General features: G+C 36.6%; 9 protein-coding genes and 1 long non-coding RNA gene across 13 annotated transcripts; 7 read left to right on the top strand and 3 right to left on the bottom strand.

Moving 5' to 3' along the window:
• Window positions 1-1,674: 1,674 nt before the first annotated feature.
• Window positions 1,675-22,918, bottom strand: jph1b (junctophilin 1b). 4 transcript variants are annotated; one of them, XM_043255082.1, is made up of 6 exons: window positions 22,271-22,918; window positions 18,743-19,505; window positions 12,412-12,530; window positions 9,520-10,184; window positions 8,798-8,895; window positions 1,675-4,118 (listed from the first exon to the last, which is right to left on the bottom strand). In XM_043255082.1, the coding sequence occupies exons 1-5, from the start codon at window positions 22,647-22,649 to the stop codon at window positions 8,815-8,817; spliced, it is 2,007 nt and encodes a 668-aa protein (XP_043111017.1). In that variant the 5' UTR covers window positions 22,650-22,918; the 3' UTR covers window positions 1,675-4,118; window positions 8,798-8,814. The 4 variants fall into 4 exon arrangements, with proteins under 4 accessions (XP_043111017.1, XP_043111009.1, XP_043111001.1 ...); XM_043255074.1 differs by lacking the exon at window positions 1,675-4,118 and adding an exon at window positions 6,202-6,693; XM_043255066.1 differs by lacking the exon at window positions 1,675-4,118 and adding an exon at window positions 6,202-7,049.
• Window positions 22,919-33,809: 10,891 nt separating this feature from the next.
• On the top strand, window positions 33,810-38,051 carry pi15b (peptidase inhibitor 15b). Its single transcript, XM_043257000.1, has 6 exons — window positions 33,810-33,913; window positions 34,087-34,380; window positions 34,830-34,948; window positions 35,214-35,346; window positions 35,419-35,534; window positions 35,677-38,051. Exons 2-6 carry the CDS (start codon window positions 34,114-34,116, stop codon window positions 35,810-35,812), a joined length of 771 nt encoding a protein of 256 aa, XP_043112935.1. The 5' UTR covers window positions 33,810-33,913; window positions 34,087-34,113; the 3' UTR covers window positions 35,813-38,051.
• LOC122357595 lies at window positions 33,817-34,450 on the bottom strand. Its single transcript, XR_006252500.1, has 3 exons — window positions 34,358-34,450; window positions 34,104-34,222; window positions 33,817-33,945 (listed from the first exon to the last, which is right to left on the bottom strand). It is a non-coding gene; the product is annotated as an uncharacterized LOC122357595 (long non-coding RNA).
• Window positions 38,052-38,899: 848 nt separating the features above from the next.
• crispld1b (cysteine-rich secretory protein LCCL domain containing 1b) lies at window positions 38,900-46,559 on the top strand. The gene is made up of 15 exons (XM_043219197.1): window positions 38,900-39,060; window positions 39,536-39,842; window positions 42,228-42,346; window positions 42,452-42,584; window positions 42,695-42,810; window positions 42,898-42,998; window positions 43,157-43,324; window positions 43,496-43,556; window positions 43,650-43,716; window positions 43,874-44,004; window positions 44,084-44,127; window positions 44,211-44,283; window positions 44,375-44,444; window positions 45,394-45,527; window positions 45,886-46,559. Exons 2-15 carry the CDS (start codon window positions 39,585-39,587, stop codon window positions 45,935-45,937), a joined length of 1,527 nt encoding a protein of 508 aa, XP_043075132.1. The 5' UTR covers window positions 38,900-39,060; window positions 39,536-39,584; the 3' UTR covers window positions 45,938-46,559.
• An 11,275-nt stretch (window positions 46,560-57,834) lies between these two features.
• Window positions 57,835-61,892, top strand: socs6b (suppressor of cytokine signaling 6b). Its single transcript, XM_043220352.1, has 2 exons — window positions 57,835-58,161; window positions 59,207-61,892. The coding sequence occupies exon 2, from the start codon at window positions 59,324-59,326 to the stop codon at window positions 60,911-60,913; it is 1,590 nt and encodes a 529-aa protein (XP_043076287.1). The 5' UTR covers window positions 57,835-58,161; window positions 59,207-59,323; the 3' UTR covers window positions 60,914-61,892.
• A 9,675-nt stretch (window positions 61,893-71,567) lies between these two features.
• On the bottom strand, window positions 71,568-74,952 carry cbln2a (cerebellin 2a precursor). The gene is made up of 3 exons (XM_043254399.1): window positions 74,518-74,952; window positions 74,293-74,412; window positions 71,568-73,431 (listed from the first exon to the last, which is right to left on the bottom strand). The coding sequence occupies exons 1-3, from the start codon at window positions 74,923-74,925 to the stop codon at window positions 73,234-73,236; spliced, it is 726 nt and encodes a 241-aa protein (XP_043110334.1). The 5' UTR covers window positions 74,926-74,952; the 3' UTR covers window positions 71,568-73,233.
• A 2,207-nt stretch (window positions 74,953-77,159) lies between these two features.
• On the top strand, window positions 77,160-85,213 carry LOC122355826 (neuropilin and tolloid-like protein 1). Its single transcript, XM_043254388.1, has 9 exons — window positions 77,160-77,449; window positions 78,144-78,209; window positions 78,361-78,495; window positions 78,573-78,821; window positions 82,049-82,090; window positions 82,181-82,308; window positions 82,451-82,679; window positions 82,890-83,003; window positions 83,940-85,213. The coding sequence occupies exons 1-9, from the start codon at window positions 77,422-77,424 to the stop codon at window positions 84,521-84,523; spliced, it is 1,575 nt and encodes a 524-aa protein (XP_043110323.1). The 5' UTR covers window positions 77,160-77,421; the 3' UTR covers window positions 84,524-85,213.
• An 800-nt stretch (window positions 85,214-86,013) lies between these two features.
• atpsckmt (fATP synthase c subunit lysine N-methyltransferase) lies at window positions 86,014-88,285 on the top strand. Its single transcript, XM_043257269.1, has 5 exons — window positions 86,014-86,053; window positions 86,248-86,533; window positions 86,906-87,043; window positions 87,153-87,203; window positions 87,276-88,285. Exons 1-5 carry the CDS (start codon window positions 86,034-86,036, stop codon window positions 87,477-87,479), a joined length of 699 nt encoding a protein of 232 aa, XP_043113204.1. The 5' UTR covers window positions 86,014-86,033; the 3' UTR covers window positions 87,480-88,285.
• A 310-nt stretch (window positions 88,286-88,595) lies between these two features.
• march6 (membrane-associated ring finger (C3HC4) 6) lies at window positions 88,596-105,755 on the top strand. Its single transcript, XM_043257245.1, has 26 exons — window positions 88,596-88,878; window positions 89,657-89,756; window positions 90,725-90,798; window positions 91,880-92,023; window positions 92,139-92,211; window positions 92,408-92,576; window positions 93,606-93,798; window positions 93,902-93,963; window positions 94,053-94,085; window positions 94,166-94,217; window positions 94,805-94,863; window positions 94,966-95,046; window positions 95,215-95,283; window positions 95,590-95,664; window positions 95,891-96,025; window positions 96,114-96,233; window positions 96,312-96,412; window positions 97,914-98,051; window positions 98,497-98,701; window positions 98,803-98,872; window positions 99,568-99,749; window positions 99,897-100,031; window positions 101,502-101,591; window positions 101,683-101,815; window positions 103,378-103,513; window positions 103,916-105,755. The coding sequence occupies exons 1-26, from the start codon at window positions 88,860-88,862 to the stop codon at window positions 104,001-104,003; spliced, it is 2,736 nt and encodes a 911-aa protein (XP_043113180.1). The 5' UTR covers window positions 88,596-88,859; the 3' UTR covers window positions 104,004-105,755.
• A 149-nt stretch (window positions 105,756-105,904) lies between these two features.
• Window positions 105,905-116,961, top strand: ankrd33bb (ankyrin repeat domain 33Bb). The gene is made up of 4 exons (XM_043257257.1): window positions 105,905-108,947; window positions 113,417-113,546; window positions 115,276-115,416; window positions 115,549-116,961. Exons 1-4 carry the CDS (start codon window positions 108,501-108,503, stop codon window positions 116,367-116,369), a joined length of 1,539 nt encoding a protein of 512 aa, XP_043113192.1. The 5' UTR covers window positions 105,905-108,500; the 3' UTR covers window positions 116,370-116,961.
• Window positions 116,962-117,168: the final 207 nt, after the last annotated feature.

Genomic DNA, 117,168 nt, shown 5'->3' on the forward strand with positions numbered 1-117,168 from the left:
ACATTCATATATAACAAAAAATATAATAAATATATCAATGCAAAAAGCTTACAGTACAGTATGTGTGTACTTAAATATGCATAATAAATACACTCATGTAAACAAAACGTATTAATGCGATTAATCATTTGACAGCACTTTATATGTATTTGTAATATATATGTAATATATGTGTGTGTGTGTGTATATATTGTATGTGTGTATATAATTAATGCAGTGTTGCTTTGGATACAAGAACATGACAGATAAAGATGTGATCCTTTGGAAACTATGAAATAAATGACTCATTTTATTTTCCACTGCAGGGAGAATATCAGGTTTTCGTGGAAGTGAACATTACCGATGATGCTGAAAGAATGCTGACCTTACATTTTAACGTCACTATGCAAATTAAAAGTGCTAATCACAGGAATATATTTTTTCAGCAGATGGGTGGGCTATAGGACAAAAGAATCTTGTTCTCAATTAGTAAGACAGTAAAGACATGATACCTTTTTTTTTTCCAAAAAGAAGAATTTAATGCATTCATTCTGTGTAAAGCATTTTTAAGATAACAAAGATTTCTATTTAATACAGCAGAACTGTTTTCAAAAGGGATAATAAGACATGTTTCCTGTTTCTTGAGCACAAAATCAGCATATTAGAATGATATTTCTGAAGGATAAAGACCGGGTGCTCAAAATTCAGCTTTGCCATCACAGGAATAAATGACATTTAAATGACATAACAAATATTTTTTATTTATTTATTTATGTAATTTTTTACATTTATTTTTAATTGTAATAATAATTAAGTTTTTACTGCATTTTTTGATCAAATAACAGGTAATGATTATTTTAATCATAAGCGATTATCTCATTTTAGAGAGTTGTGATATGTTTTTTTAGTTTGTGAAATATCTGTGAAAGTGTAAATAAATTACAATTAAATGCCAATATCCTCTGGAATGCACTGCTAGATTTTATTTAGTGGCCAAACTTCTGTTTACCAGCCCTTCTTTGTTCAGGTATGTAAATGGAAAAACATGATTCACAGTTCAATCCAAAAGTAAAGTTTTGCAATAATGGCATTGCATTGTTGTGTCCTCTTGGTATTAGGTTGTGATTCGTTTATATCCCAGCTTTCAGGAACAAAAACCATAGACAAAAAGACAAGACAGAGATTTTGCCAGTAGTTTGTTTAATTAAATAAATACAACAGTAATGCTTCTGTAGCTCAGCTTTACTTTGCTATATTGTGTCATTGTCTTCTATGTCCTCGCCACAGAAACAATTGATTTGTTCCTCAGAAAGCATTACAATGGTAAGATCAAGTTTTTTCACCAACACTTAACTTGTTAACAATGGATGTTTTTAGTAGATCATTAAAAAGGTAAATAAATACTTCATTCTTGACTTTTATTATTCTAGTACAAATTACAGTCTGTTGATGTCTTATATAATCAAAAAGCCAATCAGGGTCATAATATCTCCTGGCAGTGTCTGCGTCCCCATGTTTTTTTTTTTTAGAAAATGAAACTTATTAAAGTTTATGAAAAATGAATGCTCTATGTTAATTATATTATGTGCATATAATGTATACTTAATGGACTTGCCAAATTATGCTGCACTTCTTAAGTATTAACATAACTATACTTAACTAATTTTAATTCTGATTTTTTTTTTTTTATTCGAATTTACGTGCCTTTTTTATTCATTCAGTGTTCACAATCACATGGGATTTCGTGCTGTGGTTGAATCACATGCAGCAGGATGGTCTTTGTGAAGATTTGAAAATATGCAACATCATCAAAGGAGATATTAGACTTTAATACATGAAACATAGTGGTTCAGCTGTGTATTAATGTGTCTCACTGAGACCACATTCTTATTTTATAAACACTTCATTAGTCCAATTTATTTGAGAAAATATTATGGCCTTGAGATGAGCAATCCAAGGTAATTATAATATAAATGACTATATTATAAATAAAATCATATTAAGACGTAAGACATTTACAGTAATAATATGTCATAACACTTTTTCACTATACAGACTTTTTTTTTTTTTTTTTACCTACTTCAATACCTAATTCAGTTGACCTACCTTTTACCTTCTAGGGTGAATATCAGAAGTTTTGATTACCTTGAAAAAGCAAATGTTTCAAAAAATGTTTTGATATCACTGCACCTTGTTTAGACGAGAGGTATGTGATATACCATACTCATGAAAACAACAATAGAAAAAATGTCATTTTCGTCATTTATTTGCATTTGTCAGATATTTGGAGAAATGTTATGTCATTAAGTATGTTTCAAATATGTGTGAAACTGTAGATGAAATCATTTACAGTGAATTTTAAATTCTTGCTTGTTTTGTGATTTTGTCTCGTGACAACTTCCTTTTTTTAAAAGTTCCCATTTCACATAACCGCTGGCACTTCCCACTAAAAAACACATGTGGCAGGTTTCAAACCAATAGCGTTTCACAAACAGGCATTTATCACAAACAAAGATTTTTTTGTTAGTTTTGGTGTTTTGTTTGAAATTTGTGCCTAACTCTTCTGAGAGAAAGAGAGCGTTTACAGCAGGTATGGTGCTGTTGTGCCCTTCAGCTTTTCTTTGTTTCATTGCGTTATTTTGTATGTCGTCTGTGACTGCAGAGAGACGATTAATGTGCTCCTCAGAAAGTATTGATATTTGGTACACCTTTGATGGTAAGTGAAATATCAAATACTTCATATACACACAGTTAATTCATGTCCATATAATTCTGGGGTCAGTAACCTGATCCTTCATCTATCAGTCTATCATGCTGATTTGATGCCTATCATTTCTAAACCTTGATGCATTTTTTATTGAATAAATAAAGATCAAAAGATTTGTTACATTATAACTATATTTATTATCACTTTTAATGAATTTAACATGTCCTTTCGGAATGAAACTATTACTTCATAAATATATCTTACTGAATTGTTTAACAGTATAGCTTACATACAAAAATTACTGTTGGAAACCTATATATTAGTAACCAACAAAAGGCGATACATGATAACCTAAAAACAAACAGATTTGATTATTAACAGCTAATACTCTCTCTTGAACCAGGTCCGTTGTATTACCTGTCAATGACAGGTTTTCCCTGCAAACTAGGAGTGCCCTTGTACTCTGTAACTTATAGAATTATCCCAAGTAAGATTTTCTATATCTCAACCATTTCAATTTTTAATGTAACCTTATTAATGAAACAACCAAACTTGGACATGACCTGTTGACATTTTCCAGTGTTTACGATCAGTCGTATTGGATATCATGGTATTGTTTACTACAATGATCAGATGTGGTTGGATCACTTGGAGCCAGATTTTCCCTGTGAAGATTTAAAATTCTGTTACATCATCAAAGGAGGTACTACCTGTTGGAATATGTTTACTGCATTATATTTTTCTGCGGTGATGCAGCTAAGATAACCGATGAGACTGTGTCCTTGTTATTTTAGAAACAATACACGAGACTATTCCATTTTACGTGAAAGAACTTTTTGGCCCCGAGGTGAGTAGTCAACATAATGCTTTATCCACTCGACTGAAATTGCATGTATTAAAATATATATATATACTATAAATGACAAGATATAAATAATAATACATAAACAATATAAGATTAATCTTAATAGTAAAACAGAGTTTGCAATTTTACTTTATAGGGAGTGTATCAGATTTACCTGACTATAAATGTTGTTGATGACCTTGAAAACAAACTGGCAATACAATTCAACATCACTCTGAATGTGAAAAATGATGGCAATAAGAAAAACAAATTCTTTCCACATCTGGGAGGTGGATAGGACAGGCTTTATTTTTTCAGTTCAGCTTTCTGATCAGATCAAGTAATCATCAATCTAGAAAATCCATCTCAAATGACTGATATTAACACTGTTTGTTTGTATAGTATATAAAAATACCAGGTAGTATTTTTAAGAACATTTAGGTTCAGCCAAATGGTAAAGGCCGCCTCTTCGGCCCACCCAGCCTTTCAATTAGGAACTTGATTCTTCTTCCTGGATGCATGGCGCATTATCAGCTGCTGAGTATTGTCATTCATTCAGAACTGCCTCCTGTTTGAAGTTTGGACAGACTGAAATAGTTAAAGGAGGTTAAAATAACAGCCTTATCAACAGCGTCTGCCAGGAGTAGCTCACACTCCTTTCTTGTAAATGTGTGTTGCATGAGACATGAGTACCTTATGACACTTGATCACAGAAACACGAATAACCATGTAAAGTACTAACTTAAAAGTTGTGTGTTATGCTTAATGAATGCAAACGGTAATGAATAAAGTATATAAAAACAAACATGCCAATACAGTAGTTTAAAGTGTACATGCATATAGCTTTATCAAAAATACAGTGAAACATCGAGAAACTCTATTATAATTTAAACAGATAAAAATGTTTGATGTACTATAACTTCAAATCTAATTTATCTAATTTAATTTGTGAAAGTGCTTATTTGTATCAAGTTTGTTTTTCATAATTTCTTTTCAGCGTTCATCAAGACATTTATCAAGGCATTTATTTGAAATGAAATTTCTTTGTGATGTTATAAAAGTCTACTGTTAGTTTTGTTTTATTAATTTTTCAAATAGTGTATTTCCTTTGTGTTCATGACTCACAGCCCTCTGTGTATTTCCGTATGACATAAAACAAGCAAATCTTTGATGAGAACCACATAGCAGGCACATGCTGTATTTGTCGAAGTGATATACAGTATGTGCTGGTTAGAAGGGGTTCACTACGGCTCTTGTCAAGAGGGTTGGGTGTGAGGTGGCATATTCTCAGTGGGAGTGTGGGTGTTACAGGCCTGACAAGAGAGAGCAGGTGTCTCAGGACGGGCTGACCTCGCAGCTTTGACCCTGGGGGCCTATCAATCTAGATCTAATGGCAGAGAGGAGGCATAGCGGGGTAAGAGTACATGGTTAATTAGGGAGACTCACTATCAAAAAAAAAATCCCAAAGAAGGGGAGTTGAGTTAAATTTTACATTTAATTTAGAATGCATTAATGGACTCTGTGTTGTTTTAAATGATCATCGTTTCTGTGTCCTCGAGCAACAAAACAGAGGACTTCCAAATTAATTACTTTACATATTAATTACTTAATAATGTGACATTTTTGCAAAAAAGAAAAAAGGGCTGAGGCATATATTAACATAAGAGACTTTGCTTCTGGTTAGAAGACCACTGTACTTGATTGCTCATTTTTAATAAAAAAGAAAAACATTCTGATCCCCTCTGTTCACAATGGCTCTTTACAGCAAACCTTTTCTTTAGAAGAAGTGATGACCTGTGAAATATGAGCTAGTCTATGTAGTTTGAGATGGTTGAGGTTTCTCACTGTCTCCCATTCACATGCCACAAATTCTGTGTAACTGATACTGTTTGACCTTGGCAATTCCCACAAAAATATTTCCTAAACTATAGCGGATCTAAGTTGGTCTCAACCAATCGGGGCGAAAGATATTTTTCAGAAATGATGCAAACAATAACCCAACACCCGAAGGTGGAGGAAATTCCATCAGTGCTGACTGAGCGACTACATATGTAACTACGTGACATACAGTACCTCGGAGCGATCTTCTTCCTGTTTGTGCGTCAGCAAAAGGGTTACCGAGGTAAAATGTCACGTGAGATTAGATGCTTAATGGCTGCGGCTGTTAAGAAACAGAACTTAGTGTTATGTCTGTTGGCTGAGCCTCTATTTCAGGCTCTTTCTATATTAACTGTATTTCACCATGGGCTCCATGTTCACATACTAAAAGAGAACAACAAAGCAGCTGGTGGGTGACCTTCCACTCTCTCCATTGAGCTCAGAGGAGGAGAGAGACGACATAGGCTGGCGCAACTCTCATGGTGTTCAAATACGACCCTCTCCCAGCCAACAGCAGCTGCTTCGCACTATTTTGGTCTTAGGATCACCGCAGCAATCCTCCAGACAAGGAACAATTTTCACACTCAAGGGGGAAGGACTGCTCTAAAATAAAACATACCTGTAAGCCTAGAGAGACGGCATGGAAGTAATGTCTGATCTCTTCTCTGTCTAATAATTTTCTGCATTAATGTGTGTGTAATCATTTCAAAACTCTTCTTTGTCTAATAAACATGATATTTTAGTCTGGGTGTTGATCAATGAAATGGGAAAAAACAATGGAAGGACATGCTTCAAGACTTTGAAAAGTCACCTTTTTAATTATAATTTATATCAATAATTTCCAAAAAATAATATATATCTATATATACGTTTCAGTATCATTAAGGTGTGTGGGACAGTTCATATCAAAACTTTCAGCAACATTTTTTCCATTTGTTTAACCTTTAAAATGAAAATACATTCAAACCCATTTAAAACTGTTAAGATATTACATTGACAGATTCTAGGCATTTAAATGCTGTATTTAACCCTTTTGTGCTGTTGCAGGTCTTTATTAACCCCTTTTTTTGCTTTTACATAGATTTAATGCAACATGATTCTTTTATGATTCTTCAGTTGTGAATTTTTTGTACGGTCAATTCGAAGAGCTACGCTAGATCTTATTTCATAACAGCACAAAAGAGTTCAATTAAATGCTGTTTTACAATAAACCATCTTAAATACTAGCTGTTTTTATAGAAAAATACAGAAACTGTAACCTTTCCTGGTATAGAGATGACCCTTTCTGTAATGGAAACAAAATGAACAAAAAAGTGTTTATTGGTTAACAAACGCCAGATTTTAAGGGGAAGTTTTAATTACGTCTAACGTGTATCAGGTCAGGACAGAATATAAACAGAAATAGAAAACAAAAAAAACAGCCATTTACATAGCCAATGAGTGTAAATCAAAGATGATTACCCCGCCACAAAAAGAAAAAAAGAGAAATATTTCTTTAAAAGATATTATTTCTTTAAAAATAAGTCTGTTCTATATTTGAAGGTTATTCTCTCTTGTCAAATGACAAGCCATCATCCATTCTGATGCTCTTCTCTTCCCTCCTCCTTCCCTCTCACATACTCTCGCAGTCTGACAAAACCTCTGTAAAAACAGTCACCCTGTTACTGCTGAAATTCATGCTTCACGCGACACATCCATAGCCGACGAATACACCATGCACGCAGGATGATCGAATTAATCAGCAAAAGATGCGGTGCTGTAATTTTAGTCAAGGCTGTTTAGTGTCCAACTGTTGACTAAATATATTCCAACTTTGTATATAAAATAGATCTATTTATATGTATTCATTTGTCATTTAAATACTGGTGCAAATGCACCATGTGCACAATAATTGCAATCACATCCTCATGCACCACCAGACCAAAATAATAGAGAATAACAGCAGATTTCCACAAAAATTCCTAATTAAGACAGCGTTTCAAAAATCACATTTTCTGAGGTAAACTATAACACTGTTACAAATTCTTTAAAGGCAACCATCTCTACATTCGCATTTATAACCAGTGGGTCGACCTGAATGTATTCAACACAATTTAGCAGGCATAATATCGAGGCAGGTACCGCTCTGCACATGTCAAGTTAAGGGGTAGTGTGAGGGGTTTGGGGGGTTATAGGGCACAGTCTCAGGCCGTGAAGAATAAAGGTGCAAAATGCCACAATTAGTCATTTCTCAACAAAAATAAAAGCCATGCTTTTTACCTAGTACAATCTCAAACATACTGCCTATCTTTCAAAAAAAACACACACACACACACTTTTACAATACCTTAAATAAATAAATATATATATATATTATTAGTTTTTTTTTAATCAAACCACACACTATTTTCTAAAAAAAAAAAAAAAAAAAAAAAAAAAAAAAAAAAAAAAAAAAGATTTTTTCTCCATAGGACATGTTAAAACTTACAGTCCAAACTGTAACGTGCTGTTATTTTCAGGTTTGATTTTACATTAGATATTTTCGTCATCCTTAGCTACAGGTGCAGAAATATAAAACGCAACGGAAAGGAAAACAAACAAAAAAAAGTCAAGACAAAGTCGTTAAACCAGTACCATGCACAGGCATGTCACGGATGAATCTCCCGAAACAGGAGTAAGAGATGTTAGACAAGGCTGTAGAGATGGGTAATGGAATAAGACTGGCAAGTGACCCTTTCAAAATGTGCATGGTGTTTCGAACCAAGCGGAAAGCGGACACTGGTACACACTCCTGCTGCCCAAACACACTGGCAACCCACTGCACATCTCCCCTTTAAAACGTCAGTTGGTAAAATAGTAAGGCAGCTGTTCGCTTCCGTCAACTAAAAGTGCATCTCCGAACATATCCAGTTAAGTCCCCCCCATTCCACCCCTCCCCTTAGCAGCGGGGTGGACATGCACTTGACTGGGTACGGCTTGGATCAGCAGATTCTTTTTCTTTCCCAACGACTGCTTGCTTCAGCTTTCAGAGCCCAAGCGAGTCACAAATCATCGCCAGATGAACTGGGTTGGCTCAGGCCGAATGGTCCGGGTTTCGTCTTTCTCCCATGATTTGCTCTAATTCCAGTCGTCCAGTCCTTTGCCTGTGTCTGAGTCTGACTGGCGCCATTTTGTTTTAAAGGCCATTGACGCAAGTGCGGAGAATTAGGGGCCTATGCCGCTAGTTTTCATGAGCTCACTGAAGGGTCGAAACAGTTAGAGGGTAAGTAATTATGTTGAATAACATTCAGGCACAGCTGCAATTACATGGCAAGAGTAAGGTAGACTACATTAGTTGGTGACTGACATGGGGCAAAGATCAGGGCCTATGGCAACCTGCAAAATCCTCCATCTGAGTAAGAGAGTCTTACCTGAGTTTAATGTGCCGTCAAGTGAGGAAATGGACAAAAATAATTGCCAGTCCAATATTTATCAGCATCACTAGTATGACCAATATTGAGTTGGGACCCTGAAGAACCAGTGAAAGAGAAAAAGCTGAAGGTTAGCAATTGAATGGCACCTGCTCACGTATAGCAAAGTATCAGGCACGATAATTATTTTGAAGTAATGGGCAATATTTAATTTATATTTTTAAATAAATAATAAAAAAATGCATTTAAATTATGCAAAATTTCAATTCTAATACCGAAAAGCTGATAATTATTACTTAATGGGCAAAAAATGTATTTTAGATGCTAAAAATAAAAACCACCATTGCATGCACGATACAGTGTATTAATACCATACTGATTATTTTCTGTTACTAAAAATGTTCAAATTTATTAGCATCAGTCAATATTAGACCGTTAGGTTTGCAGTATCATTTCAATTATTTTGTTAATATTTAAAAACATAAATATACACTTGAGAAATCTCATACTTAACATTATAAATGTTGTGATGCCTAAATTCATGCATAGCACTTAAAATGACGGCATTTTTTATTTAGTTTTATTTTAAATAAATAATATTACATTTTAATATTAAGAGAATATAGAAGATTATGTGAAAAGATAGTCATACTACACATTATACTGATATTGCTAAAATAGTAATTTTACTGATAAATGTCATGCATGTTGCAGCTACTTACTGACTCCTCCTCAACAATGTCAGAAGTAATTTCCATGCTGGCTTTCTTAGTTTCTGCTAGGCTCTTTGGCTTCAATGATTCCTGTTTCTTCAGTTTGGGTTCGGGTTTGCTCTCTTTGGCCATTACTGGTTTGGGGGTCGGTGCGCGGTACTGCTTTGCAGGCGGGGGGGGCATCCTGCTATGAGCAGTTGACGCTGCATGGAGTTCTTCGATCTCCGGATCATCAGGTGGCATCATCACCTCCGCCTTCACATAGTATCCGTGATACTGGGAGTGCAGCTCACCGTTCCCAGGGCTGGAGGCATTGGCGACCGGCGCCGGCGGCTTGGAGGGTTTGGCTACGGGTACTACCTCCTGTTTTACTTCCTGTTTGTCTGATATCCTGGAAGTAACCTTGGTGACACCCGCTGCCAGGCTCTCGGCAGCAGGGGGCTTGTTCTCTTTGATGGCTTTTGGGGCACTTCTGTTAAAGAAGGGCTTTTTCTTGCTGAGAGGGGGGGAGGGAGGCGGTGTGGGCCCGGGACTTTGGGAAGGGGACTGGGTTGGGGTCGTGCCTTTGCGATAAAAGTGCGGACTTCCTGAAGGCGATTTCTCTTTCTTTTCTTCTGGTACTTCTTTAATCTCGATGGGTTCACTGGAAAACCTTTGCTTGATATAGTCAGGACCTTAAAAGAGCATAAAACTCAGAATTAGTTTACTTTTTTTATTGATTCATTTATATTTTTGCATTTTATATAAATATAGAATTTTACATTTAGACAGTCTTAGTAAAAGGTTCAAATTATTACTGTCTAACCAAAAGACTTTGTTACGTCTAAATACGGCTCAAATGCTTGATACTCAGAAACAAAACATCTCAAGAGTGCTGCTTGTGAATATCAAGCTCAGAATAAACTGCCAGCGCAACAGATGCAATTTCACGTTTTCACAGTCTCAGTCTGTTAGTGTTTATGCAGGGACGGACATTAAGAACTTTGCCACTTGCTTTATGATTGAAGTCTGAGCTTCCAGTCATTCTCCAGATTCTCCAGACCACCGATATGGCCAGAGTGGCCTCACAGCTGACACAGATGGGCTTTCTAGAACTTGCACTAGACTGTGCCCAGACCCAGACCACAAATAAATCATGCTGTTTATCAGCCTTTTTACAAAGAACCCTCAAACAAAACTGTCAGTACATTTCAGGGGAAAAAAAATCCATCCATGTTGCTCCCTTGAGTGAGCTGTGCTGATACTTTGTTGAGACAGAAAAGGTATTTTGATATTTCTAGGTGGACAAATGAGAATTTAAGAACCTGGTGATTTTTATAAATCTGCAGGATTGATATTATAATGTGGCTTTTAAGTAGCAGCAGCCTAATTATTGTGAAATAAAATATAGACTGGAAACCAAAATGAGTGTCTCACTAATATAAACATTTGTTATTTTTACCCCATTCCCTCTGTGTAGACTGAATTCAATTTGTCTAGCCCTGGGCAAAAAAAACGAAATTTTAATATCTCTGCAAGAAAACACATTTTTGGGGGAAACACAACACTTGATTGTTCTCTGTACAAATGGCTATACCCCACAGATAATGCTTTTTGGGGAATTAAGTGTTTTCTGCCCTGATCTAACAAAAATCATTTATTAAATGTGATTAAACAAATAATGTAATGTAAATCTGTCTGCAGAGATCATACGTCAATTCTGAATAATGCCCAACTCCATCCACACGGTAACAGATTTATTATAAACAACAAATTGATACGCTACTCGAGCTGGTAGCCCTGTTAGTATAAACATTTATTCTTTGTTTATTTAAAGATATAGGTAAAATGGCTATAATTCACAAACAGCTACCCAACTTGTAGGGATTGAGCAGTGTGATTCTTTGCAAACATACAGCAGCTTTAATCCCAACGAGGTTGAGCTGTCAAAACCGGCTAGTGTGCAATTAACTGACAATTGAGCTAAAGTAACAGACAATTATTTATATATTATTTATTTTAAATATTTCAGGAAGCAACGGGGATTCTGAGCACGACATAGTAATCCACAATATGTAAAATATATTTAGCCTCATAAGCAAGACGTCACTGGCCAGCCATGCAGTCCTGCGATTGAGTTGGGGTGGGGATTTAAGGATTCCACTTGGAGCATTTAGGAATTATCCCGAAACCATTTGGTAATGTATGGACAAATGCCAAAGGCTTTTTGGCTTTAACAAGGCTTTATATGAGTAGAAAGAGGTTGAAGAAACTGTGGCCTCACTGAATTGAGGTTAATGTGATATTATGAATCATACATATATATGCCATGTGACATTCACCAACTAGTTTTATGTTGTTAATGCTAACATATCAATTGTTTACAATAAAAAATAATTTTTGGAAATTGAGATTTATACATCATCTGAAAGCTGAATAAATAAGCTTTCCATTGATGTTTGGTTTGACAAGACAATATCTGGCTGAAATACAATTATTTAAATATCTGGAATCTGAGGGTGGCAAAATTATTATTTTCTTTATTTATTTACTTATTTTTCTATTGCTACAAATATAAAAAAGTGTCTTAAGACCAGGGTCCAGGGTCACTTATAATACAGTCTACCGCACACATTTATAATTCTTTTTTTTTTAATTTGCAGGAATTAAAATCGGTCGGAGCTGGGTTTAGAGAAGCAGCAATTTATGCAAATGATATACCTCCCCTTCACAACTCATTTACAATTGCATCTGCTCCCTTTGCCTTTGCTTGACAGGGAGGCAAAAAAAGAGACACTTGACCCAGACACAAAGACAAGGACACAAAGGGAGTAATTAGGGAGGGCCGAAAGGGTGTAGAAAACGTGCGTGTGTGTGTGTGTGCATGAGCAAAAGCGGATGTGCACATCCATGGTGGGATACCTGGTTGATAGAAGCTGGGGGACAGATCTCTGGCCACTGCTCTGGCGATATCAGAGTCCTGGCTGGCAGACAGGGCCGCCTGGTCAGCTGCCTCTGCTTTGGCTCTGGCGTGTGCGGTTCTAGGTAAAGAAAAGAGACAGAGCTGGAGTCAGACGGCATGGACAATAAGATATGGGAGGAGGGTACATCATTTTAACACTGCTCCTGGCACTATCAGCCACCGCCGCTGCAGTGACTGCGAGTCCACTGTGCCGCTCACAAGCACACAAAGACGCATTCATTAAGAGAAGCTAAGGAACTATGAAGTTACTATGCTGTGAAATTCTTTCTTTTTCCAAAAAGCTAACAGCGTTAAAATAGAGCAAAACGTTGGCATTAATCAGTTGAAAGAGTACAGGATTGTCCTCTGTCAATATCTAAACATCTAGTCACATGGGTGACAATAGATAAAACAAATATATTTAAAATACACTACCATTTCAAAATCTGGGGTCTGTAAAATTTAATAATAATAATAATAATAATAATAATAATAATAATGCAGTGAATGCATTTATGCAGCAAAGATGCATTCAATTGATCAAAAGTGTCAGTAAAACATTGTGAAATGTTGTAAAATATTTCTATTTCACATACGTTATGTCTTAGCTTTTATTACCTATTAAACTATTATAAGTTTTTAACAATTTAACTTTCTATACAGAAAATTAAAAAAATATATATATGTTTTTATTTTTTCCCAAAAATATATAGTGGCAAAACACTTTATATATTTTGAACACTGATAATAATATTTTAAGCAACAGATGTTTCTTAAGGAATAAATCAGTATATTATAAGATTGGCTGCTGAAAATTCAGCTTCGGCAATTAAAAAAAAAAACTCCCTAAACCTAAAAAACGTAGCAGGGTTTCTAAACTTACTAACCCTAACTAAACTTGAAGACCATTAAAAAATAATTGATATATTTACACAGATGTATGTCAACTTTACTGCAAATATATAAATATTCAATATACTCCATAATTAATCTATAAACGTTTAAATATAATTTAGCATTTTGTATCAGCCCACAAAGTCTTAAATAACCCATTGGATTAACACTTGTTAACCTTATTTTAGTTTGTTTTACATTTAGCATTTAATACCTTCTAAACTATTTGGTAAGGTTACTCACTCCTATCAGTAAAACTAGACTGTTCTTCTTTTAGACAGTGTTCTACTTAAAATTCCCATCACATATGGAGACTAAAATATGAAAATCAGTGCTTTCTCCTCAACCATTAATTATTTGTTAAACATTTAACGAATACAATTTTTTCCTCTTTGCACCAGACCATGCAGTCTGAATGAAGACATAAGTGTCAGCCGTCTGTCAAGAAACATTCCAGACAAAGTATCTTTCGAAGTCCATCCACATTACAACTGTTATGCTAAGCTTGCTTTTAAGGGATCATAGTCTTTAACTGTGGGGAGGAGCGTCACATTCTAAGGATGAGTGATGCAAATAAATTAAATTGAATCTAAAGCTCTGGTTGAATGAATGAAACTAGCTATCTTTCTCTTTTCCTTCTGTATATACAGTACAGTATACCTGCGATTTATAGCACCAGTCCTCTGCTGAGAATTGCAATAACGCAGATAAATAAAACCTTGAAGATATACAGTAAGCTTGGTCTAGAGAGTCATGTCATGGTGTGGTAGCACTAACACATATATACTGAGTGTCTGGTGAGCGAAAGTAGCCCTGTGAGAACGGGATTAATGATTTATTATGGTTTAGTCCAAAACAGCCCATCACAGATCAGCTCCCGAGGAGATACATCTAGTTCACTGGGCCTTTGGATTTCTGTAGCCAAAGAAACATGTTAGAACTGGGTCTCAAGAGCTAGCTTTTAACAGTTATGCTACCGTTCAAAGGTTTGGGGTCGGTAAGATTTTTTTTTTTTAAGAAATTAAATCATTTTATGTAGCAGGGATGCAGATTTATAAAAAGTGACAGCAAAGACATACTACTGCTGCTACAAAAAAGAAAAAAAAAGGTCAGTCTTGTCATTATGGGAATAAATTACATTTAAAATGTATTATATAAAGAAAACAGTTCTGTTAAATTTTCATTTCACAATTGTTTTTACTGTATGTTTGATCATATAAATGCAGCCTTGGTAAGCATGAGAGATTTAAAAAAAAAAAAAAACCATTATAACGACTTCCATACTCCATACACCTAAAAATCTTTAAAAGTCATTATTTACTTAAGCAAACAAAGTGGTAAAGCTTATCAGTGTAAAAATGACTTCAGTCTGTTAGTAACATACAGCTACTGTACGACTTCAGAATACTTAGATGTACTATTTGTATGGAGATATTTGTGTTGCACCAAAAAATGATAAAAATAAACAATATCATACAGTTTAGAAATGACATGAGGGTGAGTGAAAATGATGTTTGTGGATAAACTGTCCCTTTAAATTCACAACTTTGAATTCAGTGCACATCAAAAGATATCTATCACTTACTATAACACACAAGGCATATATAATATTAACACAATATTAAGAGAGCATCTACATACTATTTGTCAGCCAAGTAATAAGCAGCACCTTCCCCAAGCGTTAATGGACCTAATGTGATATTCTTTGGAGTCTGAGCCAAAGAACATCTCCTAGGCGACAGATGGAGCACTTGCAGAAATTCTGAGGGTTTTAATTTGGCAGTGTCTCCTCACATTCGCCCACTCTATCACACACAAGAGCTGAGATAAAGATGTGAAGAGGAGCACATCCTCCCCGCTTGAGCCCACAGCAACTCAACACGTGTCTTGGTTCTGATCTGTCCAGTTAGCCTGTACAAATGTATATTTCTGTATAAGTACTCTTACGCTGCTAGTTTATGTGACATTTTCAGTGACATGTCCGACTACACTCATAACTATATAAACATGAGGCTGCAAATCATTAAAAATATTTAAGAATGATTAATCTCATAGTTTTTCTTTAGCTCAAATTCCATATTTCTCAGAATGACACAACACAAAGCATGTGTGACGAGTAAGACTTTTTTTTCACTGGTCTGTAGCCCTCTAATGGACTGTTTGCATTAACATGTCTCTGAATCACAGACAGCATTTCACTGGTGTGAGATATTTCATTTCAGTTAGAATTCAATTCAAAGAATGTTAATGAGTCCTACTTAAAGTCTAGTTTATGTCTGATTTGAACATGTCTTTCTGCAATTACTGAGAAACGCTGTGGACATTTGAGTGCATTTCCCAAAAGCATTGTTAGCCAACTATGGTCACAAGTTTCGCTTTTGGAAAATGCACCCCTGACCAAAGTGCTCTGATTAGTTTTTAGAAAGATACAGAACAGAATGAAATTGAATAAATGTGTTTACATTATTAAACTGCGTTCAGCATAAACTACTGTTCAAGTAAGTTTTCTATGGGACTTTCTACTCATCCAAGAAATGAAAAAAATGAATCCCGGTTTCCTCAAAAATAATAATCAGTACAACTGTTTTCAAAATTCATAATAATAATAAAACAGATTAGAATGATTTCTTAAGAATCTTGTGACAATTGGTGAAAAAGGTTTTTGCCATTGCAGGAACAATCCCATTTTCAAATATATTAAAACATAAAACTGTTATTTTGAATTTGTAATAATATTTCACAGTATTATTCTTTTTACTGTATTTTTTTTTATTCGTATTGATCCCAAACTTGTGAATGGTAGTGTATTTAATTCATTTAAAATTAATTTAATGTTAAAAACATTGACTGACAGCCCTAAAACATGATAATTTGGGGTCAAATAAAAGTATTTTGAAATCAACAACTCGCTTTAAAACGCAGCATATAAAGTAGATTACCACAGAAGAAACAATCCTCTATATAAACTGATGTTAAGGACAAACAGAAGATTAAGAAAAAATTGTTAATCTGTCCAGGTTAATCCCATCCATTAAAGTCTTTACCAGATACAAAGGACACATAAATCTCTCATATGAAATAATTTTTTTTTTTTTTTTTTTGCAAAAAATGAACCATGGTAAAAACGGCTTTCACCAAAAGTTTCTAAAAAAATGACCAAAAATTTTTCCCGTTTATAATTTACAGTAATTGTTGCAGCTCTAATATTTTGGCAGGAATTGTAAAAAGAAAGTCAGTGCTGACAGAATAAACACACACACACACACATACATGCAGCTCTAAACCTGAGTGCTCTAACAGATGATAACAGGACGAAGACTGGCTACTGTATCAGTGACGGCTGCAAGACTATATTCTTGTCAGCGATTGAGAAGCCAACTCCTGCCTTGCCTTATTTAGTCAGGCTCAGTGCTGACACATAGTACACACATGAGTGAAAGAGCACAGGCCTGAGACCCCCCTCTCTCTCTCTCTCTCTCTCGCTCTTTTTTTTTTTTCCAAACTCCTTCAAGGCAATCCAAAGCCTTCTCAGACTCTCCACACATTCCCTGAACCCTCACAGTGCTTATCACTTCTCTGCGTAACAATCTTCAAAGGCACTGAGAGATATTTAATTCATCCAGCAGCTCTGGGACATATTACTATTTCATTAGCTACATGGACTGTGCAAGCCTCATTATAGCAGCTTTCATTAAAATTCATACTCTTTCAGCTATCGGAAAGAAGCACATGGTAATGAATGAACAGGACAAGGACACGCATTTTGTGCTGACATAAAGAAGTAAATAACTGCATTAATAGAGCAAAGCAAAACACTTCTTAAGTAAAAAGCCCTAATAAACCTGCACATAAAAAACACAATAAAGAAACACTAAAGGAACAGTTCCACCCAAAAAAAAATAGAAATGAATACTGTGTCGTTATTTACATTTCGGTTGACTTATTTTCTTTCGTTAAACACAAAAGGGAGAATAACGGTATAAGAAGGTGTCTCCTATAATTACAAAGAATTAGGACCGGACTTTCAAGCTTTAAAAAGAATGTAAAAGTGATTCAGATGAAGCTTTAAAATATAAAAATTTAGGCCAGTATGTACTGATAATCACCAGTTAAACACTAAGAGAGTTTAGAGAGCCAGATCAGTCTGACTCATTAAACTAAATCATTCAGATCTGCTTTGTGAACTGAATGAACTGACTAATTAAAAGAATTATTCATTCTCAAATCTAAGATCACTGATAAACTCAAAACTGGGGTGAACGTAGAGATTTTGAGCAACGCAATTCATATTAAACCATTTTTCTGATGCTTTTTCTCTCTTCATTCACACTCATGTTAAAAATGTATTGCATCATTTATGCAAATAAAACATTTTGTGTTCCACTATCATTTGGGCCAACATGAGGATGAGTAAATGTTGATGAAAAGTAAAATTTTTGGGTGGAAAAAAAATGAGAAAACCCCCAAAAAGGAATAACTAATGTTTTAAATGAAAGGAAAATTGATACTAAGCAAGTGAGAAACTTCTCTTACATCAGCGCTAGCACTAGAATATAAGCTCACATGTCCTTACATGAATCCGCGGTACCGCTCAGCTCACACAACATTACTGAGTCCCTCTTTAACACACTGATCTTCACAACCTGCTTCAACTTGCAAAAATCGATGTGTGCCTTCATCCAGCTGTTCCGATGAATTACAAGAGTTAAGAAAAGAACTTTTAGTTTTCAGGAGTGGGAAAACAATATCAGTAATTTCCTCCACCATTCCATGCGTGACTTAATCGATAATTATGTGTTATGTATAACGTACATAAAAAGAACTGACAGTAATTCAATCCCAGAGGAACGAAACTGCTTTGCCTTTACACATACCACCAAAGTTACATAAGTACCTCCTCTGAGTAAATTACATCTATGCTTTAACTACTCTTAGAAACATATAGACCCTATTAATCTGTAGATAAATATACCATGGCGTTTCTCCATTAAAAATGTTTAAATGATTATAAACGTTACAACTGGCACCCCGATTCATCTGTGACTTCATTCTGCACGTCCTGTTGGCCCTGCATTGATTATGTGATCAGTATGAGAGCTATGGCTGGGGGGCATGTGATGGCACTCATGCAAACGGACTATTCAAAGGGGCTCTTCTGCACAATAGCTGCTTGCCTGGTCGCGTTTCACTCATTCACATGAGGGCGAATGAGCAGCCTTCAACTCCCTACAGCTTGGGATACAGCATGCAGATGCTATTATTTGTGAGCAATACTGTTGGTTAGATGAAGAAACTTGCAAGATGGAGAAAGAAAGAGAGTGAGATCAAATGTTGTAATTATGTCCTTAAGATGCAATTGGTCATGTGGTGTAGGACTGATCTAGAGGAAGTATTAACCTTGAGGTGGCAATTTCTACTTTTGTTCGGGCGATGGCAGACGCTCTTATGGCTCCTTCAACGGCACGGTCCACTTTTTGCTTCGTCTTGGTGTTCTTGAGAGGAATAAGCTGCTTCTTGATGCCGCGCACCAAAACGTTATTTTTGTACTTTCCCTCTTCTTTCGACCCATCGGGGAATATCGTGCACCCATAGCCGTGGCGCTTGTTGTTTATCCATTCGCCTTCGTATTTCATCCCATTGGAGCGCTCGCTGACACCGAACCCATTCCGCTTGTCATTCTTCCACTCGCCCATGTACGACTCGGTGGTGGTGGCATCGACGTTGTCCTCAGCCGGCATGTACTCGTCAGCCACTTCTCCATCGCCGAAACTAATGGTGGAGTTTGCGTCGCTGGAGCTGATGCGGCTCATGGTGGCGTCGCTTCGTGCCGAGCTGCGCTTGCTGGATATGGAAGAACGGGAGTCTGACTTCCTCAGCTGCTTGAGGCTCCCGAAAAGAGAACCCCGTCGGAAAAGGCCCTTTTTTTTGCCGGAGCCCACTTCGCTGTCGCTGTGGAAGTTGAGGACGAAGCCGCCGCGGGTGCCAGCAGGGCTGTCGGACATGTGGTCGTGAAGAACGGACCCGTTGCTCTGCTCGCTGCGGAGGGACGCCAGTGAGGTGCGCAGCGGGGAGCGGATGACAGTGGCCATGCCGTAAGGCACGCTCTGACGTACGCCATAGCCGTGTCGCATGCCGCCCATCCACTGGCCCTGGTACGTACCTGGCAAAGGGATTAGGGAGACTTTAGTCTAGATATTGCATAACACATAATACAGGGATTACAAACAAAAGAAAACACCAGAGGAACTGACATATCTGGGTGCTTCGATGTTTTTTAAAAAGCAATGTTTTATTTAGGCGTCACATTGTTTTCAAGCTAATTAGATTAAATGATGAATTCATTTACATGATTAAAATAAATTAAGATATTAATTAATCAATTAAAATAAGATATTAATTAAACAACTAATTAATTATTTTTTGCATTCCACAAAACAATATCATTAATCAAAGAGCTTGTCAAATATCAGCCTAATATCTTCTGTGCTCTGAATTTAAGAATAAAGACGCTGGATGAGAGCATCTACTTAGTAATAAATCACTTCAAGGACAAGTTCCCATCAGCAACCATGATTATAATCTTCCAAAACATAATACTTTTCGAATGTTCTGGGTTGGTAGGATTTGACATTGAAAGATTTGTGAGAAGAAAAAAAACCCTGTATGCTCATCAAGGCTGCATTGATGATTATTGCCATTTAACTGTCTTCTATTTTAAAATGTAATTTATTCATGTAATAGCAAGGCTGGATTTTCAGTAGTCATTACTAGTCTACAGTCATTTAAAAATGTTGATTTGAGGCTCAATAAATATTTCTTCTTATTATCATTTTTGTTGAAACAGTTGTGCTGCTTAATGTTTTTGTGGAAATCATGACACTTAAAAAAAAACAGCATTAATTTTAAATATATTTACTGTCAAGGGCTATATCTTCATTATTTGACACAGTATATATATATACTTTGATATACAGTAGATACAGCCCTAGTGCCACCATGGTCACCATCTAGGTAAAAAGTTTTATATTAAAGCAAATATATAATATCCAAAGTGCTAAAATGCATAAATAACATAACATCAGACTATAACTAAATAAATTATTATCAGGCTAGTAACATACAGGTGTAATCCAATCCACACTATGACGCTGAAGTGACGAAGTGAACCGCTCTCCCTCCTATATCTCATATGCCGGCCTGTCAGACCTAACAGCTTCAACAGCAGAGCCAGCACTATTTTAAAACATGGAAGTAATCCGAGCCGTTGTGAAGTTTGTGACTCTAGCCAACCATAACTCTTATTTATTTACCTATTTATCCACTCATTCCTTATGATTCTGTATATGCCATTGCCTCCACAGCAGTAATGCTAATAAGCTTATATTCCAATCATAGGTAAGCGGCAGAATGGAAGTGACTTATGATATACAAAGTGCAAAAGAGCCACTGTCTCAGCAGTCCAGCTGAGCTATAACACTATTTTCAGGATTCTTTGCAGAAGATGAAAGTGAGTTATGAGTAAGCAGTAATGTGCGACCCTGCCTCATAAATTCAACAGTAGGCCCAACTCTCTGACGCCACCACATTTCAAGAGAACTTAACGGTCCTTGCCAAATATTAATTTACCCTGATTTTAAATTTCTTCTTAAACGACTTAATAATATATTACTATGCAATCTAAAAGTAATTTAACAGTAATGCTGCTTAATCACTTAATTGTGCAATTTAGCTACATTTAATAAAGGATTCTTTATTCTTCTTCATATTTTCATTTTGATTTTATTTAAATATTATAATATTAAATATTTCCATCAAAAATGTACAGCGCAAGATTATGTTTAACAAGGCAATAGATTTAAAATTTTTCACAAATTAGTGCTAAAATTTGCTGTTTCATAATTCACCTGTCATGATGAGTACTTAGATATAGAAATATTTTGATTCATTTTAATGCACATTGTAGCCTCCTGTTTTACCACTGATACAAAAGTACATTTAGGTATATCTGTACATTAATATTATACTGATAAACTGCGTATAAAGTATGCTTATAAACCACAAAATATATAGGCACCAAAATATCACTTTAATCTTTTTTTTCTTGATTGTTCACCTAAAAAACGAAATCTTGTCATCATTCACTCTTAGGTAGTTTCAAACCTTAGTGAGTTTCTTTGTTATGTTGAACACAAAAGAGGATATTATGAAGAATGTTGATGGTAGCCATCGACTTCCATAGCATGGAAAAAAATACTATGTATGTCAATGGCTTCCATCAAATTACACACATTTTCCCACATTTTTCAAAATATCTTTTGTGTTCAGCAGGTCATTTATACAGGTTTGCCCCTCCACACAGCATGAAATAATGAATTAAAATAAGCAGTTCTACACATTTTTCCATACGTCCATTTTTTACGATTTAACTTCCACTGAATGAAACGACAGCACAGAATTTTTCCACATAGCACAAATGCTGCCTGCAAAAGAAATAAGCTGAGACAAGAACCTGTCTGCTGGTCTACTAGTCTGCTGGAAGAGCTTTTGATTTGACATGTTGCAGATGTAACTATTATTAGCCCTGACCTCTGTGAGCAACTTCTGCTGACCAGTCCAGTTATATGCCATACATCAACTCAACTGCATGGACAAACCGCTTCATAAATCTGCAGGCTGTGATTTAGAGGCAAAATAAATAGGCGCTGGAAATAACCCAGGCGCTTCAAGAGGGTGGTCTCGTTTGATCTTCCACGAAAATTGAAAGAAAAACAGAATCCTTACAATATTCTACAGAAGAGGCCTTAGTTTTATAACGATACATTACAAAACAGAGACCCGATTTCCATCTGCAGCGGCAGCAGCATCGCAAACACGCAAGACTTTAAAGAACATTAAATAGGTCAAGTGATGTTTCGCTGAACTCACCCCCGTCTCCGTACGTCTCGACCCCATATCCGTCTTGCAGTCCGTTACTCCATGTGCCTTCATACCTGGCAGGTGTATTGAGACTCTGGCGTACCCCGTACCGACCCTTAAATCCGTGACTCCACTCCCCGCGGTACAGCCACCTCCCCTTGGACTCCACGCCGAGCCCGTGCCGTTTCCCCTGCGCCCAGTAGCCCTTGTATGTATTTCCACTGGGCCAGGTGTACACCCCGACTACCTCAAACCCGTTGGACCAGGACCCGGAGTATTCGCCCTGGCCCTTGGGGCCGGTGCAGATGCCGTGTCCGTGGGCTTTTCCGTCCTCCCATCCACCGCAGAAAGTGCCGCCATCGTCGAAGTCGAACCGTCCGCCCGTCATTCAGATGAAGGATCGAAATGAAAGTGTTTGCGTCTCGATGGCAGCTCGTCTGTCGGATGCTCAACAACTACAACGATATAAAAAAAAGGGGGGGTGAATTTCAGACCGCGGGCGCAGTGCTGTGATGCGGTGGTGTCTGCCGGAGATGGCTGAGGGCGCGCATCGGTGCGAGTGTTGGCGGTGAGTGAGAGGGAGGATCGCGCACAGGCGCCGGAGCCGCAGGCGCTGTCACTGTCGCCGTTCCTGGCTTTTTTTTATGATCCTCTCCCCCCTGCTCGCTTCACAGGGAGGGAGAGAGAGAGAGAGGAGACAGGAGCCCAAAGCCGGGCGAGAGACACCCAGCTGATGACGTCAGTACTACAAGCCCGCCCTCGCGCTGTACCACGTTTACGTCGTTTCACGTTAAAGGTGGGCGAACGGAGCAACTTTTAGTTTTGGGTCATCCGAAATAGACAGATTTGGATTCGCGCGAGCATATTTTCGAAATATACAATTTTGAAATTATTTTAAGCCAGTTAACATGAAAATGTAAGCGCGAATTCATTTAATAATCCAGTGAAATTTGTTCGCACAGTGAGTCTGATTACAACCTGTGCTTCCCACAGAGATCTCATCATCATCCTCATCATCATCATCATCCAGTCTGTGTGGAATGACATGAAGAAACAAGAACAAACTCCAGAGGATCTGCGGCGATGTCTCCGAGATGCTTCAAGAAACCTTCCTGCAAAGCTGCAAGGCTCTTAGAGGTTTTAGGCACTTGTGTGAAAACGCTGTCAAATTAGGGTGCTGTTAGAAATAATGACATAAATAGATTTCCTTTGTCAATTAACTTTTATTAAATAAATTAAATTAACTTTTGGTGTGCTTCAGGTAGCTTGCGGGTAGGTCTCGCTTCAATAGTGTGATCATTTACATGCCACCTCTGACTCTGCATGATAGATAGATAGATAGATAGATAGATAGATAGATAGATAGATAGATAGATAGATAGATAGATAGATAGATAGATAGATAGATAGAAAAATTGTAAACAGCAGTCAAACATATCCTAGCTTATGTAGCAAAGCTCTTACATCACATTGTTGACAGCTATGTTGAGCAAATTTCATAATAAATTTTGTTGTGACAAAATGGGCTGCCAAAGGACCTTGAGATTTATGGAGCTGGCATAGACTTTTATTGTTTCTAAATTCTCCCTCCAACAGACAGACCAGTTTAGTTCACAATTAAGTCTATAATTACGCAGCTTACCTTGTCCATAACGTGTGCCACATCTTTGTAACTAGTAAAGAAAACAGTGGTAATGTTGTCACAACAAAATAGCCGACCCCTCTCATGATCAGATGTGGCCACGTTTGTCCCTGGATTTATTGCAGCTTTAGTGCTGGTAATGATCGGCCACTTTGTTCCGATAACTAAAAATAGATCCTAAAAATGTATAATTTCTTGGCAGCGTCATTTACAGACTACAAAGCTGCATTTGAACCATCCGAACACATTTTAGCAGTATGTTGCCCCACAGATAGCAGTTTCTATATAGACTGAACACTCGGATGATGTCAGACACCGACTTGCTGAAAGATGAATGAACTTGCGCCATGCAAAAGGTGACAAACAACGTCATCAGTCCTCAGAATAGAAACACTCATCCATGTGGACAGTATTTTACAACAATGCTAAAACAATGATTGCAGATGTACATAGCATACGGCTGTGGTAAATTACTCAAGTAAAGCTAAGAAAAGCTAAGCTAATAAAGCTTAGTTAACAGACTTGGATGATACTTGTCAGTTTTAATACTATATCATTACTAAAATCATTATTTATATGGTCAGAAAATGATTCCAGTTTGAAAATATAGTTACATTTTTGACAGATAACAACTAGTTGCTTAATAGTATGTTCCTACAAAACACACACTATATATTGCATAACTATATTGTGGATTCTTTAACCCTTTCGTATTAAATATTCATAAGAAGCAAATTAGGAGTTTATTAAGGCAAAGTTGTAATAGTTAGTGACTGCTTCCCAAACTAGTGTGACCAAATATTTACTTTTGATTTAACTTGAATTAAAATTTTTACCCAATAAAATGCTATTGTATTTTCTGACACCTATTATTGCTAACCTTTTGCATTATTATTAGTAACAGGTGCTGTGAACGAAATATATCTTATAAAGTATTTCAGAAAAAAGTAATACCAATAGTGGTGTCTATCCACCATCTACTAGTTTCTCAATCCTCTGGATGCAATGTCAAAGGCTACATTTTTTTCCCGCGAAACTACAACATTGCATTTATTAATTTTAGTGACGTGAGTTGTTTAGCTTCAGTTATTTTATTGCTAAAAACAACAGCGAAAATAGGTTTATTGGCCCATACGAAAAGTAACGGCTTGCTTCATGACATTTCCCCCTCAGGTTTGTTTACTGGTTTTCAGCACAAGAAAATAAAAAATAAAATAACAGTAACAAAGCATAGACATACAAACATGGATTTGTGCCACACAGACAAGCGAATAAACAACCGAAATGAACAAGAAAATACAAAAAAATCAAAAATACCCCCCCCAAAACGCAGCAGGACATTTTACCATAACACACCACAAGATGTCAGTGTGTGCTTGGTACATTTCCCATTGGGACTGGAGTAGTTGAACGTCGAATGTCTTATTACAGTACATCTCTTTTATGAAGTATGAACATCTATAAATACATATTTCCTCTCTTATGCCTCATTTTGGATGCAGCCATTGGTTCTAAGTACACATTCGGTTTATTGCATGTCCGAATGACTGTTCCAATCATTTTGAAAAATTATACGACGTGAAATAGGCGTCTCTCTAGTTCCATTTGGGCAAACATGGTTATGATGTCAGTGTCCTTTTCCCTAAAAAAGCAGCTGTGTTTAAATAAACATACAGAGACAGGACCGCTCCTAAAACAGAGCACAGATTCTTATACCTAAAGCTGATAGGTTAAGCAGCGGGGAATAAATTAAATTAAGGACAAGAGACACAAAGTCTATTTTAGGATAAGAACGTTGCTTTATCCAAAAGTCATATCTCTGTCTTGTTCTAACTAACTGGAGTTTTTGTGTTTGTGTGTGTGGTTACAGCAGAACAGTTGAATGATTCCTTGCGTCATAAACCAAACATGATAATTTATAATCACTTGCAAAATGGCATTGGCTTACACGATTGTTCGCATGAGGAGCAAATTTGGTTGCATCATGGTTATCCAATAGTTGGCAGCACTGTTATCCAATACAATATTTTTCTTATATTCATGGCCACCTGACAAAATAAAGCACACCAGCTGGTCATTTAAGACCTGTTTCGTGCCTCTCTAGGCAGAAGTTCGCGGTGGTTCTCACAAAGGCTGGGCCCTCAGTATTTGTTTGGGGGCACTGCAGAGAGCTCAGGCCTCAAACGGGAGGGAAACGGAACAGCAGGCCAACAATAACACTTGCTAAGCACTTAGATGGAACAAAGACAAAACCAGGTCTGCCAGTATTTCCCAGAGGGCATTGCAAAGCCAAACTATATTCCTATAGATAAAGCCATCAGTGCACTCTCTATCAAAACGAGTCTTTGTAGGAGACATGAATAACAAAAGGCATGCGTGCCTTGTGCCTAAAGAAATATTTCAGCAGAAAACGCATTTAAAAAGTGTTTATTTTCCACCGCATAATAGACAGGTTAAGAAATATGAACAAAGAACCACGAAACAGTTTTATCAAGACATACTGAGACAATTTCACATGACATATTGCAGTGGATTTCCACCAAAGCTGATGAGCAACCCCTCACCGAGGACGAGACGTCAAAAAACCGGGCTCTCAGATATCTCAGAAAAACAGCGCAAGTGCTTAACCACTTTTTAACCTGCAGAAATAACGTAACTGACACTGCACAGTTGACACTGCACAGTTTTGTCGTGTAAGATTCGCTGTGCAAGTGAGCAAGAACATACACTGTGAGAGCAGGACGTATAAAATATACTCTCTTTCTCTGTAAAGTTGGTCATTATCCACTACGCGGCACAAAAACTGAACGAAATCTGGTTGGGAAGTGTAGTTGTAAAATGCATTGGATACGCCGCTCCTTATCGCGCCCCTTGTATCAGCTTGAAAAACAGGGTTGCATGACATCATCTCTTTTTCGAAACTATGATTTCAGCCAGTACAGCATGAGATCTTGCCATTATGTCAGCGCTTATTGTTAAAACAAGGCTTTTTTAAAAGCAAAGGTTGGCTGTTAGTTACTCTCTTCCTAAACATGAGAATGACATTTCATTGCTCATTTAATATATACATTTTAGTCGCAGTTTCATTTTTAGCATGTCATCATATTCTGGCATTCCTATAAACAGTTGATGATATCGCCAAGTAATAATAATCTCCTGCGTTAATAGTTCGAATATCTGTTAGTTCTATTTTTATAGCCTAATGCTATATATGGTACTGAAAGCTGTTTTCTTTTTTGGCCTACATGTGAATTGAGGAAGAAAAAAAGATGTTGGAATGCAGAAAGAATTGTTACGCACGCACACACATACAGTTACTATGCTCTCATTGCAATTCATACCTACAGTGCAACCATTTGTTATGATATATCAGAAGGCTCTGGAGACAGATTCAGACATTTACATTCACGCATTTGGCTTTGATCCAAATCAATTTACAATGCTTTTAATGTATGAATGTTTTCTGCCTAAGCAATGCTAAAGACATTCTAATTCTGGGGAAATATGGTGTTGTAACAAGTGTCCATATGTTCCTCCTTCACCGAAAATGTGGGCCATTGCCACTTCCTGTCTAAACCAGACAACTGACCAGCCCAGTGCACCATCACTTTAATCACTGCAAGAAATACAGTTCCTGTTCCATTCGGTCTAGACCACATTAAAATTCCGTTTGATGCAACATGACATTTTACAAGATTCAACATTAGTTTGTGTGTTATTCCACACTGCACACTATAATTCACATTTATTTAAAGTGCTTTGGTTTCCACTCTGCAGTGCTCTAGCCAGAACAGCCCCAAATACAGTTTGTGTTCCAATTTCTCTTCGTTTTAACATAATTTTTAGGATGGGATTGTCCCAAAGGTCAGTCCATGGTCATTCACTGTTTAACTGAGGCAGTTGGTCCTGAATGTCTTTTTAATGTACATTGGTGTATTTATGTTCGAAATAGTGTTGTCCGAAGATTAATCGTGATTAACTACATTCAAAATAAAACATTTTGTTTACATACTGTATATGTGTGTGTGTGTGTATATTTATTATGTGTATATAAAGACACACACACATACAGCATATGTTTTGTAAATATTTACATGTATTTAAACATATATATTTTTATATCTATAAATTCTAGCATATATAAATTTCTTTAATAAACATGCACTGCACACACATATGTATTATGTAAACAATTTTTATTTTATTTTGGATGCCATTAATCGTTTCACAACCCTATTTATAAATTTGATTACTGAAACCCAATACTTGCATATAAAAGAGCACATAAAAACAAATCCTGTCATCACCTGTGCATAATAAAATGTGGGATAGCCAGCTGTTGTATCTTTCATGACCTGGGAAACGAAGGGTGCATTTTGAGGCCACATTCATAGCAACCTTTGAATTGGGACTTCACTGCGCCGCTGTGACAAATTTTGTCTCAGAACGTAGCAGTCGAAGAGTGCAGCGATGGCACACAACTAAAGTCGATCGCTTGTCATTTATTTCTGAACGAATCAGTGTTTTGAACAAATTGGTTCAGTAAACAACTCAATGACTTACTCATAAAGGCTTTGAGGTGCTGTGTCCAAAGTCACATACAGGAGATACTTCAGGAATAAGTAGGCCACTAAAAAAGGTTCTGTTTAATAAGAATGTGTAGTTGCTTATGCATTCTGGATGTTCAACATTTGTTGTGTTCAGCATCAGTTGCCATGCTTTCATGGGCATCAGTTATTTCTAAAGAAAGTACACTTTTTTTTTTACCTGTATTATACATATTGTCAATTCTGAAATACTTCAGTTTTTGAGAATAATTAAATATCTCATTCATAAAGACAGCCACTTGCAAATTCTTGTCAACACGAATCAATGTGCTCAGGAATTTATAATTTTACAAAAATGTGCTATTTAAAGGAAAGTAGCGCAGATGCTGTTTCTCCTACGGTCAGTATGTCTGTCTTTAACAAATTATACTCGGCGCCATTGAGTTTACAGGCAATGTCCTGTAAATAAATCTGAAATCCTTTTCCGCACTGCTAGACCTTCATTATCTGTATCTTGTCAAAAACACAAGATTGCCAAGCCACAAAATAAGCATTTATTGCTATAAAAACCACACTATATTTAGAGTTCTTCATTTCATTATAGATTCCCACATGCGGTTTTAATTATTTTTTTGTAGGTTTTGTGAGATTCATCTATGGTGGGAAGTTTAAAGTCATCCTATAAATCATTTGCCGTTAAAATCCTGATGAGAAAAATGCTGCGCTGCATCACGGTAGTCGCAAATGACGGCTGATACTGAGGTCCACCACTGTACCAGCTTCAACCGTAAGAAACTAAATATGAAAAAGACAACTACACCGAACCGTTACTCTTTTAAAGGAAATATATTAGTGCTAATGAATATTGGCATTGAGACTGCCGAGGATGTATTTCGGTGATCTCCCAACAGTGCTTCATGAGTTTTAACCCTAGTTAGACATCAGTGTGCTTCATTTGAAATACAATTGTTTTTATTACAGTGCTCATAAATCGCAAAAAGTGCATATTACATTGCAATGATGATACGATCTTCCTATAAACAGAGGTTTGTTCTCTTTGTGTTCCAGAAAATTCTGTTGAGTGACTCATGATAGTAAGCAAGGTCCTCAATCACTTTTTTTGTATACAAGCTGTAGTCCTGTGCTTTTATAGAGCACTGAGAGGATTGTTGCGCTTAAAGTTTCCTTCAAGGAAGAATGGCTGTTTTTCTTTCCCTACTCTGACATAATCTTATATATCAATATAACGAAAGCAAGGATTTATTAATAGAATTAGCCTCATATCATAAATCGCCATCCTCAAGTCTAATCTGAGCCCAATTATAACAATGAGTAAAGAAATGATGTCAGAGATGTTTTGATATTCTGCAACAGAAGACTACTCAGAGAATAAGGAGATGTATTTGATTAAGAAAATATCAGATACACAACATTGCTTGCCATGGCTGACCCACTCTCTAAGTGCATGTTGACAAATGTTAAATGTTTTTCATTACAAGCTGTCAGGACCGTCATAGTTCTTTTTCCCCAAACCTTTTACATTACATTGCAGTGAAAGCTCCCCTGGACAGACAGTTTAGGTTTTGAGTGCAAGAACTCATTGCACTATTACATATTGCATGAAGTAAAGCCATGTATTTTAGGCCTGGACAGTCATAGCACGAGTTCTACCATGTATTTATATTGATTTTGATTGCAAATCTATTCAAAAAATCATTAATGAATTCAAATTCAAATTCAAATGTGATGTGCAGACAAATGGTTTTTTATGCATTTTATTTTTAATTAATACATTTTAATATGAATTATAAAGTTCAAATGAGCTTTAGTTTAATGTGTCCCGTTAAAAAGATGACTTCATATTGTATTTTTGTTAAACACTGACTCTGACACTGTTTTGGCACATCTTCTAAAGATCCATTGCATTATTTCACAAATCTTCTGTAACATGAACAAATGGCCACCCTAACTCTCAGAAGAAACAAACACATTTTGGATGATCTTTGATTTTTGTCAAGGAACTGTTGCAGTTATATTACAGTTAATATTTCTTAATAAATGAAATTGTACATTTCAAATGATCTTTCTATGATAGCACATGTTTCTGACTAATGCCTCAGATGTGTGCACGCCAAACTTCTGTTCTTATTATTAGCATTCATCCCACACGATATTCAATCAGGTGACAGATGTTTTTATAGAAGAACATTTTGTGATCCAGATGGATTTTTGTTTTATGTCACAAAAGATCCCTTTTTCATCCATCATTGGTTTTCTTAACTGCTTGTAATGTCAATGTAACTTTTACATGAACACTACCATTAAACGGTTTGGGGTCATTAATATTTTATTTGTTTACAGTATTTATTTAGTTTTAATAACTTTTTTTGTAATTTCATTAATCTCATAAAATAATCGTATTTCACATAAATGCTATTCTTTTTGAAAATGCATTACAGTTTACACAGAAATATCAAGCTAATCACAATTTTTTAACACTGAGATTAAGAAATGTTTTTCCTGAGCAACAAATTAGCATTTTACAGTGATATCTATAGCAATAAGGATCATGTGACACTAAAGACTGGTTTAATGACTGCTGAGATTTCAGCTTTGCCATCACAGGAATAATTCCATAGTACAAAATATTAAAATTAAACATTGTGAAATTATTCATAAAATAATAGTTTTTTAAAATAAATAAAATGCAAATAAATGCAGTCCTATTAACTTCATTTATAAACATTTTCCTATGATCCCAAACCTTTTAACTGTATGTTGGGAAAGGCATTTCATTCACAATGTGCTTTATTTGAAAAAAAAAAATAAATAAATAAAAAATTCCAAGGACAACAAAAAGTGACCAGACAAGAACTGTCACTTTATATGAACTGTTAATGATGGCAATGAACAAATACTGCCTGGTTCTGCATGTAATAGAAGCTGAATGAACATAATGTTCCTGTTTGTGAATTTCAATTTTATAGTATGCTTCTTTTCATTTTTCAGCCAAAAATGTTCAGTTCTACATATTAAGACTAAATGAATCACGATAAATCATTTGACTGAAATGCATTTACACATGCATGCCCACACCTATATATATTAATAGTAGTTTTGAATGATTGAATGGCCACATAAGACGTGGAAAACAATGAAAATTGAATGAATAGGTCCAGTGCATATGCACATAGCAAGCATTACTACATGTAATTTTTGACTTTTAATTGCTGGAGATCTTGGAGAATATATATGCAGTTTTGTGCAAAAATGTTTTAAGGAATATAAACAATAGTTATTTAAAGAAGCCATTGGCTTGAGTGCACTGGTCCTATGATTACAGGTTTGTCATTTGGATGTTTCACTGGGACAGTATTACCTCTTCAACAGGGCACAGGGTAATAAAGTCGTTATTCTTTGACTATGAGCTTCCAGTTTGCAAGAACATCATTGGGTGGAGCACACAAATGCTCAGCAAGGTTATGGATGGTTTGGCAGTAGACCTTCTTTCTTTCTTTCTCCTACGCTTTAGTTATTGAAGATACAGTACTTGTCCACCAAATTTGAGTATGTGCTGTAAAATGATAAAGTATGAATTCATAATCAGCATTTATACTAATTTAATCAGCATAATACTATAGGCCAACATACACAAAATATGCAAGTTTGCATTTTCATATCAATTTGCTACATCTACTGCTGAAGCTCGGCCTGTGCAAAATGTACACATAAACTCGAAAACAGCCCAAATGGTTCCTCCATTACAAATCAAATACTGTGCACAGGTGAAAGGAAATACATAAGATTCCAGATCTTCACTCATCTTATTCATCTGGTTTCTTTCATGCTGTTTTAACTTCTTTTTTTTTACATACATACTATGTGATTTAAAATGATGCAGTTTTCAGTTACTTTTATTCTAAACATTCACTTTTTTGTTGTTTACACAGTTCGGTGACACTGACGCATTACAGGAATGCCTTTATGCAACACTGAAAAAGAGATTTTGAAAAACCTTTATATATAATAAAACAACAGATACTCAATAAGGTCATCTTAATGTATAATCCACTCATATTATTATTGGTTTATTATAGTGATGTCCAATCCTGCTCTTGGAGGGATGAATGTCCTGAAGAGTTTATCTCCAACCAGTTCCAGCAAACATGCCTTGACGTTTTTAGTAAGTCTTGAAGATCTCAATTAGCTGGTTTTGAGGTGGTTAATTAAAATTGAGGCTAAACTTTGCAGGTCAGTGGCCCTCTAGCAACAGGTTTAGGTACAAAAAAAAAATTATTAAAACAAGAAAACTGAAAAATGCACACAGAATTCAGCGCTGCACCCCTAGAAGTCCCTAGAAAGGCTTTTCTTTAAGCAAAATAACCACTATTAGGCTCACTGGCGAGAAGACCCGATGAAAAAAAAAATGCTTGATATAATGCCAGACATTTCCTTTATACAATTTTACCCAAAAACTGAACGTCTAACTTAGGCTAATTACTACTTGGACACAGTAAACATCTCCCTTCTGGACCGAAGAATGCATAAGCAGTAACATTCAATTCCAAGAAAACCTGCAAATTCACAGTTCAGCGGAAGAAGGGAGGAGAGTTGAAGGGGGAGTGGGGTCATATGTGCGTCACGTTGCTCTTACTCAGCTTCCACCTGCCAAAGAAAACGATATGCCTCTGAAGGGCTTCTTAACTTGGCTTTACACACATGCTGGCAAATGGGCTCTTTGGATTCAAACACTGAACAAGTGTATCTGTAATGACTGAGAAAAAAAAAAAAAAAAACACGTGCAATACAAAAACCATATCTCACTGACTTTCTACACCTAATCTACACCTAACTACACTGAGAAAAGTAAGTATGTCCATTAAAAAATTTTTAAACTTCACAAATAACGGGGTTATGCTTTATGGCATGTATGACTTCTTGTATACATTATAGGCTATATATATATATATATATATATATATATATATATATATATATATATATATATATATATATATATATATATATATATGAGCAGCTGCAGATTCGTTCTCATTCATGTTGAATTCAATATGCCTGATTATAATTAAGATGATAAAATAATTTTTATTCATTAAAAAATATATACTCTTTTTTGTTTGCTTTTTTTTTTTTTTTTTTTAGTTATGTGGAAATTCGTCAAAAATCCACACAGGTTGATTAGGACATGAACTGGAGATAGACTTTCTTCCTTGCTCCTATTAAAAGCCTGTACAATGAGTGTACAAAGATGCGCGCTGGCTGGAAGGTGTCCTGTTCAGGTAACCGGCGGGTAGCACCTTGCGCTCGCCTCCTGAATCACAGCAGCACAGTATAAAAGCCAGAGGCAGCAGTGGACAGGATGAGAGATCTCCATCAGGATAACTGAGACTCACGGAGCTGCTGCTTCACCGCACGCTCAAAACAGATACGAACAATTCAACGGTACGATGGTGATGCAGAAAACGTATATGAACCTTTGTAAAAAAAAAAAAAAAAAAAAAAAAAAAAAAGTTTAAAATATTTTTTATGCCTTTTTAAATCATGTTTTTCGTTCTATGTCTTACTAACATATATTTTTGAGATGTAATTATTCATGATTATTATTTCATTTGCAGATAATCCGATTATTTACCAAAAAAGGGATGAAGAGCATCAACTTTTTTACCGACGTGCTGCTTCTATTCATAGCCAGTGATGCGAGCGCTTGGATTATCAGAAACGCGACCGAAACGCTCGCCGGAACCAATATCACTATCAATACATCGGAAATGGGAAAAGAAGGATTAGCATCCATGCCCAAATCAAGGCGAAAACGGTACATTTCTCAAAGTGACATGATAGCTATTCTGGACTATCACAACAAAGTGCGAGCGAATGTTTTCCCACCTGCAGCCAACATGGAGTATATGGTAAGCGACCAACTCATCCCTCTCATCTCACCTTCTTTCCAAATAAACGATATGCTACGCAGCATTTTACCTCTCAATAGCAAAACTATAAAAAGATGATTAGAGATTGACATGCGGTACTGCATTTATATCATTCGACAGCTCCTCCTGCTGGAGACAATTAAATATCATACAAGCCTATAATAGATTCAATCCATTTAGTACTAAAGATAAATTTACTTTGGATTTGAAAATGTATTGTTTATTTAATGTACACAGAATTTAACCATCACACTCATGTGGACATGTGTAGCGTATGAGCGTGTGTGTGTATGTGTGTGTGTGTGTGTGTGTGTGTGTGCAAAAATTAAATCCATTTTATTTGACATGCATGGGTAAATTTTCTGCAAGGTAAAAATGATAGAATGATAATTACATTTTTACTTCTCACAATCGTTGTATTGTTTCAGGTTTGGGATGAAGGCCTGGCCAGGTCAGCAGAAGCTTGGGCAGCCACGTGTATTTGGGAACATGGACCTCCTTACCTTCTCCGATATCTGGGTCAAAACCTCTCAGTCCGAACTGGCAAGTAAGTCTCGCAGGTGAACAGTTGTTTGCTATTGATAGAGCTGACTCTCAGATCTTTATTATTCTTAGAATAAAGAAGATTTGTGCTTATTTAATAGCTTGAAATGTCACTTTGGCAGCATTATCCAATTACAAACAATGAACAAGACTCAAGGCAACGGGCCAGACCAGAATTTCACGTTTTGGATGCAGTCCAGCGGATAATGCTTCTTCTTTTTTCTCTCTCGTTTTCTAAATCGCACCCAAACTGTTTCTGCTCCTGCCAGTTACCTCTCCATTCTTCAGCTGGTTAAACCTTGGTACGATGAGGTCAGAGATTATGTGTTTCCATACCCACATGACTGCAACCCTCGTTGCCCGATGCTCTGTTTCGGACCCATGTGCACACATTACACGCAAGTGAGTTTCGTTGCAAGTCATAATTCAGATTAAGCAACAAATAAAATGTCTGACGCTCTCTGAATGTTACAGATGGTGTGGGCGTCATCAAACAGAGTTGGATGCGCCATCCAAACCTGTTACAATATGGTAGTGTGGGGTGCCGTGTGGAGGGAGGCAACATATTTGGTCTGCAATTATTCTCCAAAGTTAGTCATGTTTTTATCTTTCATGCAACCCTAGCCAGATATTACACCCAGCAAGAGCACAAAGTGTACCCTTCTCAGTCTGATAATGTCAGCACATGACTAAGGTGTTATGCATGCTCATCTTCATGGTACTATTTTTCAGGGGTAACTGGATTGGTGAGGCACCTTACAGAGTCGGAGTGCCATGTTCAGCCTGTCCTCCAAGCTACGGAGGTTCATGCAGCAACAACATGTGCTTCCCTGCCATCAACTCAAACTTCATGTATTGGTTTAAATAAGCTGTCTGCCGTATGTTTAAAGGAATAGTTCACGCGAAAATGAAAAAAGATTTTGAGAGTTTGTTTCTTTCTCAGAACAGATAAAGAGAAATGCAGCATTATATCACTTGCTTACCAGTGGATCCCCTGTAGTGAATGGGTGCCGTCAAAATGAGAGCGCAAACAGCTGATAAAAACATCACGGTAATCCAGTCAAAAAGTCAAAATCACAGTCTGTATCAGAAAAGAAATACCCACCAAACAAGCATTGTTTACAAGCAAAATCTGTCTAAAAGCAGTTCTAGACAGAAAATGAAGACTTCCAGTGAATTTTGATCAAAGAGGGCAGCAGAGGATAGAGATTTTTTCACTTGAGGAAGCGTTATTATGGGTATTTTTTTGTCAGAAACCACTTTTTAAAGTTAAAAGCAGTGCATTTGTTTCTAGCAAGATGCTGTTAGATATTCCAAGACATTAATTAATGGATTTGAGTCATGTGCATTATGTGGATTATTGTGATGTTTATATCAGCTTTGGACGGCACCCATTCACTGCAGAGTGATGCGCACTGGTAAGTAATAATATCAAGTGATTTTCTCTGTTCAGATGAAGAAACTAACTCATCTATCATCTCAGATGGCCTGAAGGTTCCAGCTATTTTTTTGGGTGAACTGTTTCTTTAATGCTATTGAGTGCATTTTTTTACCTATCTATACTGATTTTGTACAACAGATATAGCTGCTTTTTTGTATGTGATACTGTCGATTCCAGAAATGGTGCTAATGTTATTACAATCTTAACATGACTGTTTTAGAATCAGCCATCATATTGATGCTTACGAATAGATTCATTATATTTTCTTCCGGTGCACAGATCAACTCTTTGCTGATCACTCTATATAACTTTGTTTATATTCCACTTTTTTGTACACATATGTTTCTTTATTTTTTTTAAATAGTTTCATCAGGGTTTGTCCAAGGTGCTTAGACATAAAACATTCAAGGAAGTTTTTAAAGCTGTCCGTTCATTTTCTGTACCAAAAAAAGTTTTTTGAATAGTATTGTTAAATGTAGTTTCAGCATTTTTATTTGGTCATTTGAAGTTTTTTATGTGTTTAGATATATTCTATGTTGTTGTGTGCGTGATACTTTTATCTATATTGGCAGTTCATGATAAATTATCATGGCATGGTGCTTTTTGATGACAAGGATTGTTATTCTGAATTTGATTTGCTTTGTACAATGTTTGCTGAACAGTAACATTGCTATGGTTACGCTTACATGACCTCAGATTTGTGACCTCTCCCCAACTCCACATCCTCATTTTAAAGCTAGTTCTCTGGAGGAGAAAAGGTGCATCTAAACTATGAAAAAATTGTATTATCTCATATAAATTTGTATTGTATATATATATATATATATATATATATATATATAAACTTTTTTGTGCCAGACTATTGTACCAAACTGTGGCTCATTGAGACGTTATATATATTGAGACGTATTAGTCCTTCATTCACAGTTTATAATGGTATTGTTGTCTTCTTGAACACATGCTACCTGTGAGTGTGTTTTCAAGGTATAGTTTACATGAGGTTGACATTGCATTTAAAATATTGCTTTTGCAAATATATACTGACTATTTCTTCGAATTCAATACTGAGTTCATTTGTAAACACATTTCTAAGATTTTCCTGGCCCATGTTGCTCATTGTCTTTCAGAGGCTGCTGCCTTTATTGATTGTGTAAATGTTTGTCCATGAAGCTAAACGGTTCCAGTTTTCCTGGACAGTTTTGCAGTGTTGCTTCTCATCCACTTTCCAGATTGTCTTTTGCACATTTTTTTTTTTTTTTTGTTTACCTCATGTAGCTTAAAATATGGCTAATATACTGTTCTGTTTCTGATGAAAAACTCAGAGCTGTCCAAACATCTGCAGGCCTCAGGTTTTGAGTCACCTGAAAATATTCCTGATCACTGTGCAAGACTGATCTGGTGAAAACATTCTCAGCATTTCTGTATGTTGATTAAGCCGAAATATGAGAAATAGTGAACCAATAGTATGTTTGCTCAGAGAAAAAAACAACACACCCTTATTTTTTTAATTTTGCAGACCATCAATATTGGCAATGGATGTAAGCAGAAAGAAACTGAAAGACCTTCCTCCTCTCCACCACCAAATAACAAACATAACAACCCAGCTCCCTCAGCAAAATATAGGTCAGAACCACTGCATACATTAACTGGGCCTGAGCGAAGGCCTTTCCAGGCCAACAGATACATTGAAATGACCATTCTTTTGCAACTTCTTCAACAGATGTGTACACTATAGAGTATATATATATATATATATGAAGGTAAATTTGAACTCTTTCTTTGTAAAGGTTACAGGATTACAATTACTTGACTTTGCCAGAAATGCCAAAGTATTATCTGACAAATTAGGATTCTCAAAAAATTCAAGAATAAAGCCATATAGTTGTTCACCTCAAATTTCATGTTTGTGGAGATCATTCAGAGTTCACGGAGTGCAAAGTTGTTATACATATATCGACGGCTTTAAAAAAATTGCTCAATGCTGCCATCTAGTGTTTGTTTGGTCTGTAACAGCATCTCAACACTGTACAGTCCATTGTTCTAGATTAGATAGATAGATAGATAGATAGATAGATAGATAGATAGATAGATAGATAGATTTAGGTTTTATATTATTTAGATCTAGACTATTCTATATACTTTTCTATCATGTAAACCTTCACAGAAAACCTGGATTTTTACATTTAAAAAAAGAAAGAAAAATACATTAAAGAGTTACAAATTGGGACCAAAAAAAGGCCCTACAAGGTGAAACATTTAAGATTTTACCATCTTTGTAGGAGGTCTACCAACCACACGCACACAAATAAAACTATCATAAATCTTCGTTGACTTTACTAGACATGCAAAGTAGAAACACAATCAAATGCACCAGTATGTATGCGGGTTTTCACCGGTATATATACTCCTGTGCTGTGGGGGTGTCGATGTGCTTGTGGGCGTGGCTTAAAAGTTCACTATAAATGAGAAAAGCAGCCTCGCAAATTGAAACATTTGAAAGTACTTTATTTTTTTGCCGCGCAATGACTCATGATGACTCATTCATAAAGAAACTTCAAGAATCAAAGAATCAAAACAGCTGGACACGTGTAGCCTATTTGATATAGAAAACGGCAACGAAATTATTTCAGCAAATCAACGCCGGAGATAAACATCCACGCGCTGAACGGCAAAAGGTAAAATGCTGCTCAAAATTCTTTCAGTAAAAATAACCCCAAAAAACATTTTTATCAATTATTATTTTATAAACATGTCTACTAAAAGTCTCTTGATGGCAAGTCTAGACAATGTAATTTCTTTAAAGGTAGAATTAAGGTTTACTCGTATAACTAAAGATGCTATAGACTTCAAAGACTTATGTGGTCACTTTTAATGCAGGACACGACCGTATGAAATATTGCATGTGTGTGGCAAAAGGCGTACACAAGTCTTTGACAAGTGAAAAACAATCAGCTCAGTTGTAAAAATGCTTAAACTGCACTTTTCAGTCAGGATGTGAAAAGATCTGTCTGAGCATCCATTCAAGTGCAAGTTATGTAAATATTCTGTATAAAAATGTAAAGGCTACAAGTGCACATCTGTGTGCATAGTTTTTTTTTTTTTTTTATTTGAATCATAAAAGATGTGATCACAATTATTTTGATTTCACAGGCAGAGGACAGATACCACATTGGATTTTGTAACTGACAGCTGTGGAAACATGAAGTGTGGACATGAAGATTTATTTAGTGGGTTTTTGCTGCTTGTGACTGTCCAAACTGTGGCATCCATGGTGATTCCCAATGCCACCCACTTAGAAGCCATCCTGGAAAAATACATGGATAAGGATGAGGCGTGGTGGCAATCCAAGTCAAGAGGCAAAAGAGCAATTTCACAGAGCGATATGCAACTGATTCTTGACCTACATAATAAACTGAGGGGTCAAGTGTACCCCCCTGCCTCAAACATGGAGTACATGGTAAGCTCGCATGATTCTACTGAATCATTTCTTAACTTAACATCAAACCATGAGCAAAAGTATATTTTCTCCATAGTGTGATGCAAAAGTTGAGGGTCAAGATTGGTTTCTCCTGCAAACAACTGCTTTTAATAACTAGATTTAAACATTCTGGCATTATAAAAAAAAAGTTTGAAAATGTAATACTTTGAGATTTCGCAATGTTATTAATATTATAAATGATTGAGCTTTAGATGACAGCATGAGCAATCTAAATGCAAAAAAAACAAACTGGAAATTAAATATTGAACCATATTTCTAATAAATTAAAAATTCACTGATATTGTCCGGTAACCAATAATATATAAATATATTGTACATCCCTACTTAAAAGCAGTCTGCATATGCATGAAGCACAGAAAGAATCATTAAAATATATTTTAAAATGTGAAATCCTGTAAAATCCTCCTAAAGTACAACTTTCCCATTGAATTGTGAGTTAAAAGGCTATTTATACATTGGTGGGGTCATGAGGGGGCTTATAAATGTATCACATGGCTCTGCCAACCGGTATTGGGTACCACACCATAACCGCACTTTGCACAAACGCACTAGAACACACTGAACTACAGTCAAGTTTGTGGTCTACAACAAACAGTTCATCAGGTCCATCAGGGAGGCCAAAATGCAGCTTCTCCTTCCCACGTTCTGTGGCTCACCTACTGTATGTGGCGCTCAGCCAGGCCTCTCATTGCTTTCTGGCCAAATATGACCTGATACTTCTTAGAAACATCTATAGCTGCTGCTTCGTCCCACTGCACTGCAGTTGGCAACAATGATGGCAAATATTGACTCAGGCATCAAAGAATAGAATAGAATAGAACGCTCTAAATCGACAGAGACCATCCTTTTACTTTAGGTCTTAGGCCCAGCGTACACCACATTAGTTCTTCTTTAATTCTAAAATACTCGATGCATTTCTCAGCACTGCACATGGAGGATTTTATATGACTGACACTTGCAATCAGCTGTAAGAGAAGAGTTTCAAAACATTCTTCTTAGACAATTACTTTTGAGTTGATAACATCTGCGGCGCTCTGGGACTCTGAACAATTCAGTGTTGAGTCTGTCAAATCTCAGAGACCTGTATCCCACAGCAAAGTTTAACAGAATGTGTCTTTGTGTGGGGTACAGGTAGAGGAGGAGACATTATACCTTCATGCTACACAGTCCTCTGGGTAATTACTCTGAAAGGGAAGTAGAGGGAGTCACAGAGGATGAATATCTCCCTTGGAATGCACCCAGATGGTCGCTGTAACGGCAAATTAGGCATCGCAACAAATAAACAATGTCAAGACAGGTCTCAAAGGCCACATAAAATGCCAGCAGGCTTTGCATCTCTATGCATGTTCCGCTCAGATGCAGAAAGCTTGCTACAATTTTACGCACCTGAAAGACCAATATTATATACACATTTATGGTAAAGTGCATTTCAAATACATGTTGGTGACATAATATACTGTATTTAATCGCATTAACATCATTGTAAATGTCAAGTTACATTTGTTAACGATTAATTACTGTGCAGGATAAAAGATCGGAGTTATCAAGGTGGTTGAGGAATAGAATTTGTTGAGGACTGATGGAATGGAATGTACCAGCTCTGCACATATGGAACAGATTAGCACAGGGCAGCAAACGACGCATATGTAATTTTAAATTAAGCCGCTCTGTATTGAAATAATCAGAACCCTGTGCGGAACAGTACACTGCTTATTCTTTTATACAATGCACTTTAAACCAGTAGAGTTTGCACTAATGGGAATTTTAATATATCTTTGTTTTGTCCCAATTTAGTGAAACAGAAATTCTTTATGGTTTTTAACTCTAACTAGCCCACTTGTAGATTTGTATCAATCTACTGAACAGAAATAAACCATGCATTGACGTACATGTAGGCAGAACCAGGCTCAACAATTTGGCAAAAATGTTATCAGAACATTTTTCTGACGTGCTTTTGCCCTTGAAAATATTTGCTTTTGTGTTTTTCTGTAATTCATTCTGTAATTCACTTCTGCTGAACAGAAAGGAAGATATTTTGAAGAATATTGATAACAAAGCGGTTTTGGTAACCAATGACTTCCATTGCATGGACAAAATGTATTTTATGTTGAATTTAAGAAAGTTGTTCAGGTTTGAAATGACATGAGGGTGAGTAAATGATGACCAGTTTTTCATATGTGGTTCATAACTAGTCTGAATCTTTGAGTTTGATTAGAAGTGGTTGTCACTCTTGTAAAAAAACAAATTGTGTGTGAACTCAACTTTATTAGGCACTCAAATACAGGACTGATAACCGTATTCTGCTGCTGTGTGAATATAGTTTGTGGCTCTTCGCTGTGACAGGTGTGGGACACTGAACTGGAGAGGAGCGCTGAGCACTGGGCACACACTTGTCTGTGGGAACATGGACCGTCTCACCTGCTGACCCGGATCGGCCAGAACCTGGGAGCTCACTGGGGCAGGTGCTGTATTACAAACAGTATTGATGTCACATCAAATAACAATTGCATCTTACTGAGTTCCTATACAGTGCACTAACTGTTTGCTTTAAATACGATTGTCTTTAGAGACAGACCTCCGACATTTCATGTCCAAGCCTGGTATGATGAAGTGAGAGATTTCAGCTACCCCTATCCACAAGAGTGTAACCCTCACTGCCCCTACAGATGCTCTGGACCCGTCTGCACACATTACACACAGGTAAAACCACATTCACATTTTAACAATTTACATTTTGCAATGATACAAGCAATCAGTTGCTATATGAGATGTGCTATATAGTTATAGCGATATTATGATTTTTTTCACAGCTGGTTTGGGCCACATCCAACAAAATTGGCTGTGCCATCAATGTGTGCTACAACATGAATGTATGGGGGATGATCTGGGCCAAAGCTGTGTACCTGGTCTGCAATTACTCTCCTCCGTAAGAATGTTAAGCTTTATTTGCAGTACGATATAATTCTAATAAAGCACTATTATTAGCTTTTTTCTTGTGGCATCCTTTTCACAGAGGTAACTGGTGGGGACATGCACCATACAAACACGGGACCCCTTGCTCTGCCTGCCCACCCAGCTATGGTGGCGGTTGCAGAAACAATCTCTGCTATAAAGGTACTAAACCATATATATAGACCATATATAACAAATTTATTATGATGATGTATTTGATTAAAATATATTTGACTTCCCAAAATTAGATAAGAAAACAATATGTAGAGCTGTAGGTCCTGAATCATTTGAAAAATGTAATTAAATCGTGCTCACTTCAGATGATGGCAGTCATTATCATTACACCCCGGAGACAGAGGAAAATAACTATATTGAACCAGAACCCGAGCCAGTTCGAAGCCATGACACCCACTACAGAGATGAGACCCCGACATCTTCTCCCAACGAGAACATCGAGAGGAACGAAGTCATCAATACTTCTCAGATGTGTAAGATAACACGTTTCATTGGTTGACTTTACTGGTCTTTACTGGGTGCCATCAGAAAGTATGTTTGCATAGATACTGTATGTTTGTTCTCTTATATTCTGAAACATTTCTAAAATGTTAACAAACAAAACATTTGTTTATATATTGACATTTGCTATTATTTTTTTGCAGCTCAGCAAGTAGCATGTGATACTAGATTACGAGATCAGTGCAAAGGAACTACTTGTAACAGGTAAAATGTGTGGAATCGCACATCAGCTACAAACAAATGCGATTTGGTCATTCTACTATGAACGATTTTGTGTCTGGTAATTTTTCGAATCAGGTACGAATGCCCACCAGGCTGCTTGTACAACTATGGGAAAGTAATTGGATCGGGTCATTATGACATGGTACGTAAATGCATTGACTTTGGGTTTTATTTATATCAATGTGGCATTGCACAGATTTACAAGTAGATTTTTTCCATTTACGTATTTAAATGCTATATCCAATGGATGGATTGTGGTCAGCTCAGGGTTTCTCTCATTAATGTTGCTGTTTTTCCAGCAATCCAGCATCTGTGGTAGCGGCTTGCATGCTGGAATAATAGATGATGATGGAGGCTGGCTGGATGTCACAAGGGTGGGCAGAAGGCAACGATTCTCAAAGTCCTTCAAAAATGGAGTTCAGACTCTGGCGTAAGTCACAGAACCCATACTTTTGATGCTGCGTGATGTGGATCAACAATGTTCCCACATTTTGTACGTTATTCCACAGGAAAAATCAGAGCGCCAATGCCTTCACCGTATCAAATGTTCCAGGTAAGTGCACATGTGATTATATTTGATGAGATAAACTTTGAGTTTCAGAAAATTATATTTATTAAATATTTTATTGCTTCTAGTGAAAGCAGTTAATTGTGAAACTACGGTGGCACAATTCTGCCCTTTCAAGAAACCGGTCCGGCACTGCCCCAGGTAAAATGATCTTGATGGATTATGTAAAATACTATGCTGTATATTCGTCATTAATAGCACAGCAGTAACAAGATGTGTTTTATTTTTTTAGGTTGTATTGTCCTCGTAATTGCTTGTATGACAGCTATGCCAGAGTAACTGGAACCCGCTATTATTCAGATGTAAGTCTTCATGCTATTTAAAGGGATAGTTCACCAAAAAATGAAAATCTGCCCAGAAGTGCTCTTCCATATAACTGTAGGGAATGGTCATTGATATTCAGTAGTCCAATAGAAGTCCAATAAAGTGCATCCTTCATCATAAAAAGTGCTCCACTTGGGGTTAAAAGCGAATCAATGCACTTGTGTAAGAAAAATTTACAGACTGAAATCTCTAGCTTCTTCTAACTTTCGTATGTGCATTCACAAGAGTGGCAATCCAGTGGGTGAGTGTTAGTAGGGGATTAGTAGACTGGTAGGGTTAGGGTTAGAATACATGCTGACATGTTCTTGAAAAGGTACCTATGGTATCCCTTTTATCCCTTTAATGGGCCATTCGCACAGAACACATTTTTTTTTTATTACATTTTTTTGCTTTTACATAATTTTTCCGTGTAACCATGTTAGATTTACCATTCGAGCATCATCTCACACATGACACATGGTTCAAAAAACGTGACATTGAAGTAAAAATAGGTTCAGTTGAAAAAATGCTAAAGTGTTGTCAGTGCTGTCTTACAAATGAAAACACGGGATATTATGGGCTTTAGATTACCTCAGTTATTTCTCCTAGCCTAGCCTAAAATGAGATGAAATGGAGAGCAAATAGAGATTTTTTTTAAGTATTTAGCTTTTCAGATTCTTATTCTAAAAAGATACTATGGCTAATTTAATATGTTCCTCCCTTAAAGTTTCTAAAGAGATTTGCTTTGTATTTTTTCTTCTTCAACTTAATGTAACTCACTCTATCAACATTATTTTTATAGCTTTAATACTATTATTATATGCCGAAAATTGTCTCTTTGTTTCCCTAATGAACTTTAGCAGAATCATCTGAAACCAAGATGATACTTAAATATAATTGATTATTCACACACATTCCCATTTTTCTTTATTCTTTCCCACTGGGCAGAATTCCAGCATATGCAGGGCAGCTATCCATGCAGGGGTGATTCGAAGTGACTCGGGAGGTTATCTGGACGTAATGCCTGTGGACAAGAGGAAGCAGTACAAGGGCTCCTACCAAAATGGCATCACCTCAGAGAGGTATTGAGTGTGTTGAGTCAGCTTTTCAGTTACTGCTTCTGTATAGCTGATCGTCCTTCTCAGCTTCAACTGGCCTTCAGAACAAACTATCTAATATCCCTCCATACGAGCTTGGTTGGATAACGTAATCATTTTATTTAGTGGGTGGCTGAACGGTAATCTTATAAACTCTGCTTTTCCTCTGCAAAATAAAACCAGACCACCTACACAGTCTGGTTTTGTTTTGCTTCATTACATAGCATTTTGAGGATATCATAAGTATCTGAAGGGTGATTAATGAGTCACACTAGTATTTAAATCATATATCTCTCTATCCTGCTGGTTCTGGATTAATATCGTCCATTATTCTTCCATTTAGCCTACAGAATCCCTCAGGAGGCAAAGCGTTCCGAGTGTTTGCGGTCATTTGAAACCATCGTCCAAGGACAGATGCAAGGAAATAGAGCTCTTGGTAACATAACAGCCAGTAATTACCACGCATTTGGTTTGCTGGTCTTGCTGGGCTGGATTTTAGGCCAGTGCTGTCACGAAAAATCTCCTCAACAGGAAAAAAAGACATTGACTTTGACACCATCTGGCCCTGAGAAAACAAAGTCTCCATGATTTTTTTTTCCTCTGTGTGTAAATGTCATGTATATAATGTGCTGTAAATATAGTGAACTTTATTCATTACATCCATTCTTGTATGTTTTTATAAAACGTATACATTTGTTATTTTAAGCACGTAAAGCTTTCCTTAAAATAACAAAATAGGCAATTGTGCATGCAAACACAAAAGTGTTAATGTCTGAACGTGTAGAAAAGGCCATATACATTAGTTTATATTTTTGTAAACATATTTTTATATCAGTGTTCAGAAGCTGCTCGTTGGTGTATTGCGCTTTACAGTATATTATGCTGCATATGTTCAAAATTTGATACTGTAACAACCTGGCAGGCCAGGAAATCATTATTGCTTTAGAAGAATTTGAAAAATGTACCACAAAAGGAGCAGTGGAGACACATTTTTGTGTTATTTATTTTCATGCAATCTAAAATAAAGATATTTAGACTCATAATTCCTCTCTTACAAATATTACTACACATCCTGCCGTGACTGTGATTATGAACATCTTGAGTGTATCTTATTGCAGAGCAAGTACATTGAAGTATTTAATGTGGTCCCATCACAATGTCCAGTTTTGATGTATTATGTATTTGAACTTCTGTGATTGTTGGCTAAACACAGCTGTGAGGTTATTTCAAATTCGAAACTCTGGAAGGCGCAGACTGAGCCTCTGCACCTTGAAGAATGAAAACCCAACGTGCCTCATGTGAAAACACTCAACTTTTGCTGGCGGTGCACAGGCACCACAGACAAAGAAGGACATTGTGTGTATGCTGGTGTGTGTGATGATTTCAATCTCACTTCCTGGTGTGCATTTCCTCCATGTCAGGCACAGATGTGGTTGAGTGGTAGTAGTGAGCTCTCTGTCACTCACCTTGACCTCTCTCATTTCCTGTCTGCCCTCTCTGGCTCTCAAGATCATTGCCTCCAGGCTTATAACCCCTTGCAGTTTATCACAAAATCACAAGTATGTTTCTGCCTTGTTAATAGAGCCGTCAAATGCAAAGTTTTTGAAAAACCTAAATGTGCACTCAATAAAAATACCCTTTTTAGGACGTTTTACTATAGTAGTACATTGGTCACACTATGTCAATAAGATATTCTATATACATAGAGAGTAGGATATTTGTAAGAAAATAAAGTAATAGTAATAATAATACTCTTATTTATAAAGGAAGCATTACACTGTTCAAAAGTAACAGCAAGTACATTTATGGTAAGAAGAGATTTATATTCCAAATTAATTCTGCTATTTTGAGCTTTCTATTTAGCAAAGAATTCTGAAAAATTGCGACATGGTTTGCACAAAAATATTAAGCAGCACAAATATTTTTAACTCTACTGTCATAATTATAATAATTTTTTTCTTGAGGATTTATTCAGGAATAAATCACAGGAATAATTTACATTTTCAAATACATTAAAATAGAAAACTGAATTTTCCCTTTTTAATAAATGCAGCATTAATGAGCATTAGAGACTTCCCAAAATATGAAAACATCTCACAACACCAAATGTTTTAATACAGTAAGTACACCAAAAGTAGCTAAATACAGTATTTTTGTGTTGTGAAAAATTCTGCATTCATACGATAATAAGGCTCCAGTCTTAAAAGTATCCGGACATAAAAGTAAAATATGTTGTTGTCTTTTTGCTTCATGGTCCAGTAATGCCCAACAATAAAAACGTCACAACACATAGGACTAATTTGTGCCTTTTTCCATTGTGTTGTGGCTTGTTTTTGTTGCATCATGCACTACTGGGCCACAATAACAACAAGTAACCCCCAGTTATGGAAGATGTCTGATGGTAGAAAATAATGGTGACTGAAAACTAACAGATTGAGAGTCAAAGATCTCTCTTTGTGGAGCAAAAACCCATCTTTTGTGAAGCCACACTTTGATGCAGGCCTTCTGAACGATAGTTATTAGTTTGTTTGATCACAGTTACCAGGAGATGGAAGCTCTGTTGTGGAGAAACTTCCCAGGAAAGGCTGGGGAACCAGAGCAGATGTGTATGATAGTCTCCAGAGAGAAGAGGCATGCATCAGAGCTCTGTCAAAATTCACAGGCCAGTGTGGCAGACGTTGGAGAACTCAGGATACAGGAGGTGCCCAGGAACAGGGATAAGGACATGTCTGTACTCAAGAGGCTGGGGCTCGACCATGCGGTGAAGGGCTGAGCTAGGCTCTGGATCACCTAGATGGCATAAGAATAAGAGAACTGAATCTGCAAATGCATCACTGCAAACACAAAAACAAAGTGGTATTGTGCCTGGTGTTCTTTTATTTCAACATTTGCGTGTTGACAAGTCTCCCAAGTGTCATCTCGAGGAAATACATGTCTGCACTCTCAAGATCTCTGAATAGAGCACACGAAAATGGGCATGGTGAGTACAGACAGGCAGGCAGGATACAGGGGGTAGACAGGGTTCACATGCTCATGTGTAATTCTAAATTGGTTTAGATAACCAATGTCTGAGAAACAAACAAACGACTGTTATATTTTATATCTTTTTGCACCTTTGATGCAGGCCTTCTGAACAGACTATTGGCTCAGGAGATGGATCTGTTGTGGAGAAACTTATAAACTGTAATGAAGAAAAATCTCTGGTGGTTCATAAGGATGTCTGTACTCAAGACACCTAGATGGTCAAAATGAATTATGATCAGCATGCTGGTGTTCATCAACAGCGTGTTGACAAGTCTCCCAAGTGAGCATGTCTGCACTCTATGAATAGGCACGTTTCACATGCTCATGTGTTCTTGGTTTAGATCCAATGTCTGAAAACAGTGCGACTTTATATTTTATATTTGCACCCAACAGACTATAATGTCAGCATGGTTCCTAATAGGCACGCCTATAAACCTAGGACATATTAGGTATATTTAGGATATATTTGATTGAAATATTTACTAATTAAAATGGTTCATATTTAAAATCTTTAATTTTAAAAAGGCAGAAACCATGAGATTAATTAAGAATATTTTATTCCAATGATAGCCCTTTTTTAACATTGCAATGTTTTAACAGCGAAAAAATATATATTTTCATTTTAAAATGTTGCATTTCATTGTGTTCCATTACTCTATTATTGTGTAGGAACCACGTTTCAAAAACTACAAATGTCTTTATAACGTTAGCGATATGTTCCTCACAGTTAAATGTGTCTTCATACTTAAAAATAGATAGCTATAGGTGGGCACCTGCTGACTACCTGATAGAGTACTGAAATTGTTTAAGTAACAAAATGTAGTTTCAATTGTGTCATACTCTCAGCAGCTAATAATGCACAGTGGAAAACACATTGTGGTTCTCACAAACCACATTTATCCAAGCCTGGGTAGAATTTTCATTTACCTAATTTTCTTCTTGGTTTTCAAGGATGAGGACATCTCACGCAACCTGCCCATGTGTGCATCTGTTTCTTTACATTGCACAGCCTTTAGTTATGATACGAAAGGCACTATATCTTACACATGGCTATGAACACTTGCATTTTATTATTCATATTTAGCATGGGATTTTCCCTTGCTGCCCACAAACCTTTCGCTACAGACCTGTGATCCGGTTACCACAGCACTGAATAGTAAGGATGTCTATTTGCGACCAATCCTTTTTTGATATCCACAGCCTGGTCATTGTAAGCCAGTTTCTAGAAATGACTCACACGTTCATATGAATTCCTCAGAAGCTGCTCGTTTGAGTGGACGTATATGATGTACATGCGGTCGACAATAAGTACCTTCACATAAGAGCTTGCAGAGGCCGTGTGAGAGCTCACCGCCACAGCAGATTTTAATGAGTATTATTCTAACATACTTACAGCAGGAACTTGCTTTTCTTTGCATTGCTGGTTTGTATAATGATAATGGAATATATTTAACCGTGCTTATATACATAAATATCCAGCTCACAGCCCACAGAAGTGTCATATCTGGTTCCAGATGTTTTCATTCTATACATGTAAGTGCATTTCTGAAAATAAGACATTGTGCATGGGCTCGTATGGGACAGAATTACAGGAAAATGGCTGTAACTTGATCTGAGATATGTTATGATTCCAAAATGCTGGTTGCAGATTTCGATGTCCTTTCTGATGGGTGGTGAGTTAGTACGGGTCATTATGATTGAATAGTTTTCTCATTCAAGCATAAAGAGGGAATTCTTCTGAAAATCTTTCAAACTGAAGGCCACACCACTTGCTGATATGCTGAAATATTATTCACCTCAGAGGTTTGTCTTTTTTTGCCTTTTAGCCCACAACATACACACATCCTTTGCCAAGTCCCCCTTTTTCTCAGTACCCTAAATCTTTTGCGTTTCACCCTCCCGGTTGTGATATTGGCTGTGTTCTAAGGTGTATTTGTCAAGATCCCACACACACCAAGGCTGTGCCAGTGTGGTGGTTGTGCAAGTTTTCCCTATGTTCACACAGCAGTCATAAAGCAAAGAGCTTTCTGCCCACTCCCCTGTACCCCCAGTGTATGTCCTCGAAGAACCTGAGGAAAATTTTCCGCCATGGCTAAAATCGGCATGCTAATGTTTGGCACGAGCTCCCGGTGCCCTCATGTCGCTGACCGGAGCAGAGTGCACACAACCAAGCCTACTATTTTCATCGTAATATTTATAAATTTCATTAAAATGTATATTTTGCTTCGTTGGGAGTACACACTGTGTCTTGAAATCATGACAGAGGGTTCGTTTTTGTCAGCTAGTGTGAAGCAAACCGAAAGAGAGTGGTTTGTTTGAGTTGGATCCCTCAGTGGGTCATTTTGATGTACTTTGTGATTTATATGATTTTTGATTTGATATGGTTATTCAGTGTTTTCTCACATTTCATGCATTATAGCTATCTTTATTCTGTAATATTCTTGTTCTTATAAGCAATGCAAATATGTGGATCTGAATAAAATCTTAACTTTGTTTCTTTGACTCAGTATCTCAAAAAAAGCAACTATATTTTTTTTGCATTGGAATTATAAGGTTCATTTTTGTCAAAATTGAGTAGAATATTTTATTTACATTATGTGATGTTTCTTTTGTAAGCTGTTTACATTTTTGGCCTTTTTTAGAAAACAAAAAAGGGTTCTATTTACACAAGTCTATGGAATGCAAAAACTTTGAAACTCAATATCTCAAAACCGCTTAGAATGCAGATAGAACCTTACAATTGTAAGAAAACAATTTCTAAGTTGAGACTTCATATCTCTCATTTATGAATTTATATCTGACAGTGGTGATTACTTTTCTTTATATGTCACAACAGTGAGTTCATATTTCCCAACTGGGAAACTTTAAAATTCTTAAGTATGACTACATTTTACAATGTGTCTGTATATCTCATAATTATGAATTTTAAATCTCATAATTGTGATTTTAGATCTTAAAATATGACTATCCTCAAAATGTAACTTTTTGTAACAATTACGGCTTTAACTTAATGTAAAATATATCTCAAAACTGTGATTTTTATATCTCAAAATTTTCCTTTATACCTCATATTTTGACTTTATCTACATGCGACTATCTACATATCTCATGTTGTGAGTATATCTCCAAATTATGACTTAATCTAAGGTGGAGCTTTGTCTTGCATATAAGAATATATATTCCACAAGTGTGACTTTATATCTTTAAATCATGACTTTATATATACTTTTTCATTTTAAACTGATCACAATTACCTTTTTAAGGTAAAAACTGAAGCAGGTAAAAACTTCCCCAGTATCCTTTTCATTAGGAAAAACAAGTCACACTACTTATAAAATCACTGGCATACAGTAGGTTTCTCACATAGGATTGGAATTAATGAGGTCTCAAACCACTGGCAAAACATTATAGGTTTTGTACGCAAAGCAAGGAAGCATTTCAAACCACACTATCAGTTATTCTACACCAGACGTTTTGCTAACCATTTCAGAAGACATAAATGATTTGCTGTGGATGTGCTGCTCTGTCTTCAAATATATGCCCTGTTACTTTGAATGCTGACTGCGCAGGACATACATAAGTGCACTGTGCAGTGTGTACACTGCGATGACATGATTTCATCCAAGTTGTGGTGTTTATGTGGGTGCTGGGGTTTCTTTCGCCAAGGGTAAACAGCAAAAGGTGCTGCTTATAGAACTGGGCTGCTTAATGATACGGTCAGGAGAGGGGCTTGCTCTCACTGTTCACGTCATCTCTGACCTTTTTTCTGTTTGGAGGAGGTATCTGATTTCATCTTTTTTTTCTCACGTTCACACATAAACCATTGTGGACAGCAGGTGAGTGTAAAATAGTAGCTTTGTTTTGATCTGAGCCAAGGCATCAAAAAATGGCACGCAACCAACATGAACGCCTGTTTATACAGTTGCGGACATGTGAGTGCCATCTCCGTTGTAGTGCAGTACTTGTATCTTCATATTTACATTTATGCATTTGAAAGACATAATGACACCATGTTTTTTTTCAATGCATTGGCCTAGTTAAAATTTTATTTTCATAATGTAGCAGTACTGTATTACCTGAATAAAATATTTACTTGACACTTGATAGTGTACAGTTAACATTTTATTTGATTTTATGTTTTTATTTTTGAATACATTTTGTGTCATTAGTTCTCAGTTTTTCCCTTTTCAATTCAATCCAGCATGAATGCATTAATGCTCCATCTGCAAACACATAACATGTGCATTTCAGTTATTAATATTATTTGGTACACTTTCACCAAAAAAAAAAAAAAAAAAAAAAGCGGAAGGATTGGCTTATTGGCTTTTTGAGTGTGGTTGAACATATAGACGCATGAGTTGTTTTTCCACCAGCTGATTAAAAGCAGCAGTGCCCTCTACTGGACTCTTTGGCCTCATTTCCTTCAGTTGCTATTGCAATTTCGATTAGCCTTAAGCACACATTTCATATTGTTCTGCAGATGTGATAATTCATTATCAGAAGAGAACGTCCTGGTAAGCAGGAGCCCCTGGGTGGTTTGGAAATATTCCATTTCAATTCATAAGCCAGCCGTGACAGCACTACTGAAATGCTCAAACCTACAAATCACTTCAGGAAAAGAAGGTATCTTGCTACTATGTACTGCAGTATGTTTTCGAAGTGTTACATATTATAAAGCTAAAGAGAACAGTCATACCTGCTCTGCATTTACTCATGCCTGTTTCACGAAGGAATGCGATGAAAGTGCACAATTTTTTTCAGGTCTATATATACAGTTGATGAAACATTATGTTCCCGGTTTTCAACCTTTTAAATTTAGTCTCATCAAGTCTCAGATAACAAGGGAGCCCTTTATAAGGGGACACTGGGGGCATAGTCAAAGCAGGTCTGTGTGGAAGAAGCCAAATTTCGTCTCGCTTCAGGGACATTTGGCACAATATATACTGCTTTCTTCCTGATAATCAAAGAAAGAGCAAATGCAGCAGAACTGTGTACGTAGACCACAGGGAACCAGTGGGGTTAAGCTAAGCAGAAAGAAAATAAACCCCATTTCAACAGACTAGCTGCCTATGGCCTCATAGACCCACTGTGGCACCTCAGATGTGCAGCTGAGCTACGCGTTCTGTTCCAAAATATATTCATTCTGGGTGCTGATGATATTTTTGCGTACCTTTTGATGCCTTTTCATTTACAAGTGCATTTCCAAAAACTTTCCAGCAAGAAAGCGTATTGATTTAAGTCTCATTTTCTCCCCCTTTTCCATGTCCCTCAAGCATAGAGATGCAGTGTCTCGCTTATGCAAGTTCACTTAGTTCATTATATCACATTAGGTAAATCAATTTTCGGCCAGCCACTGAAGATATTAAAAATTTCGAGGTTGGCATATACAAACAGCCCATTAAAAACAGCCAAAATAATCACATGACTTGTGATTATTTACTTGCAACCTGATTTTTGCATTTGTGGATGGCAAAGCATCAGTGTGCCTATTAAACCCCTGGGGGAAACATGTCTGGCAGGAGACCCTCAGCGGTGATTGACATGTTTTCCTGCCACTAACCACCTGAACTAATGCCAGTTTCAGCAGTTGTGACCTCAGCACACTTCCTGGATGTCTTATTTAAACGTGGCATAACCCGTAAAGGTCTCAAATGCTATTAGTTACTGTCACTCATTTTGTCATGCTTTCATTATATGTTGTGTTAATGTAGTAAGTATATATTAAATGAGCAACTGGGGGTAGGTGACACAAATCTGAAAATTCTGACAAATCATTTACTCGCTTTCAAATGATTTCTTTCTTCTGCTAAACACAAAAGGAGATATTAAGATTCCATAGTATTTGTTTTTCTATAATATTAAGCACATTCCATACATTGCTCTAACGTGTTTCCTGATTTGATGTGTAATCTCCATAAAACATTACCCGATTTCATTATTTAGAAATAAATGCAATAACGCAATTCGGTAAACAATTCGGTAAAAAAAGTTTATCATTGAGACATTACAGTGAGGGTATGTCTGAAAGGTACTAACTGTACTGACGGTTGACTATTTTGTTACATAAATTTTTTACATTCTGTTCATTTTGCATTAGCACAAACGTTGCACATTCTTCACACAAAACTGTGCAGTTTGCAAAAGCTTTTCGGTCTTGCAGGAGTGCATAACACCATATTCTTATGCAGCTTAAATATTTAATTCCTCCACGGAGATGCTATCGCACCTCTTGATGGCAGCATCCCCCTTTCCCTAGATATTTTAATATCACGAACAGACAGGCCCCAGGGTAGCAGTGCCATTCAGGAGGAAACGGATACACAAGGGGGGCAAAACAACAAACAAACCCTGGAACCGGTACAGGAAGCTATGAAAATGAAGCTTGTCCATTCCTGCTGATGTTAGTTACTTTCAACTGTAGCCTAAAGCGTTGTGTTGGTATGAATAAAACAAGCAGTGGTAGGAGCCGATTGAGATACTAGTGGCGTCTGGTGGAGATAATGAGAGGTACCAGTAAAATGTTAATTTCAGCATTATGTCCACTCGCAGATGAAGTAGAAAGCAAGAAATCAAGCAAAGCCAACAATGGAGAGATCAAAAAGTGATTCTGAGTCTAAATTCAATGCTGCGCCACATTTCTCACAATTATGAGTTTATATCTTTACGTCTCGCAATTATGATTTATGTAACTGAAATCTTAATTGCACTTTCATTTGCAGGGAATGTGGAATACAAGAAAACAACCAAGGCTAACAGAGAGACCTATCAAACAATGACTTGCACACTGCTGCTAAAATAAACCAGCCGAGAGCACTTTCAATGTGCTTACAGTTCATATTATTTTTTTTATGTAATAAAGCCTTATTGTATTTTATTTTTTATTTATTTTTAGTCGATGACGTTGGATCAGATGACAATAGTTTTGGCACACACTAACAGCTCTCAGTCCTATCATTTGAATTGTGCTTCAGCTTTTCAATGTACTGTTGTAGCGACAATGTCAAACCTCTCGAAGAGAACCAATCGACCAAATGGTACCAGAAATACCATCTAAAGTGGGCGGTTCATCACACGAAACAATTAATTTGTTCTGATTTTTACAGGCACGTCAGTTTATTGATTTATTTAGTCAACATTTGTCATCAACATTTCCCTTCATCGTTAATATTTTCGATCCACAGGCATTTTTTTTTACCTCCAGACATAAAGGAATCCAATATTTTAGCGAAGACAAAGCTCTTTTTCTCCGATGTTAACAGATTGAGCTGTAAAGGAGACTCGGGTCAGCTCTCTCCGCTGAAGAACGAAATAAAGCCTTATGTCGACAATCAGCCCTGATTTGTGATCCATCATTCACATCACTCCATCACACGGGAAGACTTCTGCGGTGAATGAGAACAGCCTGTTGGTTGAGTCATCACACGTACCCTCACACTGGGCTCCATCGCCCCCAATCAAACTCATTGTCCTGCTGCTCACCGGCCCTCTGTGTGCACCTGTTAAACGTCTCCGCTAAAGGATGGCCCGTCATGACTGCTTAATATGACCTCCGACCCTCGTGAGCACGTCAATCACTCTTGCTCATGTTTTCCATCTGGCCTCACCGCCAATCGAGGCATGAAAACATGTCAGATGACATTGAGTCTCAAGGCAGTTTATGCTATCAAGGGAAAGTAATGCGAACTGTCGCGGTGGGTTTTGTCACGTCACTGTTCAAAAGTCACTGGAGAGATTTGTTTGACATACAGACAACATAATGTACGTCTAATACTCATGCCCGAACTGTGCTTGTTTACAGATTACATCACTTTATTTAATTACGGAAAATTAAACCTCACTGAGTAGATGGTGTAAGTACGGAAGTGTTTGTCATTTGCCTAATTTTGCATGTGAAAATTCTGGGGGTTAGGATTTATTAGATAAATGATAATACAAAATACAATTTTTATTTAAGTATTCAAGCATTCAAAATGCATTACAGTGAAAGCAGAACACATTGTGTCGTCTGTGAAAGAGGTGCTTGGTTAACCCTTGTTGCTGAAGGTAATTATCCCTCTGCAGAGTATCTGTCTCCTTGTAGCTTTCAGTACACCTGACCACAACAGCCCACAGCTCTGTCAGTTAAACAGGGCGGAAAAAACAACACAGAGAAAGAGTATGACATCAATTAGCCTGGCCTTGGCATGCATAGGCGCCCTCTTTAAAATATTACTGACACTAATTAGACCACACTTTAATCAACTAAAAGTATGATGTGCAAAAGCACAACAAAAGTGCAGGGGAGTTTGCATTTTTCTTGTGAGCAGCCTGGTTTGCTTTTCCAAGGTCTCTTCAAAGAAGTATCTTGGGAACAGATTTTAACTCAAATGTAGGTTAATACAATAAAAGTAAACCTTAATATACTTTTTGCACTGTTTTTTTTTATCTATGCAAATGTAAAAATGACTAAATACATACATACACACGTATATATGACAGTAATTAGACCTCTACAGCACCACACACATCAAATTGATGACCAAATGTAAACAAGCAAATCAACATTAGACAGCTCTTCAGTTATGATTCTATAGTACAAATAATGCATATTATGAAATAAATTGTTGTTAAATGTAAAAAAAAAAGATTTATTGTTTTATATATTTTTTACAAGTTATTTGTAATATATATATACACACACATACATATATATATATATATATATATATATATATATATATATATATATATATATATATATATATATATATATATATATATATATATTCTTCATGGCTTTATAATCAAAACGAGTACATATATACAGTGCCCTCTTTTATAATCACATATAAAAATAAAAAAGGACAGCTGTCACATTACATGCAGTAAAATTGTATTTTTTTATTATTATAAAAAAGAGACCTTTTTTGCATGTTGCATAGCCTATATATGTAACTTGTCAGAGGAACAGGATTAGGCTAAGGGTGATATTTAGGTGCTATTTAAACAGTAAAACAATAAACCACTTAAGTACAAGGTGACAATTCAAAAAGATGATCGTGTTGACCAACAAGAATTGGAATTACAGTAACTGGAAGTATATAAAATGACAAAAATAATAAAATAAATAAATAACATAGGTTATAAAACACGTGATAACAGATCTGACATTAATTTATAATAAATAAAAAGCCTAGCATTTCAATAATATGCGGGTTTTGGTGCTCAAACAGACAGACAGTGGTGCTCCGACGAGCATCCGAGATCTCCTCCCCTCCTTCACATTCACTCCCATGATGCAACAGCAAACAAAGAGGGCAGAGAAAAGAGACAGGACAGAGAAAAACGGCAGCTAGCTAGAGAAAAGTTTCAAACGCCGAAAATAGGCACAATTCAAAACGTCCACAGCGTACGGTGTCACTTTATCGCAAAACGCGGTCATAAAGTGCCCATTATTCCTCGTCTCTGTAGAAATTGAGCTCGTTTGTGCGCTGTTTTTGTAAGTGCAGGTATCAGCTAGCCGTGAAGTAATAATGTCTCCTAATGTGATTTCATAGCTCTGCGGATACTGATATGAGAACTGCTGTTAGTTGACAGTGTATTCAAGCCACGGCAGGTAATGTATAGTTAATATTTGTATATGAATATTGATGGTTAGCGTTGTAGCATTAGACAGAAGTGATGTTTAATATACAGGGCCTGTTCAGGTTAGCCTGATTGCTAACTGCACTTAAAGCGTTAGCACGCTCATATTTATGAATTCAAGGAATTCAACTTTGAACTATATAACTTGATTATAGAATGACAGAATCATATTGTATAACTTTTGTTATCTGATGACTTAGTAATGTTCACTAGACATGCTAGACAACAAAGAGACATAAATATTTAACCTATTGCATTATAATAATGTAATTAAATAAAAAATACTCAGCCCATGTGAATGTGACAGCCTTGATAACCTTATACATTTTTCTAGAAAAGTAATGTTTGGTACCATTTGTTTATGTTAAATATGCAGTATGTTTTTTAATTATGTTCTAGTTAATCTGGTCAGTCTGTACTATTTATAAACATGATTTCATATCTCTTAATACTCTGTTTACTTTATTGGCTCATGTTGCTGGCCCTAGTGCCTGTGGTTTATTGATGCATGATTATTATATATATATATATATATATATATATATAAGCTTAATTTTTGTCTTCATCTTTCAGAAGTTAAGACTTTATATATTTTTGCACAGCGAGGCTAATTTATTTTAGTAAAAATACAATAATGCAGTATTAGTAAATAGTATTACTATTACATTATTAAGCAGCCATTTTCTCCAGTCTTTAGTTGATTTAGTGCTCAAGAAACATTTCTTTTTATTATTATCAGTGTTGAAAACATTTGTGCAGTTTTTATTTTTATATACATATATATGAATGTATTGTTATTTCTCCAGGATTCTTTGGTGAATAGAAAGTTTAAAACAATAGCATATATTTAAATTATTCAAGTTATTGAAGGTGAAAAGGTGTATGGTGAAAACCCTAAAAATGTAACTGTCCTATACTGCGAAAGTAACATGAATTGTTGTTGTTTTATCTTGAATGTAATTATTATATGTAGTTACTCTGTTTTTAGTCTAATAATGTCTTTTTCTATTTTGTAGGTATGGCAGTCGTGGGTCGTATGTGATCAGCTATGTGTAAGTGTTCACAGTCATCTCCCTCATCCCAAAAACATTGCGCATAATCCCCCTTCCAGTCATTAAGGGGGATCTTTCAGAATGAAGAAGATCAGTCTGAAAACAATAAGAAAGTCATTTAATATAAAAGGCAAGGAAGAGAATGAATTTGCCGTATCACAGCCTGACCTGTCAGCCAGTTTCTCTGCCGAAGACTCTCTATTTGGAGGATGCTACAGCAAAGATCTCGTCAGTAGTGACCTGGATAACGAGGATGAAAAAAGACCCAAAGTCCGATCTAAGAGTGAGGGTCTCATGGGCACCTTGAAAAGGAGACTCTCGGCAAAGCAGAAACCTAAGGTGAAGGGTGGTTCTCCATCGGTATGCTCTATAGATGACGACACCTTCTCTTCTTCCTCGGCACCCATTACTTTAAGTGACATAAAATCCCAGCGTTCCTCCCGCTCCACATCCGTCCATAGTCATCATTACAGTCCCACCCCGTGGCCTCTCAGACCAGTGAACTCGGAGGAGACGTGCATCAAAATGGACGTTAAGGCGTTAATGAACTCCTCAGATCCAAGTCCGGCTCTCAATGGTGTGCGCCAAGACTTCCTAGACCTCCAGAGAGAGTCTAGCGATTCGTTGAAACTCACCAGACGTGTGCCAGACCACAGCTCCGGCGCTCAGAATGGCGATTTGCACCTTGAAATGGATGAACACGTGCCTGTAGTCATTGGTCTCGCAGCTCAGGATTACATTCAATACACAATGCCTTTAGACGATGGACTCTTTCCTGACGATGAAGGTTCACGCTCTTTTTGCTTAGATGGCACCACACCCATGGACGTTGTTCCGCAGTCCGAGGGATGCAGATCTCTTCATGCAGAGGAGGAGGAACCTCTTGACCAGGACCTCCTGTCACCTGACATCTTCATGGAGTCGTCATCGGTGAACCAGCTCTTTTTAAATACTGCAAATGTCTTGCTGCAGGGCTCCAGACTTGAAGCCCCACTTTCCCCCTTGCTACCTCCATTGCCCGATAGTTATCTCCAGAGCTTCTCTGGGTTTGGTGGTACACATGCTCAGGTTGCAGAGAGAGTCATGCACCATCTCAACTTTGACCCCAACTCGGCTCCAGGGGTGCAGCGGGTCTACGATGCCGTGCAGAACAGCGGACCCATGGTGGTTACTAGCCTCACGGCTGAACTGAAGAAACTAGCCAAGCAGGGTTGGTATTGGGGTCCAATTACGCGATGGGAGGCAGAAGAAAAGCTGACGAATCTTCCAGACGGTTCTTTTTTAGTTCGAGACAGCTCAGACGATCGATATCTTCTAAGCTTGAGCTTTCGCTCACAGGGTAAGACTCTGCACACTCGAATCGAGCACTCGAATGGTAGTTTCAGCTTCTATGAGCAACCTGACATCGAAGGCCACGTGTCAATCGTGGATCTGATTGATAATTCGGTCAAGGATTCAGAGAACGGAGCGTTCTGCTATTCCAGATCTCGCTTGCCGGGGTCCGTCACCTACCCCGTTAGACTGACCAATCCCGTTTCAAGGTTTATGCAAGTGCGCTCGCTGCAGTACTTGTGCCGCTTTGTTATCCGCCAGTACACACGGATAGATCTGATCCAGAAATTGCCTTTACCGAACAAAATGAAAGATTACCTGCAGGAGAAGCACTACTGAATGTAGTAAATCCTGACTCGGTTGCTACTTGCACTTTTTGGAAGACATAACGAAGCAGGTTTCGCAAACATTTCAAGAGTTTTGTTACCATTCAATTGCGCATATTTCTGAAAGGAATGATGACGATGTTTGTCGGTCTGGTAGAGTAGATAATTCAGTGGTTTGTGATGAGATGCAGTGCCAGAATGTCGTTAGAGTGTTTGGATCTCAATGTTGGAGCATTTTACGCATGTTCTCGTAGTACTGTAGCATTTCGTTTTTTGTTACAGTCGAAGACAGTCCAGTGTTTTTCTTCATATCCCACACTATGAAATGTCAGCACACAACTCCAGCTTATTTTAGGGCATTTAGAGGTTCTTGGAAAAAATGCACAGAGGTATAGAAGCCTTAATAATGGCCGCACGTTTGTGAATGCGTAGATTACATTCCTCCTCGCCCCTTTTTTGAACACATAACCGTTGTCGTACCAGCCATTGTTATGTCATCATCTTACTCAAAGGGAAAATGTACTATACAATATGCCAAATGATGTCCTCTCGCCATATGTATGATCTTACCCTTCTGTGGAGATAATCTAATAAGCTATATTAGCTGCTCATATTTGTCAGATCATATTTTCATCCAATTTTTGTTTGCATTCTTTAGCACGTAATGCCAAGTTTAGGTGCCTCACTGAAACTCATCTGTGCTGTAGTTAATTGATTTTGGACTGTATGATTTATTCTGTATAACAGTCATCTTTTAACGAGCATGCAGTTACATTATAAATACATCTGGTCTTTTCTCCTTCGCATTGTTTAAGTGTTCATTAGCATTGTATATCATTGTTTAAAATCTGAAAGATTTCCTGTTATGGACTATGTCAATGGTACAGTTTAAATCATCTCTTTTTGGGAACAGATTTATTTGCTTACTGATATGTTGTAACTTGAACTTGTTCTCCGGTTCAAAATAAAAGTTTTATATGATTAATCTCTCATTTATTCTGATGTAAACGTCTTATTCGATCTGTGATTTAAAAGCCCATTTATGGTAGTAAAAATGTTTTAAGAGATGAAGTGACATCAATTTTGTTTTATTTTTAGTTATAGTTTTATTTGTTGTATTTCTATTCTTATGTTGTATTTGATCTTTTACCTGGAGAATTGCACGCTTTCATTACTGAACTGCAAAGCAGCAAACAAACATCAGATAAAGTTGTTTTCTCTTTCTTCTGTGCCACTTTTAAGGTGAAGTTTCTTAGCTTAAACATAATTCTTAAAGTAACTATAATATTCTAAGTACATAATGTTTAAGTAGTGACTAAATTAACTTTTACAATGACTTTATTATGGTATAAGTAACGGTATAATCATAATGCATTTCACAAAACATTATCAAGAGGTTCCACCTATCATCATCTTAGTCACGCTCGACACATCAGCGCTGTTATTTTAATGTTCTGCGCTTGAATTAATGGTTTTGGAAAAAAAACAATACAAGTGGGCAGAGTGTGGGCTTTAAAATTTGTTGCCAAAGATTCTCTGCACTGTTCGCTCCGTTCAGCACACATGCATATTTTTTAAGACTTTTTTTTTTTTTTTTTTTAACCTTTTCCTTATTTTCTTTGTTAAATATTTTTTTTATTACCAAGCAATTTCAGACAGGATGATTAAATTTTTATATTTTGAGTTTTCTTGTTTGCAACTGCTGAGTAAGTGAAAAACAGCACGGGGCCAACGACTCTCTTACAACAGCTTTCTGGCTGAATTCAAATTACATTTTCACATTCAATCAAAAAGACATACTGAACACACATATAAATTACTTAAGCAGTTGTGAAAGTCTCAAGAGACCAATACCTTTTTAGTATGGTTTTTTGTTTTAAACAGTTTTATTTGGACAAATCATTTATTTTCAGACCAGCGCATGCTGCTTGTCTGTAAGTAATAAAGTTTAATTTGATGCTGCTATGGGAGAAAGTCTTTACCAATGCCAGATTTTCTTGTCTGCTACTAAAACATTAAAATCGTATTTTTTTAATGCAGCGATTGTACATTTTTACGTCTCGCTGTTATTTAAAGACATCAAAAGGCCAACAGCTGCTCTGATGGAGGTGAGTGTTTGTCACGGGACCTGACATTTGCAAGCTCTGGACTTGAGAAGGCATCTAAGATCTTCAGTAAACCGCCTAAACTGATCCACTAAACAAGACACGTGGATCCTTCTTAAACAGCGCACATTTGAGAGCTTCGAGAGCATTCTCTTAGAAAGCTGCAGAAGTATTTTTATTTCATTTCGTGAAACGTTGGCTATTATGTTGTCAATGCATGATTTGTCAATCCCCTACATCGCTGTGACCCTTCCTGTAATCCATCCTGTTAAGGCTCTGGAGGACACTTTATTACAGGTGGTGAAGGATTTCTGGCTCTGTTTATTACTCCCTCCCTTCTTTTTTAATTGGTTTCTTTGGAATTTCACAGACTCCTTTGAGAGCTTTCTACACTTCACTTACCGGTGTGAATGCCTTCTATGTTTTAATCAAAATTCCTCTTTGCATCTGTTTGCAATATTGTATCAGAGGTAATTGAGAAGTTTTGACAGGACATAGACTTTATAAATCCACTTGTCATTCAAGTAATCTGAGATTTAAGTGTTTAAATATATAAAATAACGGGGACATGACTCAAAAGTATCATATTTGGTCATTTTAATGCGTTGTCATACTGTTGTTCCTTAGCCTGTTTTATTAATAACTTCAATCTGACAATCTGTGCTGCTGCTGGATGTTTTATCTTTTTCTTTTTTTCTTCTTTTTACATTTTTTTTGCATAGTAGCCCACCGCTCGCATTTCAACCTTTGACTCTGCTGTGAATGAAAAGCCCTGCAGAACTGCTGATTTCGACATGCATCCACCAATCCTTATAACATCTTCATTATGCATTTTCAAAGTCACTTAATTCTTTCATCTTGCTCAAACTTCCTTGGATTTCAAACATTTCTTATATCCCGATGTAAATAATACGGCTTTTTGTCTGGTTACTGACTATTTTATATTCCATTCCAGTCTGTTTTGTTCTGTTTTTCATCTAATGACGACTCCTCGGCACTCGATAAGACCAAATGCTTCTGTTCACCACAGTGATTTGGTTAATATCGGGATACATTCTGTAAGCTTAAATGTTACATCAGAGATTAAGCATTAAATTAGGTTTTGTTCCGTCCTTTCTGAAAAACTCATGCGAGTTTGACTGGCAAGGCCAAGTGCCTTTTGAAGCATATGAGAACATTTGAATATTTCACAGAGGAGCAAAATGTCACAGATGAAACAATCCAATCACATTCCTATAGCCCGAGGTGCTGTTTCTGTCCTGGATTGATGATGAGGAAATGTTATCTGAGCTGCACGGGCTCCAACGAATGTCGCTTGACGCTGAATAAATATTGTAAACCACCTGTTAGGTATTCAGTTGAAACTACGCAGCTGTGTCAACCTCAACCTTTGTGGAAAAACTAGTTACAGCTCATTCACGTTGATACATTTTTCCTATACATAATTTTTTTATCATTAATACAGAAAAACACCATTTTAAATTTTGTGTTTTTATTTATTTATTTATTTTTTTGCATACCGTCTCCTGTTGAATGCTTGATTCTGACTGATTGTAAGATGCAAAATGACTAAATGTAAATGTAAGATGTGCAATTATTTTCCAATAAACGCGTTTTGTAGTTCTACAGTTCCAAATCAATTTGTACATTGATTTAAGTTATTCTTAAGTTATGAACCAAAGCCCAGAATGACATTGACCAGCAAAGAAACGTAAAAAGCTAAAGAGCTTTTCAAAAAAAGTTTAAGATGCTTCTGCCGAACGATGTTGAGAGATGTGGTTTAAGAACAAAAACCTGACGAATATCTTGAAATACATTGTAACCGTGGTATATGCAGAACAACTGACTCTAGTCCATTAAATTATTGAATAATGAAGCACACTGAGGTGTAACAGCCATGTTGCATTATTGTTCAATAATTCAACAGCCCGTCATCAATTGTTCCATACTTGTTTTTTTCCCCTCGGGCTCTTTAAAGGGGGTTCAAACGTCATGTCAGCCTCATTTTGATGTATTAATACACTTCAACACCTCTGCTTCAGTCTCATTAAGTGCATAAAGACCAAGAATGGAGCCTGTAAGAAATCACAATGGCATATGCAGCCTTACAGTGGGTCTCTACTAGAGACCTGCAGAGTTGAGCTTTTTGTCACATTGACGCTGTCTTTATCTGTGAGCCATGCCATCTGTCAGAAACCCCAGAAGACCTCTTTCTGAGCACACCATGTGTCTCCACATAAAAGGGTGGCTTAAGCAAACAGCACTGCACAGCACTGCACTCGCTCGCTTCAAGATTCATTATTCTATGAGATTAGTTACCCTAAAGGCATTTCCAGATGTGGCTTTATATATCCTAGACTTCACCTGTTGTTCTTTGTACTATACATATTAGCATAGCTGATACGACACTTTAGATCATTAGAGTTCAATTGAGCTAAGCCCACAATAAAATATGAGAAGATCAGAAGGGTGTCGAATTTTTAGATGTGGTTTTCCAGCTGTGTTCTGGTTTCAGGTGAGCTGTTTCGGTAGCATATTGGTGGGACAGTGTGCAGTCGTGTCTCATGAGATTCCTTGCTCAGTTTGATTGCATTTACACAACACACTGCTTTGCTTGCTGCTAATTTACTTGAAATTTACAGCAAGGGAACATTTCATGATATCATCAAAAATCGAGTAGGTGAAGCACAAGTATCTATCTATCTACTACTTCCTTTCCTTTTGTTGTAAATAAGTGAGTTTTAAAAGAACCTTTCATGTCACAAATCTATAGCAACAAACAAATTGTTTTAAACTTCTGAAAGGGTGTTGGTCTTGACGGCTTTCTGCTTTTTTTAAAAAGCCAAACTGCTTATTTAACCAGCTAAAAATTCTTAGTTTAAATTTTTCATTATCTGCAACCCTTCTCTGATTTTTTTTTCTTTTTTATTTGCTTGTGATTTTGATGAAATAAGAATGTGCACCATCCGTAATGCTCTAGATACAGTAAAAATGTCCTTTGTGGCTGTTTTCAGAAGCTGGTATTATTTAAAAAAAAAAAATAGATGTGATCTCTAAATAAATAAAATATAAATGTGTAATCTCTCAGAAAACATACTTTAAAAATGAATCTCAATTCATACCTCAATGATGTGACAAATATCAAGCTTTTTATTTTGTTACAGCATTCCTATGACAAGGTCATGGATTTATTACCTAAAATGAATGAATGAATGAGTGAAACCAGTGCAGGTTGTTTATTAAAAGTGACTGTCAAATGCATCAATTAAAATTTATTAAACTAGTATTCACAAGTGATAATAAAATGGCTGTAGACTAAGTGTGATTAAATGAGGTGGTCTGAAATGATCAATCATGACAAAGTTGTGAAGGCATCCTTCTTTATAAAAATACATTCATTTGGTGCTGCCACTTTTGAAGGTGTTTGAGATTCACACTTCTAGGCAAGAATAAATGTGTGGTCTCATTAATTTAATGTATCCCCTGCTGAGTTTTATCCATTGGAGATCTTTCCTTTGCCTTAAGTCTCGCAAAATCAAGTAGAGGTTATCTTAATTTAAAGGACATCTAAAACTCTTAAAAACGGTATTAAACCGTATTAAATACTTGCATGCATTTTTTTTGTTTTATTCAACATAATAATGTTAATGTTAATGTTAATAAACGTAAAAATAGAAATTCATTATTGGTAAATTTTTTATTATTAATTCTTTATTAATTGCTGCACATTGAAAGTGTTCATAATTTTGTATATGTAATGTTTATCATTAGTTCATTATGCACAACTTGTGTAATGTAGGCTATAGGCAATTTTTTCTGTAAATAAAACCAATCAGTGTAGATATTAACAATATAACTACAAAAAGATTGTAATAATAAATAACAATGACAATAATAAATGATGTAAAAGTGAGCTTATTACTTGTTCAGCATTTGTACAAAATGGAGCATGGGTCCGCGGTTCAATACGAGCTGTGAAAGTAGCGCTGGTTTCTGTTACCCGGGTGAGCGGACTGATTTTATTTTGCAGGGAATGAGGACGAATGTTAGGAAATGTCTGACCACTGAATGATGCGATTGACCAGTTACAGTGTTCCAGAATTTCACGTAATAATAATGTTACCGTATTAAATCTTAATGCTTCCATTAATATGAAAACCAGTAAACTAAACTGAAAGTGTAGAATTATTCAAGCATCGTCAGCTCGCCATGTGCACATCAGTGTGACAATAACTGGAAGTGAGGAGCGTGCGCTCTTCGCTCAGGCTTACTGACTTAATGAGAAGTAAGTAAAGGGTACATAACAGGAACCAGCAGATGCTCTTATTTATTATTTACATACAGCCACTGACATCCTTTAGAGACAGCTTCTCATAAGAGTTGGCATCAAGGTCTACAGCTTACAAGACAATTGGAGACTCTAGAAGCAGAGTACAAATGCTCAAACTGCTCTCTGGTGCAGTCAGTTGTGAGGTTATTAAAGATTCTCTAAACTGAAGCGTTCGGCCAAATAACTAAATTACTGAGGCCATGTTTACTTTATTTGAATACCTGACACTCTGCCCTAGACGTTATTTGTTTGTATTGTACCATCGTTCAAAACCGCTCCTCTGAGGACAATTTAAAAAAAGATCTTATATTACAACTGATTTTTGGACATTACTCTGCCAGAGTCGCTGTCCCGCACGTTTTAAAACAGGGCAAATTTATGACCAACTTTTTCAACAGATTGGACATAAATTTTATGATGGGCCATACTCTGTTACACAGTCTGAAAATCACAACAGATGGGCTACGAAAAAAACGCTTTAGATGCAGAAAAGTAAATGCTGTAATGTCAATATGCTCTGGCCAAGTTTGACAGAATAAAGCATTGTCTGCGATGGAGCCAGCATGCAAGTGAACTGTTGCATTCAAACAACCTGTTCAGAGGCTATAAAGTGAGAATCTATTTGGGGACGGAGCGAAGGGACAAAGGAGACACACTGATGTATTCATTCACTCTGTTTTACCTAAACAATATTTAATGTTAACGGTCTTGAGGATTTAAAGATAAAACATAAAGTTAATATTGGCTAAAAAATGCTTTTAACAAAACTATACTGAAAACCAACACACATATGGTGTTTGCTTATTTTACATAATTTTTTAATCATAAAAAATATATATATTTATTTCAAAATCCTACATTGATTACATTATTTAATTTTGTATTGTACGGTTATTTACAAGTGTTCATTCTTAAATAAATTATATACAATTAAAAACTCATGCAAATATAGTAATGTATATGTGAAAAATTCATTCTTTTTATTTAAAAAAATCCCACATGTAGATAGTTCATTATTTACATTTTTATTATACATTCATTATTAAATATTAATATCTAACATTTAATCAAATTGATCTTTAAATAAATGTATATTTAAAATGTTATATTATTGCAAATGATTGAAAAATACATGAAAATTTAAATGAATGATTTCACCGCTGTAAGTATTAATCTAAAGCATAAAAACAAACGCTGCTTGTGAAACATTGTAAGATCAGTCCTGTGCTAATTCAGTGAGCTAATATGGTATTACGTTAGGCCGTAATGAAGATTGATGGTAGTGTTCCAGGTGTAATGGAGGCACAGAGGAGCCTAGCAACTAATTATGCTTTAATTACAATAACGGTAAGCATTGTGCCATCAGCACAATATGTGCCTCTTACAAGCATTTTCGTATTTTCATTTTTGTCATCACCTTCGCAGTAAAATCGTACTGATTGAAAGACAATATCTAGTTTCTCGTACTAATTTGTTCCCCTCCGGTTTTGTCTCATATCTCATTTAAACTGTGTGCCCCAGCACAGGAAGCAGCAGGCTGAGAGTTGATATCCTGATGCAGCTAAATGCCCGGTAGAGATGGCCGTGGGTTCTTCTGGAGACGTTTCTGTCCCTCTTGCCTGTAAAGGGCAGCTTGGCGTGAGTCTGCAGCGCTTGGGCTGATTACGGAGGCTCGTATGCCATGTGTCAGTGGGTCACAGATTGGACCGTTGCTTTGCCACTCGGGCTCTCCCAGCATGCATCCCACAAGGGGTACGGACATCAAAAGGCCCTATGTTGCACTCATGCTGGAGAGACGAGGAGGCTGTGCCTTTACCATCTGAACAGAGACACACGTTACAGCCCAAAGATAGATGCAGCGACATGAAATCTGCATCTGTCGATGGCAAAAGATGAGACAAAAGGAGAGCTGGAAAACTGATTCTCATTTGCTTAGTAGGTCGTTTAGGTTTTCTCACCCTAGACAAGAGAAGTAACACGTTTAATTGAGATAACAAATGAGGTTGTGTTTGTCAGTGGGGTGTTAAGCGTAGAATCCGGTCATTAAATCATTCCTGACAGTGTGAAAGTACACACAGAAACAGCATTTACTCCATAGGACAATACGTCTTGCTTGCTGCCAAAGATCGGAAGCATTCTACGATGAGCCCACGCATGAAATTTATTATTAAAGCTATTTTGGTATTTTTATTAAGTAAAAAACACGTGCCGGACTATAGGAGCACAGCAGCTTTCATTATCACATCAGGCTTTTCCTCTGGTTATGGCTTTAATGCCTAAACTTATACAACTCTGTCTCATTTTTTCTCTCTGCTGGATTCTGTTAGCCACTATATCATGTGATGAAGTCTATTTTAGTATATTAATGCAGAGAAATCAGGAAACGATACTAGTTAATTCATCCTGATTCATCATGCTTATGTACTCCACTGAAAATGTTTGGGGTTAAAAAAATTCATTAAATTGATCAAAAGTGACAGGGAAGACATTTACAAATTTTACAAAAGATTTCCACTTCAGATATAACCCTGGACCACAAAACCTGGACAATCATAAGTAGCACAGGTATATTTGTAGCAATAGACAACAATACATTGCATGGAGTATTTTTGTAATGTCAAAAATCATTAGGATATTAAGTAAATATATGATTTAATTATTAGTAACAACTTTTGGACAATTCTAAAGGCTAATTCTCATAATTCAGATTTTGCTTTTGCACCAGATTACAGATTTTCATATTGTTGTCTAAATATAGTCCTATATCAAACAAACCATACATCAATAATGGTAAGCTTATTTGTTGAGCTTTTAGATTATGTATAAATCCCAATAATAATAAAAAAAACCTTATGACTTTTTGCGGTCCAGGGTCACGAATAAATGCTTTAGTCATCAAATAGTTCTGAATTTTTTTTTTAAATATTTCCACGAAAATAGTAAACTGTTTTTAACACTGATAATAATTCTACAAAGTCTTTGAGCAACAATTCAGCATTCTAAAGTATCATGCTACAAGATTTAATGCTGAAATTCAGCTTTGTCATAAATGGGGGTTTAAAATAAATTAAAACAGAAAACAACAATTTTGAATATTAAAAGCATTTCACAATATTACTGTTTTGCTCTATTTTTATTAAACAAATGCAGCCTTGGTGGGCATAAGGGGCTTCTCTCAAAAGCACGAAAAAGTTACATATTCTGTGAGCTTTGCATTCAAAGGTTTGGACAAGCTTGGACTGGATTTTTACTTTATGATCTTAAAATTTGTATTTCAAGGATGTATAATTGAATGCTTAATAGGTGAATTGTTTTGGAAGACAAATTTGGCCTATGTCTGATTTTTTATTTTTTTTTTCAAAACTAAAAAGTGAAAATAAAATAATTAAAATGGAGTTGGACAGAATCATGCTGAAGCAACAGCCAACAAGTGTCTAGCTTACTAGGCCAAATACTTAGAAAGCATCCCGGGATGCACCTTAGGGAAATGAATGATCGAAGCCCAGAGCTGTAATCTAGACAAAGGGCGCCTGCTTAAAATGAACTAAAATAGTTTTGATATACTGAACATTTTAAAGCAACAGCATAATTATCATTCTCCCGTTAGTTTAATTTCTCAGCTCTGGTTTGCGTAATTTGGGCATATGTGTCGTATGATAATAATAGTATAAACAATTTAATGATAAAGTAGACTGACCTTGCCTCGCTTTGCATATGAATGAGATATGAAAGCCTGCCAGTAGGCAGATTGTTTATAAGCCAGTTTAATTCACCAGCACCAGATAGTACAAGCCACAAGTAAAGCACGAACCAAGTCTATGAAATCATGACACTTCAGCACAGTAATTACCATAATTAAATCATGAGTGTTGGGGGTGAAACCTCATAATATGACATGTTTATACGCATGAGCAGGATAAATATACGCTAATAACGAAAGAATGCATGTAGCACGCGCCTTTATATCTTATAAATAAAAGTAAGAGTTTGATATACTTTAGCAAGAAGATTTACGTTCTTAAATGAAGGAATTATGCAAAAAAAACATTTTCTGCATTTTGTTCCCCAAAACCAGTCATGTTTAGTGACCTAGCAGCGACATGTGCTGTTGAGTCATGTTTTCATTCTTAATCATCTTTATGAAAAAGAAAGGTCAGATACAGGCAAGAGACAGCTTTTAGCCTTTGGGCGATGTTTACTTTCAAGCCAACTCAAATGACAGGAAGATGAAGCAGTGGCGAGACAAGATTTTATTTTTATTTTTTTTTAAATACATAAAAAAAAATCACGGTCTGAACATGTGGTCAAACATGAAATAAACCTGCACCATATTACCTAACATTTCTAACATATTATCTAATTATTTCAGGTTATCCCCTGAAATAACTCCCGTCATGATATAACATTATGTGACACGGTCTTAACGAGTGAAAATATGTGCTAGTGTCTTTTTAAGCTCTGCTCTTGGAAGGAATATTTCACTGTTTAACACTTAACACCCACATCATTCTCATACCTCATCACATTTGCATTTCACCTCTAAATAATGCTGTCTTCACAGTTTTTAATTGTGCCCATGGTAATAAATTACCTAATTTCCATCCCGTTTTCCAGCCATGCTTTGCAAAATATATAAAGCTATGAATGTTAAGTCTTTAAAGTGTTGTGTAAGACAGCATCTTGAAACACACTGCCCTGCCCTAAATGGAGAGACAACAAATCTGCATGGTATCTATATCTTTCCAGTTTTCGCGCATATTGAACTCTGTAGGCGGGTGCTACTTTCATCCTTCCTAAAACTGCCCCCGTTGGGATACTTAATCAGAGAAACTTGATATTTGAATATTATGTATGTTTGCGCTCACAGTTACACTCAAATACAACTTTTAGGATGATAAAATCCCCATGTGAATTCGTAGATGTAGTCTATAGTGTGAACTGAAGGTCTGTGCTGTCGTAGCTATGTTTCCAAAACAAAAATTACTGATAAATGTCACACTGCATGTTTTGATGTAGTCATTCATAATCATAATTATTAATCATTAATAATCATTCATATGTGTACTGAATAAACATTCAGTTTTTAATGGGTAGCGGTTTCAGCACCATGGACAGCATTGCGTTCTCTTCTCTTCTTTCACTATATTTTGGGATCGTTCACCCAGAAATGAAATGTTTGCTGGCAGCCTTTGACTTCCATTTCAAATTATTTCTCATACTATGTAAATCAAAGGGTGTTCGGTTACCAGTATCCTTCAAAATATCTTCTTTCGTGTTGAACAGAAGAAAGAAGTTCATGAAATTTTGGAACGATACAACGATGAGCAAATGATCAAATGTTCCTTTCTCCATCCCTTTACCCTCGTTGTAAAATAAAACTTTGGAGTCCTAAAAGAGTTTTTAAATACATTCCTTGTGTTTATGACATGAGTATATTTACATTCAAGTAATATAAAAATGCAAGATATCATTGCTTGTCTATGCATTAAGCCAAACAACAACGATTAAAGAGAAATGACAGTTTTTTGTACTTACTACGCTCATACTGAACACCAAATTTATAAGGGCTATACAAATCAATAAAATGACAAGCACATAACAAAACACAGTTCGTGCAAAATACGCTCCTCAATGCAAAAATATCATTGACAATATCAAACCACTCTTTCCCAAATCAATCTGTCCAAATATTGTCACCGTCCTATTTTCTTTTGAATCTCACAAATACATAAATGCATACATACACATACGCACATACATACATTTCTTCAGATCCTAACAATAAATAAAATAAACTAACGCATTCCTTGTTCTCTCTGCTACCTTTTATTTTTGAAAGCAGATACGGAAATGTCCCTTGGTCTTCAGTCTGGGCCATTTAAAATAGGCTATATTCAATTAGAGAGGGAAAACGAGAAAGCCAGAGAATGTGGAGTACTTCCACCCGCCCATGAGGTTCCCTCTCTCCAGTTTGAGATAGAGTCTGTCTTCACGCTCCAGGTGAAGCAGAACGCCGTTACTTGCTGCCTCTCGTGTCACATCTTGATCACCGGCAAATGCAGATATTATTGGGTATTCATTATGCATCAGATTGACCTAATGACACAGAAACACAAGATGTGATCACGTGCATAACAACAAGCCAGATCTTAACTAAACAGTATCTGCGCCTTTAAACATGTATTTGTAATTATTCTTAAGTAACTGATGTGTATTATTTCCATTTAACTTTTAACACTTCTTAGTTAGTATTTTTTCCGAAATGGTGACTAGCATCAATTCAAATAGTAACTAATATTATACATACTAAGAAAATAATAATTTGGTACTAGGCATTGTTCTAATAGTCAAAATAGTACCTATAGGTTTACTGGTAGAAGGAAATAATTTTTCCAATTACACATATTCATATCCAGTTTACATATTCATATTCCCTTGTGACTAGTTAATGACTTTCAACTGTTATCGATACCTGTTCCAATTTGATTTTTTCTTAATTACAATTCCAATCACAACTGGCATCTATTTCAGCTTCGAAGGTGGCTAATTAATGTGTACAAATACAGATATACATATATCTATCCTAAAGGTATCGGTAACATATATCTCTTTTTTTTTTTTTTTTTGTCATATGAAATGACTGATACTTTAATTAAAATCTTACTTATAAGATTACAGTTGGAATACAAAGCATTGTCTGATACATAAACATTAATATCCATTGAGCTATTACCATGAAACCTGTAACATATTATAACTATTATGTTAAAGAATGAGTAGTACTCTCAAATGAATAGTTACCCTTGTATTAAAACTAAAGGTAGCAGCGGAAATTTCAATACACAGTCAGGCTTGGGTTAAAATATGCACTTATCGATATTTCTTCGCGTTATAATTCAGTGGCAAGCCATTCAAGTTAGGTTTGAGCTGTTTATATTTAGTTTCTTATACCCTCACCTGAATTGTCTGTCGGTTGTAGACCTTCACAACATGAAAGCTGAAGCTGTAAATGCCTCGTCGAGGAGCTTGAAACACACTCGCCTTGAGATCGAAATGATTTCCAATGTTCACTAGTACCTGCAAAAAGGTGTTCGTTCACTTAGTCAACGTATTTTATCGAGGAGGAAAATGTTAAAGCCTACTTAACACACACACATACTAGATGTAAAAGCGGGGTCTGACCTGATCGAAGTAGATCGTCATGGACTTGTTACTCATTTCTGATGGTTCGTGGTTAGTTCCCCTGACTGCAGAAAAAGCCACTTTAGCGCCAGCAGCTCGGACAGATATCCCAAACGACGAGGTCACTCCTCCTTCGGCGGACGGGTTCGAGTCACACACAACTAAACATTTTCCTTCCAAAACTACCGGTTCTGTGTCGTTCTGTCCGAGGGAAAACGCAACGCTGAATCCCAGAAGAAGGGTGGAGGCCAGTACGGCCAAAGATCCCGGTTCCCTGGCTCTCAACATGACTGTGGAAGACCTCTGAGCAAACAAAATCCTAACGAGCACTCTTAGGAGATGAGTGAAGACGAAAGCACCTTTCCCTCTCCCTCTCTTCCTCTCGCACACACTCTCTCTCATCCACATACACCGCGCGCACGCCTCGTTTGAAAACGCCCTGAATTTTAACCATGTGCTTTAGTTTCCATTGCGCAATAGTCTATAATCAAGTTAATCAAAGCGGAATGTACGCAGCGCAGAAGAAATTAAAAGTCTAATAATTAGAATGAACACACCGCCAATCGATGATTTGGCAACCATGATACTTACAAAATCTAAACTGTAAAGGGATAAACTGTCACTTTAAGGGTTTAGGCGTTTAATGGATATTCCAGCAAACCCCAGTGAACAGTTAAAAGCGCTACTGTATTCAGTATACTGTAATGGTCTTATTATAATCTTATAAACCCATGCTCAGCATTTGCTAGTGAAAAATTAATTTGAATGTAAACTGATGTTGTGTAAGAGGTCAATGGCTGTCCACTGGTGACATCCTATTGTTTGGTTTTGTTCAGGTGTTTCAAAAACCAATATGATGTGCTATTGCTCCATCCAGTGGTCGTGAAAAGATATTAAAGCGTAACTTTATAAAAACACTTTAAACTATTTAGCACTTTAGATTTCATTTCACACATGCAAAAATTGTTAATTGTGTAAGCGAATGACAGAATCGTAACATACATAGCATGTGTCCAAATGACTGGGATGTTGATAACAGTTATAAATGTGTGCACAAAATGTCAACACCTTTCATGCCTTTATGTTTCAGAATTCAGATTTATTCACACATAAGTCTTAAACTAAATACATTTGAGCTGTAAGTTTTAAACTTTCACTTCTTCAAGTAACAACATGCTGTTCAAGTGTGTTCATAGCCCATTCTTTAACACACGCTTGCAGATTTTTTGATTAATGAAATGACACTTGACAACCACAGATTTACAGTGCCATACCTTTTCAATGAATATTTTTTTTTCTTTTAACAGAGTGTGCTAATTGGATCACTCTTACTGAAAGATGAGAGATTTAGCCAGCTAAAGCAGGTTTCTTGCAGTACATCCCCGTGTTGTGCAGCATCCATTCTTTCTTCTGTTTTAACAAGATGCTGATGAAAAGCAGCCCCACAGAGAATGCCAGTTTAGCAGAAGGCATGTGGGACCATATTAGTGTCTTCTTTTTCATTTTTTCCTCCACATTTCTGTGCTTCTAGTTTCTAGTTTAAACAAAGTCGTGTTGTTAGGTGCATCTAATATGCAGCAATACAGTGCAAAGTGTAAGAAGAAAGAAGAAAATGGAAAATGTTTGCAGGTTATCTTTTGGCCAGATGCCACAGAACAGAATGCCTCTTCATCATGTCTGTCTCTTTTCTTAATAAACATAAACAATGATCAAGTAAAATACAGACAACGTCAGCTTGATGTTGAATTGTCTTTGCTTTGACTGTCTGAACAACGTGGGTAAAAATGCACAAGCAGCAACCCTTGTATATAAAACTTTTTAGGCCTACTTTTATTGATAATATTGTTATCTACTGCCAAACACTAGCAGTAAATAATAAGTGAGTTTTACAGGACATGACGGTGTACAACAGGGCTGCACCAGGGTAAAAGGCCCTTTATAAATTGTTTAGACATGATCTTTAAGCAATGTGAAAATGCCCTGATCCACAAGCAAGGGCAAAGATGGCGTTTTAAGTCATTTGTTCTAACATGTAATAAATGTATGTAGCTTAATCCCTGAAATAATCAGTTGTTAATGTTTTTGGCAAACAATTAAATGGCAGAAAACAGTACTTTGTTAAATTAAAAGCCTTAAATGTAACTCAATACCTTGCTATATCACGTAGTTATAGGCTATTACATAAAATTATAAACATTATCACAAATTTAGCAATAAAGAGGATATATTATATTATGCCAATGAAAACGAGACTGTCTGGTCAGTCACAGGCTACTGTCCCCAAGGTCACAAGAAGAAAAAACTGAAGAAACATATTTTTATACATTACAGTCTTGTTTTAATTCTCAATGAAATGGAGCCTCTCTATTAATTATTACTGACTGTAATCACTGCACTCATATTCTTCGACAAGTAGCCCACTCCTAAAAAACCTTTTAGGTCGTTATACTCGACACGCAATTCAATTTTGCACGTTTGCATGTAGCTATTTTCAAACAGGCTAGTTTAATCACACCCAGTTCACATTAACATCACCTGGACAAACTTCATCTGAGGCAGGGCATCGCATAAATTGAATGCTCTGGCCAAATGTGAATGAAGGGATCGTGTTAATCCACGCACTCCTCGGGTCCGCAGGTCCTCTGTGCTCTGAGGCGGATTACCGACGCAGACGCGTTCAACCTGTTCCATCAAACAAGTCTTCAACTACAACTCGAGTTCGGGGAATAGCGGCAACAATTTGTGTGATGAATCTCACGCAATTCGGATCGCGTGCTTTAAGCCGCTTCTTCTAAAGACGGGCTGCTTTATATCGTAGTTATATTTTAGCTCAGTTTCATCCTGCGCTTCGCCACTTCCATTAGCATTTCATGGAATTCAAAGTTGAAACCCTTGGAGAGAATCATGGTGCCGCGGGTGAAACTGCTTGTTGGTGAGTAAAAATAACGATGCGCGAGCTTATAGAAACGAACATAAATAATCGACCGAGTAACCTCTTGAGAGCAATACACGGTTTGCAGGTTTAAGCCACGTTCCTGTTTAATGTGTTGTTCTGTTCGCAGGTTCGCACGAAAACAGGTTCATCACTATAATGTGGCATAGAGGATGTAAACATGCATTATAATCGCGGAGATAAAGTTGCAAAAGTGCAGATAGATATATGTTGGGGCATATGTGACCCTGGACCACAAAAGGGTCAATTTTATTAAATAGAAATGCATACGTCATAGGCAAATAAATAAGTTTTCGACTGATGTTTGATTTGTTAGGACGGTATTTGGCACATTTGGTACATCTGGAATCTGGGAATGCAAAAAAATTATGAGAAAAAGTTGTCCAGATGAAGTCTTCAGCGATGCACGTTACTATACTATAATCAAAAATTAAGATTTGATATATTTGTGGTAGGAAATGTACAAAATATCTTAATGGAACATGATCTTCGCTTAATATACTAACAACTTTTAGCATAAAATAAAAAATTATTAATGAATAATTTTGAACAGTAAAATGTATTGTTGGCTGTTGCTACAAATATACCTGTGCTGTTGGTTTTGTGGTTCAGGGTTGCATTTAAGAACTGTCTAAAATCTATTTTTGTCTCAGATCATTATTTATTTTTGCAGTTGTTGCAAGTCTTGTCAATCTTGGATTTTCTGGAGCCCCAACAGCACCACCAAAGAGAGCTATAGGTAATTATCTCTCATTAACAATTACCTATTCAGGGTATTGTGATCACATTCAAGAGAGATGATTGTTTATATATATATATATATATATATATATATATATATATATATATATATATATATACTTTTAAAAAGACATGCTTTGTCTCTTCAGTTAAAAACAACTCAGGTGTGACGCCAGCAGGGTTGTGTGGTTCTTGGGTCAAAGAACCTGACGGAGGGCTTTTCACATCTCCTAATTATCCTGAAAAATATCCTCCTGACCGAGAATGCATATACATAATTGAAGGTTAGCGAGCTACCATTTTCACAATTTTTAATCAATAACATCTGCATATCTAACTAGAGGTTTTAATTATGTCGTAGCTTCTCCAAGGCAATGCATTGACCTGTATTTTGATGAAAAGTATGCGATTGAGCCATCGTGGGAGTGTAAGTTTGACCACATTGAAGTCAGGGATGGCCCCTTCAGCTTTTCTCCTATTATCGGCCGCTACTGTGGACAGGAGAGCCCGACCTATGTTAGGTCCAGCGGACGATACCTTTGGATCAAATTTGTGGCAGATGGTGAATTAGAAGCCACTGGATTTTCCGCTCGGTACAATTTCACCCAAGGTAAGTGTTTTTGTCATCAGTACGTTTGTCTGTATTCACCAAGTATTTTTCTAAAATTACTACTAAAAAGTTTTTGTAAAACCTGATGATCATGTCCAGCATGATCTAAAGATTCACCTTGTGCTTGAAGTTTTGTTACAGGTTTAAATTCCAATTTATGTTGCAATGTTGTTATTGCATACTTTTAAAATCCACTGTATTTATTTGTAAACAAAACGTGTGTAGACAGTTGGTTTATTCTTAGCAAGATCCTCTGTGTTTTGGTAAATGCTGTGTTCTGTGCTCAGGTCAGATGGCCTTGCATTTGTAGTGCAGGCACACATGCAGCAGCTGAGTGGGGGAGGTTTGTGATGTCTCTGATCCCAGTTAATGAAAGCTTGTCTTCAGAGGAGCACACTCAGACTGCTCCATGTCCTGAGCTCTGTCCTCCTACTTCAGCTTCGCCAAATCCTATTGCAAATCTATGGGGTGGCCAAAATAATTTGCTTTACGCATCACTTTGGTTTTGCAAAGGGTCATGAATCTCTTGTCAATATATTTTTGAATTAATATTTCACACGATTCAATTAATAGTCAAAATTAAAACGGAAGTGAGTGTTTTAAGACAGATGTCTGTCTGTCCGTCTTTCTTTCCTGATTATGTGATGTTACTTAAATTCTGATTAAGCCAGTGTTCATTACAGCTGCCTAATAAGCACTGAACAGCAGTACTAATCTGCTCTTAAAGCTAAATCCAGTCTTCAGATTTTGGTAATGAAGCAGGGTCATAGGAGGAGAGGACCAGCAATCACATATCTTTCCTCAGAATTGACACCCGTGTAATGAAGGAAGCATCAAAAATACGTGCATCAGTGATATCATGTCTACACACAGTGGGAAACCATTCAGAAGTAATATTTAATTTAATTTAATAATTACATTAAAAACTAAAACTGTTCACATCTTTAAAAAATGCCTTTGTAAATACTGAGAGATGTAATTAATGATTATCTTACAAAAAAACGATATATATTTTTAGACTGCACTATGCATTCCAGTCAATGATTTCCTCTAACATGTAGATCTGAAATACTGTAAAATATAATTCTGCATGTCATAAATCAGAGATTTATTAGAGACCTACATCCATGCGTCCTGTTACATCAGCATAAAGAATAATCTTAGCCAAGCTGTACCAGAGGTAAGAAAACACGAGAGGATTACTGTGAGTCCCTGAATGATTTTAGATTGAAACCCTAAAGACTCATCCTTGTGAATTTTTTTGTGGAAATTATAAATTAGATCTAGATAGACATGATAAACTAGCCAGAGCCTATTAACTGTTTAAGCCTAAAACACTGTGCATGAATAAAAGAAATGTAAACGGGCTCCTGTAAACACACCTACATCTTATTATTTAGGTTCCTGTCACACTGGGTAGCCTAATCTGTGTGAGGCTGGTGCAGGGATTATTAATCCACGTACAATCATGCCTCAGGACATCATTCCCTAATCCTATGTGTTTCAGTTATTATGGTAAAAGAAAATAAATGATTGTATGATTAAATGACCGGGACAGAAGTTCCTCAAGGTCAGGGAGAGAAGTCATCCATGTGTTTTATTTATCTGTGTCTGCCTTTGAAACCATCAGTCAAACAAAATTTCATCTGCTTTTAAATATTTCCTATGTTCTTAGAGAATTAATACAGTATGTATGTAATAAAGCGGATGAGCCGAGAGACGAACGGATCCAAACGCAGGCCCTTATTTATAGACACGGTCAAGAAAACAGGCGGGGGTTAAAATATAAGTAAACAGGTATGGTGAAGGCAAGACAAAAGCAATTCAAAAACAGACAAAAATCCAACGATCGGCAAACAATATCCAAATGGGCTAGGCAAGAGGGGTAATCCAAAAACATGAGCAATAGACCGGGCAGGGGCAAACAGAGTCCAACGACAGGACGAACGGGTAAATCCGAAATACACAGATGAGAATCAGAACTCAGGAAAACAAACAAGGCAAGACTATTACTAGACTAGGAAAATTGAACTGGCTCTGTAATGTAGATATCACAAGTTGAGTGATAAATGCTGAAACAATACATAGCATTGAACAGAGTTTGGAACTGCTGTTTATGGGGTGGGAGTGAATGAATGCAGGTGAGGGTGTGATGAGTGCAAGTGTGTGTGTGTGTGTGTGTGTGTGTGTGTGTGTGTGTGTCATCAGTGCAGTGGGTGATGGGAACTGCAGTCCAGTGCAACAGTTTGTGTGGTGTGAGAATAATGGGAGACTGACATCTGGTGGTGAGTGAAATGAAAGTCCATGGACTGAGATCATAACATTGTAAACTAGTGATCAGAGGATTGAGGTCAGTAATACTTTTAAGGTTGCTAAATACTGAAAATAAAAATATTGAAATATTTTTATAATTTAAAATATCTTCTTTATTTCAATATATTTTAAAATTTAATGTATTCCTGTATAATGTATAAACTGAATTTTCAGCACCCTTACTTCACTCTACAGCATTACACAGTGAATATTGTCTGGAAACTATCCATTTTTTCATGATTCTTTAATTATTTAATTTAAAGAAAGATCAGAAAAGCAGCATTTATTTTAAATACTTTTTTATCATCACAAATTTCTTCATATTTATTTAATTTTCATTTATTTACTTATAAAGTACAAATAAACACAACAAGAGTTGACCACTGTGCTGTACAAAAAAGGTAAAATTTTAAAAAAAGAAAAGTAATACACTATATATAAGGTAAAATGAGACAGACAAAGTATTATAAATAATTATGCAAGATATATGCAATATATGATATGCAAGAGTAAAAAGTTGAGGCTGTAACTTTACTGTCATGTGTGATGAGCTTAATGTGTCCATCCTTAATAAAAGCCTTTCTGACTTTACACTGTACAGTGTACACTCTTTTGTCTGCTGGAGTCCTCACTACCATGACTTACTTTTCTAAACCAACTTCTGCAGAAAGATCATTTTGGATAACAAGATTTTTGATTCTAAACAGCATGGCATATACCAGCCTTTAAACTCACGCTCATCGGTCTTTTCAAAAGCAAGAAGCCACCCCTTTTGATATCCAGGCCAAAATTTTATGTCGCTTATGTGAATATGAAATCATGAATGTGTTTGTGGGTGTATGACCTTATTAATCGAAACAGATTAAAGCCTTACAAAGTCCTTAATCACTCACTCTCCTCTGCTTATTTTACAGATCCTGATTTCAAAGACCTTGGAGTTCAACCACCTCTTCCTAGTGAGTGAAGTGTTATTTTCAAATAATTGATCTGCTGCAGAATAATAAAACCCCTTCACAAAGATACTTTACTGTGCTTTGATGCTGTAGTTTGTGAATTTGAGATGAGCGGGCCAGAGGGTATTGTGGAGTCCGTAATGGTTACGAAAGAGGGCAAAGCGTTGCAGACAGAGGCCGTAGACTGCAGGTGGTTCATAAGAGCTCCTCCTGGCTCGAAGGTAAAACTTCATTCACAACTGAAATAAAGCCCAGCGTGGGCTGATCTTGTTACTTTCCACTATTTGAGGACCTAAAAAACACGAATAAATAAAAAAAGAGATCTCCTAAGACAAATGTGTGAATGTGTCTCTTCTCGTAAAGATCTATTTGCGTTTCCTGGATTATGAGATGCAGAACTCGAACGAGTGCAAGCGAAACTTTGTGGCAGTGTATGATGGGAGCAGCTCGGTCGAACACCTGAAGAATAAATTCTGTAGCACGGTGGCCAATGACGTGATGCTGCTGACTTCATTAGGTGTGATTCGTATGTGGGCCGACGAGACCAGCCGCAGGAGCCGATTCCGTATCCTCTTCACCACCTTCCACGAGCGTGAGTCATTTCAGCGGTTTTTACACTTTTTATTTTTTATTTTAACACATTTCGGTAACACGTACATGTTTCTTTCTAGTGGTAAAGTCGTGATTTACCTCTTATGTTAACTGCATATGTGGATTAGCACGTTATTCGTGCTGTACTGAGTCATTTCAGCAGTTTTAGCAGCATGTTCTATAATTATTATTGTTTTGCTTTGCTTCCCAGCTCCATGTGAAGGAGATGCTTTCTTCTGCCATAGCAACATGTGTATTAACCACACACTGGTGTGCAATGGTATCCAAAACTGCGTCTATCCTTGGGATGAGAATGGTTGCAAAGGTAAACAGACACATTTTTAAAAATGAAATATTAAAAGAAAATTGTGGTAAAAAGTATTTATGCTGTCAACTTTTACTCAAGTCATTTGATGTTCCTTCTCATGTGGAACACATTTAACCTCAATATATATATATATATATATATATATATATATATATATAGTATACAGTATATTATATCTGTCATTTGGTCCATCCAGCTGACCCTAATTGAATTAATTGCATGGACACGGATATATTTTTTAAAATATCCTTCTTTGTTCAAGAAATATGTATGTATTATTATAATTATTATAATATTTATTATGTATATGATGAGAGAATTATCATTTTAGATTAAACAGTTCATCTGCATATAAACTACTATTTGACTTTTTTTGTGAAAATGTACTTTTGTATAATCAGTTGTATCCTAATTTGCCACCAAGGATACATTCATTTGTTTAAAGTAAAGATTTGTAAGGATACAAAACTTTTTTTCATTTGAATTTAAAATGGTTAAGTAACAAAACTGCTTTCAAGATATTAAAAATAACTGTTTCTTGAGGACCAAATCAGCATATTAGAATGATATCGGAAGGATCAAGTGACACTGGCTATTGAAAAATTCAGTTTAGCCATCACTACAATGAAATGTTTTAAAATGCATTAAAATAGAAAACGGTTATTGTTATAATAATGTTTCAAATTATAGTATAACATAATATGTTTTAATTTAACAATATATGATTGTATAATTGTATATATAAAAATATATATTGGTTATAATATAAAAGCACATATTTGCATTTTTGATCAAACAAATAAAACACTGGCAAACATAAAATAATTATTTCAAAACTTTTTAACAACAGTGTATATTGTTTTTTTTTTGTTTGTTTTTTTTCTTAATTTAAATGAATGTGTCAGATACATTATTTACGCTACTTTTGCACAGAGAAAAGAAAAGCCACTATTCTGGACAGTCTCGACAACACTAATGTGACCATTATTGGTGTGACCTGCGGAGTGGTGATTATCCTGCTCACCGTGTCCATAATCATCCAAATAAAACAGCCACGGAAGAAGTACATAATCCGCAGAGATGAATTCGATCCCACGTTGCTGCACGAGGCCTTCGAACCCCCCCACTACGAGCTGTGCACGTTACGGCAAGCAGCCTCATCCGATGGTGATGTTTTACCTGACGACTTCCCCAAACTGCAGCGCACCTCCTCCAAATGCATCCACGGCCATCACTGTGGCTCTCAGGTGTCCAGCACTCGAGGCAGCCGCAGCGATCTCAGCCTGAGAGATGCTGCAGCTATTCTCTCAGAGATGGAGCCAACCATACAGCCTCCATTTCCTCTGCAAGCCACCCCTACTGGCCGCAGGAATATCCTAGTGATGAAGCACAGCTACTCGCACGATGGAGCTGAGGAGTGCGACCTGGATGATGAACTTTATGACGGGCCCACCACCAGCCGTGGGCGAGCTGCTATGGACAGAACTGTGCATCGGTCAGTATCCAATGACTTTTAATGGTTTTCCATACATTTCAGCCCAGCTTTTGGGCAGATTACTTTCTTTATTGTCCTTTTTGTCTCTGTTTTATTTGTAACAGTCATGCGCTTGTTTATTATGTTTGGTTACAGACAAAATTACCTTGTCTAGTCACTCCATTTTCACCGTTTTGTATCCATAATGGATTATGGATGCATTAAATGGATATGTGAACCATAAAACTGTATTCCTGTCAGTTTTATTTTCCTGTTTTGTATGTGACTAGTCCTGGGCTGTCTAGTCCATATAAATCGATGACTGTTATGCACTTTTGTTTGAATCCTAATATTGAGACATTATATTAGGACACTCAGTCATTGCATATGTTTGATTTAAATATTTTGATTCATGCTGTTTGGTGTGGTTATTATTTAAAACATTACATAAAACATGTCATTACTGCTATGGCTATTTTCATCTTTGCGTTTTTTTAATGTAGGACAGGCTTCCCTCTTTCCTCTAGGTTTTCATTTAACTGTGTTTTACTTGTGATTTAATTTATTTGTATTTTCATTGCTTTTATGCCTATGTGAGAGCATTTATGCTTCTTTTATACTTTGTTACCCTTCATAATTCAGTATTCATTCTCACATCGCATTACTGATAAAATTACAAACAAGTTGTTGCTGTCTTATTTTATTGCATTTTTATTATAAAATTTAAAGTAGAACAAAAATTATATTTAAAAAAGCGCCTTTCCATTGGATTTCCTTGTCTTTCATTATCCTTATTCATAACACTTTAGAGTGGTTGTAGGCATGTGTGCATTTTTAATATTGCCAACCTTGCCAATATAACATTTAAATGCTATAAAAGTATTTTTTCCTTTACTGCTGTCATTTAAAGTTGAACAAAAGCAGTAGTGAGAGTACGGATGACGAGAAATTACTATTATATATATATAAAAAGTATAAATAAATGTAGAAATACATAAATAAATAAATAAAAATTAAATGCTGAAATAAATAAATAAATTGAGACATATATAAATCAATAAATGCTGAAATAAATAAATATAATAATTATATCAAAAGTTTCATTTTTAATTGTTATTGTTGTACCATTTGTGTTATACTACATTTATTTCTGCATTGTACAATGTAGACTGATAATTAATTAATTTTAGTTATTTATGCAATTCTGCATGTATTTTTTTTTATACTAGTCATAGCAGTTAAGTCATATGAGAGATAATTAATGAGCACACATTTTGATGTATGTGAGTACGTCCGCATAATAGTGCCTCCCTGTGGTACATTAAAGTAATAGCAGGGAATAAACTTTCACCGCTATTAAGAAAAACATGTAAAGGGACAGTTAATTAATAGGCTATAAATCTAGCACTCACAATTTGTATATAATAAAATATACTTCAATATTTTTTTATTATCTAATGAATTATTTCTATGTCTGTAGTAAGTAAAAAAGAGCGGAACTAATGACGCTTTAGTCTTCTGTCGTCGGTCAAATAAGGCGATGCACCGATTCTATGTCGTGTCCTGAAATAATGTAAACGTTCTGTGGTTGTTTTATAATATATGTACAGAATATATAGGTAGTATGTTTGTCGGTATGATGGCATAATTATGCAGTTCACTTATTTTACATGCATATCTGCTCTATTTTAACTGCAAGTCTGTCAGAAGCTGCGCGCTGTCATTGGGCAGGAGGTCAGTTAATGAGTCCCGCTAATTTCATTTTAGGATGTCTGAATTTGGCACAGAATCGAATCTCTCCCCAGAGACTTATAAGCAGGGATCAGCTGGTGGCGGTGCTCTTAAAAAACGACTCGGTATTATTGCAACTTGTGTCGTCGGAGGGTCGTTGGTCGCTCTTTATGCGGTGACCGGACCGTTTGTCGCACCGGCTCTGAGGAAAGTTTGTCTCCCTTTTGTACCTGCAACAAGGACTCAGATCGAAAATGTTCTTAAGGTTTTGAAAACTAGATCAGGGTCTCTGGTGGATATCGGCAGCGGAGATGGAAGGATAGTGAGTTTCTTGATTTTTGATATTCATTTGTTTTAGTAAAAAAAATAAGAAAAAAGTATGTGTGCGCGCATTATGCATTGTCTCAGAGATATGAAATGATAATCATATCTTTATAAGGATATTTTGTTACTTTTTTTACAGTATGTAAATACCATAACATACGAATACAATCATTCAATACAGTAGTATATATATATATATATATATATATATATATATATATATATATATATATATATATATATATATATATATATCTATCTATCACTATTACAATGTGAGTGTAAAATATTACTGGTGTTAGATGATCAGTTTGTTAATCTGTTAATAGTCCTTATAGTCTTGTTCCTCTGTGTGTCTGGTTTGGTCTAGGTCATTGCTGCAGCAAAAAGTGGTTTCAAGGCAGTCGGTTTTGAGCTGAACCCATGGCTGGTCTGGTACTCCCGTTACAAGGCCTGGAGGGAAGGTGTTCATCACAACACAGCTTTTTATATTTCTGACCTTTGGAAGGTGAGGTCAAGTCTAATCATAATCTAAACGTGGATCTTACATTATTAAGTATTTACAAGTCTGTATGAAATCATGCCACGTGTGTTTGAAATATTGTCTTTTCCTTCAGGTCAGTTTTTCAGAATACTCCAATGTGGTCATCTTTGGTGTTCCTCAAATGGTAAGATCTTCTGAATCATTTTATAGAAGTATACATAAACATGCACATACAATGTTGTTGTTTTCTCCACAGATGGAGCAGCTTGAAGTCAAGCTCCAAACAGAGCTCCAGAGTTCAGCCAAAGTAGTGGCTTGTCGCTTTCCCTTTCCCACATGGACCCCTGATGGTGTCGATGGAGAGGGAATTGATACTGTTTGGGTTTACAATGCCAAAACATTCAAACCTCCCATCAGAAATGATAGAGACAGTGAAAGACGAGAACTAACGACAAACTAAGTTTCTGTACAGAAACAATTCTTCCTTTTTATAATATTGACAAACATTTTGTCTTATGTAAGCTTGAAAAACAGAATTGAATTGAATTAAATATCCCTGTGTTTTACTAAAGAAAGTAAGAATGAGTTTGTATTTTTTTCTGTGTTGTATGCATATGTATATTTTTTCTCAGAGATGTGGAGTGATCGTATGAAAGAATATTTTATGTTCTTGTTTAAAAGAGCGTTCACACCAAGTACGATAACTACAAAGATAACTATATTACCGTCCGCTCCCGCAGATCATATTGTGTATTTATTTTACGCACACACTCATCTGCCCCTTTAAATTCTTGATTCTGATTGGGTGTTATGTTTTCTAACGGTCATTAGCTGGATAAAAACGTTCTGAAAGTTATTCCAAAGATATTGTTTCTCTGTGCATTTGTTGTATTTTACAGCTGAGAAAGATTTTAGACCTATTGTTATCTTTATAGTTATTCTCCTTGTTGTGAACAGGCCCTAAAGCTTTTTCTATGTATTTATTTATGTATTTATATTGTCTTAAGTACATATCGAGATTAATATGTTATGTAAATGATCCAACATTATTCCTTGAGTAAGCTGATTGACTAGTATTAATGTCACATTTATTTTATAATAAAAGTTAATAAATGTTGCATGCATATTTGACATTAATCTCATTCACCACAAAGCCTTTCAGTCCCTTTTACACACCACCAAACCGACTTATTTGCATTGTATGAACCCTATGTTACTTGCAAAACATGAGAGGCCAATAAAAAGTTAATATCCCTAATAGGAAAAGGTGTGCGTGTGTGTTTGCTCATGCCCAGGTATAACAAGATTCAAAGTCCCATGCCTCACCCCGTTAACATACATACGCTCCACAAAAACTGCCTCCAGTATTTTATGCTGGCATTGTGCCCTCGTTATAATAAATTGCCATATACCACGACGCATTCGTATTGTATATACGATTAAAATATATACGCTAACTCGATGCATATTGAGAAATAGTAGTTCGAATGTAAAATCATTTATAATCCAGCGCAGTCACCACCGGAAAACGCTAGAAAGTGTCGCGTTCTTTGCGCACGCGCGCTGTTCTGCCGTAAATCGAAACCGTGGCCCCACACGGATCCAGAGGCCACAAACATGTTCAGCCGAGCTGGAATATAGTCGACCAACAAGTAGCTAGATCAGCGCTCTCTGTGAGCATTACACGGAAAAGCGGGTCGGGTTTGGGGTTATGCGGCGTTCATGTTTGGATCGATTTCGTCATGTTGTATTTTAACGTAGTTGTGAGCTAATACTGTGGTTTGTTCGGCGGAGTGTGTTATGTGTTGACTGTAAAGAGGACAGTGCGTCACCGTACAAGATGGACACTGCCGAAGAAGGTAAGCTGTCTAGACACGGAGGCAATGTGGGTGCTATAAGTTTCCACGTTGTTGCTTTTTAAATGCGCTTTGACAAAAGTATATTTAGCATTGTGTGATGATTTAGCCGCGGTGCGCACCCAAATATGCATCCGTTACTGATGTGGCCTTTGCAAGCTAACTAGCTAAATGTTTTCCTGCCAGCTTGGTCTTCAGTACAGCTGTCATCCTCCAAGCACGTCCGAATAATATGAATTCGAACTTGATTTTGATTTTGGAAATTGTTAAAAGCACATTAGTCATGTGTTAAAAGTAGCTGTAGAAATGATCATAACGTGTAACTGGCGTACAATGATTTATTTATGTATTTTGGCCAGGTGTAAACGCATCTGCCGTAGATGAAATAAATGAAACGTAGCATATTAACTCAGTTCATGTGTGCCATGTTTAAAACATTGCCGGAAAAGAGATCCTAATTCATTTTTGAACTTTATGTTTGCTGTGGACTGTCTCTCATTATTATCTGGTTAAGGTTTATACAGTTGTTACAGCAAGAGGGCAAAGATGACCAGGAAATTGACTGGCGAGATAGCACGCAATGATCTTGCATGCATCTACCCTTTTATTTTTCGTTAGTATAAATTGAAAAAACATTAAAACGTATCTAGTAATTTCATAGCTCGTATTCATTTTTTTGGCAGGTGCAGTGTGTTTGCTTGGTGCATTCTCATTTAATTTTTTGATGTTTTCTGCATGTATCGGTTTTAAATGTTAATTTTGCCAATTTTGTTTCTGGCAGCCGATATATGTCGGGTGTGTCGATCTGAGGGAACTCAGGACAAACCCCTCTATCATCCTTGCGTGTGTACTGGAAGTATTAAGTTCATCCACCAAGAATGGTAAGAGCTTTGTTCATTGACTGACGAATTCCCTGTATGATACTGTTTTATAACAAGCTTTTTGGGTTAAATTATGTGTACGTGTCAGTTTTTAGACTAACACTCAATGATGACGGCTGTCTCATGTCCAAATGCACTTTATTATTAGTTTATTGTGCCTGCTGTAAAATTCAGAGGATGTAATTTAAGCAGCTAACTACACTGAACCTGGTGTCCTGCAGTAATAATTCTAGGTGCCCTACTCAAGATGAGTCAGTAATGGCAAAAAATGGGACAGCGTGAAATGGAAAACCACTTGCAATGTAAGGAGGAGGATCAAGCACTGACAAACAAGAATATGATCTGATCAGGAAAATGCCTCGTATTTTCGATGTTGAAAACTGTTGTGGAAACTCAGCTTTTTTTCAGGATGAAAATAACAGCCTTTATTTAAAATTATATAAAAAAAAACATCTTTGTGATATTATATATATCTGTACTATTACTTTTGATCAGTTGAATGCATTTGTGCTGAATTTCGTTTTTTTAAACGAAGATAACTGACCAGAACATTTTAAATGGTATTGTGTATTGCTTTGGCAAAAGAAGATGGTAATTAAAAACAGAAAATAGTGTTTTCGTTTTATTGTACATTTCTGTAACACCCTAAATTGGCTAATTTGGCATTTTCTAGAACTGAATGTCTGTCAGTAGATCTAGGTTAACCTTTCTATTGGGGCCAGTTATTTTTGTAAGGCTTTGTGTTGTTTTTTTTTTTGTTCTTTTCGGTTACTGAATCGAAAGCGTCAGCAACACCCAATTGACGAAGCGACTAGCTGTAACTTATGGGGTCCTCCTCAGTGTAACAGTTCCAGCTTTTCTTATATTCTTTTGGAAATGGGAAACGAAGCAAGATTTTCTGTGCTTTTCCACATAAGTCAGATCATCATCCTCATGCCCGCTTCCTGGCCCCTCTTGTGTTTTCACAGCTTGGTGCAGTGGCTTAAACACAGCAGAAAAGAGTACTGCGAATTATGCAAGCACAGATTTGCTTTCACGCCAAGTAAGTAACCCACTCTCATTACATTCTTCAGGGGAGGTAAAGCCAGGAACTGCTCTATAGAGTCACAACAGCCTCGAATGTCCTGTTCAATAGCAGCGATTGTGTGCTTCAGAGCGAAAGGGTTCTATGAGTTGATCATGTGACGTAAAAGCACAGCACTTGTGTTGTCTGACGTAGCTGCTCTTTGCTGAGGTCAAACAAGGTTTTTACACCCCAAGTAAATTGTTGCATGACTTTACTACAGTGAAAGTGTTTTGATTTAGTTTTGGGTTTAGCTTTGCTTTTCAAAAGCTTTGAGAGGAATGTAAACACAAGCCCTTTGGAAAGTATTATTTCCAGTATTCTGTGCAAACTTCAGTTATTACTCAACATAGTATGACACGATTAAGCAAAATGGCACCAAAATCGCAATATGGCTTAGTCAAAGTATTAAATCATACAGTCTGTGATTTTAAGTAATTATTTACGACACCATGTCCTTGTAGACATGAGCAGATGATGATGATAATGTTTCACAGTGTGTCCAAAAATAAATAAATATATATATTATATATTATTAGTATTTGGGGATGGAATATGCACAAACTATCTTCTCCAACTTATGTCAACTTTTTTTAGCAGCTAATTAAACAGTCTTAAATGTAACTTAAGTTTTCTTAAATATTTACATTGCAATGCTACAGTAGTAATATTTCTTAAGATTTTAAGATCAAAATTAGATGCATGTAATTAGATACAAGCACTGCACCCATTTAAATGTTGCCGTCTTTGTTTGTGGACAATAATTGTTGTTTTTAGAGATGCTTCTTCTGTAATTGTGTTTTGTAGAGTTATGCTTTTCAGAGTCATGATCTTTATTGAAGAGTAAGATTTTTGTTAAACAACTTTGGGGAAAAAAAATAAATTAAAAAAATTAACTTTTAACTAGTTTAAATAATTTGCAAAGGATTAAAAGCGTCTAAAATTTGGATTAAATAAAATTTCTAAAGCTTCCTTTTCAGTAATTTATGATACAGTCCAAAATGCTTATCTACAATTGTAATATTAAATGCATTAAAATCCTCATCTCTTTTACTTTCAGTTTACTCTCCAGACATGCCTTCAAGGCTCCCAGTGCAGGACATTTTCGCAGGACTGGTCACCAGTATAGGCACAGCTATCAGATACTGGTTTCATTACACGCTTGTTGCCTTCGCTTGGCTGGGGGTTGTACCTCTAACAGCATGTAAGTGATGCCCAGAGGTCACAGTCTGGTATGCTGTGAGAAACACGCTGTCCTTTATTCACACATTGTGCATTTTATTCTATTATTGACATAATGTTTTCTTACTTTCCTTCAGGTCGGATCTATAAGTGTCTGTTTACTGGATCTGTAAGCTCTCTGCTGACTCTGCCGTTAGACATGCTCTCCACGTACGTACCAGACAGGAAAGCTCTCAAGTTTTCTCCTTAAAATATTCATTTACATTGCAGATGGGCTCATTGTGAACTCTGAGCATGATGGGTTATTTCAATCCTCACTGCGCTCTCGGGTTTAGCCGTGGATGTGCTGAATAGTAATGGATGGATATTTCAGAAGTGATGATCAGTGAATGTTCATCCTCTGCAGGGAGAACTTGCTGGCCGACTGCCTGCAGGGCTGCTTTGTGGTGACCTGTACCCTCTGCGCCTTCATCAGTCTGGTGTGGCTGCGGGAGCAGATTGTTCATGGTGGAGCCCCGTTATGGCTGGAGCAGAACCAGCAGCAACCTGCTAATGCAGCAGGACCACCTAATGAGGTATAATATGTATGATGTTATATCAGTTTTCATCTAACTGAATGCATATCAAGCTCAGATGTAATGGATTTAGAATAAACAATAGGAATTCACTAATGAAATAAAATGACTAACTAAAAGAACTTTACATTTACTGCACGATTGCTTTTTACTTTAGTCATTACTACATTGGAAGGAATACATTTGGGGTTGGTGGGAATTAAACAAACATGTTTATAACGGTTTGGTAGGAATGGAAAAAAAAAAAAAGTTTTTGAAAGAAGACTCCTCACCAAGGCTGCATTTATCTGGTCAAAAATATTTTCCTTATTGATTTATATTTTGAAATGTTTTTTGCCTGTGATGGTAAAGCTGATTCTTCAGAAACCATTACTTCAGTCTACAGTGTCTTGCGAACCTTCATTAATCATTATAATATGCTCTGGAAATATTTTGTATTGTCCATGTTTAGTGAAAACTGATACATTAAGCATTTCTATTCCAAAATCCATATTATCTTTTTTGACACTTTAGAAACAGCTGTTTATCTAAAAGTGTGTGTGTGTGTAACCAAAAAAATGGCATTGTGATATTTTCAGCCCAATTTCTTTTTTCGAGTGACTTACTCGAAGCTTATTCCTAATAATCTTTCTATTTTTCTTTTTCCATAATTTCACACCAACAAAGTCTGTACAGCAAAGATGACATTCCTATTGCAGCTTAAGTCAGCAAAACTTTCTAAAAGCTTGATATTCTTTAGGGACCAATTATACAGGTTGCGCCATGACCCTCTTTGTTTACTTTGCTTCCTGCTTACTGTAATTATCATTTTGATTTGAACACAACACAGTAGCCTGCCTGACCTTCTGTCATTTTCAAATCCCTCATTATCCCTGAATCTCTAGAGACTGCACTCTTACCATAATAACGGCTTGTTTTTTTTTCTTCTTGGTTTGAACAAGATGCAGTTTACTACTCCTTCACAAAGCTTCACAGGCTCCACCGTAGTTGATTCCAATTTTCCTCATTATTAATATTCTGTCTTATTAGGCTGCTGGCCAAGGTAATGGGGGTGCTGAAAACCAGCCCATGCCTGCTCAAGCAGAACCTCCAGCTGAAAATGCTGCAGCGGCTGAAGCTCCTGACCTCCCTGCTGACCCTGCTGAAGAGATGGAGCTAGATAATGAAGATGAGGAGGATGGAGGAGCCGAAGATGTGGCAGACGCCAACAATGGAGCACAGGGTACGACGGCTTTAATTAAACAAATAAGAAAGTTTTCAGGGGGAATAAATGCTAACTGGTGCAGAAAGCTGTTGGGCTGCAACATTGTGTTTGTTTTGTGCAGATGATATGAACTGGAATGCTCTGGAATGGGATCGTGCGGCTGAAGAGCTCACTTGGGAGAGGGTGAGACTATGTGCTGTATCTCACTCTATCAAACATCATACCAAAATCTTTCAGAGAAACATTAAACCTTTTCTTTCCTCTTTCTTTAGATGCTTGGGCTTGATGGGTCCCTGGTTTTTCTGGTAAGTCACACAAATAATTAATTGCTCGAAAAAACATCCAGTTCAAAAGAACTACAAATTAATAAATTTTTATGCTTTAGGAACATGTGTTCTGGGTGGTCTCTCTCAACACGCTCTTCATCCTGGTGTTTGGTAAGCATCACTGCAGATTTATTTCAAACGGATTATAGCACGAATGCACCGATGTAACCCAATATGAAAACATTAGCTATGTTTCCATTCAAAGTTTCTAATTAAACTTAGGCGCAAAATTGGAATATCGCTTAAAACATTTGCAAATAAAGCATAATTTCCATTCAGTGAGTTGAATAGAACGAAATTGTCACTTCCTGATTGACTTGTTCTAAATATCACAAAGAACAAATTAATTTGATGCAGTGGGGAGAAGACACTGTATGTAATAATGTTTGTATACAACAAATTACGAGCTTCAGAGCGCGCAGACGAAACACGGTCATTATTATCTTATTTTCAAAGCCTGCTGTTTGGGGACACAGTTCTGGGAGTTAATTATAATTGAGCACTTTGAGACTTTGCTCAAGCATTTGAGAATGACAAAACTACCATTTCAGATGCCGTGCAGTGAGATCCGTTGGTTGGTCCATTTTTGCTTACCCATGTCTCTTTTTTGATGCACTTTACATACAAATAAGTAGATGTAAGCATAGCTATTGACTGTGTTCTTACAAACCTCAACTCTTCAAATCATTCCTTCTCAGCTTTCTGTCCCTACCATATTGGCCACTTCTCAGTGGTTGGTCTTGGTTTTGAAGAATATGTAAGTATCAGAATAGTATGTATTATCCAGCTTTGATTTAGAAAAAAAAATTCATGTAAATGCATTTTTGCCATTTGACAACTGTCTCTCACCTGTTTTCAGGTTCGTGCCTCACACTTTGAGGGACTCATCACCACTATAGTTGGATATGTCCTTTTAGCCATCACACTCATTGTGTGTCATGTATCCTTAACCACTCAATAACCTGAAATAATCTGAATATGAAACCTGAAGTAACTACCTTCTCTTGATTACCAAGTCTTCCAGGAAAGAAGACTTTTTTATTTTTTATATTAATGAAATTAAATTGATCCAGCCCCTGATGTTCCTTTCCCTTAATTCAGATCTCAGGGATTAGCAGCACTGGTGAGATTTCAAAGATCACGCCGCTTGTTAGGAGTCTGCTACATTGTTGTAAAGGTCAGTTACATCAGCAGTGCACTGTAAAACCATGTTTGCTAAACTTGTTGAGTAATTACAAAGGGCGAAAACAATGACTTAATAACATTGATTGCAACAACTTCTTTTGCCGAAGTTCTTGGTGATTTACTGTAATTCTATGTTCTCAGTCACTTTAATGCTATAATTAGGTTGCATTATCTAAGCTTAGATTACAGGCCTGGGCTTGATGCACTTAATTATATTACTATGTATTGTTTTATATTTGCTATTTGTTTAGTATCAGTCATGCACTACTTTTAATGTTGCTCATTTTGTTTCTTCCAGGTTTCTCTTCTAGTAGTTGTAGAGATTGGCGTGTTTCCCCTCATCTGCGGCTGGTGGCTTGATATCTGCTCTCTGGTATTTTTTATTTTTTTTAATTTTTTCAAACTATTTTAAGATATGCATGCATGCTGTTCACGTTGGCTCAAAAAGGGCTGTAATCATTGTAGAAAACTATTTGATAGCATTCCCATTCATCTCAATGACAGATGATCGGTTTCTTTTCTTAATTCTTTTTCTTTTTGGAGGAAAATATTTGAGTGCAACTTTTTAAGGCCTTATTTAGTTTTTCTCTGTTTTGTAGGAAATGTTTGATGCCTCTTTGAAAGACAGAGAGTTGAGTTTTGAATCAGCCCCAGGGACCACCATGTTCCTTCACTGGCTGGTGGGGATGGTCTATGTCTTCTATTTTGCCTCTTTCATTCTTCTACTTAGAGAGGTGAGCATTTCTATATCAGTTAAATCACACAGAAGATATTCTTCAGGAAACGTTTGAGGGATGTAAGTGCTTTCCTTGTGTTTCTTAGGTTCTGAGGCCTGGAGTCTTGTGGTTTCTCAGAAATCTGAACGATCCAGATTTCAACCCAGTGCAGGAAATGATTCACCTACCAATATATAGACACTTGAGGCGATTCATATTATCAGTGGTGAGGAAATGTTCAACTATTTGAGACCTTTTTCAATGGATCCCGTTAAATTCTTAAAAGCTTTTTCTCTCTTTCCAGGTTGTATTTGGCTCAATCGTTCTTCTCATGTTGTGGCTTCCTATCCGGATAATCAAACACATCTTCCCTTCATTTCTTCCCTACAATGTGATGCTTTACAGGTAAATAAATTGTATTTCCAAGTTTTAAAGCTTAATATTCCTTGTGATAATTGCCTAAACATTGTGTAAAGGTTTGGTGTTTTTGCTTGTTTTACTGTGTAAATCCAGTGAGAGATTGCACCCGGTTTTTTTTTTCTCTCTGTGTGACTTCACTGTTAAAAAGGGCCATAAATGTAAAGTGCTAATTACTGCTGTCATGGCAGACCTTTGCTTCGTTACCTAATGAGTTCAGGACTCTCTGTAGTGTCAGGTGGGCCTGTTGCATCATTTGGCAGGTGTTGCACTTGATGTCGTCATTCCCAGCAGAGCATTACTACAGTCTGATCTTGCAGACAGCTATTAATTTAATGTCCACAATAATAATGGCATAGAAAGTCTTCTTGCTGTGTATTTAGGGTATTTTTCCCTATGTAACCCTGCTGTCCTCTCAGGAGAGTACTTTGAACAGCTGTAGTGTTTGTTAGGCCACTGACTCTGACTTCTGTGGAAAGAGGCCATCTTTCACATATTGGGAGGTTTAAATATTGTTTGAATGACTCAGAAAGCTAATGTTTGAACTTCCAAACCCACATGGGGGGTTTTGCTGTTTTGTCCAAACAATAAAAGCCATTGGTGTCTAAAACAACAGCAGTCTACACTGAACGCATTTTTAAAAATCTGGTTTTCAATTTATGTATAGAATAAAAGGGCTGTTCACACTAAGGGTGATAACTATATTGATAACTATATTGAACTTAAAAGTTTTAATAATCATTTTGGGGAATGGGGTAGTGCACACAACTATTATTATAATGTACAATATAGACCTTTTTATAATGATTTTCAAGCTGATAAATATAAAAACATTGACATTCTGTAAGAATTGACTAACTTTAAAAGTCATATTTAAAGCAGAAAACAACACAAAGTCTGTGTGCTTAAAGTAAATAGAATGATTGTTCAATAATGTGGTGCTAAGAGTTATAGTTATAGAAATGGGCCTTAGTGTCTGTGATTAATAATTATTTGAAGAAATGTCTAAAAGTTTTTTTTTTTCTAAAACATAAATGACATGGTTATTTTTAAATTGTCATGCTTTAAAAGCATATTGTTGAAAAGTTGCTACTGTACAACTACATTGGAACTTGGATAAATTACATCTGCAAGCTCATGCACAGATAAAAAGAGCAGTAGTGTTGGCTGTATTTAAAATGTTTTATTAGTATTCAAGAATTGAAAGGATGAAATGAAAATGAGCTTGTTTGGGAGTGACAGTGTGAAATTGTTATTTAAAGAGGACCAAAAGGGTGTTGTAAGGCCTGGAAAAATGCTACAGATCTGGTAAGATTACTTTCCAGGCTATTTTATTATAAAACCAATTAGATGTTCTATAAGGAAACCGTGGAGGTTAAGCATTATGGGTGACCTACAAATTGATGTCATGCTCTATTGTTAAGTAATATGGAGTGATACCAGTAGTTTACATACAAATATAATGACTCCTTCTCTCTCTCTCTTTCAGTGATGCTCCGGTGAGTGAGCTGTCTCTGGAGCTGCTATTGTTGCAGGTTGTTCTTCCTGCTCTTTTGGAACAGGGACATACACGGCAGTGGCTCAAAGGTCTGGTGCGAGCGTGGACTGTGACTGCTGGTTACTTGCTGTGAGTCTCACGCACATTTACCCTGTTGCTCATTACGTCTGTTAACCTCATGGACTGAAATGACTTTTCCTGGTTTTCTCTGTGTTGTCCTAAAAAAAAAAAAAAATCTATCACTGGAATTGAACTTTGTGTTAGTAAAGCACGATCCTGACAAATCATAACTGTTGAATATTTCTGTTAATGTTACAATCACAAATCATTAGTACCGATTTAATAGATCTTAGGTTAAAATGTATTTTATGTGGGTTGTTTATGCCCATTTTCACTTCATGCACCCGTTTGAGCTCTGCAGTTTAGATTGAGTTCACGTGTACAGAGTTCTGCATTTCATAAAATCACTTTTGGAAGCAGTAAAGTGTCCACATTGTGGAATAAATCTCTAATTTACATTATGTTGTAGTAGGGTTTAAGTTTAATCAATTCTATGTTGTGCCACACATTTCAGAGACTTGCATTCTTACTTGCTGGGAGACCAGGAAGACAATGAGAACAACGCTAACCAGCAAGCCAACAACAACAACCAGCAGGCCCGAAACAATGCCATTCCTGTGGTGGGTGAAGGACTGCACGCTGCCCACCAGGCCATACTTCAGCAGGGGGGCCCAGTGGGCTTTCAGCCCTATCACCGGCCCATGAAATTCCCTCTAAGGGTACTCCAGCTCTGTCCAGTTGAATTTCAGTGAAAGTCTGGAGTTTGTGAATTTCAGAGCAGTTGTCTTTAATGTTTTTTCTCTTTTGGCCCTCTTCGTAGATTGTGTTGCTGATACTGTTTATGTGTGTGACGCTGCTTTTGGCCAGTTTGGTGTGTCTCACATTGCCAGGTGAGAGTCCAAAAAATGTGAAATTTGAATTATCATTTGCTCACCCTCATATAGCTTTATATATATAATATAATTGAAATGGAAGTTTAAAGAATTTTACTGGATGCATTTGTTTAATTATTTTACTACTACTATGAGTTTTTTTTATACTCAAAAAGGATTCAGTAGCAGTTTATGTGGTCAACCAATTAAATTTCTAAGCTTGTGTGAATCAAAGCTATCATGCAACTTTCCAAGACTTAAAGTACAGTAGTCTTATGGAATATTTTAATGGTCTCTTAATGCTGTTTTTGAAGTTTGAATATTTAGTCCTTGTTCTTTATAATTGCATGTAAATCAGTGACTCACACGGTCTTGGAATTTTAGGTTGCTCTTTATCTTTGTTGCAGTATAATTGCATTTAAGCGCTGAGAAATAACAATTAACAACATCTACTTACTATAGAGTTAGGATTAGGTTTTGGTTTATGGTTAGTTGCATGTAATTAGTAATACTAGAGGATTATGGATATAGTAAATGCATGTAACAAGGACACTGTAAAATATTAAACATTTTTCTCAACTTTTTCTATTACTTTAAAGTTTACAAATGTTAGAATGCCGTTATTAAATTACTGATTTTTCTTTTTTTTAAAGAGCGAGAGAATAGAAAGGTTTGTTTCAGCAGTGCTCTGAATTCTCTTGTGTTTGTCACAGTGTTCACTGGACGCTGGCTGATGTCCTTCTGGACGGGCAGTGCTAAGATCCATGAGCTGTACACTGCAGCGTGTGGGCTGTATGTTTGCTGGCTCTCCATCAGAGCGATCACAGTGCTGCTGGCCTGGATGCCTCAGGGCCGGAGAGTCATCCTGCTCAAGGTTCAGGAGTGGACCCTCATGGTACTGAATGCTATGTTTATTGTGCTTAAAAGGAATGAAGAGAAAAGAGGAATAGGATTTTAGGGTTATTTTACTGCAGCAAACATGACTTTAAAAAGTAATAATTACATACATAATGAATTGTGTTGCTGATTTGTGTGAATTCAGATTATGAAGACGCTGATTGTGGCTGTGCTGTTGGCTGGAGTGATCCCTCTGCTCTTGGGACTTCTGTTCGAGCTGGTGATTGTAGCTCCTCTCAGAGTGCCGCTGGATCAGACGCCTCTGTTCTACCCCTGGCAGGTAAAGCACAAATAGGAACCGTGCTCTTAAAGGCACAGTTCACACAGAATAGAACTTTATCATTTATAACAGATTTACTCCCTTTTATGTTGTTCTAGACCCATATGGTTTTTTTCCATGGTACACAAAAACGCTACATTGGTAACAACATTTTTTTCTGCTATTTCCATGTAATGAAAGTAAATGAGGACTGGATATTTAAATATCTTAGTTGTGTTCCCGAAGAAGAGCTAAGCGTTTACAGATTTGGAACGACATGTGATTTGGAACGAAATGTTGATTTTTGAGGTGGAGCAACCCTTTAAAGTATGAAAAGCAGTCCATATGAAATATTGCTGGGTAAAAATTTATCGCAGCCACAATATAAAAAACATTTATGTGCACAATAATGTGTACTGTGTATATTTTATGTGTATATAAATGCACACACATGCATGTACATATTTAGGAAAAATAAGTTATATTTATGTCAAATATAATGTAAACTAATGTGAATATTAATATATACATGTTATATAATATATACAAGAATATATAAACCAAAACGTTTATGGTAACTATTTTAAGGATCTATTCTCACTATTAAATTGCTGTTTATTAGCATGCATATTGGCTATTATTATTTATAATCCACATGTTAATGCCTCATTAGGAATGGCCATATTTTAAATCCTTTAATTGTACCCCAAAACAACTACTTTATGAACTATTAGTAAGCAGGGAATTATGAGCTTGTGTTCCCATATTCTAAAGTGTTACCACAATTATTTTGGATGTGATTAATCATTGCCCAGCATTAATTTGAAATCATTGAGTGAATAAACCTTTGAGTATGTCATTTATTAAACCTCATCAGAGAAAATGTTGATGGTTCATTTTATACAGTTTCTCCATTAACACACCACCTGTGTATAACGGCATACTCCAACCAAAAAATAAAATTCTCTCACTATTTATTTACCCTCATGCTGTCTTAAAAGTATGTGACTTCAGAAGAACACAAACCTGCTCATAGGGATGAGAGACTCATAGAGATGAATTATATTTCTAAGTCTTTGTATTAATCTGAAGAAATATACATATGATACAGCATGAAGGTGAGAGAATTTTCTGTTCTTTAGTGTTGTGAGTTGTTTACACAGACACATAGTTTAAAAATAACATCGACTTAGCAACTGTTTTCTCATCTGACATGTCCACTGTGTGTCAGTATTTATCTGAGCCAGCGTTTGTATTTGCGCCTTGCACCATTCTCTGTTTAAGCTAATGAGCTGTGTCACTGATGTACCGGAAAACAGATTTTGGTTGGATTTAGTCCAGTAGCAGGCGGTTTTTCAACAGACTCCTTTTGCCCTACTAATCTAATCCATCCTGTTTGGAGAACTTAATTTCCACAGGCGCTAAGTGGGGCACAGAGGTATGGCCGTGTCAGTGGTATTGACTCTGATTATTTTTCTCTATATTGTTAAGGACTGGGCTTTAGGAGTGCTGCATGCCAAAATCATTGCTGCCATCACCCTCATGGGTCCCCAGTGGTGGTTGAAGACAGTTATTGAGCAGGTTAGTGACTATCGTTTGTTCATGATCTCTGTAGTGCTGTAAAAGGTCTAGGTGCTTGCACTCGCTAACTGAATGATCTACTGCTTTTCAGGTGTACGCCAATGGAATCAGGAACATTGACCTTCATTTCATCATCAGGAAGCTGGCGGCCCCGGTCATCGCTGTACTGCTGCTTTCTCTCTGCATCCCTTATGTGATTGCTGTAGGCATCGTCCCCCTTCTTGGTGGGTGGAAACAATGCTGGTTTTTGTCAAAGATCTCAGTTTTTCAGAACATGCTTGTATTATTGACTATATAACAAGGAATGTCATGAATTTGGGCAAATGTTAAATCAAAAGTAGGTCGGTACACTTCAGTCAGTAAACAATATGGTCAAAGGACTATGAATATTATGCCACAAAATGCTATTTAAATATGAATCCTGCATGTTCTGTATGTCTTGGCGTAAATGAATGGTGCAGACAGTGTTTTCAGCCTCTGCCTCTTCTATTTTTGAGTACAAACATAATCTCCAGAGATGCATTGGTTTTGATTAAAAACTATCATCATATAATATACCAACAAAAACTTCAGAGCAAACCATCAAAATAAATAAAAGTTTGGTTTAACTTGAAGAACTGTGACAGAAACATTTTACTTAAAGGGGTAGTTCACCCAAAAATGAAAATGTGATGTTTATCTGCTTACCCCCAAGGCATCCAAGATGTAGGTGTCTTTGTTGTTTCAGTAGAACACAACCAAAGATTTTTTTTTTAACTAAAACTGTTTCAGTATGTCATATAATATATAAGTCATATAATGGAAGTCAGTGGGCACCAAACTTTCCAAAGCTTTAAGTAAAAAAAAAAAACCCAAAAAACCAAAAAAACATACACAGACAAATTAAACCCTACGGTTTGTGACGATACATTGCATGATCGATCTGTGCAAAAACATATACGCCACAATCTCCGACTCTCCTGATCTCATTCACAACATCCAGAAATTGTTGAACTTTTAATAAAAAAATAAATAAATTTTTAAATACATTTGACTTGCTCTTTGGTTGTAATTTAATGTAATTTAACCTAAAGTTATCCTTAAGTCAAGAAAAAATCGTAAAAAAAGTTGATTTTAATAGGCCCTCATATATAGTAAGCTCTTTGTTTCCTTTCATTCTGGACATTGTTATTGCAATTGTACTTTGTTTGATTCTCCTCTTTTAGAAGAGGTTTTGGCGCTCATTCGCATGGCTTCATCATGTGGAGCTTCGAGTGGTCTTCAATCAAAGAGAAAAAAAGTCCAGTTGTAACAGTTGCTTTGTAAATGACTACTTGAGCTTTTTTTTTTTAAGTGCAAATATTCAGATGATATCTGAACAGTCGGGCACCATTCATACGGGAGTTGTATAGTGACATTTAAGATTCCAATAAATACCTGTTTGTTCATGTTGGGACACTTTTAACGCTCTTTGTGGCTCAATAAAAAGCAGATCACCATCATTCTGCATATGTTCGCATATACTGACTCCTTTCGGTTACTGCACCACTGAAAGCATTCTGGCTATGTGAGGTTCTGTTGTGGGAGTAGAGTGGTTGAATTAGTTAATCACCAGCTGTGCTTCCGAACATTAGGGATACCTTGCATGCCTTAAGAAGGCCAGGTGTGTTCTCAAGGACCTCAATCGTAATTAAATGGTCAAAAGCCTTAATGTATCTTAAGATGTTTTTCACGCTGAGGTTTTCTCTCATGTTACAGTGTTTTAGGAAAGTTATCCTTTCTAACCAGCTCTTGCCTCTCTGAATAGGGGTCACTATGGAGATGCAGAATCTGGTGCAGAGGAGAATCTACCCCTTCCTTCTGATGGTAGTGGTGCTGATGGGCATCCTCTTTTTCCAAATCCGACAATTCAAGCGCCTTTATGAGCACATCAAGAACGACAAGTGAGTCTTGAACAGGGTTTGAAATTAACTAACTACTTTAAGAGCCAATACTTGCCAGTACAAATGCCTCGTTGATTAGATTTTCAGAGGTGTTTCTGTTTTTTTTGTAAAGTAGAAAATTATAATATTTTACAATAAATAAATGCAAACATTTATTTTAGGTGTGATTTTAATCACGATGAATCATTTTACAGCACTAGTAAATATTATTCAATTTTAAAATAATAGAATATGGCCTATATGCCATTAAATTAAACATAAAAGCTTGCATTTTGGATATATTGGGCAGTTTTGCAGTTTAGAATTTATGTACCACTTTTAAATAAGAATAAAGTCTGTCACCTTACTGACACACGTCTGGGCTTTGTGTTAATTTGTGTTTTCTTTTTTTCACCCATACAGGTACCTTGTTGGACAGAGACTTGTGAATTATGAGCGAAAAGCTGGCAAGCCCAGCACTACCACACACAGCAGTTCAGTGCAGGAGTAAAGAGCTTGGGGTCGCGTTGGAGTCACTGTTTTTGTGTGCAAGCATGTGTGAGCATGCGTGAATGACTGAACAACCTTCCTCTCCTGCTCCCTCTGTGTGCGTCCATACATCCAGCACGTCCACCAAGACTCAAAAAAACTGACCTCTGGCCTCTCTGACCCTGCCAGCAAAAAAAGGGGGAAAGAGTCATGTACATAAACGGGGCGAAAGAGTGAATCCCTTCAGCCAGCCAACCGTGGATTAAAAAGAATGTCTCACTCCTAAAAAGAAAAAAAAAAAAACTGAAAAAAAGATTAAGTATGTGCATTAATTTATTAAATCTAGTTGTTACCTTATTTGTGGAGATTTGTTCGTGGCAAGACTCGACCCACATGGTTTCTTTCATCACCCTCGTGGAGAGGCCAGTCACGCTCAAGAGATGAAAAGTCTTTTGAAACGTCTGGGTCGTAATGGAGCTGGACTGTCACATTAGTACCGTTTTATTTATTAGGTTTGAATTTTCAATGAAATATGATCTTGAAGTTTTTGAATGAGAGGGTCTTGTTTGATTTGATGCTTTCGGTAGTGTGTCTTACCTTCATTTTCTCGATGCTTTAACCTCCCTAATTTTATGTGCAGACCAGAAGCGGATGGAGGCGGGTTTAAAAGTTACGCCGCACGCATCTGCTTCCTGTCATGTGGAAAAGAGGGAATTTCGTTTCACCAACATTTCGCTTGCGACTGTTGTTGACCAGTTCGTAGAAGCACAGAGTCAGTATCTCGTGGTTTGATGGTAGAGTTTATGGCTCACAGTGAGCCGCGAATCCCATCTCTGCCTGCTAGCTCTGCGTTCAACTCTGAAAAATCCTTTCGAGTAGCTTAGAAGAGCGTTTAGAGTGCTAATTGCGTCAGTGGTTGAGCTAGCATATTTGTTTGCTGTTCAAGTTGATATCGACCGTTGTATGTCCGTCTCGTGCTCAGCATGGCCTAGCAAAACTTTTCTCATAGATGTAACTCTGGCACGTACACAGGTTGTTGCACTTCTTTTAATTTAAGAAAGCGTCTTTTAAGAGCAGCAATAGTTCGGAAACCCTTTAGACCAAATTTTAAGTCTTTACGCGTTTGGGAGCTCACTAAAATCAATCAGATCAAATTTTCAGCCGAAATGTGGTTTGTAATTTTTGCATCGGTTCGGTAGAACAGTTTCGTGTCTATAGGTAAGGAGGTATTTGTAAATAATGTAACTTTTCGATTGTTCGTAGCAGAGTACGTTTTTCTCCATTTCAAATTTGCTGTGTCTGTTACAGATTCACGATTCCCGAAGAATTTGTCTCAGACGGCTTTAGAGATAGTGTTAATCAGCGCTGAGATTCTATAAGTGACCTTATAGTATCTTATTACACTGATACTGGATACTGTATGCTTCTTGATAGCTTGCGCTCCTCTGAAAGGCAAATGTTCTATTTTTATATGTGCAACTAGTGACACCGTTTTCATGTTTGATCAGCCATTGATTTGATTTCCTCTGAAGTTTTCTGAGGTCAGCTAGAATCCAGGTGAAGGTAGTGGTCCAGCACTAAACACCTTTGTGTGTCTGGTTTACTAAGCCTTTTCCTTTTCATCGCATGTTTGTGTGAGAAGTATTCAGTATTCTGAATGTTTTCAAACCTCCTCCTAGGAGGCTCTCGCTGTAACAATTACATCCTCATAATGGCAGACAAGTTTTTTTTGTTGAAAACTTTTATTACAAATATTAAATCACAAAGTGTAGTACTTACGGTGCTTTGTGTCTTTAATCAAACTTATCGTTTGTTGCTTTGTTCACTGACCAAGTGAATTAGAAATTTAATAATACAAAAGATTACTGTCAGTAGAATACAAAGATGTTTACTACACAAATGACTTTTAAAGCATGTTTGATTTATCACAATAATAAGTTTTGGAACATTTGATTTTATAAGACTGACAATGAGATCTTCACTAAAAGCTAATAAACCTGTTGAATGTTTGTTACAAAAACATCAAAATGCAGAAAAAGCTGCTGAATTGCACAATTCATTCAGAGGACAATTCCTGTAAGCATGTAGAATTGCTGTATCAACTTTACCAAGGTTTCTAAGTCTTGTAGCAATATCTTTATAAGCCAAACTGCTTTGTTGAATAGAAAATATAAAAAATATTTGCTGATTTTTCAGGCTATCCAAGATGTAGGTGAGTTTGTTTCTTTATCATTAAACAAATTCTGAAGCATTACATCACTTGCTCACCAATGGATCCTCTGCAGTGATGGGTGCCGTCAAAATGAAAGTCTAGACAGCTGATAAAAGCATCACTCGTCATTCTTAAATGAACATCTTCATTAACACAAAGTTATGTGTTTCAAAGAAAAAAGTATTTATATCACTTTTCCCCTCCAATAATTCAGAACTATGCTTCCTGCAGTGAAAAAGTTGTCTTCTGTCATTACGTTTTCAGACTTTTTGTGCTTTTGTTTGATGTGTGCATATTTCTCTCTTTATTTGGACTAAATTAATTTTTCACTTGGGAAAACTATATTAGGGTTGCGTTTTAGCTGTAAGCAACTGTAGTAAACAACAAATTAAAACTTTAATGATGGGCAAACAGCTTTTCACTTCACAAGATGTTAATTGAGGAGGACTGGAGACTGGATTACTTGTGGATTATTGTGACGTTGGCATTCATTCACTGCTTCACTGCAGACAGTGAACGTGATGTAATGCTAAAGTTCTAAAAAAAATGATCTGAAAAAGAAACAAAGCTCAAACATCTTGAACGAACATCTTGAGGTTTAATGAAAAAACATTCATTTGAGTTCAAGTTGAATAACCACTAGGATTCTTTTCGCTTGCTTTTCTTTTTGCTTGCTTTTGTTTCTTTATTATATCACACTAATTTGTTTGATGTGGGCATTGCCATTTTGTTAGCTTAATTTCTTGTCATTTTATGTTACTGGCAAGATGTACCATTCATTTGTGTTCCTACCAAATTACTTTTTTTACTCGATAAAATAAATGTTTTTATAAGCGCAAGCATTTGAGTGACCAGTATACAATCAGGATGCTCAAAGTTTATGACCTTAATGTTTATTGTGGGTTAGTCACATAATCTCTTTGTGTACAGTTGTGTAATAGATGTCATGTCTGAGCTACACAGTGACCTGGCTTTATCAAGTCGTACAGGTCTTATGAATCAGTGTTGTTACTGTTAACTAAAACTAATATTTTTAGAAATTAAAATGACAGCTTAAATGAAAAAAGAACAACATAACTAAAGCAAACAAAAATATATATATTTTATTTTTAAAGAGTAGGTTTAGAGTTTAGTTTTAAGTTTAGCTGATAGCAGATTTCCTGAAATCTAATTGGCTGTTTACCCTATTAAATTTATTTTTTTAAAGTTTGATTTTTTTTTTTTTATTTTTATTTATTTATTAAAGTGGCCATGAGCAGATAATTTTTCTTTGACAGTTTACCCAAAACGGCCTCTAGAATGTGCTGTTTCTAATGTTCTTGGTCCTGAAATATCAGTACAAGACATGCCTTTATACATCATCCGAAAGCCGCATAATCCATGGATTGTAGTTAGAAAGCAGCAGTCTTAGTGCAACCAAAAACATTGAAAGTAACAGTCTGTGCAGGTACGTTTGTTATCGTTTTTTAGAAACACAAATGAGAGAACAGCTTATCCACAGCAGCATGTTATTTCTGCTGCATCCAATTAACCTTCCACTAATCCAATGGCTTGTGAAGCCAGCAGTGGATCATGGTCCAATACAGGCTATCAAAGTGTGGGAAGTCACTCTAGATGTGCATGTGAGTATAAAAAATAGATGCTTTAAGAGTAAAAGTGGCACGCAGCAGTACAACTCAGATACAGAATCCACAGTGGACAAACAGGCATCAGCTGTGTTGAGTGCTGCTACGCTCATTCTTGGATGCAAATTTGTGTTGCATCAGTTGGGAAATATACTGCATTGATTCCTCGGACAGTAAGATTACTGTTCAGCACATGTAACTGTGAAAGGGGAGGGAGGAGTAGAGAGAGAAAGAGAGAGAGAGAGAGAAAGAGACTAAGGGGATTAGGAGGCTTCTCTCGAAACAGTGCCCATGCCATTCAGAGGATTTTCCGATGGAAGTCCTTCATCTTCACTTTGAACTATTGGTGAATTCACTAACAGGAGACAGACTGGATCACAGAGGAAGTCAAGTGAAGAAAAAATGGGATAGTTTAGGTTAAAAAAAGAAGCAGCTTCGGTATGTACATGGTAATCAGAAACCAAGGCTGGACTTAAGTGCAACCGGTTCTTGAAGAGCAGAAGATATGATATCTAAAAAGTTGCCTCTAAAAGATCTTTAACTTCTGGTACCGGTGGTTTTCTTTACTTCTTACTATTCTTGCATCGATAACTGTTTTTTAGGATTACCATTCACTATGTGACAGTCTCATACTGGATCCAACGCCATTTTTGCTTTTGTGTTCCACTCGTTGGATAGTTAAATGGTGCTAATAACTGAAAATGGTGTCGCAGGAGGTGTACTTCTGGTCAAAGATCACCAACATGGCACTGGCCACAATCGAGCGAGAGGATGTAACCACGAGGAGTCCTCCATACAGAGCTCCACTTGTATGGAGCCGACAGAGGACTCTTATTACGCAGATGATGAAGAACACCATCCTTATGATGATGACGACGACGATGATATCTACCAAGAATTCGAGGAGTTGGACTTTTCAGAGCTACCAGATACTAAGAGCATTGCATCAGAAGATTCCTTCTACCCACCTGATGATTCGCTCAGTCTTGAAAGATACCCGCATCATGAGAGCCCCAAGCCAATCAGCTTCTTTAAAGCGTGCTGCTCTAACAACGCCATCATCGTCAAAATCATGATACGACAAGGTGTGACGGAGGATGAGGTGCGGGAGATGGACAAAAATAAGAGAGTAAGTTTTGTTATACTTGTGAAATGTATATTTTCTGGGCCAGCAAATTTAAATGTACAAATGACTCTTTTCAAACAGGTTTCTCAAACTCTGCCTCTAGTCAATTAAGCAGAAAGTCCCGCCCCCTAACTCCCACTATTGGTTAAATCGATGCTGGTACACCTTCGTGTTTTAACAAAATAAGCTTTAAATATCTTATCGATCTTTAATTTTATGTTATCTTTTATTTGCAAGAGCATAGACAGGTTCAAACTCCAGTTGCAACTGAATATCAAGGCTCGCATTTGAGTTGGTCTCAGGTTTAGCACCACAAGTTTAAAACATTATCAGCCATAGGATTTCAATTGCAGGAACGTACTCAAGCAGTGTGGAATAATCTCTATCATTAACATTGATTTAGGTTTTCTGAATATTGGAAGAATGAGCATATTCATTTCCAGAATCCATTCAATCAAACCTTGCGTTTAAAGAGTACATTCATGGCTGGCAAAAGGCCTTTTACTCCCCTTAGCTCTGAGAAGCTTACAATTATGACAATGTGGGTGATAACAGTGTCATGTTTATGCAAGGCTATTATCATATCAAAGAGTCTTTAAGCATGCATGATCCACGCAGTGCTCCTCAGGGAATGAGCTCATGCGCTGAAGCTGTCTCCTTCCTCCATAAATATCGACATTGCGCTGAAGTGAGGCTGAGACTTTCATCCGTACATAAATATGACATTAAAAGCTGAGTCTATAAGGAAAGAAATCTGGCTTGGATGGCAGCTCTAAGCAAAACATGTGCCTTCTTGACACATGGTGGATTTGTGTTGAGCCTATAAATATTAGATCGTAGTGACATTTTCATTGACATGACGCCCACCACATAGTCGATATATGCAAAAGATTACACAAGGTGGTACCAACGTGGAGTGGAAAAGTTCAGAAATAACATAAGATACATAAAAGAATACAGAATGTTAATGGAAAATAATATAGTTTCACATTATACTGTATTCCTTGTGCTTTCTAAATAATGGTATCATGAGTTATCTATGAATCAAAACTTCATAGGTCAAATGTATTAAAATAATACTAATACCCTATAATAATAAATTAAACTAATACCCTATAATAAATAATACCCCCCACAGTATAGATGTGCCTTTATACATTAAAATAATTCCTCTCATGGGAATTGTGGCATCAAAAATGTTAAAGCCCACATAAAAATACAGTTATATATAATATAAATTGATCAATGAGTAATAACTATAAAAGAAAAACAATTTTCCTGGCAAATGCATAAGTTGAATTACTAAAACTACTGCAGATAAAACTGAAATATATATATGAATTAAAGCTAAATAGAATAAAACAAAACTAATAAAACACAGCACAAAGTAACTAAAAGTGAAAAAAATGAAACCATAGAAATAAAGGCTAATTTAAGGCAAATACTAGTGCTGTCAAATGATCACGATTAAAGTTTTTGTTTACATGTTAGTTATATATTTATTATGTATGCATAAATACAACCACGCATGTATACATTTCAGAAAAATTTAGTTTTTATTAAACATATTTATAAACTACATGAATATAAATATAAACATGTAAACACATGTTTTTAAATATGTGTGTGCATTTATATGTACACAATAAATATACACAGAACACACACACACACACATATTATGCAAATTGAAAACTTTTATTTTGGATGTGATTAATCACATTTAATCGTTTGATAGCACTAATAAATACTATAAAACACATTCCACTGATCTAAATGAATGGGATTATATATTGACAAAAGATTTAATAGATTTGTAAGTCAAATCTTTGTCTTGGCTTGATGTCCAGTTGTGTTGATCTCTTGGGTCTGCATCCAGCCAGCTAAGCCCTGGAACAGATGGGAGTTCGGATTGCAGTCTGAGATGTAGCCCAAGCAGATCATAATCATGCCTGAGCTTTTAAAAGGCTCTCGAAGAAGACAAAATACTGCCTAGACAGGGACCCTACTTTGTCCATTAAGCGCAAAACTTATAATGTAAGCATAATTCCACTCAAAGGAGTCTGGCTGTAGGCCATAAAAGCCTAAATTTGAATCCGCCACCCATTGTCATGCTAAATTATATGCCAGAATTGAGATGACTTCCTTCCTCAATGAATCATTTGAACTGAAATTGCATTGACTACTGCTAAACGGGTCTGTCTTGCTGAAAATAGAGCTATAATAAATGAAGCATCACCTATTGCCCCCCTTTTTTTGTGCCTCCGCTGTCACTGAGACCATGTCGGTATTGAAAAAGATAGTTTGTCGCACTTTGCCGCCTGGTGCAAGCATTGAATTTGTTAATAAACAAACATCTTATTTAAGTGTTCATCGTTGTTGAATGACGCTCTATCTAGGACTGTACGCTTGGTCTATGACTCACTCTTAACTCAGACGGTGCAGTTTAAAAACGCAGTGTTCTGAACTCAAACAGAAACAACACATGCATAGAACGGTTACTCACACAGAGACAAATAAACACTTGTTTCCCCAAAGCAGAAGACTCCGTGGCCTAAAAGACATGCAGTCGTCCTTTAAGATTCTATGACCCATTTGCATGTAAATGTCTCCTAATTAACACAAGCCCTGATCATTTGTTTAATACAAATCTTATTCTCCTGCCATTAGCACAGAGGAAACTATATGTGCTGCACAGTTAAACAGCACCGTTACGTGCTAATATTTAATGATCCTGTTTATCAGTCTCAGAAACGATCAACTTGTTTGCAGCGCTGATAATTAAAACGGAAAGAAACGTCTATGGGGTTACGACAACTTAAAGTTTTAGATTTCACCTTGAAGTTTGTGTTCACCTTTACTGCTGAACTCCTGTTGATCTCGGGAGGGGGGAGCTTTAGGAGGTTAGAGAGGCTTTCCTTTACAATCATCTTACGACAGCGTGACATTTCGCTTCCCTGTAAGACTGTGTTGTGTAATCTGATATGATCCCCACGAAGTGTCACTGGGATCTATCACTAGGTAGAAATTGTTACATATCATATTGTACTGGCTAGTGGCCTGCAATGACCTTTAAAACGGATCTATGCTTTTCAAAAATAAATAAATAAAACGAAAACGTTAATATTTGCAAGGGAGCCTTGGTGACTAAGAGAGACAGAAAATGTATCCTAAATTGTGTTAAAAAAACCTTTTTTTCTCCCTTAGCTGCACATCGATTGCATTATAGCAATAATCATATTCAGTTGCTTGATATTCTGAAGTTAAGAACCATAAATGCCAGCAGACAAGCGCTCTGAGCCCAGAGGGAACTCCATACTAAATCTTAGCTAATAGTCTTTATGGGGCTTACCATCTGCCTGTAGTGCTCTATAATCACTCACAATCTGGAGACACACAAGAAAAGCGAACTGCTCTGCACTACTCAAGTAATGCCTCTGACCTCATACATTTGTTTTTATTTCCTAGTAACCCTCACTCATCTGTGCCTTTTAGATTTGCTGAATTGTTTTGTGATTTTGCATATGGTAACTCTATATCTAACTCTTCGTGTTTGCACTGCATTGGTCTTCAGCTGTACAGTTTGTTAAGCTTGAGTGTTAGATTTTGCAAAGGATAATTTTGTCTTTCATTTACTGTATTTAGATAAATTAACTTATTTTGAGTCTAAATGACATTTTCAAATGTTAAAATACATTCTTAATATGCAGTAAGTCATTAACTAGATTTCCTTGAAACGTGTAAACACTGTGGTGCTTTCAAACATTGTTTGTTTGAATGACAAAGTATATTGGTTTAACCAATGACATGAGTTTATAGGAGGGGCTATCACATGTTCAACCAATGGAAAAAGAGGGGTGTGTTCAGGAAACCTGGTAAAAAAAATAATCTGCCTCCAAAATGGTGCATTACGTGTTACATTTGTTGAAATGATTTGCTATATTTATCATGTTCAATAGTGGAAACTACACAATCCAGAAAGCTCTACCAATCCAGAGAACTGAAGTGTTACCAAAAACACTTTTAGAACCAAACCCTACTGTAAACATAAGGAGGCACTGTTGCACATTACATACTTGAGAATACAGTTTTATTTGGAAATGTATTTGTTTTATGAAAATGTTTTATTTAGCACGTCTCACTTCATCTGTAATATGCAGCAGTGAGTTTGCAGTAATATTAACTGATCTAACTATATGCTCCTCTTGCCAGTCTAATATGCATCTGCATTTACTCTGAAGATCATGAGCTCATCGACCTCATAAATAAGACCACTCAACCTCTAGTCCCTGTGGAATGTGGAAACTCATTCTCCAACAATCCCTGCCCTTAAATGAACTGCTATATGCTGTAGTAGGGTTCAATCACTTCAATGTCTCTGCAGTTTGCGCATTAATCACTATCTTTAGTAGTAATGATGGAGATTCAGGAAAATGACTGTTGCTGATATTTTTCCTCTCCACCACTTACAGACGGGTCTGATAGTGGCGTGTTACCAGGGCTATGTGGATGTGGTCATTGCACTCTCGCAGTGTCCATATGTGGACGTGAACTGGCAGGATAACGAAGGGAATACGGCTCTCATGACTGCCGCACAAGCAGGTAAGGGACATGAAGGCATACAATTGCAATCAGAAACTCCCAGTAGATCCCCCTGGGCCATTGTATTATCCTTTGTAATGTCCTGAAGAAACAGAAGAAGTTACCGATCTTCTCTTCAGTATTGGTGCATATATGCCGGTGAAAACGATTATTGTATATAAATGCAAGCTTGCAGTCATGAGTCTAGCAGCAAATATGACATTCTGATGAAAAATCATGAGTAAATGTATGCAGAGATTAATCATTCCAACACCCCTCCCAACTTCTTATTATGGCATTAACTTTTGCATGTTTGCACACTGTTTATATTGCATCTGTATTTCGGAGGCTCAAAGAATGGAGCGTGGAGATTATGATTTGATTCTCAAAGAATGCCTCTTTTACTCATATGCCTCTTTTACGATTTGTTGTCTACACTCTTAAAAATAAAGGTGCTTAAAAAGGTTCTTCACAGTGATGCCATAGAAAAATCTTTTCATTCCCACAAAGAACCATTCAGTCAAGAAATACCATCTCTTTCTTACCTTTTCTGAAGAACCAAAGTTTAAGGAACAGATTAGAAAAAGTTCTTCTATCATGAAGCACCTTTATTTTTAAGAGTGTGTACCCGATTACACATTCTTTCAGTTGTGATCCACATATCTGATTCATGTGTTTAAATTAGCAATACACTCTGAAAAATCATGCATGTTCAAAGAATAACATGACATAAACCATGGAGAAGTACCAAATGGACCCTTTTCACGTTTCCAGGTTTCTCAGCAGCAGAAGTCATCATAGTTGGGTTAACTTGAAGTGCAGTGAATGGGAGAGTACCACAAATATATTTTTTGCATCACCATTTGCTCAAAAAACAAAAGAAAACCTCTATGATAGAGAGAGACTAATAACGGTAGTCAGTAGAGTGAACACTGTCAAATTTATGCTGCATTAGAAACACCCTCACATTAGCATAAACAATTTTTTGTAATTTGATGCAAAGGTAATTTGTGTTATTATAATAATAATAATGGTGTTATAAATGTAACATATATTTAAAAAATATACAAATATGAAAATAGTGATGATTTACGTTGCTGGTGACCGTTAAACCACAGTCTTGTAAAAAGTCCATTGATGCAGTTTTAAAGATGTAATTGTTGCTATACCTCAGAATAACCGATCTGTCTGTTTATACAACGCATTGGCACATATCTGATTTATTTCCATATATGAATGATGCCTGCGATCGATCTCTGTTAGATTTTGCTATATTTGACTGAGCAGTAGTTTGGGTGGCTCGCCGATATATTAGTTTTCTCTAATACATAAAGTAAGCTTGACCAGAGTTCTTGTGGGGAGAAGATGTTATTGAAGATAGAAGGTAGCACTTCTTCAGCAGCGATGTTAGCATGTCTCCTTCAAACAATCTCATCCCAGATAAATGATACCTTATACTTATAAACTATTTGGTTTACACCTTACAGATAGTTCCTGTTGACTGCATCTGAGGTACACTCACAATGTAAGATTAAAGATGCATAATCCTTCGTCTTGAAATGCATACATGTTTTTTTTTTTCTGGTTACATGGTCATAGAACACATCTGATCTGCGTCACATACAAAAATCGGGTCACATTTAACCGACAGTGTAAATGTAGCAAAAATATAGCTTAAAAAAAAAAAAAAAAAAAAAGTATTTGCAAAATGCATTATTGTGAATGCTTTCTATGTCCTTTTGAATTATAGGTCACAGTATGATTACCAACTACCTGCTGAACTACTTTCCTGGGCTTGACACCGAGCGCAGGAACTGCCATGGCTTCACTGCAATGATGAAAGCTGCCATGCAAGGTCGAGCCGAATGCGTACGGTCTCTCATGATGACAGGTACAGTATCTATCATCAGCTGAAAAATTCATACGAGTTCCTAATTTAGTTCATGCATATGTAATCATCCATTTTATTCCTTCATGCGGGCATTCATTTTCCCCACATTGTCTTATGTTTTGCATTGTGCAGGAGGAGACATCGAAGCAAGGGACTTTGGCCGTAAGCTGACTCCACGGGAATGGGCCCTGTTCACGGGCCGCTACGAGACCATCAGACTGATAGACAGGCTGATGGAGCAGCCGTGTGCCGAACAGTTCTGTGACTCTTACCACATGGAGTGGCCTGTGCTAAACGAGCTGGTAGCTCGTTCAAAGGAACCCAAGTCCTGCTGGAGGAAGTTCTCCGAGTGCATCTGTAACTTGTTTACCATTAGCACGAAGACCAACCCTGTTGACGAAGGCGCCATGGACTACATGGTGCGCATGACCACAGCGCTGGCCAGCCCGTTCATAGCCACCTCCTGCCACACCGTGTGTCCGGGCAGCCCTCCCTGTGTGGGCAAACGTCGCCCTGCTGTTCAGGACATCATTCGTAAGCAGCGTTTGGCTGAGCTGAAGAACCTCGGGCCAGAGCGCCTCAACAATTACAAGCGGCTCTTCCAGAACTCCAGGGTGCTGCTGGTCCCGAAGAAGCAGGAGCGGCGTGCCAGTCTGCAGCCGCAATTACTGCAAAGCGTGGCGATGGCCTCCACCATGGCCCTGAGGAGAAGCAGCCTCCTGCCTCTTCACATGATGCGCAGGAGCAGCGTGCGTCCTGGGATGGTGGTTCCTAAAGTCATGCTGTGCAAAGCACCTTCACCAACATACATGCCGGAGCGGCCGCCGCGCAGGACTTCAAAAGACTTAGCGCACCTACAGATCCCTAAATGGAAGTACAAAGCTCTGAAGGAGGAGAAGAAGAAAGCTGAACGCATGGATAGGTTAAGACTGCCTGTTGGGAGGAAAAAGTGATGTGAAGTGTTTTTAAGGACGTTTTCTACTGTGAAGGCTTGAGGTCAGTGGAGAGACAGGAATCTCATCATACACTACTCTTTTAGACTGCTATGGACTATACAATATGGGTTTTATAACATGATACATTAAGCCGTAATGATTCGAATTTATAGAAACAGCTAACAAATTTAATGTATAGCTTTTTTTGTTTCGTTATCTTGAACCAAGTCATACTTGAAAGTTTATGCATACTAATTTATATTTTTTATATTGATCTCAAAAAATTAAAACATTAAACATAACAATGAAGGACTTACTAAATACTATATTTGGCCTCGACTTGTTTGTTCTCTTCTCTTACACTATTTATCTCTTTGTAAAATGCCTTGAAAAAAATATTTTTTTACATTAGATATTCACAGAGAAGCTATTTCTTGTAAAACGTGATTCCCGTTTCGTTGCTGCCATGGATAAATAACTAGAATAACAATTTGCGGTAACACTATTTGCACTTCAAACCAGTTATGAATGCAATAATAAAGTAAAAATAAATAATAAATACCTGTTTGTAGTTTCAAGCATTAAAAGAAACTGTTTTGTGCAGCTTTAATAACTGGAATGCGTAATTCTTCCGTTGTCAAACACGGACAGATTTTTCAGTAGGGTTGTTTTTACTCTTTTAAAACACAATTTAAATTAATATGCTTTTTTATAGGCTATATATATATTAACATTAATATTTAGCCTACAAAGTCAGAATAAGCATGTTGTTTGAATTTTTACATAAATATTGTTACACTGAGTGACAATGTAACGT

This window comes from Puntigrus tetrazona, chromosome 2 (genome assembly GCF_018831695.1).
Source record: "Puntigrus tetrazona isolate hp1 chromosome 2, ASM1883169v1, whole genome shotgun sequence".
Taxonomy (NCBI): Eukaryota; Metazoa; Chordata; class Actinopteri; order Cypriniformes; family Cyprinidae; genus Puntigrus; species Puntigrus tetrazona.

Excerpts from the sequence above, each read along its gene's own strand:
- jph1b (XM_043255082.1), bottom strand. The coding sequence starts at position 22,649 with ATGACGGGCGGACGGTTCGACTTCGACGATGGCGGCACTTTCTGCGGT. Across the intron at positions 10,185-12,411 it reads CCCCAGCTTCTATCAACCAG|GTCCTGACTATATCAAGCAA; the intron begins GTATCCCACCAT and ends TGCTCTTTTAAG. Across the intron at positions 8,896-9,519 it reads ACATTGTTGAGGAGGAGTCA|GGTCCCAACTCAATATTGGT; the intron begins GTAAGTAGCTGC and ends CTGGTTCTTCAG.
- pi15b (XM_043257000.1), top strand. The coding sequence starts at position 34,114 with ATGAAGAGCATCAACTTTTTTACCGACGTGCTGCTTCTATTCATAGCC. Across the intron at positions 34,381-34,829 it reads CAGCCAACATGGAGTATATG|GTTTGGGATGAAGGCCTGGC; the intron begins GTAAGCGACCAA and ends GTATTGTTTCAG. Across the intron at positions 35,347-35,418 it reads TGTGCACACATTACACGCAA|ATGGTGTGGGCGTCATCAAA; the intron begins GTGAGTTTCGTT and ends TGAATGTTACAG.
- crispld1b (XM_043219197.1), top strand. The coding sequence starts at position 39,585 with ATGAAGTGTGGACATGAAGATTTATTTAGTGGGTTTTTGCTGCTTGTG. Across the intron at positions 39,843-42,227 it reads CCTCAAACATGGAGTACATG|GTGTGGGACACTGAACTGGA; the intron begins GTAAGCTCGCAT and ends TCGCTGTGACAG. Across the intron at positions 43,325-43,495 it reads CATCAATACTTCTCAGATGT|CTCAGCAAGTAGCATGTGAT; the intron begins GTAAGATAACAC and ends ATTTTTTTGCAG.
- socs6b (XM_043220352.1), top strand. The coding sequence starts at position 59,324 with ATGAAGAAGATCAGTCTGAAAACAATAAGAAAGTCATTTAATATAAAA.
- cbln2a (XM_043254399.1), bottom strand. The coding sequence starts at position 74,925 with ATGTGGATGAGAGAGAGTGTGTGCGAGAGGAAGAGAGGGAGAGGGAAA. Across the intron at positions 74,413-74,517 it reads TGACGATCTACTTCGATCAG|GTACTAGTGAACATTGGAAA; the intron begins GTCAGACCCCGC and ends ACCTTTTTGCAG. Across the intron at positions 73,432-74,292 it reads ACAACCGACAGACAATTCAG|GTCAATCTGATGCATAATGA; the intron begins GTGAGGGTATAA and ends CTGTGTCATTAG.
- LOC122355826 (XM_043254388.1), top strand. The coding sequence starts at position 77,422 with ATGGTGCCGCGGGTGAAACTGCTTGTTG. Across the intron at positions 78,496-78,572 it reads ATGCATATACATAATTGAAG|CTTCTCCAAGGCAATGCATT; the intron begins GTTAGCGAGCTA and ends ATTATGTCGTAG. Across the intron at positions 83,004-83,939 it reads GGATGAGAATGGTTGCAAAG|AGAAAAGAAAAGCCACTATT; the intron begins GTAAACAGACAC and ends ACTTTTGCACAG.
- atpsckmt (XM_043257269.1), top strand. The coding sequence starts at position 86,034 with ATGTCGTGTCCTGAAATAAT. Across the intron at positions 86,054-86,247 it reads ATGTCGTGTCCTGAAATAAT|GATGTCTGAATTTGGCACAG; the intron begins GTAAACGTTCTG and ends ATTTCATTTTAG. Across the intron at positions 87,204-87,275 it reads TCTTTGGTGTTCCTCAAATG|ATGGAGCAGCTTGAAGTCAA; the intron begins GTAAGATCTTCT and ends TTTTCTCCACAG.
- march6 (XM_043257245.1), top strand. Across the intron at positions 89,757-90,724 it reads AAGTTCATCCACCAAGAATG|CTTGGTGCAGTGGCTTAAAC; the intron begins GTAAGAGCTTTG and ends GTGTTTTCACAG. Across the intron at positions 93,799-93,901 it reads CGCCAACAATGGAGCACAGG|ATGATATGAACTGGAATGCT; the intron begins GTACGACGGCTT and ends TGTTTTGTGCAG.
- ankrd33bb (XM_043257257.1), top strand. The coding sequence starts at position 108,501 with ATGGTGCTAATAACTGAAAATGGTGTCGCAGGAGGTGTACTTCTGGTC. Across the intron at positions 108,948-113,416 it reads AGATGGACAAAAATAAGAGA|ACGGGTCTGATAGTGGCGTG; the intron begins GTAAGTTTTGTT and ends CACCACTTACAG. Across the intron at positions 113,547-115,275 it reads CATGACTGCCGCACAAGCAG|GTCACAGTATGATTACCAAC; the intron begins GTAAGGGACATG and ends TTTGAATTATAG.